Genomic DNA, 102412 nt, shown 5'->3' on the forward strand with positions numbered 1-102412 from the left:
AACCAGTCAGGGTTAGTAAGGAGAAGATCATGTTTTGGCTTAAATGCCTGGTTTTAGGGGCACATTCCCTGCTGGAAAAGCGTCAATGTCTCTAATTTAAACAACCTCTTCTTGTGGCACTATCCTGGCAGGACACACAGCAATGTCTAGGTAAAAACAACTGCTTTTCATGCTGCTTTCTCTGCAGGAAACACAGCAAAGTCACAGTAAATAAAAACTCTTTTGGTGGCACTATCCCGGCAGGACACACAGCGATGTCTTGGTAAAAAGAAACCTCTTTGATGGCACTGTCTTGGCAGGAAACACAGCAATCTCTCTGTACAAAAAACAACCAGTTTTGTTGTTTGTTGGACTCTAACAGTGGTCTGCAGCTTGGCAGGTGTCACACTATTCACCATCCCCTCCACCTTCCAATGACTTTGTCCTGACATTTAATTTTGGTCACCGAACGCCACAATCTGAATTCAACTAAATTTCAACGTCTGTCGAAGTTGGTGGCCAGCTGGGTAATTACCCACCAGCATGTTTATTTATGTCGCAGCAGCTACTGAATATAATAGTCCAGCGATCGCGATTAACTTAAAGCCTCAGTGTGTAAAAATGATGAGTAACAGCGACATCAGCGGTCAAATTCTAGATTGCAGCGCTCACTCGCGCTCACTCACTCACCCCTCTCGTCAGGTAAGTGACGGTGGCCTCGTAGGACAAAAAGCCTTGCGCAGACAGCAGAGTTTTTCGAGTTTTTCAGGAGTATCTAGCGACGAGACCAGGTGAAGAGGCGTGTCTCGGCTACCCAGAGGGAAGAGGAGGAGGAGGAGAGGGTGGCAGCCTTTGCAGCAGTGCGAGAGGAATCAACAGGTTAGGCTGTAGGCTAGGCTAACCATTTAGTTGTAGCTCTGGGATAACGTTAGCCAAGGCTAGGATAACGTTAGCACGTAAAAGTAGCCGTCACTCCAACTTAGACGAGAGGGAAAAGTAGTTGCAAACATGAAGCCAAAATGATTTTAAAATATCAGATTGAATTACCTGTCTAGCAGAAAGCAGGCAACCTCTGCATCCCTTGTGAAATCCTTCTTTCCACCTGGAATAAGCAACGCCGATATTCACTCGCGTTTTGTCCCGTCCTCGCTTATCTGATCTTTTTCTTTTATTTGGTGGCGTGGTTTCCCTCTTACGGGGCAAAACGTGTGTGGTCCTCCATTTAAAGTGCGACAGAATCATAAAAGTACAAAGCAGGTTCACGCAGAAGTGCCCCGGATTGATCTTCACCTTAACCGTCTCCAGTGACGGCAAGTTCTAGGTAAACGCAAAAGGCGAAGCGCGTATATCCCTTTCGGCCACTGTATTCAAATATGGCGACGCAAGACGGCAGCCTCCAGCAGACCCTGCCTGTGTATATATAGAGAAATCATTCTAAGCCTATGAGAAAGCTTCCATTTGTATGTGAATTGCATTACACTTTAGTAAATATATATTTATGAAAGCAATAGTTGATATTTGCTAATAAACAACCACGTAAATTACACATTGCAACTTTAAAAATTAAGGCTGGTGTTTTTCTGTTTTGTTAATCCAACTAAAAGACCCAAAGTAACACCACTTTAGTCCGTCTCTCAATAGAGTGCCCCAGGAATGAGTCCTAAAACCCAGAAATGAGTGGGCATATTTGCACTCCTGGGGCGGTACTCACAAACATTCTGAGAACGCTCTCAGAGAGCTCCGAAGTTAGCCTTAAAACTTTTACCAAGGAGTCCTCGCTTAGGAGAGGTTTGGGGTCAGAGCGGCTCAGAGCAAGGAAGGGACAGAAACTTCTACCTGAGTGAGGAGGTGTGGTCGACCCTGTTGCTAGGTGTGATGCATTCTTTTAACGGATGTGATTGGTTGTCACAGACACATCCTTTTGTGAGCCTGCAGGATGTGGACATGAAATGAACTGCGTGACAACATGAGACTGTGAAAGTGTTGTCGTTGTTAGTGTGATCACTGCTGATGGAAGGTTGAGACAGACTCAACTCATCACTGCTGCACTTTTTCCAAATATTTCAGTGTTGTGATTATTTTATTGTTGGTGTAATGGCGTTAATTGGGAAATGTGTGTGGATCCCTAATAAGATCGACCACACATGTAACCCCTGCACAGTCTAATCTGTAGCATTTCATTTATACTCACTGTCATCCAGTGTTTGGAGAATATTTCCCAGACTCCTTTGTGTTTCCACCATTTTCTCCTCTGATTAAGAAACTCTTAAAAGTCCTCCTCCCTGCTCCTGACAGTTTTTCACCTTAGGAGCTCTTTTAAGGTCTGAGATGTTCTGTAAATAACTTTTATCTTTACAAGGACCTAGTCTTAACTTTAATTGGAAGTGGAAATTCTGAGAAAACTTAACAATTCTAAGTATTTTCTTAGAATATCATCACCAGGAGCAACTCTTATTACTAGGAAGCTTTGTAAATATGACCCCAGGCAATATGTTTTTGGTTAGATGCCTGATGATCTGTGGTTAACACAGGCTTGAGAGAGTTTCACATTTTTTTCTTTGACAAAAAATAGAAAAACATCAGTTAATACTCCACTGATTGGATTATTTGGTGTCTTTAAAAAGGTGGTTGCTAACAAGTGGCTAAATGAGACTACAGAACATCATCACACCGACCACAGCTTTACAGCCTCGTCGTGGTGGGGATGTTCAGTCATGTGACTGTGGTGTAGTTTGTTTATAGCCTAAAGTCAGCTTTTTACTTCTGCCGATTGCATTTGGTTTCAATAATCATGAAAGTGGTGGTTTATTTGTGAAATGTATCTCGCTGAACAAAACATGTAAGTGTCATAAACATTTGTTACAATTTTCTACTATAATCCAAATCCACTGGAAAAATACTGTTGATGTTTTGACCAGGGAACCAGGGTGACACCAACGTCTGTGTCGGCCTACATAGAAACATCGTCCCTGCAGCACTATATAAGCTGTGTCTCAATTCAGGGGCTGCAGGACGCGGCCTTCGCAGTCTGTTAGCTGGGTCCTTGGAAGACTGCATCAGCCAAACTGAACAGTCTCTGAAACAGGACAGTCTGGTCTGTGGAGGATTTCCTGGTTGCATCACCAGTTGTTCTTGCCCGACCTATTGGCATTCCTGTTACCTAGCAACCAGCTGTGCTTGACAAGTGAAGCTAACTAGTAAAGGCCTCTTGTGTTTAATAACATTTGCACTGTTTGCTATTCAAGTGAGTTGAAACCCAGTATGTAGATTTAAAGATGTAATCTGCAGCCACTGCTGTCGGTGGTGTGTTGGACGCCATAATAAAAGCATCCCAATCGTCACTGGCACGCAATGCATCTTGGGATAGGCTGGGCCACGAAGGATTCATCCATTGCATCCTCCAATTCTGGGATAGAGGGCTGCATCTCATGGACGCATTTGAAGGAGCCTTCGAAATTGGACGGCCTTGGTCGCGCTGATGTGACACAGTCGGTCTTCAAATGCAGCCTTCGAAGGCTGCAGCCCCTGAATTGAGACACAGCTATAGTGTATGACTTCCTGTCTGTGTCTCTCAGCTCCAAGCCTGTTGGTTCCTCTTGAGGACGTAAATCCTTGAATATAGTTTTACAAGTAATTTCCTAAAACAGCTGCTCACTGTTGTTTTTACCAAACAAACAGGAAATAGTGCATTTGTCGGGGACTATTTTCAGCAGCGGATTAATCCACATTTGGTGCTGTAGTGAGTATTTGTGTCAACAGGGCTGTGTATGTGGGGCTGAGTCCAAGTAAACTAGTGTGTGTGTTCATGGTGATGACGGAACATGTCATCCAGTGACACAGTGAGGATCACTGATGTGTTTTAACATCTTAGTTGGGAACACGCTGGCTTATTAATATTAAATTAGCTTGGCTTGATCTTAGCTGATAACTAGCTTCTAGCGGTCCGGACCACTCGAGGCATTCAGATGCCGTTCACCAACAATTGCTTTATTGCAGTCTTCACCACAAAACAACAAACTTGGCCTTCTCATGAGGTCTAACAGCAGCCCTGAGCTCATCTAGACACTGTGCTTCCCTTCACACACACATACTGAAGTACACGTCACATCCTCACAGGTTACCCACAAGTCCGCCACCCTTAAAGGGGAAAAAGGGTGAGCCAGTTACGAATATAAAAGTTCTGTGTAGGAGGAAGACTCATACAAATAAATCAGGTGAGAGTCATGGACTGATGAGTTGGCTCATGAGGAGCAGGTGTGATGCCTCCATGAAAAATCTGTTTCTGTATCATCCATGATAATTTGTATTAGTTTTAGTATCTTATTGTTGGAGTGATGTAGGGATTTTACTTCCTTAAAAAACATGATGATGTTTGTCTGATTTAAATACACTGCTCAGAGGAATTAAGGGAGCACCTAAATCACACATCAGCTTTTGATGAATGAATTAATCAAGTTGAAAATGTTTACTGGTGTACATTGTATAATTTGTTGAGAACAAAATGACGATCCGTGGAAACCAAGATCATTAACCCACTGAGGACTGGATTCAAAATCACACTGAAAATCAAAGTAAAATCACAGGCTGATCCAACTTGTGTGAACTTAATCACGGTGACTCATGGCGTGACTCAATGGTCTGTTTGGCCTTCCCGACAATGTCTGGGCCTGTTTCTGATGAGTCTGCGGATAGCGTTCTGGGTGATCTCCTGTGAGCTCCTGGACAGTGTGTGGTAGTACTTGGTGGTGTGTGATGCACTGATACATAACGTCCCATAGGTGCTCAGTTGGATTCAGGTCAGGGGAATGAGAGGGCCAGTCCATGGCATCAATGCCTTTGTCATCCAGAAACTGCCTACACACTCTGACCACATGAGGCCGGGTATTGTCCTAAACCAGGACGAATGGGTCGGGGCCAGGGGGCCAGCAGGCCAAGCAAAGCATCCCAGATGTCCCTCTACCCAGCAACACTTTCCAGCTCCTCCTGGGGGACCCCGAGGCGTTCTCAGGCCAGATTAGATATGTAATCCCTTCAGTGTGTTCTGGCTCTGCCCCAGGGCCTCCTACCAGTGGCGCACGCCCAAAACACCTCCAGCAGGAGGCGCCCAGGTGAATCCTGATCAGATGCCCGAACCACCTCAATTGACCCCTTTTGACGCAAAGGAGCAGCAGCTCTACTCCATGCTCCATCCGGATGTCCAAGCTCCTCACCCTATCTCTAAGGCTGAGCCCAGACACCCCACAGAGAAGACTAATTTCAGCTGCTTGTATCCACCATCTCATTCTTTCGGTCACTACCCAGAGCTCATGACCATAGATGAGGGTTGGGACCTAGATTGACCAGTAAATTAAAAGCTTTGTCTTCTGGCTCAGCTCCCTCTTCACCACGACGGTCTAGCGCCCGCATCACTGCAGAAGCCGCACCAAACTGCCAATTCATCTCATGCTCCATTTTACCCTCACTCGTGAACAAGACCCCGAGATACTTGAACTCCCTCGCTTGAGGCAGCAACTCTCGCCCAACCTGGAGGGAGCAATACACTGTTGTCCAGTTGAGAACCATGGCCTCTGATTTGGAGGTGCTGACTCTCATCCTGACCGCTTCACACTCAGCTGCAAACCGCCCCAGTGCCTGCTGGATGTCACGGTGTGATGAAGCCAACAGAGCCACATCATCTGCAAAAAGCAGAGATGTGTAGAGATGCATTCCTGTGGCGAATCAAAAATGAACTTCTATCTTAATAAAGGTTTGAGAGAATCCTTTGAATGAGTGTTTGATTTTTTCTTATTTTAAGAAATACATAACACCTCTGACCCAGTGAGAAAAGGATGGGAGAGTGCGTTGCTTCCAATTTAGAAGGATCAAACGTCTTGCCAGGAGAGCAGTGAGAGCTGTAACTGTGTGGGCTTCATTTGATAAGATAGCACAGAATTCCCTCAAAGTTAGACCAATAAGTTCGCAGACTGGGTTGGTGTCCAATTAGGTTTCAAACATCTCACTAAAGCCTTTAAGAATACATATCCAGAAGGTGGTGAGGTTGGACATAACCAAAACATTTGCTTTAAGTCTGCTGGTGAAGCAACATTCAGAGATGTTTTTACCAGTCCAGCATTAGTACGATGAGGTCTATGTACCACTTTTAGTTGTATTAAACTATGTTTAGCAGATGTGGATGATGCATGTATCAGGTCTAAGATGGAGTCCCATTGGTCAACTGTCAGAGCTATTCTAAGGTCAGAGTGCCAGGCCAATTTTATATCATCAAGGGAGTGAGAATTAATATTGTTAATGAGCTCTTGTATCAGAAATAGCAATCCTCTACCATCTGAGTTCAGTTCAAGGATACAGTCGACATGTGATTCCACTGGTTTATTTAGAAATTAATTAAATGTGTTTTTTGCAAAGCCCCTAGAAAATGGTTCTTAGGTAGATCGTACGTCTGGGCTAACTGAGAGAAAGATGAGAACGTGTCTTCTGTGTATGAATTATTGACTGATCTGATCCCCTTATTAAACCATAACATGAATTCATAACCTGATATTCTGCTCTGTAGGTTTCGTCTTGTGTCATCTGTGTACATAAAGTCTGTCGGCTCTCAGGTCAGTTCACATCCTTCCTCATGAACCAACTTCTGCTTCATGGTGAACTTCTTTGATTTATTTCACTCCATGTTTGTGTTTGTACCCATTGACTTTGTTACCAGAGACATCGTCACAGCTCAGTGTGTCACATGGGTTCATCTCAGAGGTCATTGTTGACGTCAGAAAGACAGGAAGTAAAAATTACCCCGTGTCTCAACATGAGACATTGTGACATCCCTGTCACTCTGGGATTTTCAGCTTTACTCTTTTCCTTTCATTATAAGTCTTTATGAGAAATTCACAAAAGAACCTCACCTCAAGGTCGATTAAGTAGCCATTCTGGTTTCAGTAATATCACATGATCTTTATAAGCTGATAGAGTTTGCACATTTGTCAGGAAAGAGTGGACTTTGAAATTTTCATCTAAACTTTTCTGAGCATTATATGGACTAACACACATCTATTGGCGTTGACATAACCTCCCCTAACAACCATCAACACAGGACGCACAGCATTTTGTTTTCCATCGTTGCTTTGGCTGTTCCAGCGTCCACCATTTTCTTTACTGACAAAAGTTACTGTAAAGAACTGACACTGTTTGGTAACTGGAGATAGCTGCTGATAGCTACTGGGGAAAACAAAAGTGCTATCCTCTTCCTGCTTTGGTTGTTCAGTGGTTGACAAACTTTCTTTGTGCCTTAAATGGAGCCTTCATTTGTGGTGGCAGACAGAACTTCATGGAGAAAGTGAGGTTTATAACCCAGAGGCTTATCAGCCCAGTCGCCAGAAGACAATGTTGGTATCGTACATTTCTGCAAACCATGAAGACGTTACATTTGCACGTTTCTTACATATGAAATCAACTTTTTATTTATGAACATTTTTTACATTCAGTAAGTACAGGAATGAAAGAAAAAAGAAAAGCAGTACACAGCAAAAAAAAGGTCATGGAATATATAGAAAGTCATGACAAATGTTTCTAATTTAAATTAGGGTGCCACACAGGGTACACACAACAATCATGTGAAATCCGTCTCATTGGCTAAAGAAAAACGCCATTTTCTCCCCTGTTTCTCTCCCAGTTCTTTTTGAAGTTGAATGGAACAGGTCATCTCTTCCAGAAAATATAACCATTTTTCTGGAGCCAGTATTTTGTGATGGCCTTTTTACTTGCTGTCAGCAAGACCTTTGGTAGATAGGTATCATCCTTACTTAGTCTGTCAGGGCTATGTCCAAGATAAAGGGACGTGAATGTTGTACTAAGATACTAACTTTTGTAAAGTGACGTAGTGTATGAGCTGACTTTGTCATTGGAAGGTGGAGGGTATGGTGGATGGTGTGTCACATAGACGCCTGCTAAGGTGCAGACCACAGTTTGACACCAAACAAAACCATTTGTGTTTAAGCGACTTGTCACTGTTTTTCCAGCGGATATAGTGCAAGAAAGAGTGGTTGATTTTATAACTCCAAACCGCTGACAGCCGTGGCAGAGGCATTATGTTGTGGGGTTGTCGGTCCCATTCTTGTAAGCGTGATATCTCAGGAACGCCTTGTACAGATTTCTTTAAATTTGGCACAAACTTTCACTTGGATTCAAAATTGAACTGATAAGAATTTGGTGGCCAAAGGTCAAGGTCACTGTGACCTCGTCCTCCTTATTCTTGTGAATGCGCAACACACTCACTCTGACGTCATCACACATTGACGTTTGGTCATGGACTTTCCACGTCCACATATGACGTGCAAGGTACCCTGGGTGTGTTGGTTGTTGACGTTTTGGGCTGCCATGTTAACTTCAGCCTGATACATGCATTGTCTGTTTTCAAAATACACTTCTGTTTTCACAGGAAATGTTCAGTTTGTGTTCAGTCTCTTTCAAAATAAACGCACTACGTCGGTGGAGCACTGCAAATTTTTTCTGTCAATAACAAAAGTACGTGGTTAGGTTAAGAAAAAGGTTTTACAATCATACAGGAAGCAAACACCGGCCTCCCAGGTGAAAGTCGGAGGTTGTTGGACCCATCCACCACCACTCCTGCCCACTCTACTCAGACTTCTGCTGCGTTAACTTTTATTCTTGTCTCACCTTGTTTCCCCTGACGTCGTTGAATGCCATTAAACAATAATAGACAATAAACAATACTAAACAATAATAGCGACCGGCCACGTATCAAGGATGGATTTTTTTGTCAGTGTCTAACGCTGGCAGTCACTGACCAAGCACCGGTTGGCGGCGATGTCATTGAAAGGCGATAATTAGTCTTAACAATGTACTGATTGGAATTTGGTGGTTAAAGGTCAGAGGTCAAGGTCACTGTGACCTCATAAAACATGTTTTTGGACATAACTTAAGAATTAATATCAGAATCAGAAATACTTTATTAATCCCTCATTACAGTTGCTCTGATGTAAAGAATAGGAAGTTATATTAAGTAAAAATAAGAGTATGAAATATAAGTGTGTAAATATAAAGCAATAAAATAAGTAGAAATTAAATGAAATGTGCATTAAATTAAAAACAAATTGCATTACCCTGTTTAACACCAGTACTGAAGATATGAAATAAAATATATATCATCACTGTGCTGAGGCTGTAGGTGTGAAAATATAACTACAATATATACATCAATAGAATAAAGTAAGAATAGAATAAGAGTAAATATGTACAGTTATATACATAATATGCTAATTATGACAAAATTTCACACAAATGTCTAATAGGATAAAATGAAGAAGTAATAATATTTTATATCCAAAAGGTCAAAGGTCAACTTTACTGTGGCATCATAATGTTTTGCTAAACTGTCATATCTCAGGAACAGAGGGGGAGACATTTGGTCAGATACTGAACTGGTGACACTAATCTTGCATGCCCACCTTGAAATGCTGATCGTATAGATCTGTGCTGCTGGGGGGAAGATGTGTGTGAAACATCCATGTTTTCACAGACATGGATGTTAACTTAAAGAGAAATTTGACTGGTTCATGGAGGCATATAACCATGAGTTGGTAATTCTAGTTACAATATTTTCTTTCTCAAGTGTGGTGAAGTAGAGCTATAAAGTAAGAAGTACTCAGGTAAGGTTTAAGTACTTGAGTACTTAAACAACAAAAAAAAAGACAAAATACGACCACAAGGAGACTAAATACGACCACGCGCAGACACAAAACAACCACAAGGAAAAACAAAACGACCGCAAGGAGACACAAAACGACCACAAGGAGACACAATACAACCACAAGGAGACACAAATGCCCACAAGGAGACACAAACCAACCACAAACAGACATAAAACGACCACAAGGAGACAAAATACGACCACAAGGAGACAAAATACGACCACGAGGAGACACAAAACGACCACAAGGACACAAAAAAGGACCACAAGGAGATGCAAACGCCCGCAAAGACACACAAACCAACCACAAGGAGACACAAAATGACCGCAAGGAGAAACAAAATGACTGCAAGGAGACACAAAACGACCACAAGGAGACACAAAACAACCACAAGGAGACACAAAAGGACCGCAGGGGAAACAAAACTACTGCAAGGAGACACAATACAACCACAAGGAGACACAAACGCCTACAAGGAGACACAAACCAACCACAAGCAGACATAAAACGACCACAAGGAGACAAAATACGACCACAAGGAGACAAAATACGACCACGAGGAGACACAAAATGACCACAAGGACACAAAAAAGGACCACAAGGAGATGCAAACGCCCGCAAAGAGACACAAACCAACCACAAGGAGACACAAACCAACCGCAAGGAGAAACAAAATGACTGCAAGGAGACACAAAACGACCACAAGGAGACAAAATACGACCACAAGGAGACAAAATACGACCACAAGGAGACACAAAACAACCACAAGGAGACACAAAAGGATCGCAGGGGAAACAAAACTACTGCAAGGAGACACAATACAACCACAAGGAGACACAAACGCCCACAAGGAGACACAAACCAGCCACAAGCAGACATAAAATGACCACAAGGAGACAAAATACGACCACAAGGAGACAAAACACGACCACGAGGAGACACAAAACGACCACAAGGACACAAAAAAGGACCACAAGGAGATGCAAACGCCCGCAAAGAGACACAAACCAACCACAAGGAGACACAAAATGACCGCAAGGAGACACAAAACGACCACAAGGAGACAAAATATGACCACAAGGAGACACAAAACAACCGCAAGGAGAAACACAATGACCGCAAGGAGACACAAAACGACCACAAGGAGACAAAATACGACCAAAAGGAGACAAAATACGACCACAAGGAGACAAAATACAACCACAAGGAGACAAAATACAACCACGCGGAGACACAAAATACAACCACAAGGAAAAACAAAACGACCACGAGGAGACACGAAATAACCACAAGGATCCATACAGTATTTATAAGTGTGATGGAGTAGAGCTATAAAGTAGGATAAAATGAAAATACTCGGGTAAAGTTCAAGTACTTGAGTACATGTACTTTATTGTATAACAGCACTGGCACCAAATTAGATTCAGGGATCTTATTTGGAAATTATTTTTAATCTCTCTGGGTTTCTGGAGAACTGCGAGAACATGTGGAGACATATCCTGTGTGTGCGTCATATTGTATGTATGAGTATTTGTTAGATCTACTACAGGCTGTACTGCAGCGAGTGTGTGTGTGTGTGTGTGTGTGTGTGTGTGTGTGTGTGTGTGTATGTGTGAGGCAGGCCGGCCGGTCTGTGCGCACATGCTCAGTGAGGTTATTTTTGCGCACAGAGGCTTTAAGAGCAGAGCGGCTGGAGGCAGACGGCAGCAGAGAGACCGGAGAGACGCGAGAGAGACACGGGGATGAGAGCGGGGAGCTGAAGCGGCCCCATCAGCTGTGTGCGCGTCTCAGCCGACACATGAACCATCACCGACGCAGCCGCGGAGCCGGCTCGGTGCTGTGCGCCCGGAGCTAGGCGCGTGTGTCTGCGCCATACGGCTCGACGCACAACTTCTCCTCCATAGACTCTTTATTTTTATATTTCCTTTTTTTTTACTCATCTGTCATCATGGTACTCGGCAAAGTGAGGGCCCTGGCGATCTACTTTGACAGTTTGAATGAGAACAACCTGCCGGCGTTCTCCGGCGGAGACCTGGTGTCAGGCAGGGTGGTGGTGGAGGTCACCGGGGATGTGCGCGTAAAGAGCCTGGACATAACCGCCAGAGGAGTCGCCAAGGTCCGGTGGACCGAGTCGAGGAACGCCGGAGCCAACACGGCTTACACTCAGAACTACACCGAGGAGGTGGAATACTTGCACCATTACGACACGTTGATAGGAGAAGAGAGAGGTAAGCAGTCACAACATCTTACTGTCATGTGCAAACTTTCTGACACCAGCGGCTGTTTGTGCCAAAAAAACACGAAACTTTATTAATACAGAGTCAAAACACAAAGCTCCAAAACATCCCTGTGTGACAGTGGTGCTGATGCAACAGCTGATGCGACCCACCGCTCCTCTGTCCTCACTCCAAACCAACACCATTACTGTTAAACGAATCAATAAATCAAACACTTTAACATGCACAGATGATGCTGTTTTACTGATTGAATGTGTAATGAGAGGCAGCTGTGCGCAGTGACAGCCTGACATCTCAGTCTGCTGCAGGAAAAAGTTGCAGCTCATGTATGAAACACGCGTAAAAACGCAGAAATCGACGCCAAAATCAAAATCAAACGACGGTTTTGTTGATGTTTTGCGACACATTTAGTCAAAGTGAAGCGGAATCAACATTTTTACTGATGACATCCTGAAGCGAGCTCGATCAGCCAACTCCCTTTGTTAGAAGCGGTTCAAACCTGTTCAGAAACTGCCAGAGAGGAGGGAGGAGGGAGGAGGGAGGGAGGACCCGACTGACTCTGTGAGTGTGTGTGTGTGTGTGTGTGTATTTAAGTGTGTGCGTGTGTGTGTGTGTGTGTGTGTGTGTGTGTGGAAACATCTCAGCTGCTGGCTAAACCTCCTCCCAGCACTTAATACACCTGTGTTGTTCTGTTTAACTTGTAAAACATGATGCAAATGAGGACAGTTGGATGGAAATGCAGAGCTCTGTTACACCACTGTAATGCTCCCAGTCGAACCAGTATGTGGGTCAGACTGTCACCAGCCTGGACTTCAACTCTGAACTGTGCATATGTGAAATTATTTGACGGATTAGAGACTGAGAGACACGTTTGGACGTCATGAAGAAGAACATGGAGGACCAATGACGTGTTTCTGAGGACTTTGTTTCTGTATCAGTCTGACCGTACATCCTGTCAGTGTTTTGTTTATTCAAGGATGGATGGATGTCGGGGTCAAAGGTCAAGAAGTGGTGAACTAATGGTGTCAGTGTTGCTTCAATTTCAGGGGTGAATTTGTTAAATATGACCTAATGAAAAGATGTTGCTGATCACAGTCGCCATAAATAAAATGTTGGTGTTTTACGTTTCTGCAAACCACAATTATGTTACATTTGCAGACCACTGTTTGAAACTGACAAACAACAAAACCAGTTGTTTTTTAGCTGCTTTTCATCCACCACACATTTGTGTTTTGTTGTGACCTCTCACTGTTTTTCCAGCAGGGATTGTGCCCCAAAATCCTGATATTTTAAACCCTAACATGACCTCGTCCTAACCATAACCAAGTGTTCTTTGTGCCTACCCCTAACCACACATTAACTACAGTGTTATTGAAATGTAAAGTTTCAACATATCCGCTACATTAAAATGTGCAAATGTGTCCATGGTTTGCAGGAACCTACAATGCTAACGTTTATCCTGCGACTGGGTTGTACCCATGTTGTGGCTGTACCCGGGGCTTTTGATTGTATCACATGATCTTCCTCAGCAGATGCAGTTTGGCAAAGTTGTCATGAAATAGGTTTATCAGTATCAGTGTAAATGTCGGCCAATTTTTTAACAAGGTTTTAACATAAATAAAAATAATATTAATGGTGTTTTTTAATTTATATATCACTTCTCAAAACAGATGTTACAGGTGCTACAGCCTCAGAATGACAGAAGGATGCAATAAGAGACACAAAACAACTACAAAAATGGGCAAAACGACCACAAGAAGACACAAAACGACCAAAAAAGACTCAAAATTACAACAATAAGATACAAAAATCACCTAAAAGAGACAAAAACAACTTCAAAAAGACACAAAACATCCACAAGGAGACTTGAAACGACCACAAAACAGCAACCAATAAGACACAGAATTATCTCAGAGACACAATGTGAACACAAGGAGAAACAAAATGTCCAAAGAAAAACACAAAAATGACCTAAAAGTGACCCAAACAACTACTAAAACATACAAAACAGCCACAAAGACACATTAAAGGACCAAAAAAGACTCCGCAGTAAGACACAAAATGACACCAGATGACCACAACAGACACACACAAAAACCCCAAAAAAGACACATAACAACCAAAAAAGATACAAAAGTATCTCCAAGAGACACAATACAAACACAAGGAGAAACAAATCGACCAAAATAGACACGCTATAACCCGAGGAGACACAAAATGATGACAAAATGACACCAAATGACCAAAAAAGACACAAAAAAACCCTAAAAGACACAAAATAACACCAAACGGCCAAAAAGACACACAAAAAAACAACAAAAAAGACACAACATGACACCAAATGGCCAAAAAAGACACACAAAACCCCCCGAAAAGACACAACACCAATTGACCAAAAAAGACATACAAAAACCCCTGAAAGACATAACATGACACCAATTGACCAAAAAAGACACACAAAAAAACAACAAAAGACACAAAATGACACCAAATGACCAAAAAAGACACCCCCCCCCCCAAAAAAGACACAACATGACACCAATTGACCAAAAAAGACATACAAAAAAAAACAAAAGACACCAAATGACCAAAAAAGACACACAACCCCGCCCCCCAAAAAAAGACACAACATGACACCAATTGACCAAAAAAGACATACAAAAAAAACAAAAGACACAAAATGACACCAAATGACCAAAAAAGACCCCCCCCCCCCCAAAAAAAGACACAACGTGACACCAATTCACCAAAAAAGACACACAAAAACCCCAAAAGACACAAAATGACACCAAATGGCCAAAAAAGACTAAACTATAATTACGAAAGAAGACACAAAATGATCTCAAAGAGACACGAAACAACTGCAAACAGCCACAAAATTACCTTAAAGAGACAAAAAATAATCTCAGAAAGACACAAAATTACAGCAAAACAACATAAAATGACCTAAAAGACACTCAAACAACTACTAAAAACACAAAACTACCACAAAGAGACACAAAATGACCAAATAAAGATGGATAATAAGTACAAAGAGACACAAATTCTGTCTGTGTTTTGCTGCTGTGTTGGAGAGGTGGTGGGCTCTTTTGCATATCTGTTCCCAGGGGCCCACTGCCTCATAACCCGCCCATGTGTTTATCTTTGTCAAAATTATAGGAAAACTAAGAGTTTGTTTACGTTATCAAATTTTTTAGAGACTCCAAATGTCAGTGTCCATATTGACCTCAGAGAGTCCGTGAGGTTCAGGCTGCAGACGTCACATTGAGACAGCTAATGATTATCTTCATCATTTGGTCCATGTAACATACTTTCTCTGTATCTTTATTGAATTGTCTGTTGTTTTTTCCCCCAAGTGGTTTAGTTGGTTAACCACACCTGCCATGGTACAGCTTGTCATCATTTTGGTGTGTATTTGTACAAATGTAGGTGTGGTTTCAACTTTTGAAACATTTTGACCTGACAAAGATCCAGACTGACGAAATGTTTTGATTTGACTTTTGTGGCACGGAGTTAAACATGCAGGCGTGTCTTTTTGTTTTTGGTTTGTTGGTTTTTTTTTTGTTCGTTTTTTTCATAAAGTGCTGGTCACAATTCCCCAAAGCCCAAAGTGACGTCTCCAGATATCATGTTTGTCCAAAACACAAAGATAATTCAGTTTAATATCTCAGGAGACAAAGACGGTCTCACTTGGGAAGCGAGGGAAAAAACAACTTCAGTGTTTGATTTATGGGCAAAAATAGTTGTTTAAAAGCTGCGATGAAAGGTTTATTCTAAGACGTGGGAGTTATTTTAACTTTTGAGCCAATAAATTTTAACATCCATCCCAAAATTTCATGACAACTGAACTTAATCTGCTGAGAAAGATGATGAAATGTGATGGCAAGCTTCAGATCAGCTCCGAATGCATCGTGTGGGTTGAATGTTTTTATTTCTATAAGCTGTTTCCAACTTTAAGAGTGAACTTTATGCTTTGAATTTGTACATAAAGGATGAAAACATGATGAGAAATGTTCTTTGCTGTATGTATTTTGTGTTTCTGTGTTTAAACGTGACGACGGTGAGAGAATAAAATCATCCAAGTGTCAAACACGTTCCTTCTTCTGTCATCATTTGCAGAGTCTTTGCGTGAGAGTTCCTCATCTACCTGTTAGTTCACTGTTAGATCAGGACACCCTTCCTCCCCCCCTCCGCCCTCTTCCTCTCACGCAACACACCACATGGCTGTACTAATGTGGGCAGGGGCCTGTCGAGGCTGCACCAATCGGAGCGCGGTCTGTAATTCATGTCACGCTCTCCTCCAATGGCGAGCCGAGGTGTAATGCATGCGTTGGAGTTTCCAGCTGAAGGAAGCTGCTCAGTCTGGTTCATACCGGTCTGCTCCTGCTCTGCTCTGTGAGTGTGTGTGTGCGAGTGTGAGTGTGTGTGTGTCACCGGCGCGCGCGCACACACACACACACACACACACACACACACACACACGCATACAAGCTGTTTATGACAGCTCTGAGGCCAAACATACAGACAGACAGAGAGTAGAGATGCAGGCTGAGTGCTGAGGTGGCAGGAAGCTGAAGTTCAGCAGGTTGAGTGGAGACATTTATACTGAATCTTAAATACAAACAATAACAGCAGAAATGAGGAAGTGGACGGAGGTCATGTTCTTTCTCCCACTGGGTGTGTTGTTGCTTCACCAGCTCTTCACTACTGACAGTTCTGCACCAGCACTCCATTTATACTGACATACAGCAGTGAAAATACATGAACGTGTCTGATTTTTTACACGACATACAGACCTTTATTGTGATTATATTTCTGTCTGATGATTGTGAACAGTCATTGGCTCTGTCAGGCTGGAGACATTTTTATGGTAATGTGACCGACCATCATATTTAAGACCCATCAAGTCTGAATTTAAGACAATTTAAGACTTTCTACTCTGCTACATCTCAGAGGGAAATGTACTTTTTACTACATTTATTTGACTTTAGTTACGTCACAGATACACATCAACAATACAGAATAGAATCAATACATAAAATATGATGTATTAATATAGATCAAGCTAAATGAGGTCCATCTTTACCAGCTGCAACATTAAAGGCCCAGTGTGCAAGGTTAATGGGGATTTAGTGGAGTCTAGTGGTGATTGTAACCAGCTGGAACTTCTCTCAGTTAGAATTCAGTTTTTCAACAGAGAAATCAAACAGCTCGCATACTGCAGGGCTCCAATGTTCAGTCGAAATTTATTCAGGTTCAACGTTTCAAGCGTCAGGCTCTTCATCAGACTTTTTTAAGACAAAGGGTGCCGCCATCTTAAATACACACACGACGTGGTCACGTGATGCAATGATACGTTACAGGCCCAAAGAAAAAAAGAGGAAAAACCATGACCTCCTGTCAGAGATGTCCGACATAGTATAGATACCACATAGAAAAATCAACGTGCAAAAAAATGGACATGCGAAAAAAGTTTTTACCAGGAGCCGAATTATCCTCAGAGGTCTCCTCTTCTCCATAACAAACATACCAGGTGATTTAAACCGGTAAAAACACTGAATAAAGCAGTTTCATGCTTAAAATCAGTGTTTCTCCTATGCAGTTTGGTATGTCGGAGACTGGCAGCTAGTCCAGCACCTGCTAACATGTGCTCACCTTTTTCCTCTGATAAATTAAGACTCTGAAGTTAAGGAAGTTTTTACCAGGAGCCGAATTATCCACAGAGGTCTCCTCTTCTCCAAAATAAACAGACCAGCTGATTTCAACTGGTGAAAACACTGAAAAAAGCAGTTTCATGTTATAAATCCGTGTTTTTCTAATGCAGTTTGGTATGTCGGAGACAGGTGTTCAGTCTAACATCTTTATTCTTTCATAAGTTAAGATCCAGGAGTTCAGCAGAGGTCTCTTCCTCTCCAAAACAAACAGACCAGGTCTCTCATTTATCATCATCGCGTACACACAAAACGAGACCTGAAGGAGGCGTACGCAACTTTTCCACGCAAAAGCCGTGATCTATAAAAACAGACTTGATGGGACAAACTTTGACCCATGCCGACCACCATTTTGGAGACAGGAAATTGGCGACACAGATGGTGAGGTAGAGGCCCGAATGTAGAAATTGTCGAATATTTATTGGTGCACGCCATTTTTGGCTTTTGTCCGTACATATATTTGTAGTATATATGTTTGTCCTTTCTGGGCTACTGTAGAAACATGGCAGTGAAACATGGTGATCTCCATAAATGAGGACCTGCTCCCTATGTAGATATAAACTGCTTAACTAAGGTATTGAGAACGCTATGATACTTATTTTCAGGTGATTATACACTAAAGAAAACATACTTAGTATATTATATTCCATGTCTGCCAATATACCCCCCTAAATCCTACACACTGGACCTTTAAGTGTATTTTGACACAATACTTTTGTACTTAAGTAAAGTTTTGACTTGACTAGAATATTTCTACACTGTGGTATTTCTACTATAACTCAAGTAAAAGATCTGAAATGTTTACGAGTGACTTTTGGATTCAAACAACTTTTTTGATGTCTCCCTTTGTGAAATACAATCATGTTGGTGTAGCACCTGTAGATGAACTTTGCTCAAATAAAACACCTTTTAGAATTAGGGAAAGATGTCCAAAATGTTTCTCAGAATCCAAGATCATGTCTTAATATTGTGTGTTTTGTCCAACCAACAAACCAAAACCCAAACTTTACAGTTGACTTTGATATAAAACTTACAAAAGCAGGAAGTCTTCATGCTTGAAGGAATGAAAACAGCTTTTCTTAGGAGCATATCTGCATGAAAAAGGAGTCGTTTCAGCTCTCGTCTTGTGATTTCCTTCTCTCCTGTGTGCTCACTGTACTTTTTATTCTCCTCTTACATGCCTCTAACAGTTGAAAGTAAATGCTCTGAGGTGAAGTGATAAGTGGAGTGTGTGTTGTGTGATAAGGCTGCGTGACATTATGTGTTAACAGTGTGTGTGTTTGTCTGCAGGATTTGGAAACGTGTTCTTTGTGTTTCAGATGAGGACTGTCCAGAGGAGGGACTGACTGTTCTGCACGCAGGCTTGCACGAGTTCGCCTTCAGCTTCAACCTGCCTCAGATGTGAGTAGTGCTGCGTTTACTCAAGTACAACTTTGAGGTACTTAAGTACTTCCATTTTATGCTCCTTTACACTTCTACATCACTACATCTCAGATGGAAGTGCTGTATTTTTCCTAGCTTTTTCAAACTTTTATGATAAAAACCATGAGATAAACTTAAAATACATAAAATACAACAAATCAGATTAAACCAGTGGTTCCCAACTTTTCTGACTTGTGACCTCTGACAGTGAACCAGTGTTTCCATTCTAAACACAGCAATTTTCTCTAAATAACTATTTTCATACACCTTTTTATATGCGTTTTTTCAATTTTCATATTAAAAACCTAAGAGGAAACACCAGAAATTTACAGAACGCCAAAATATCTCAACATGTTTTAATGTCTTGGCTGTGAAATTAAAGTGTAAAGGTTGTTATATAAGTAAAATAGTTAATAAAAACTTGAGATGTGTGTGGAGCGATGACGAGACTGTAACCTTTCATACATAAATGTATGAAACAAACAGTAATGTCAGATCTCCATCATTTTTTCATCGACATGGTTTTCCATTGTTTGAGCTTCGATTGGAGTTTTTAAACAACCTCTTCTTCTGTGGTGGTTTAAAGCTACATCTTTTATGAAAATAACATTTCCTCATATTTGCTGAAACTCTATATCCAGACAGCACGACATGAGACAGAACAAAATAAAGTTTCTCCGCCTCTTTGTATTGCTTCTAATGGTATTTGCTAGAATGTATCGCCACTGTTGGGAATAGGGTTGGGTACCGAAACTCAGTACTTTTTGTACTTGGTACCGATTCATGTCTGTACTAGCGAGTACTGATTCACTTAAAATGAATCGTTCCCAATCCGGTACCTGAGGTGGAGGCGGAGTGAGAGTGTGTGACTCGCACCTCAGACTCAGCACTTCACGCCAGTCGACAGAGACAGTACTCGCTGCAATATTTGCGACGCAACGTGCAATGCAGGCGGGGGAAACACTTCCAATTTAAGGAATTGTATTTATTTCTATTTAAATCTTTTTATTGAATTTTCAAAATAAATGCACATGCAGACAAAAGTTAACTTGCAGCACTGTTCCTAAATGTTCTCAATAAAATGTTGAAACTGAGAAGTTTAGACTTTAAAAAGTACCAAAATAAGGTACCGTTTGGTACCGGTACCGAATTCCAGATACCGGTACCGGTACCGTCTCGGTTCAATTATGAACCGTACCCAACCCTAGTTGAGAAACAACCAATCAGAGCCAAGGAGTCCGTAAACACAGCTGTCAATCACATCAATCACTGACCAAATACGAATCAAGATTCTGTTCCTGCGTTGCCTATTTTTCCCTGAAGTGTTTTCAGAAAGATATTTTCGTGTACTGTTTAGCTGTAAAATGAGAAAGTTTTGCATGCGATGTTACATGTTCTAAGCAACAAATGTACTTATTTTTAACCAAACCTACCTAACTACATCCTTTTGTTGCCTAAACTGTGGGAAGCCAACCTAAAACCAGAATGTTTACCTACGTTCTAAGTTAATTTGAAATAGACTGTTTGCATTTAACGAGCAGAAGCTTTACATTTCCTGTAAAAAGGGACACTTACTTGGAGAAGACACAGTGCATGTGTAAAGTGGCATGCTGTCCCTGAACATCCAAAACTGATGTTAGTGGGGAACCTAGAGAGTCATACGATAGTTTGACATGTAGGGCCACTGACCAAGCATTATTTCATGAGTTGGGGGTGAGCATGTGTTGGAGGAGGAAGAGGAACATGTTTTTACAGATGACCCGTCTCATTTGCTTCTGTGTGAATATACAGTGAGAGTTTAAGCAAATATCACAAGTTGTATTTATAGAAATTACTAAGGGGCTGTACACATGCTGTGTCTTTAACCGCCTGGAAAACGCCAGGTCAGACGCTGGGTGCTACTTCTGTGCCGGCTTTGCTAAGCATCGTATCGGAACCTATGTACCTGAGCTGAACTTCTTCCAGGAGCTTTTTATAAGTGTGCAGGGCTGTTTTCCATGTAAAACTCTGACAGCTCTGCACTAACATGATCAACTTCTCCTCCACATTTATCACAGACTGATATTTATGAAAGAAGGGAAATATATCTGTCGGCTGTGAATGGTTTATCTCCATCAACCAAAGAGCTCATATTCACACAACAGGTGTCGATGGAAACATGGATTAATTTACATTCTCTTTTGCAGATTTTCTAGAAATTTGGTTACATTTTGCTCTAGATTTGAGCAGAAACTTGAATATTTCACAAAAAAAAATCAAATATTATAAAAGTTCAGAAACTAAAAACAGATTTCACTTCCATTAATCTTGTGATGACCCCTCAGATTTATCTGGTGATCTTTTGGAGAGGCCCGACCCCTAGGTTAGGAACCACCGGACTAAACTAGCTAACTGAATATTAAGTAGTTCAGGCTAGCTCCACCTGGAGCAAAATGCTGCTCTAACACTGATGCTTCAGTAATCAGATATCAGTCACAGGAGAGACTTTGCTGCACCAAGAGTACTTTTTATGCTTGACTCGAAATTTACACTGTTGTAAGGATCCAAGTACTTCCTCCACCACTGCACACGTACCTACAGTACACACCCAGATGAACGCAGTAACACTAATAATACTCTGTTTCGTCCCTCTGGTCTGTCAGGGCTCTGGCCACTTCCTTCGAGGGGAAGCACGGCAGTGTGAGGTACTGGGTGAAAGCTGAACTGCACCGTCCGTGGCTGCTGCCGGTCAAAGTGAAGAAAGAGTTCATTGTGTTTGAGCACATCGACATCAACACGCCGCTGCTGCTGGTACGACACACTGCACACGCTCCCTTTGCTTTAAAGGAGTAGTTCCACATTTTGGGAATCACGTCTGTTCACTTTGTGGCGGACAGTTAGATGAGAAGCTGCATATAAACATTTTATTAATGTTGTATGTGTACATGTGCACATGATAGTTCTGTCTATCCCAGCTTTATTGTACCTGTTTATAGCTGCGATGTCTAAATCTGTGTCAGTACATTGAGTGCAATGGGAGTCAAATTCCTTGAACGTGTATATGGATACGTGACCTATAAACCTGACCGAGATTCATCTTCTGATAGAGATCACTCTCATGTCATCAGCAGCTGGTTAGCTTAGCTTAGGAAAAGCCTGGCTATAGGCCTCTAGGCTATTACAAGGAAAATTAAAGATTTTTTTTAAAAAAAAGGGAAAAAGACATTAAAAGACATACAAATTCAAGACTCTTGCACAAACTTGTGTTACAAAAGATACAATAAAAGTGTAATGCAAGTCACAAGTAAGTCTCAAGCCTTTGTACTCAAGTCCCAAGTCCTAAACTTTGAGTTTGGAGTCCCAAACAAGTCAGAACGTGCTCTTCTAAAAATGTTGTCATTGTAAAAACAGAGTTAATATATATATATAAATAAATAATATAAATATAAATCATGAATACTTTTTCAAATGTTAATGAATTTGTTGAAATAAGTTTATTTAAAAGTTCCTTGGCTGTTAAGCTAACATTAGCTAAGCATTCGCTGGCTAATTACTGTTCTTTGTGCAACTTCAAGTGACAAACAAAGTTGGAAGTTGTTGCATCTCCGTCTGTAACTTTCAACCCGCACGTTTTGTGTACTGTCAATATAGTTTTTTGTTGATGATATTTGTTAAAATGTTCCTTAGCTGTTAAGCAAACGTTAGCTAGGCATTAGCTTGCTAGCTATATGACTTACTGTTCTTTGTGCAACTTCAAGTTTCAAACAAAAGTGAAAGTTGTTGCATTTCCGTCTGTAATTTTCAACCTCCACATTTTTTATACTGTAAATAGTTTTTTGTTGATGTTTGTTAAAAAGTTCCATAGCTGTTAAGCTAACATTAGCTACACATTAGCTCACTAACTAAATTAATATTAGCCCTGATTTACTGTTCTTTGTGCGACTCCAAATGTCAAACAAAATTGGAAGTTGTTGCGTCTTTGTATTTTTCAACCCACACGTTTTGTATCCTGCAAATAGTTTTTTGTTGACCATGTTTGGAAAAGTTCCTTAGCTATTAGGCACGTTAGCTAAGCATTAGCTTGCTAACTATGTTAATGTGAGCCTCGACTTTATGTTCTTTGTGCAACTTCAGATGTCAAACAAAGTTGGAAGTTGTTGCGTCTGTAATTTTCAACCCGCATATTTTATGTACAGCAAATAGTTTTTTTGTTGACGGCCACGTAGTTTTTAATGTGAACTAAATTATCTTTGGTGCCATTTTTTTCCACGTAGTGCTCAGTAACGTAACGTTATTTCTTCATGGTTCTCTCCTGCAACCTGAATGGATGCTGTCGGACTGGTTCAAACGAAGTGAATTGTGGCGAGCTGTTGTTATCGCTTTCCCATCTTTATGCTAAGCTACGCTAACTGTCTGTAGCTTTATATTAAGCGCACAAACATGAGGGTAAATGCAGGACTTTTACTTGTAACAGAGTAATTTTATACTGTTGTAATGCTACTTTTACCTAAATAAAACATCTGAGTACCTCTACTGTGCCTGGTATCAGTCCTCCCCTCTAACTGTCGGCGTTAAAGTGAACGTGTTTCCCAAAATGTCGGATGATTCCGTTAAGAGCAGGTGTGATGTTGTCGGAGTGTTAACACAGATGATTGTGTGCTTCAGGCCCCTCAGGCTGGTACAAAGGAGAAAACTCTGTGCTGCTGGTTCTGTGCTTCAGGCCCGATCTCCCTCAGTGCCAAGATCGAGCGAAAGGGCTACACACCAGGTGAGACATCCCTCCTCCTAACTCTAACTCTTCTTCTTCCTCCTCTTTACTCCTTTCACTCACTTCCCTTCTCTCTCAGTCCGACAGACTGATCTCTTCTCCCTTCTCTCCAAGGCGAGTCGATCCAAATCTTCGCCGAGGTGGAGAACTGTTCGTCCCGGGTCGTGGTGCCCAAAGCCGCTCTGTACCAGACCCAGACCTTCTTTGCTAAGGGCAAGGGCAAACAGATCCAGCAGCTGGTGTCCAATTTGAGAGGAGACCCTCTGCCGCAGGGGAAGAGCCAGAGCTGGGAGGGCAAACTGCTCAAGATCCCCCCGGTGTCCCCGTCCATCCTGGACTGTCCCATCATCAGAGTGGAGTACGCCCTCGTGGTGAGTGGGAATGCTGATACACTGAAAACCAGAAGTACTCAGATCCTTAAGTTAAATAGAAATAGGAATATCATCATGTAAAATACTCAAGTAAAAAGTCCTTCATTCAAAAACATATTTGAATGCAGAAGTCACACCATCAACACGTACTTTAAAGTATCAAAGTAAAAGTACTCACTGTCCAAAATGTCCTTTCTCGGTGAAATTATGGAGCCTCATGTTTAACAATTCATACTTAAAACCCATTAATCTATAATCTAGATTTATAGGATTTTTTTTTAATAATAATGACACATTAAAAACTAATAGCTGTCTGATGAAAACTAATAATAATTTGAATACAAATAACCGTGGGCAGAGCTGTGGGGGTGGGGAAAAACTACATAAACAATTTAATAGCATACAAACACACTAGTAACGCACTAAAACTACTAATAACCTGCACGTAACGCAAGAAAAGCTCCTGAAAACATAATAATAACGTAATAATAACACACTATAACACATATATCTACTAATAAACACACTAAAACAACTAACAATCTGCAAGTAACATACTGAAATCATAATGATAAAATAGTAAATAGTAAAACACAATAAAACTACTTAAACATTTTAATAACGTACAAAAACACAATAACACGTTAAAAATACTAATAAACACTGAAACTTCTAATAACCTTCAAGTAACACAAGTAAAACTATTGAAAACATAATATCATAATAATAACACACTATAACACAATAAATCTACTAATAAATACTCTAAAACTCCAAATTACCTGCAAGTAACACAAGAAAAACTACTACAAACATAATAATAACACACTATATAACAATAAAACTACTAATAGACACACTTAAACTACTAATAACCTGCAAGTAACACACGAAAAACTACCTAAAATTAATAATGACATAACAAAAAGACACCTTAATAGAACAATAGAATATACCATAAACACAATAAAACTACTTTTAACCTGCAAATAACACAAGAAAAACTACTGAAAACATAATAATAATGTAATAATAAACAATTTAATACAATAAATCTACAATAAATCCCACTAAAACTACTAATAACCTGCAAGTAACACAAGAAAATACAAACACACTAATAACGCAATAAAAATTTGAGTTACTGTCATACTAATAATTGCAGCGTAACTCAATAAACCTTTTTTAATGACCTTCTAACAACCCAGGGGGATGATGTATAGTTAGAGATGGTTGAGGAAGGAGCTTGTTTTGATATGAGAGCAGGAAGTTGTTGTGAGAGTACAAGGTGTTCTGATGTCTCCTGAAGGTGTCTCAGGTTGTAAATGTTCTATAGGTCATGTGTGTATAAAAATACTGTGCCAGCTCAGGGGCTGACATGAACCTGAAGAACTGGCTCAGGATTAAAACGCTCCTCTTCCTTATCCCTTAATAATGTTTTCCCAAACACTCCCTGTCTGCCTGCAGGTGTATGTGGACGTTCCCGGTGGATTGAACTTGTCTCTGTCGTTGCCGTTGGTGATTGGGACCATACCTCTGCATGCCTGCGCCACCCGCACCTCCAGCATCAGCAGCAACTGCAGCACTTTGAGCTGGCTGGGCCTGTCGGAGCAACCTGAGGGTGAGTACAGTAAACACAGACACACGCTCTACGTGTTGGCACAGTGCTCAGGACTCTCTGACGCGCGTTTGTTTATTGCAGCTCCTCCGAGTTACAGCGATCTGGCAATATCAGAGTCTCACAGGCGGGATTGTCTGCATGGCTGTGATAGATCTGATGGGGAGGGAGAGGACCAGGGATCTCTGCTGACGTACATCACAGAGTTCAGATATCTGCCCCCGCCACTCTACTCTGAGGTACACCTTGTACGCACACACGCACACACACACACAAAAAAAAAACACTGTGAACTGTGCAAAATGTCCTGAGAACATGCAGTGAAAAAGTACACAAGAAATCCAGTTAGGATGCAGTAAAAAAAAAGTGTACAAATTTTGCAGTAGTATATTAAACATCTAGTTAAATTTAGAAAAAGATTATACAAAATCCAAGAGTCCAATACAAGAGTACAGAAAATATCCAGTAAGGATGCACTAAAAAAGTATACAAAATATCCAGTTAAATGCATGAAAATTGTATATAAAAAAGAACACCAAATATCCAGTAAAGATGCATTAAAAAAGTATACAAAATATGCAGTAGGAATGCAGTAAAAGTAAACAAAGAACCACTTAAACTGTAGTAAGAGTATGCAAAATAACTAGTTAGGATGCAGTAAGAGCACTCAAAACAATTGACTTAAAATGCAGTGAAAGTTTATGAAACATCCAGTTAGAATGCAGTGAAAAAGTGTAGAAAATATGCAATAAGAGTGCCCTAAATATCCAGTTAGGATGCATCAAGAGTATAGAGAATATTCAGTAAGGATGCAGTGAAACTGTACAAAAATTTCACTTAAGATGCAGTTAAGAGTAAACAAAATACATTTTAAGAGTATGCAAAAATATTGGGGCGTCGGTGGCTTAGTGGATAGAGCAGGCGCCCCATGTACAAGGCTGTTGCCGCAGCGGCCCAGGTTCAACTCCAGCCTGTGGCCCTTTGCTGCATGTCATTACCCCTCTCTCTCTCTCTCCCCCATCATGCTTAACTGTCCTGTCTATAAAGGCAAAAATGCCCCAAAAAATATCTTAAAAAAAAGAGTATGCAAAATATCCAATTAAATGCATGAAAATTGTATAGAAAAAAGTACACCAAATAGCCAGTTAAGAGTCAATAAAAAAAGTATACAAAATATGCAGTAAGAGTATAAAGATATCTAGTTAAGATGCGGTAAAAGTACACTAAATATCCAGTAAAGATTCATTGAGAGTATACAGAATATCCAGTTAGGACGCAGTAAAAAAGTACACAAAAGATTAACTTAAGATGTAGTAAGAGTTTACAAAATATCCAGTTACAATGCAGTAAAAAAAGTATACAAAATACATTGTAAGAGAATAAAAAATATTCGGTTAAATGCAGGAAGAGAGTATCAAAATATCCATTAAAGAAGCATTAAAAGTATAAAAACTATCTTGTTAAGATGCAGTAAGAGTAGGCAAAATATCCAGTAAGGACGCAGTAAAAAGTATACAAAATTTGCACTAACAGTATACAAAATACATAGTAAGATCACACTAAATATCCAGTCAAGATGCAATTAAAAAGGTACACAAATTTTGCTGTAAACGTGTAGACACAATATCCAGGGTGCAGTAAGTGTACGCAGAAAATCTACTTGAGATCTACTACTTTACAAGCTATCCAGACAGGACGCAGTGAAAAATGGATCCAAAATTTGCAGTAAGAGTATACAAAATAATTTCTGAGAAGCATTACGAGTACACAAAATATCCAGTAAAGATGCAGTGAAAAATGTATACGAAATATGCAGTAAGAGTACACACAGTAACTGTTAAGATGTGGTAAAAAGACCCAGCTAAGCTAAGCAGCTGCAGGCTCATATTTACTGCACAGACATGAGAGTGGCATCAACCTGAACATCTGCCTGTAAGAAAGCTGATAAGAGTCGTTCCCTAAGTGTTGAACTCTGCCTTTAAACCTCTGACTCACACTGCTGAGGGAAGACATGCTTGAGTTGGACTTAGTCTTTAGTCAGTCATAAATCTTAAAAATTATAAAAGGTTTTAATTATGGATTTAAGAGGATTCAAGTATTGGTTTGCTACTGGATTTGAATTTAATAAAATGCACTCCATCCATTTTCTAACCTGTAATAAAACATGATAACATGCCCTGCTGTGGAGAAAAACTAGAATACCTTATAATCTATAAAACTGTCTGCACGCTGGTGCCCCACTGCATACAACTGGTGCCCATCATTTCATGCCCCTGCCCCTCAGACAGCCTGAGTGCACCACTGTGATGTAGTCTGAGCGTGTGTTTATATTTACCACTCTATCAGCAGCCTGTAAATATGCCTCTGCCCCCCCCCCCTCAGGTGGACCCTTACCCAGACCCCGTGGAGGTGTGCGGTGCCGCTGACGTCAGAAGGCCCGACACGTGTCCGTCCCGCTGAGGAGAGCTCGTGAGCTCAGAGGGCTTCTGCACAAACACGACACCATCACCCTCAGCTCCAGGCCCGTGCTGCCAGCTTCTCACCAGATTATATATCACCATAAATAAGGCTAAACCCTCCCTGACCTGGGGGAGTCAGCTGAGAGAGTATTCGGTGACCATTGACATATGGACCAGGTAGTTGGAGCCATGCTGGATCCTCCATATCCTGTGCTCAACGTGAGGCAAAAAAGAGTTCTCTGACAGACACCACTGTTTGACTGTGACGAGGCAGAAAACAGAGCTCGCTGGCGGTGGTCAGAGGATGCCTCCTCCTGCCTCACAGTGAATTTTGCACATACCGTGATTACTGTTTTTCTATCAGTGGTTTTATATACTGCAGATCGCCGCGGGCCTATATGCTACAATAGATTCTGTCCACAGATGTTAACAATATCGTATTCTTTAATCTAACGGGCACATTTAAAGCAGGATGAAAGCTATTATTCAGTTAAAGGATAGTCTGAGCTTCGGGGGCCTGCGGGTGTCACTGTCACTAACCAGACTTCAGGTGGAAAATGTCATATTCTGTGAAACAGAGTCGACAGAAAAAAAATAATGTTCTGATGATTGATTACGTGTCACGTAAACGACCACCTCGAGCACTTAAAGTTAAGCTCAAATTGTGTGTGAATGTGTGTGTGAGAGAGAGAAAGAGGTGTGTGTGTGTTGGTTTAAATGACCAGGTGTGAACCCAGACAGGGTCAAGCGAAAAAGCACAACTCCGACCAACCAAGATAAAGTACCACAAGTCGCCTGTCGGTTTCTGCTCTGAACTAAAAGCTTCTCTTGCTGTAGATTTTTTTCCAACATGGATGTTAAGAAGCTTTGTGCTCGCGCAAAAGAATGGCAAAGCGTAAAAGATAAAATGTTTACAGATGAATATATCAAATTGAGAATGTTGTTCAAACATGACTTCTTCCACCTAAAACTTCAAAGTGCAATATATTTTTGTATTTGTGATTTTTTTGCACTAGTTTTTCATATACTCTGTTGCTGTTTATTCCATTTCTGTGCATTATATATTATTGTCATGATCTTATTGCTGTCATGATCAACTTTTGATAAAATAAAGTTTATTTTATAAAATAACAACATGTCTACAGTGTTAATGAATGAACACGCCGGGTATCCTTAGTGTGTGTCTCTGTGAAACTCCAACAAGCCGCTGATGGCTCAGTAAATACAAACACATGTTGAGCAGACAACAGAACCTTACTTAACCCCTCTCCACACAGTGACACACGTCACCACAAATTGCGCCTCTTGCTGGAGTCATAACTCAGTCAAGTCTGAACACTGAGACATGATCCTCTTGTTTTTAGATTCAGTGTGACTTGCACTTTTCAAGGACACCATTATCTCAGTTGTCGGCTATGAATAAACATCATAGGAAAAAGGCCCTCCTTATAACTGCAGAACCTCCCTTAGAAACATGGTGCTTTTAAGTTTTCCTCAGTATCAAAGTAATCCAGTGATAGCTGTCTGTGTGTCCATGGATACACTGCAAACAGGAGCTGCCAACAGATCATTCGGCATACTTTAAATGGTGACAGTTTGCAAACACAGGCTTAAAAGTCCCAGCTTGTCACTTTAAAGCAGCACTCAGACAAGTTAGTATTCTGCTTCCATAAAGCTGAAGAACTGAAGAGAGAGACTGAACACGATTCAAGCGTTCAAAGGTTCATTTGTCACAAATAAATCATGGAAAAAAGATGCTCCTTTGTAACTGCAGAACTTCCCTGAGAAACATCACGTTTTTAACTTTACATCAGTCTCTAAGTAAACCAGTGATACTCGTGTATACGTCCATCTTTACACTGTAAACAGGAACTGCTGATAGCTAATTCGGCATACTTTAAATGGTGACAGTTTGCAAATACAGGCTTAAAAGTCCCTGTCTATCACTTTAAAGCAGCACTCCAATGATTTGATATTGTACTTCTACAAAGCTGAATAACTGAAGAAACAGTTTCAACAAGATTCAAGGGTTTAAAGAATCGTTTGTCACAAATAAACATCCAGAAATATGCTTAAAAATCATGGAAAAAAGATGCTCCTTATAACTGCAGAACCTCCTTAAGAAACATCACGTTTTTAAGATTTCTTCAGTATCAGAGTACTCCAGTGACAGCTGTCTGCACATCCATGGGAACACTGTAAACAGGAGCTGCTAATAGATAATTCGGCATAGTTTTTTTTTTCTCATGGTTTATTTATTGAAGGTTTTCTTCATATACATAGGAGAAGGCAATTGAGGGATAAGTGTTCAAAGTGATGGTTAAACAGTTCACTGAGTACAACGTAATAGTTCCCTCACCCATAACATAACATCGTCTACTACTCCCACCTTAAGACATGGAGATAGTTACAGGCAAAATATTATATGACCTTCCAGTAAACAGATAATACAACAATCAGACATTCAAAAACAAAACAAAACAAAAAAAAAAGAAGAAAATTAAAAAAAAATAAATAAATAAATAATTTAAAAAAAGGTGGTGGTGGGGGGGTCTCACATAATTAAGTCAAGGCAGCAGAAGTTGTAAGTCAAGGCTTTGCACATATAGAAGGAAGGGTTGCCATATTTCATTAAATTTAGATATGGAACCTCTCATTAAATAACGAATCTTTTCCAATTTTGAAAACATTAATTCATCCTTTATCCACAGTGAATGCGAGGGTGGGTGTTGTGATTTACAGTGTCTCAAAATTAGACGTCTAGCGATCAAACAGAGAAAAGCAACAAAATCAGATTTGGCTTTTGATAATGTAATGGAGTCTGATAATACACCAAACAGAGCTATGAGTGGACGTGGCTCCACTGATTTTTTGTGATATATCTGAAAGAGTAGAGAACATAGAGACCCAGTATGTATGTAGGGATGGACACGTCCAAAACATATGAACAAGTGTGCCACAATCCTGTCGACATCTATCACACAATGGGTCGATGTTGGAATAAATACGAGACAGTCGGGACTTTGTCCAATATACACGATGTAGAAACTTGCATTGAATGACCCCGTGTCTGGCACATACAGAGGATGAGTGTACACGTAGGAGGATAGACTCCCATGAGTCTGCCAGATCTACATTCAGATCTTGGGACCAGAGAGTTAAAAGTGTTTGGTCAGATGGAGAGCAAAGAGAGAGAGCTGTATCATAAAGAGTGGAGATTAAACCCTTCATTAACATAGGAGCCTTAAGGAGTTTATCAGCATGTGTATGTGATGGAGTGTGAGGGAAGTCTTGATACATTTTTCTGTAGAAGTCTCTTACTTGAAGGTATCTGAACAAATGAGAATTTGGGAGGTGAAATTTCTCAGCCAACTGCTAAAAAGAAGCAAAGACACCTTCAACAAACAAGTTTCTCACTGTACGTATGCCATTCTTAAACCACAGATCAAAAGCTTTATCCTGCATTGAGGGAAGAAACATAGGGTTTTTACAGAGTGGCATACATAGTGGTGGTGTCCGAGCTCCAACGCGCCTACAGAACTGGCTCCATATATGTAGGTGTAAAGGTCCCTGCCTGTTACTTTAAAGCAATTTCTTCAACAACTTAGTGTTGCACTTCCATGAAGCTGAAGAACTGATGAGACAGGTTCAACAAAATTGGAGGGTTTAAAGAATTAATTGTCACAAATAAACGCCCATAAATCAGCCTAGAAATCATGAAAAACCACACTCATTATAACTGCAGAACCTCCCTGAGAATCCTCATGTTTTTATGTTTCCCTCAGTATAAACGCAATCCAGTGATAGTTGTCAGTACATCCATGGGTACAGTGCAAACAGGAGCTGCTAGTAGATCATTCGGCATACTTTTAATGGTGCCACTTTGCTAACATGTGAACAAATATAGGCCCCAAATTAAACGGGGCTCAAGTTGTGTCCCATAGCATGACCCACTGAATTCACTGCAACATTATACTTCCTGGTCACTGAGTCAGACTTTGTAAATCCCTGCGCTGCACAGTCTGCAGTGTGATTTGATGCAGCAGCTGCTCCTTTATCCTCTACATGCAGCCGCCTGGAGTTTCTGCTGCACATACAACAAACCAGATGTGAGACAGAGCTCACGTGAGCTGCTGACCTAATTCCCCAAATATCACAGAAGGGAAAACAACAAAATTGAGCTTTATGAGTAATGCTGTTTCATAACTTAGAGTATACAGGGAAACAGCTTTCAGTGAAGATGTGAGCAGATGTTTTCCTCTCCAGTTAAATTCATGCAGACGTCATGCATCATATGGACATAATAAAACAGCCACATGTGTCTTTGTGTGTTTATAGATTAAACAGGGATCGTTAGGGAACACCTCAGCATCACTCGGTGGAACAGACCTGTAGCTGACACCAGCAGTGAAGCCTATGGTGAAATATAAGTCACTCTCATTTTGTGAGGTGTAATTAACATTAGCCTACCCCCAGGGGCCTTGTTCCAGCTTTACACCTTTAATCTTGTGTTCTTAAAAATAGAGACATGTGACACGAAATAAAGTCGTGTCAGTGTAAAACACAAGAACAGCAACCAAAACATCACATACATGACATGAGGTGCAGAGGTGGAATACAACTGTACTCAAGTCCTGTACTTAAGTACAAATTTTAGGTACTTCTACTCCACTACATTTCAGAAACGTTGTACTTTTTGCTGCACTACATTTCTCTGACACCTTCAGTGACTTAATAGATTAAGAGTTTTGCATACAAAAATGTACAAATACATCTGGAATGTTAAGATTTGCTGCTCTTCTCTTTTATAATTTGGATTGATTTGATTTTTTCTGCATTAATAGTCTGCTTTTTCTTTTAATATCTTAACTTTATTTTCCTGATCAAACTTACCTACTTTTACTTAAATAACAATTTAAATTAAGCTGCAATAACTATTAATGTGTGGTTTTTATTTAATGTTTTCATTTTAAGATTCCCCCTGGCTCTGATTAGGTTTTATCTCTATCAATTACTTATTTGTTTGTAAATAATTCTATTGTCAATAAAGATTTGGGGAAAAAAATCCACTTAATAATTTCAACTGGGAACCAAGGAATATATAAGTTTTATTTATTTTTTTAATTTAATTTTATTTAGATTTTAGTTTCTTGCTGGGAACCAAGGAACTATAATCTATATATTTATTTATAAAGGTTGTATTATTTATCTATTGATGATTTCTTTATTTATATATGATTCTATTCTCAATAAAGATTTGGAGAAAAAAAAAATCCACTTCATATTTTCAGCTGGGAACCAAGGAAGCTACACAAGATTTTATTTTATTTTATTTTATTTTGTTTTGTTTTATGTATTTTAGTTTTTACTTTCTTCTCTGGCAACCAGCTATTTTATTTTAATTTTCTATTTAATTTAATTTTTTAATTTTTTAATTTTTAATTTTTTTAAATTTTATTTCATTTTTTTTTAATTTTATTCTATTTATTTTATTTCATTTAATTGTATTTTATTTTTGTTTTATGCATTTTAGTTTTTACTTTCTTCTCTGGCAACCAAGGAACTTTGTATTTTATTTTATTTTTTTATTTTATTTTTTTAATTTAATTTAATTTAATTTAATTTAATTTAATTTAATTTAATTTTATTTTATTTATTTATTTTATTTCATTTCATTCGTTTCTTCACTGGGAACCAAGGACATCAAGACGTCCCAGTGCAAGTGTAACCTAAAGTCGCGCTTCTATTGGCTGATTAGCTTCACATTCATTGGCTTGTTCAAAGGTGTGTGATTAGTAATGTCCAATCAAATTCGAGCAGGTGAGCAGCGCGGAAATTACAACCGGAAGTAATGGCGGCGGCCATTTCATGCTCCTGCCGTTAGCGGCAGCAGCTAATCCGACACTGTCCGTGAGATCATATAAAAGATAAGTAGTGAATAAGAATGAATATGTAGTAAATAATCCCGGTGTCGTGGTGCCTGACGCCCGGTGGTCAGCCGTCGGTTTCCGGCCGAGTTTCCGGTGTTTGCGATGGGACCACCGCTGTGTGAGGAGGCCTGTAGACGCGGTCTGGAGGTAAGTAACGTTGCTAGTGCTATCATGCTAGCAACATGGCGTGTTTCGGTTTAGTTCAGACTGTGTTTGGTTGATGAGGTTTGTAAGATGAATTTTGTTTGGCTGTGTCTTTATTCAGCTTCTACTTTTGTTCACCTCCGATTAGCATTAGCATTAGCATCATTTCTGCCTGTGTGCAGGTGATGTTTAGCTGCGTCCTGCTCAGATGATTATAATGTTGCCAGTCTCTGTGTGTTTGCTTGCTCTGCAGCTGACTTCTTTGTGCTGCTGACTTGTTAAAGTCAGAAGTGATGAACATGAGAGCTCATGTGGTCTGATGGTTGTGGGTCAGCCGACATCTTCCTCTGGAAGCTTTGGGGGTTTCTGCAGACTGGTTTCCTGTCTGACTGAAAAAAGATCAGCTCAAGTGTTTGGGGTTTGTTTTTGTTTCTGTTTTTGTGTGTGTTGCATGTTGTTGAGAAGCATTTTAAATGGCTGTATTTGTAAATGTCCATGTGTGATGGATGTATGGGTATATGGGTGTGTGTTTATAGATGTATGTATAGTTTTATATTTTATGATATACAGTGGGGCTACAAAATATGTCTATGAGGCTATATTAGAGTAGATATCATCTTAGATTTTGGATATAGAAATATTTTAGTTGTTTCCTGGTTTCACACACAATATGCACATCACAATAAATTAAGCTGCACCCGACAACAAAAGTATGGATCCCTCTGGAGGACAAGCTGCAGCTAAAACCTCACCTGCAAAGTGAGGTCATCCCAGAGTGTGTTGTCAAGACAGCAGCAGACACACGGTCCTGTTTACTTTGGTCCGCACCCACACATTATATATTAGGATTATCAACACGTTAGACGTGTTTCTGTTTATAGTAGTTACTTAAACTTTCTGCATCGTTGCTGATGTTACAGCCCGTGTCATTAAACATTGTTGCTCAGCTGTTTTACATGTTTCTGTTTACTTTAATGGACATGCACAAGTGAGAAAACGACTTAAACTAACATTACAGATGATTGTTGCAGTCTGACTTCTGTTACAGTCTGGAAATTGTTTCAATTTCTTTCCCTCTCCCACACTGATGCAAAAATACATTCATCTTAACTGCACTTTACTCCAGTGATTAAATAAATCTGTGTTATAACAATTTAAAGTTTTAAATCAAGTACTTAAAATAAAATATTGATTTGCGCATTTGTGCCCAGTTTGCGCATGCCCATTAGGCAACAATGGCAGATATATGCCGGGTTATTTACATTTTGTTAGCACTTTTGGGACTACTTCCAAGCTTACAAATGAACTTAGCACTGCTGCATCAACATCACTGCTATATCGGTGCACAAAGACGTCTGCTGTGCCCAATATTACTAAGTGCATAGCAGCTAACTATGCTACATAAGGTTAAAATGTAGTTTATCATTGTTTTTATCTCTAGCGCCAAGAGGAAAACAAATCACTGTGCATGCACAAATGTTCTTCTATGGTGTTTCACATATGGCGTATCGCCACCTACTGGCCTGACATGCTAACTGCAGCAAAAAGCTGCCGTTTTTGCATTTTCGTGTAAACAGGGATATTGTTTTCACAACTGATCGTGTAAACCCTGAATGTTTAAAAATCCCTTTTTATTTGTGTTAGTATCCATGTAAACAAGGCCTTAAATAGTTTATGTGCCACAGCAATCATTTGAATCTGAGGTCCATCACCTTCTGATCAGGTATCTGACACATGGGCCTATTATTATTAATATTATCATAACACAGCAGTGACGTGGAAATTAGACACATTTTAAAATATGCCACTATTGTCATTGTTTTTAAGAAAAGATGACTGAATAAATATGAATGTAAAAATTTATTAGACAAGTTTTTGATATTTATTTTAGGGTAAATTAATTGTTATAGTAATCACATATTAAAAAATAATGTTTAGAGTAATCTATAAATTAGTTGTTAGATTTGTAGACTAATCAAAAAAATAATCGTTAGGTGCAGCCCTACTATTTGGAGTCAACATAGTGACATTGCTAATAAATTTGTGTGTCAGAACTTCGTTCCTTCGTCTTCTCTCTCCCCTAATCATGTGATGACCCCTCAGATTTATCAGGTGACTCTTTAGAAAGGCCCGACCCTTAGGTTTGGAACCACTGGACTAACCTAGCTAACTGTATATGAAGTAGATAAAAGTAGCTCCAATATTAACAATCTAATATTGTAATATAAAATAAATTTATTAGCCACCGACGACATTTTACTGCAGAAACATAGTTTCATAGTTTGAGTACATTTTGGTGATATTTTTAAAAACTTTTACAAAAGCAGGAATTTGAATGTACTACTTAAAAAGTATTTTTATTTTGTTGCAATGGTACTTTTACTCTGAGTACTTCTTCCACTGCTGAATATGACTGCACAGCCGTCCACACATGTCTAAGTGTGCAGACAGACCAGACTCACATCCACTATTATCTCTCCACACAGTAGGAACTTGTGACTAATCGAGCCGAGTCGGCACACACTCAGAACTGGCTGTTCCTGACGAATCGAAGGCGCTCACTCAGGACTTCTTCTTCTATGGAATTACATCTTGTTCTTCGGCGCTCTGTGCCTCTCAGCTTTACCTTGACTCTTAATTACACAACGCTCGCATACCAAGAAAAAACCCTCCCGCACACACAAACCAGAGGTCACATGAACAATGTTTTGGCTTCTTTCATACAGGCTACGTCTGTCTCGCTGATAAACACAAACTGGTTTGAACTGGAAGGCAGGCGCAGACAGCAGAGTGGATGTGTGCCGACCGACTGACTGACAGAGTTACAGACAGATTGGCATCACGTTTTTCATGTTGCCGTGAAGATAAAGTTTTTTTTTCTTTAGCGCCAGCTGGGAAAGTTGTCGCTTCCTTGTGTTGGACTACTGATCTGCTGGTATGAGAAACACATGAAGAACAAAAGACAGAGACACAAAACTTTTATATATAAATGTATATGTAGGTTTTGTTTACTAAAGTCACATGTTCGCCTCGGAGTAGTCAAAGCGTTGAAGGTACTGTCCAGGCATGTTGGCTGCACACCAGCTCTCAGGGTGTCCTTGACAACTTCTAACCACAGCTCAGGTTTGGCGTGTACAGATCAGCTGTTTCCAACCCCCCCCCCCCCCCCCCCCCCCGCCTGCAGGAGTGTCTGATTCAAAACTGCTGAAACCTTCGCCCTTTATAATGGCATCCCACTCATGTGCACACACCCGGCCAACAATCCTATAGACATTACCCAGTCTGCCAAAAATAAACACAAGCTATCTGCGTTCATAACGAAGCTGTGAGGCAGAATTTATGAGCCGTTTGTACTTTCAGACCTCAGCAAGAAAAGCGTTTACAGTTGTGGCCCACAGCCGACAGTGACTGAAATAACACGAGCTGCCAAATAGGTCCCAAATATAGTGTCCTTTATTTTCAGTGGGGGAGTGTAACTAAATACAGTTACGCAAGTACTGTTTTGGGTTTGAGTACAAATTTGAGGTACTTTTCTTTCCATGCGTCTTTCTGCTCAACCACAATTATCTGACAGCTTTAGTTACTTTACAAATCAAGATTTTTGCAGCATTTCCCACTATTTTCACTATTTTTACAAATTAAATAATCGATTAACGGAGAAAAATAAACAGCAGATTAGTACATGATAAAAACTAGTGTTACAGCCTTGTGGTAGTATGCCTCCGTGAACGGTTCACGTCCATGTCGGCAAATTTTGTCATAAGTGAATGAGGTATGGCAAAGACGTCACAGTGACCTTGATCTTTGACCTTCAACTAGGGCTGCCCCGGAAGAATTTTCCTAGTTCACCAACAGTCCTCATCAGGGTCCGTCAGTGGACTAGTCTCCCGCATGTTTCTGATATGAATGTAATGATTAAATGATATATTTTGGTGGTTTGAGTTGAAGGTGTGAGAAAGAATAGTATCAGTAACATTGTTAACACTGTGCTACATTACAGAGAAATCCAAAACCGTACTAATGACCCTTCATTAATATAGGCCTATATTTTATCTACAAGTGCACGTCACACACTGAGCGAGCCGCCTGTTAATGACGCTGTGGGCTAATGGGCATGTAGCTACTTCCATGTTTCAGATGATGCGTCATGTTTGTAGTCGACCAATGAAGATGAGTTTACATATCACCTTGGGTTCGTCCTTCACCTTCTCAAAATGATCCCACACTTTGGATTTCCTGCCCGACATGTTATTAACTAGCCTGTGGAATAACCGCAGGTACCAGCCCTGGAAATTAACCTGACTCCTGTCTGACTGCTGAGCGTGGACACTTCCTGTGTCTGTCCTTTCAAATTAAAGTCACACATGGTCCAGTCATATATGTTTGGATTTATTTTGGCAAGGCGCAGCTCCTAATAGAGTTTCACTTTTGTTTTTTTTCTATGTGTATCTGTTGCGTGCACATTTTAAAACAAAAAGATCTCTTCTTATAGTTTGATGCCAGATGAACAACAATCGCTATTTCTTTTCGTACAAGTCAACCGGCCACGAAAGACAGCCCAATTTCATTCTATTTCTAGGGATGAAACTAAAGAAGAGATTAAACATAGCGTAAGTTCATATCAGGAATGGCATATTTAAATTTCGTTCTGTAGTCATGGACACATGAGGACTGTTATCGTGGCCTACCAATATCGTTTGGATCCTTAATTTCGTTCTGTCATCCAAGCTGAGTCAGGACTAAAGACAGATCAACTCTCAGTCATTGGGGCTTTTGCAAAGTTTACAAAATATAAACATGACAGTTGAATAAAAATCACCTCATTGGTTGATTGATCTGATGTATTGATCTCAGCATTGTCTAATGCAAAGTAGCATTTACTGTCTATACATTGTGGCCACCCAGTGGTCACTTGTGGGTACTGCAACATTTGCATCTCCAGTCTAGAGATATTTACTTGTATATCTATATGTGTCTCTCTCTTCAGCTTTGTTTGGGGGTGGTGATAATTTCATGTATAGTTTTTCTTACAGAAATATCACCAGGAGGGGAATTTCAACGTCCCCCAACCTTGTATAAAATTAGTTTGTCTACTTTTTCCCTTTTTTTTTTTTTTGGCCATTGTCCGATTTTCTCTTTACATTGAGGGGAGGTCTGTTTGTATCAGCCTGTGGCTTCTTGACCTCTCCTGACACATTTCTTATTTTTTCTGTGTTACTATTTGGATTTTATGCAGTTTTATGTGTGCAAATATAAAAATAAAAGAAATAAACTGAAGAATTGGACACATTAAAATGTTGAGCTGATGATGGTGCTGGATAAAAAGTCAGAGGATCATTGAAGTTATTTTAGATCATCCTGAGGGGAACATGACTGATGAACCACATTTCATCACAATCCATCCAGCAGTTGATATTTCAGTCTGGAGGACCAAAGAGAGAAATTAGCCTCCACAGAGACGTGCAGCTAAAAACAGAAACATGAACACTGACTGTGAGAAATTTGTGAACAGACGGGTGAAACTGCAGTTTGCATGACTTGAGTTTATTCTGTTGGCTGTAGAAGATATGTGACTTTAGTACCATTTTCATTTCATTTATTTATTTAAAAGGACATTTCACATTAATCAGCATCTCTGTAAATGTGCCAGTGTTAGCCATTAGGCTAATTTTCAACTGCAGACCAAGTTAGTTAGTTGATTGATTGATTGGTTAGTGCGAAACATTCTGATGGTAGTGACTCATTTGTTGACGAGTTGTATTTACTTTCGACACCTTTGAGTGAGTGACGTCATTTTGAAGGAGAGTGCAGGAAGTGTTGTTTTTGAGAAATTAAGCAGTCTTTTAGAAAATCTGTTACATCTGTCGCTGGATCTTTGGTTTTTGTAAATCAGAGACACTTGTGACTTTGTTTGAGCAGATTATCCAAATGTTTGCATCTATTTATTTATTTTTACAACAGTAGATCCATTAGGTAAATATAAATGTAAATCCACAAATCCAAATGTTTGAACCTTCACCAGCAGGTGGCAGTCATGCAGCACAAAGTGTGTGAAGACAAGCTATTATAGGAAATTAGTTTGTTGTCTGTGTGAACAGCTGATCAGTAATTTGAGACAGCTCATTAATAAGCAGTAAATCTGTTTATCAGCTGGGCTAAAACTCATTAATGAGACATCCATCATTTTAAAATTACATTTTCAATTTAGAAAATGATAGTGTTCATACTAAGCAGTTTGGACATAAGACACTTTCAATTACGATAATTAAAATGTTAATATTTACCACTAATTTATAATAATAATCACATTACTAATAACCAAAAATACATACAGAGTTATAATAAATCATTGATAATATAGTTGATTTAATGATGATTGTGATAGCCATTGGTTTAAAATTTAGTTTTCAGTTTGTTTTGTTATCAAACAGTTTGAACATAAAGCAATTTCAAATAAATTATTAAAATATTAATATATACTACTAATATTTACCATAATATTAAAAACCAAAATATGTACAGATTATCAAATATTTGATAGTATAGTTGATTTATTTATTTAATGATTGTGACAGCCATCAGCTTTAAATATAATTTTAAATTGAAAAAAATATATTTTGTTTTTCTATTAAGCAGTTTGAACATAAAACGATTTCAATTACAGTAATTTAAATATTAATATATACTAGTAATATTTACAATAATAATAATAATAATAATTAATATTATTTCATTATCAAAAATGTACATAGTTGTGTAATGTCGATGTGCTAATCGATTAATAGTTTAAAGTAATTTTTCAAGGACTTACTTTCAGGCAATTACTAATTAACCTCTTGTCATGTTTCATTTACATTCATTTAAATACCAGTTTGAGGCTGATAAAGGTCAAATTAATCAATATTTTACAAAAAACAGAGATTGGAGAACAACTGAAAACATGAAAACAAATGAAACTTCAGCAGCATTTATCTGAACACCACAGAGGGGATACAGGACTTATCTCAATACCTCTGTCTGTGGCGCCCCCTGGCTGTCAGTCTGTAACTGCAACAGGTACCACAGTGGAGTAAAGTGATGTTATGGCTGTAGTTTGGTTTGTGCTGCAAAATTATCATAACAAAATTTCAGCCGATCCAAGAGGGTATTTAAAGAGTTTATTTAGCTTAAGAAAGAGGAGAATTTTCTCAACACATAAACTAAAGCTAACTAAAGCTGTCAGAAAAATATAGTGCAGTAGAAAATACAGCATGTATCTCTGGGATGTACCTCAAATTTGTGTTATGTATATTTACCTCCTTTAAAAAGCACGTCTTGAGAATTAGGACAAATAGTGTCTTACCAAAGGGAAACAAACACAAATTAAAACTCATCAACACACTAATTTCTGGGGTGAAACATTATTTTTAAAGGATTTATTAATGAAATACATAAGCTTTATACAGTTTTCGCTCTTTGTTAACTTGTAAACTTGCCCTGTGCTGGATATCACCCTTGTCAAACACCAGTCAAAAATTCACACTCAATTAAAAAATGTGTTAAAAGCCTTCAAAACTAACAATATTACCTACTGATAACACTGGTGTAAAGAAATTACTGCTATAATCATATTTGTTTTAAAATATGTTTTTGTGAAAATATTAGGCCTTCAAAGATGTGTCTCAGATTTTTGTCACCGCTGTCGCATTTCTTCAAAAAGTTATTGTATAGTATTGCAAAAAAGGTCACAGTAAAGTAGGACAAAAAAAATCAAAGTATTGTATTTCATAAAGATTTTCCAAAGAAAGTTATTGAATAGTATGTCATAAAATCATCATATCAGAAGAGTAAGTTACAAGTTTTCAAAAAAAGGCAAAAAAACAAAATAAAAAAAAAACAGTAATGTATGTCGTAAAAATTTGTTAATAAAGGCATAAAAAAGTCATAAATATTGTTCTAAAAAATGACATATTATAGTGTGTAACTCCCTCTTGAGAGTTTTCTTCGCGTTAAAAGCCTTAAAAATTCCCAAACTACCAGTACGTACTGATAACATTGATGTGAAATGTACTTTCTATAATCATCTATTTAAAAGTACGTTTTATAAATGAAATATTGGCCCTTTAAGATGTCCACCTTTTGTCCACTCTGTCTGATTTTTACAAAACCATAATTTACTCAGGCATAAAAGACGTTAGCTATATCCTGAGGGACTGCTGTGTCACTTCCTGGTTTCCAAAAAGGTGAGAATGCTGCTCAAGTAGTAATTCATTTATAATATTGCGATGAGATGTGTCTCAACCATAACGGGTCAGCTCTGTAGCTCCTCTTAATCAAAACAACATAAGAATTACAGTCTTGAAAATGAAAATAAATAAATAAAATGGCTCCTCATTACAAGGATGTAATGCAAAAAAAAGCAGAATAAGCACAGAGGACAAACCACACAGAGACATCTGTAACAGAGCCTGTTTTTATTTTTGTATATTTTTCTGCAAAATACAAATACTACCACATTTCTGAGTGAGGGAGTCGCTGTACATGAGCTCTGACTGTGCACTTTGTTTTTTCTTCTGAGAAACATTGTCTCCAAGTGGCGACAAAGGCCAGCTTATGCCGCTAACAATCTCTTTAGAATATTAATCTCGTGGTTATTAGAAGCAACGTGTAAAGAGGGGAAAGATACAGAGGACATTCACTGATGTCAAACACAAGTAAAATAATTTCACGGGGGTGTTTTGAGGTACATGTCCAGGCAGTTAATGAAAGAATCAAACCAGAAACACAAACACTTTGGTTAGTGAACGCTCCACCTCCACCTCCACCTACACACGGCCTGAGGACGAGCTCCTGGCTCTCCTGTCCGTCAGCTTTGTTAAATTGATGAGTCGGGTGTGGTGCAGTTAATTTGAGCTGGAAGCCAACCGACCCGGAGACAACACTAATCATCATCAAAGAAAAGGAGTGCAGAAGAAAAACACATCTGGGCTCTGCCCTTTCTCAACAGTTTGAAACTAAACGGCAGGTTTGAAACTCGAGCAGCAACCATTTTATTGTGATCAGTGAATTTAGTCGCAGACGGGGCACAAACAGATCGGCTGTGGCCGAGGGGCTAAGCTCCAAATATACAGTTTTTAAACCAAAATATTCAAATGTGAACAACCCTCAGCCACCTCGCCGTCTCTTCAGAATAAAAAATAAAATAAAAACGCGTGGATATCAGTCAGCAACTACTCTGTTCAGGCTTTTATTGTGGCGGGTGTCAGAGCCAGCTTTTAGGTACAAGGCACAGATTAATTAAATTGTCCACAATGTCCTTGTAGAGATACAACATCAATATATACAGTGGTGGAAAGCAACTAGAACATTTACTCAAGTCCTGTGGTACTGTTTCCATTTATGATACTTAATGGTTTGACTTCTCTGCATCTCAGAGGCAAATTTTCAGCCCAGTCGCCAGGAGAGACTGTCGCCAAACAAACCACAGATAAATGACATTTGTGCGTTCTTATGTAGCGGATATTTTGAAACTTTAAATTCCAACAACGCTGTGGTTAATGTGTGGTTATGTTCAAGCACAAAAACCACTTGGTTGTTGTTAGGAAAATTTTGTATTTTGGATTAAATGCCCAGTTTTGGTGGCACAATCCCATCTGGAAAAGCAGCGACGCTTTGGTTAAAAACAGCTGGATTTCGCGGCACTGTCCCCGCTGACAGGGTGCTACCAAAAAAAACCCATGAACACAGGGATGACACTCTAAAACACAGCCAGATTTGTTGTTTGTTGGTCTAATCCAGTGGCCATCCTCTATCTCCACCTCCTCCTCCTGATGACAATGCCAGTTCATATCCTACGTCACTTTAAAAACTTCGATATGATACATATGAAACGTGCACGTGTAATATATCTGTGGTTTGTAGAAATGTTCAGTGCCATCAATTTTTTGGTGATGAGTGGAAATCTTGTGATTTTTACTGCACTACATTTATCTTAAATCTATTTGTCAGATTCAGATTTTATATACATTACAAACGGCCACTGTCCGGTGGGTGTCATACCGCTTTTAAGTGTGCCTTTGTGCATTGCTGTCTTGACACAGACATCCAATGGGAAAGTTGTGGTATATGACAAGTTGGGTTGTTGCCCGCTGCTTCTGAAACTGACGCACCAAGTGTGTATCATACTGCTGTGAAGGGTGCATTGGGTTGTAACGAAGCAGTGATGTTTGAGGAGCTGGGCGTGAGAACGGGCTTTAAATCCAGTTGTGTCTCCTCAACATAGTGTCAGATGTCCCTGAGTTATCAGTTCCACCAAGGAGCCATTTCTCCTAAACTTGGAGGGGAAATGATCCAAAGTTTTTCTAAAAAAAAATTAAAGATTAGCGAAAGGTCAGAAGGCTGAATATAAACTGGTGTATCAGAACAACTTCTTCTTCTTCGACCCCTCAGATTTATCTTGTCACCCTTAGGTTGGGAACCACTGGACTGAACTATACTTTTACTTGAGTGGGATTTTGGATGTTGTGTTGTAGTATTCTTTACATTTGTTGTACTTTTACTTTAGTAAATGATCAGAGTACATCTTCCACCACTGCATATTTTAAGAATTACCACAAAGTAATTTGTCGTTTTGTGAGATTGTTTCAGTGATTGAATGTTGCTCTGACACCAGCTGAACTTTAAAGGGAATACTTTTTTATTTACTTAAAATCTCCCTGAATGTTCAATAGAAAATGTCGTGCACGTCTCTGCTTTTTATATTACTGTTATCTTATTAAATAGAGCTGCAGACATCCAAGAATATCAATTTGATATAATAAAGAATTCAAAAACACAACACTATATAAACTCTGTGCAGCGAAGCATCACTGTCCTGTTTGATATGGCTTTTAGGAGTGCAATCCTCACTCTGACTGCTAGGCTAACCGCTAACAGCTAGCGCTCTCTGTGCATAACAACAAGGCCATGAGTGAAGTTTACTGATCACTCAAGTTTGGATGTGAGTTCTGTTTGTTGTTTGATACATGAAACCACAGGTGCGTTGTTTGTTCTTATAGAAAATGAATGCATGTTGAATTCGTATGGAAGCAAATAAAGGCCATAATAACTGGATTTCTTTTTGTAACCACCACAAAGAGGCGCAACGCAATCACTGAGACAAAAAGGGCTTGTTTTTCTTAATTAACAAGATTATTATCTCAAAATTGGAGAAAAGTTTTCAAGGCAAAAAATTCTGCTCTTGTTGTTATGAACTAATGAGTTGAAACAAGTCAAATATTTTCCTCCCATGAAAATTTTTCTCACAATTCTGATATAAGTTATTTCAGGGAAAAAAACGCAGAATTTTTTTCTCAAATGAAGACTGAATACTTCATGTTGAAATTTAGATACCTCTACCCTGAAAATTCAAAAGGCGTCAATAAGAATTAATATGTTTTAATTTACCTTCAAAAATGTCGTCATTTCAATTTTTGTACATTTAGAAACTAGATTATATGTCTTTGTTTCCATAACCTGAAGGAGTGGGAATCACCAGAGGATCCACAATGCCATATTATCACGATACTTGTGTCACAATACTATTTTAAATGTGTTGCAATACACTGAGCATTGTGATAAAATTTATTGCGATTTATTACTTTTGCAACTGTAAATTATGTCCTTAAAAGAAATGTTAGTTTTATCTAATAAAAATTTTCAGTGTCTTCATGTCACTTCAGCCATTTTTTTTTTACAGTTGTAAAGTATCTAATGGACTGAAAAAGCAATTGATGAAGTTTAAGTTGTATTTATAGTATTAATAATTTGTATAAATAAAAAAATGGATACTTGGGACTGTGACGATGTGATATTGCCACACAAAAATATTGCGAAGCTACGCTGTATCACTTTTTCCCCCACTGCTAATAACTGAACAGAAGCACAGATATTTAAGTTAAATTTAAATTTGGATATCACTTTAAATTTTAGTGATGTGAATTGGATTTGAGCAACTTCATGTTTTGACTATGTATGTATTTTTAAATACTGAACACTTATAATTTGAACAATTTATTTACGGAATCTCAATTTGTAAACCTTTTTATAAAAACAAATTATCACAACTTAAAGTAAACTTTTAATAAATTCAGACGGATGATTTTCAAAGTAACATTTAAATGCCACAGTTCAACAGCATTTAAATTTGATCTTATTTTTAAATTTAGTTGAATTAAAATTTGCATTTTTGTTTCTTTTTAAAAACACAGCTCTTTGTTGCAGTTTTTCCATCCCTCATTTTTTATTTATAATAAATGTAATCTTGAGATTTTAGGGGGTCTGTGTTTAAATGTTCAGCTACTATCTACTCACAGTCTTTTCTTTATATTTAATTCATGTTTTATTTAAGGTGTGTGTGTGTGTGTGTATGTCACATCTCTTGTAATGGTCATATTGTCAGCGTTCAGTATTCAGTAATGGTAAATCTTCAGTTATTTCTCAGATAGGAATCTATTGAGCATTTCTTTGCTTCCATACTTTATTGCATCTGGATTGCAGTTCGCTGAAGATCACATTTTTGTTAACACAGCTCTGAAAAGTATTCACCAACTCTGAGTTTTCACATCAAGTGAAACGTTTTTTCTCTGCAACCTGTTGCAAATAACTTTCTCATCACTCACACTAAAACCTCCTCAGTCACCACTCCTCTCTTCTCTCTCACCAGAGCCACATTCCTCCGTCTCTTCCTCTTTCCACACTTCCTCTCTCTTTCTGTCCGTCTTATTTGCCACACTTGACCCTCCATACGATTATATATAAATGTGCTATACGTTTTAAATGTGCGCAAATATGTTGAACCTGCAACACGGCGTGGACTGAGCGGTTCACGCCTGCTCATGCATGTTATTAAACCGTTCAGAGTACCAGACTTCTTCACTTTTACCTTTTTTGTTAGTTTGCATACATGTGCACATACATAAATTTGCACGTAACATATTTGTTATTTACTTATTACACCCCCACCCCCCCCACCCCCCATCCCTGAACACACACACACACACACACACACACACACACAAAACAAGCAGTACATGTACACGACAAACTCTCTCCAGCCGCGTTAGTAGAAACATGTAGCGCAGTACATGTTCGCCTCAGAGCACATCCTGCACAGCCGTTTATCAAACTGCTCAAGGTCACATTTTGGACTTCAGTGAAAGAGTACAAGTTAAATTTGTTGAGTAGAAGAAGTCGCTTGATAAATGTTTTTATTCCTCTTTTTCAGAGAACTTTAGTGTACCTCTCAGCAGTTTGATAAACACTTGCCTGATGTACTCGCAGTATTTCCTCTAGTGTACATGTCTAGCTACAGTACATGTTGTAAATACAGCAGAGCGTCACTGTATTCATATAAAACTGTCTGACCGTGCCCCTCCTCTCACATACATGTTACCATTACACATTAAGCACACCCACTCAGTACAAGAAGAATATGATGATAATAATAATAATAATAATAATAATAATAATAATAACACTATAAGGTAACTTTACTAACACCCCTTCCTCCCCTCTGGCTGCAGGCCGGCTCCCATCATGTGGCCCACCCCTCTGATAGCCTCATCCGTTTGACTGACGGGCTGTGGCGCTCATCCTGATTGGACAGAGGTTGGAGAAGGAAGTTCCCGTGGTGATCGTCACGCTCCTCACTGCCTTCGTACGAGCTCCCGCAGCTGGACGCGCTGTCACCGGGGGAGCGGCCTGCTTCATTGGGGCCCCGGCCAACAGTGGAGTATCCTGCTGTGGTCACGCCGCCGCCGCCTCCTCCGACGAGCCCTGTGCCGATCATGGTGACGCTCCGGTCTCTGGGTGGGGAGGCTGGCTCCGATTTGATGTGGAGGTTCGGGTGATGACCGGAGGACAGGTTCAGGTTTGAGTTCTGACACAAGTTCCTGGAGGATGAGAAAGAGAGATGACTTCAGTAAACTAAGGATGACAAGTCAACTTTGTCTTTCAACCTTGTCTCTCTTTTTCTCACAGCAGGGTGAAGACCGGTCTCTGAGGACGACCAGACGTCAGCACAGAATCTACACAGACTTGAGGGTTTTTAGCCGTGATGAACACACACAGGGACTCACCCCATGTGTCCGAGTGCTGAGTGCTGCAGGTTTTGTATCTGCTGTTGTTGCCAGCTCGTGACTGATCCAAGACCAGAACCTCCGAACCCGGACAGTGAGGACATGTCGCTGCTGAGGGAGAACTCTGAGGGAAAAACACAGGAAATTCTCATCATTAATCAGATCCTACACAAGGAGGAGCCTCTGGTTTGTTACAATACTGTTGTGTTGTAATCACCTGTGCCATATGAAGAGGAGAGTGTGGAGGGATACCCGCCCATCACCTGTCCAGGTAGAGTCGGAGCAGCGATAGACACAGCAGGAGTAGACATCGTCTGAGCAGTCTGGGAGTGATTTATTCTCTGGTTCTGCAAAGTAAAGGGAAATCTGTTAGACTGAAAAAATACTTCAGTGTCTTGATCCTTTACTTAAGTACAAGTACAAATACTATTTTTTTGAAAATAGTCCAATGTAAGTGTGGTACTGCATTCAAAACCTTACTTACACGTATGTAAGGGTAAAGTTAAAGTAGTAATTGTCATAAAAGTCATAGTATAGGATGTCATTAATATTTTCCTAAAAAGGCTTGGAGAAGTCATAGTATAGTATAGCATAGCAATAGTAGAGTATGGCATTCAAACTTTCATGATATAGTCAAAGTATAGTATGTCATCAAAAAGAATAAAAAAAGTCAGAGCATGGTACGGGATTAAACATTCAGAGAAGTCACAGCGTAGTATGTCATGAAACTTTTCCGAAAAAACGCATAAAATTTTCATAGTATAGTAAATCAAAAATTTTCTTCAAAAGAAAAATAAAATAAAATATATGATATAATACAGGGCTCAACAATAAGGATTGCCCGGTTGCCCGGGGCAAGTAAAACTCAAGGCCGGGCATGTAAACTAACAACTCACTTGCCCGATCGGGCAAGTTGCTAAAAATAGTAAAAGTTAATAACTAATTGATAAAATAAATGTATTTTAAAATGTGCTCCTTCTGCTCTGATGCAGCGGTCTCTCTGCCTGAAGACACAGGCACAGCTGTGTAACAATGTCCTGCCCACAGCCCCCATTGATATTATTTTGCGCGACGGACGCTTCATATAATAACATAACAATATACTATTTATGGTGTTATGTCATCGTGTCATTTCTGTCTCTACATGGTCACACATTAACAATTCTCCTCTGCTCTCTATATCGCGCACGGCGGAGTTCCGCCACACACACAAGTGAGCACACTAGAGTGGCTCGGGCCGCATTTTCCTGACCAAACCTGACCCCGAGCCCGGTGCAGTTTGTCAGCTGACAAAGTTATTGTTATGGACACTGTGTAAATAACCATCAACAGACTGCTGTTGCGCACAGACAAACACGCTGCTCTGTGAGCAGCGTAGCACGGCACTCATGCTGAGCTTGTGTTGCGTTCAGGCGTTGTCACGTAAATAACAACTTCAGTTAACAGTCTTTGTTAATTGATAGCCGCTTAAATTAAACAGTTTTTATAGGGCAAGTAAAAACTGACTTCGGGCAAGTAGATCTCTGACCAACTTGCCCAACCGGGCAAGTGAAAAAAAAAACCTTAGCATTGAACCCTGTAATATGACAAGGAAGCCATGGTATGTATGTTTGTCCAAAAATTTCATGAAAAAAGTCATGGTATAGTTTGGCATTAAAAAAGGTCAGTGTAGAAAGCCAAAAAATGTCCTTTAAAAAGGCACAAGACAAAAGGTCATTGTTAAGTATGACATTAAAATTTAAAAAAGAAATAGTGTAGTATAGTTTGTCCTAAAAAAAAAAACCAACAACATAGGAAAGTCATAGTATAATATAACGAAAAAAGACTATAGCATAGTCAGAAAATATATAATAATAATAATAATAATAATAATAATATAAAGAATATGGAAAAAGTCATAGTATAGTATGTCGTCCCATACTATACTATGACTTTTTTTTTTCCACAATTTTGGACGACATGCTATACTCTGACTTTTTTGTATGATTTGGGACACCATACTTGACTATGACTTTTTTTCACAATTTTGGACGACATACTTGACTGACTTTTTTTCATGATTTTGGACAACATACTATACTATAATATTTTTTTATGATTTTTGGACGAATCACGAAAGTCATAGTAAAGCTTGTCGTCCCAAATCATGAAAAGAGTTAAAGCTGATTTCTCTAAAAATCTGAAACAATATAAAGGAGAAGATACATGTTTGAAATGGCTGACTGTATGTTTCCAGGGTTTTGTTTTCTGTGTTCTCTTTGTTTTAAATATTTGTTCATAATGATTTTTTGAATGGCTGTCAATAAAAAGTTTCTGTGGTACAACTAATGTGTGTTCTTTTTGTTATAAATGACCTTAAATGTGTAGCATTTCGTCCGAAATCATGAAAAAAGGTCACAGTATAGTATGTCGTACAAAACCATGAAAAAAGTCATAGTACAGTATGTCGTCCAAAATGATGAAAAAAAAGTCATAGTATAGTGTGTCGTCCCAAATCATGAAAAAAGTTAAAGCTGATTTCTCTAAAGATCTGAAACAATAAAAATGAGAAGATACATGTTTGAAATGGCTGACTGTATGTTTCCAGGGTTTTGTTTTCTGTCTGTGTTCTCTTTGTTTTAAATAATTGTTCATAATGATTTTTTGAATGACTGTCAATAAAAAGTTTCTGTGGTACAACTAATGTGTTCTTTTTGTTATAAACGACCTTAAATGTGTAGCATTTAGTCCGAAACCATGAAAAAAGTCAAAATATATAGTATGTCGTCTGAAATCATGAAAAAACGTCATAGTATAGCATGTCGTCCAAAATGATGAAAAAAAGTCATAGTATAGTATGTCGTCCAAAATCATGAAAAAACGTCATAGTATATTATGTCGTCCAAAATGATGAAAAAAACGTCATAGTATAGCATGTCGTCCAAAATCATGAAAAAACGTCATAGTATAGCATGTCGTCCAAAATGATGAAAAAAAGTCATAGTATAGTATGTCGTCCAAAATGATGAAAAAAAAAGTCATAGTATAGTATGTCGTCCAAAATGATGAAAAAAAAAGGTCATAGTATAGTATGTCGTCCAAAATCATGAAAAAACGTCATAGTATAGCATGTCGTCCAAAATGATGAAAAAAAGTCATAGTATGTCGTCCAAAATCATGAAAAAAAAGTCATAGTATAGTATGTCGTCCAAAATGATGAAAAAAAAGTCATAGTATAGTATGTCGTCCAAAATCATGAAAAAAAGTCATAGTATATTATGTCGTCCAAAATGATGAAAAAAAAAGGTCATAGTATAGTATGTCGTCCAAAATCATGAAAAAACGTCATAGTATAGCATGTCGTCCAAAATGATGAAAAAAAGTCATAGTATGTCGTCCAAAATCATGAAAAAAAAGTCATAGTATAGTATGTCGTCCAAAATGATGAAAAAAAAGTCATAGTATAGTATGTCGTCCAAAATCATGAAAAAACGTCATAGTATATTATGTCGTCCAAAATCATGAAAAAAAAGTCATAGTATAGTATGTCGTCCAAAATGATGAAAAAAAGTCATAGTATAGCATGTCGTCCAAAATGATGAAAAAAAGTCATAGTATAGTATGTCGTCCAAAACTATGAAAAAAAAGTCATAGTATAGTATGTCGTCCAAAATCATGAAAAAAAGTCATAGTATAGTATGTCATCCAAAACGATGAAAAAAAAGTCATAGAATAGTATGTCGTCCAAAATGATGAAAAAAAAGTCATAGTATAGTGTGTCGTCCCAAATCATGAAAAAAGTTAAAGCTGATTTCTCTAAAGATCTGAAACAATAAAAATGAGAAGATACATGTTTGAAATGGCTGACTGTATGTTTCCAGGGTTTTGTTTTCTGTCTGTGTTCTCTTTGTTTTAAATAATTGTTCATAATGATTTTTTGAATGACTGTCAATAAAAAGTTTCTGTGGTACAACTAATGTGTTCTTTTTGTTATAAACGACCTTAAATGTGTAGCATTTAGTCCGAAACCATGAAAAAAGTCAAAATATATAGTATGTCGTCTGAAATCATGAAAAAACGTCATAGTATAGCATGTCGTCCAAAATGATGAAAAAAAGTCATAGTATAGTATGTCGTCCAAAATCATGAAAAAACGTCATAGTATATTATGTCGTCCAAAATGATGAAAAAAACGTCATAGTATAGCATGTCATCCAAAATCATGAAAAAACGTCATAGTATAGCATGTCGTCCAAAATGATGAAAAAAAGTCATAGTATAGTATGTCGTCCAAAATGATGAAAAAAAAAGTCATAGTATAGTATGTCGTCCAAAATGATGAAAAAAAAAGGTCATAGTATAGTATGTCGTCCAAAATCATGAAAAAACGTCATAGTATAGCATGTCGTCCAAAATGATGAAAAAAAGTCATAGTATGTCGTCCAAAATGATGAAAAAAAAGTCATAGTATAGTATGTCGTCCAAAATGATGAAAAAAAAGTCATAGTATAGTATGTCGTCCAAAATCATGAAAAAACGTCATAGTATATTATGTCGTCCAAAATGATGAAAAAAAAGTCATAGTATAGTATGTCGTCCAAAATGATGAAAAAAAGTCATAGTATAGCATGTCGTCCAAAATGATGAAAAAAAGTCATAGTATAGTATGTCGTCCAAAACTATGAAAAAAAAGTCATAGAATAGTATGTCGTCCAAAATCATGAAAAAAAGTCATAGTATAGTATGTCGTCCAAAACGATGAAAAAAAAGTCATAGAATAGTATGTCGTCCAAAATCATGAAAAAAAGTCATAGTATAGTATGTCGTCCAAAATGATGAAAAAAAAGTCATAGTATAGTATGTCGTCCAAAATGATGAAAAAAAAAGTCATAGTATAGTATGTCGTCCAAAATGATGAAAAAAAAGTCATAGTATAGTATGTCGTCCAAAATCATGAAAAAACGTCATAGTATATTATGTCGTCCAAAATGATGAAAAAAAAGTCATAGTATAGTATGTCGTCCAAAATGATGAAAAAAAGTCATAGTATAGCATGTCGTCCAAAATGATGAAAAAAAGTCATAGTATAGTATGTCGTCCAAAATGATGAAAAAAAAGTCATAGTATAGTATGTCGTCCAAAATGATGAAAAAAAGTCATAGTATAGTATGTCGTCCAAAATGATGAAAAAAAAGTCATAGTATAGTATGTCGTCCAAAATGATGAAAAAAAAGTCATAGTATAGTATGTCGTCCAAAATGATGAAAAAAAGTCATAGTATAGTATGTCGTCCAAAATGATGAAAAAAAGTCATAGTATAGTATGTCGTCCAAAATGATGAAAAAAAAGTCATAGTATAGTATGTCGTCCAAAATGATGAAAAAAAGTCATAGTATAGTATGTCATCCAAAATGATGAAAAAAAGTCATAGTATAGTATGTTGTCCAAAATGATGAAAAAAAAGTCATAGTATAGTATGTCGTCCAAAATGATGAAAAAAAGTCATAGTATAGTATGTCGTCCAAAATGATGAAAAAAAGTCATAGTATAGTATGTCGTCCAAAATGATGAAAAAAAAGTCATAGTATAGTATGTCGTCCAAAATGATGAAAAAAAGTCATAGTATAGTATGTCGTCCAAAACTATGAAAAAAAGTCATAGTATAGTATGTCGTCCAAAATGATGAAAAAAAGTCATAGTATAGTATGTCGTCCAAAACTATGAAAAAAAAGTCATAGAATAGTATGTCGTCCAAAATCATGAAAAAAGGTCATAGTATAGTATGTCGTCCAAATGTGTTAATAGAGTCGTAGTATAGTGAACATTTTTCTGCCCTTCATTTATTTGACAGCTGTAGTTACTTTGCAGGTTCAGATTTAAACACCTATCAGCATATAAAACACAACTGACTGTAAATAAACTATCCAGTAATATGGAAATCAGCCGTCCACTGTATTGTTCATATTGTTTGGTAATCTAAGGATCACTTACCAACATCAGATCAAAGTCCTCACACTGGAGAGCAGCATTAAAACACAGACTACAGTGAGTCTCCATACAGAAATAACCAACACAATAAAAACAACATAAAGTAAAATAAATGTGGGTGGAGTAACGATGAAAGCAGCACTCACAATGGTGGGCATGTTGTTGCACTTGTTGGAGGGGGGCATCAGTGTGCGGAGGTCAGGCTTGCGGCTCATGCTCATTGGAGAAGGACTCTTGTCCTGCATGTTCTTGGAGACGCCTCCTGGAGACAGCAGCCCGGGCGAGGTGCAGTGGTTACTGTAGCTGCTATTTCCTGGTGACAGGTGGAGGTTCATGGTCCAATCAAGATTTCATCATAACAATAATAAAATTAAAGATGTAATTAGGTTTATTCCCCCGACCTAATATCAAGATACAATGCTGATTAATCATGAGTTTAACAGGTGTAATAAGACGAATAAAGCACAGTCTTACCCACAGTGGAGACCACGGTGCTCGGCAGCTCTGAACCCATCAGTCCTACACACACCAAACACAACACATGTTCACATATACAGACGTCATGTGTTTACGATTGTAATCTGCAGCATCAGAGTTTGATTGGCTGGCTGACTGGCTGAATCATAATTTGTGTTCATATATTGGTACCTGCGTTCCCAGTGCTGGAGGGCCTCTGAGGGGACATGCTGTTTCTCTGCAGGGAGGAGTGTGTGTGTGAAATGGGCAGCAGGTTGTGGTTACCTAAACCACAGTTGATACCAGGGTGGGAGTACAGCAGGCCGCTGGGGTTATTCCCCGGGATGGAGACGCCCATGTCGTAGTTGGAGGGCAGCAGACCCTGCTGGACAAGACGAGAGAGAGAGAGAGCAGCTGGTTAACATCACGAGACACATCATTATTATCTTGTCTCGTCATCAGTTATTGTATTGTTTTATTTATTTATTTTTTCATATGCCTCAGTCTAATCTACAGGGCAATTAGTTGCCAACTGTGCTCATCTACTTCAGTGATGGTATCTTATCTTTATCTTATTTTGATTCAAACAAAATCCAAGCTTGTACACAATAACAGTTCTTATAGATTATATATTGAAGCCGAATTGACAAGAACACTGTCGACATATGGCGCCTTTTATCTTGTGGTTCTAGAGTTGTGTGTTTTTGCAGACACGTGAGAAATTGTTAAAATTTCATATTTCTTAAAGGGAGTTTGGTGTGATATTTTCCACCAGGAGCAGGATGGGAAATCATCTAAAAAGGAATCCAGTTGTAGTCAAATAGTGACCCTACAAGATCCCCAGTCTTTGCAACATGTTATAGTGTGTGACTAGATACACACTTTGTCTTTAGATGTGAGAAGATGTACGTAAGTCTTCCAGTGTGTGGCAGCCTTATCTGCACCATGAGCTCAGACGTACCCATAAACTTCATCTCCGTGTTGAATCTAAAGCTTCTAAAGGTGGAACTTACACAGATTCTCTGTCTGTTGATCATCAGGTCGATGTCTTCATTGATTTTACGGTATTTGTCGTCTGACTCTGGGCTCTGGCCTGCAGAGTCGTCGGCTTCGATGTCGGGGCTGTCGCAGCCGTTTAAACCTTTCTTACGCAGCGTCTGCACACAAGAGCACAAACAAACAAACACGTCAACACATCTGGATAACCTGAGAATCATAAGTCAATTACCGCGCACTCTAGTTATACATGGAGATGACTGGCTCTAAGCTGAAACAATTAGTCGATTCATCAATTAATCAATAAAGAGGAAATTCATCTGAAACTGTGTCGATCATTCATGTGATAAATCTCATGGTTCAGCACTACGAGTGACACCTTTCACTTCACACAGTCGTTAAAGATATTGTCGATTATAAATGAGTTTATTTACAAAATAAGATGAACACCCTTCTTAAAGTAAAGTAAATAAACCAACATCAGTTAAAATGATAAATGCTAGATTGCAAAAAACAAAACAAAAAAACATGATTTAGGTCACTAGATAAAAAGACATATCCGAGATATCTGTTTTTGCAAATGAACCCTTCACATGCTTCATACATATCTGTCACTGAAATAGTAAAAAAAAATATACTGGCTTCAGAGTTGAGACAATTAGTTGATTAGTCAAGGAAATTCATCTGCAACAATTTGAATGATCTATTTGCAGTTTTTTTTTTTTTCAAGGTAAATTACCAAATATTTGCTGCATCCAGCTTGTCATTTTCCCTGTCATATTTTTGTCAATGTTTTTTTTTTAAATAATTTTCTTATTTAACAGGACATTGCAGAGTAAAGAGGTAAAAGTTAACAGCAGGGGGAGGACACAACACCAGCAAGAGAAAATAAAAAACATGGACTAGGCTAAGTTATTTTTTTTAAAAAGAGGAAAAAAATAAAAATAATAATAATGATAGAATAAAAACAAAAACAATAAAGTTGAATAAACACTCTCAAACAGTGTGCTCTGATGCCAAACCAGGTGTGCCGTAGGATATTTTTTATCACAGCAATATTCAACTGGGCCTGTACAGAAAGTTATGAATTAATTTTTAATTGACTGTGTCAGTATGTTGTGCACACCCGTGTCCTAATAAAGAGGCAAACTCTGGCTAAAAAATGTAATTTAATTGAATTTAATTTAAAGAAACCTTCACAGGGAACTTGTCTGTTGCCGTTCGAGTGTGGGAATTATTAGTGTGTGACACATCTAAAGCCCTGAATGGCAGGGATGATAATATTTAAAGGAGAAAGCTGTGAGAGGGACGATGGATCGCTTTATTGTACGGAGCAAATTACTACAAAGCACCAGGGAAGCTGAAGAGAAAAGAAAACCACTGCATTCATGCATCAATAATTATAATCCAATTATTAAATATATGATTGTGAAATGGACCACTCTGCATAATTAGTGCTTTTACTTTGACTGATTTAAGTATATTCTCATGCTCATACAGGAGGTAAGTTATTATAGAAACCTTTTAATGCACAAGTATTGTTTGTAGAGTAAAAAACAATGTCTGTTTCAACCACAAGAGGGCGCCATCTGAGCAGAAATCCATCGAAGAAACTTCACAGTATGTTAGACGCAAGACTTGGAACAATCAGACCTAAAACACTGTTTTAACAAAGTTGATCAAGAATAACTTTTTGTGATTTTAACGTGTAAAAATAGAAATGAATGCAGTGTGGATGTGTCAGACGTGTCGCTGTGTCTTCAGCTCAGTGCTGTGAAATCTCTCCTCTCATGCAGGCATCAGATGATGAAGGTGTGTGTGTGTGTTTGTTCAAGGACTTCACTTCAATAAAGTACTTCAAAATGTTACTTGAGTATTTCCATTTTCTGCGACTTTCTGCTTCTACTCTGTTACATTTATTACATGACTAGTTACTTCTGATTCATATTAAGGTCGAGGATAAAACTTTATTGATCCTGGGAGTAAAAAACAAGCTACTGAGGAGAATATGAAGTCATTAAACTGAGCTCCACCTTCACCAGCTGCAACATTAAAGTGATGAACACATTAAGTATAATCCAGTAGTATGATATATATTAATCTGCATGATGAGTGGTTTTAATTTTGCTACTTTTACTTGTAACAGAGTATTTCTACAGAGTGGTATGGATACTTTTACTTAAGTCAAAGATCTGAGCACTTCTTCCACCACTCTGTGTGCATGTGCATGTGTGTGTGTGTATACAGTATGTGGTTTGGCTCTCAGCGTCCTGCTTCAGCACTTCACAGTCCATTAGTCCTGTCTGTCACTGGATGACTGCAACACACACACACACACACACACACACACACACACACACACACACACAGGGCTCAGCGGTTGGCCCAGTCCAGCTATCCCACTCATCCCAGTCATGTCCACCTGTTTGGCTTTAGAGAGAAGGAGGGGTCGGAGAGGGGGGGCGGGTCTGGGTTGAGAGGAAGAGGAGGAGGAGGAGTAGGTGGAGGGAGGGGGGAGAAGGGTGAGGCAGCAACCACCAATACTAGCATGGCTCCTGGAGGGATGGCCCTAGAAGGCTATTTTTTGCTCCGCAGCGTTTCTCGTCACTCCCTCACAATCTGTCAATCTGGCTCGTCTATTAAAACAGAAAACTGACGGCACCAGCCTACTTTCCCCGCTTCAAACACACACATGCGCACACACGCACACACACACACACACACACACACACACACACCCACTCCTTCCTTTCTCAATAAAGAGCTAGTCTGGTGAGTTGAAAGAAGTGTTCAGATTGTTCCTTTAAACCTAAACACAACGCTGACATACAGTGGTGGAAAAAAGTTTTCGGACACCCTTAAAATTTTACACAATCTCAAATATTATCATGAAATATTTGTGGAAAAATCTTTTTTGTGGTTCAAAAGGTGTGGCTGCATTAGACAGATACAAACAAATACAAATTATATTTTTTTGTTTATTGTTTACAAGAAAAACTAACAAAACTAAATTCTTGACAGTTTCAATATGTCAGTTCTCAACATTGCCGGTATCAGAGTCAACAAATAACAGAGAATGTGTTCAAAACTGAACCAAAAATGAATAAACCATCATATCATCAAATTAATATTTAGTAGTCCTGCCATTGGCACGTAGTAGAGCTCTAATCCTGGCTGGCATGTTCCCCACGAGCCTTTCACACTGTTGAGGGGTAATCTTGTCCCATTCTTCTTGAACTACTGCTTTTCATTCTTCTAAATTCTTTGGTTTATGCTTTGAAACAGACCTTTTGATAATCCACCACAGATTTTCAATGGGGCTCATGTCCGGGGCTTGAGCTGGCCACTCTAAGACCTGGATACTGGGCTCCTGCAGCCAAGTTCTACTGGCCTCGGATGCGTGGCAAGGGGCATTATCTTGTTGAAACATCCAGTTTTTACCTCGACGGAACAGTGCACGCGCAGAAGGGAGCATGTGGGTTTCGAGAATGGTACAATACTTGGTAGAGTTCAATGTGCCATCACAGACAGTGAGATGACCAACACCAGCAGCACTCATGCATCCCCAAACCATGATACTGCCTCCACCATGCTTGACAGTAGGTACTGTACATGCTGGAGATAATGCTTCGCCTGGCCTTCTGCGCACCCTCACATTAGTAGGAGGAAGATAAAGCTGGAAACTGGACTCATCTGACCACAAAATCTTCTTCCAATTTCTGGCTGTCCAGTTCTGGTGTGCCTGGGCCCAACGACGCTGGGCTAACCTCTGTCTCTCATTGATCAGGGGCTTCTTGATAGCCTTGTAGGACCTTAAGCCATGATCTAAAAGTCGGCCACGTACAGTGCGGGTGGAACACTGGACACCAGTTTGGTTTGACCACTGCTGCTGAAGCTCCTGTGATGTCATTCGGTGGTTTTGCCTGCACATGCGGATCAGGATGCGGTCATTTCTTGCTGAAGAAACCCTTGGACGCCCAGATCTTGGTTTGTCTTCCAAGCTGTTGGTTTGTCTGTATTTCTGCAGAGTGTATCCAACTGCTGAAGGACTGCATCTGCACTTCCTGGCTATCTGGCGGCAGCTGTACCCTTCCTGGCTGAGAATCTTTATCTTCAGGTGTGTTTCCTGCGTTAGGTTCCTTGTTTTAGCCATTTTTGTGTCTGAAGAACTTTCAAATGTGCTGGCTTTATGCAGACACGAAGCTTGGCAACAAAAATTATGTCTTTTAATAAAAAGAACGACCTTCATCACTGGTACCAAAATGACCCAATACTCAAAATTTCTTATGTATTTTTATGGAACCAATCAATTTTAAGTTTTTAATGGCTTTTTTAGGATTTATTTAGTATTTTGGCTGTGACTGTACTAAAAGAAATTGCACTTGAAGACCTAAGAGTGATTCTTAATGCAATATTTCACAAATGCATGGGGTGTCCGAAAACTTTTTTCCACCACTGTATCATCACCTCGTTAAAGCTCCTCCTCCACCGGACAAACAACTCACTAACATCTGGCTTTCATATTTAACAGGAAAGGTTACAATCAGCATTCCTTCTCTGGAGAAATGACTCGGCAGTATTCGCGAGTATTTGCCGGCTTCAGCTCCGAGTGGCTTCGATCGGCAGTGATGGAAACACAACACCTGGGTGGACGCACTAATTTTAGCCCCTTTGCTAGCGCGATGCCGCCACAAAATACCGTCCATCTCTGTCCAAGCAGCACCCGAACATTTTTCAAAAGTTTAAGAGACTGAAAAAGTAGGAGATTAAAAAAAGCAGTAACCGTCGTAACATTTTCGCCGGCCTCGTCAAACGTGACAAGCCAGAAAACAAACAGAAGCCTACTCGTCTGCAGTTGAGCCGTGTACACAGCATCTACTGGCAATAGGAAGCAATCTGTCGCCTAATTTCAGCGAGTTTTCCCACGTTTAAAACGTGCTAATTTTGGTAGGAAAAGGGTTTAAGGTTGAGTTGAAGTGTTTTGTTGTGCGTTTTTCTTTTGAATCTAATTAAGCAAAGTTTTGCCATTATCCTGCACCCGAATATATGCTAACGTTAGCTAATGTGCTAAAAAGTTAGCATTCCAGAGAAATCCAATATTCCTCTTAATCCCTCCCCAGTTTCTGATGAGGTGGACATGATAACCCTTAATACAAATAACCTTATTCATCCCTACAACAGGAAATACTTTCTCCCTAAAGCCTAGTTCACATTACACGATTTTCACTGCGATTTTGACGTCGCAGAGGATCTTGAGAGCCACCTTGGGTTGGCGGTGAGTCGGCAGATAGTCTGCCACGACGAGTCCTCATGTGTGAACAAGCCTATGAGCAAGTCGCCCCCTCATCTGTGACTGGGACTGGATATCTGCCATGCTAGAAAACTGGAGACACGACTGACAAAGAGCATCAGCCAATGAGAGGCGGGATACGTCCCACGTCAGCACGCAGGAGAACGGAAGAAATGTGAGGAGGACAAGCTGCAGGGTTGCCAGGTCCGCTTATTAGCCACGACTTTAGGCTTGTTTCTAAAGTGGAGTTGCTTATTTGGGCTTGCTCTCTAAACGTCGCCTTCCTCTCTCTATATATATCCGTCGCTTCTTTTGGGCTTGTTTCCATAGCCCTGGTTGCTTGTTTCTCTCCCAAGATCTGGCAACACTGACAAGCCGGCATGCAACAACAACAATGGCGGCATCCACAGGATCACAGGGAGCGCGTTGTGTTTGGACCCAGACCCTGGAGGCAGATCTGATTCAACACTGGGAAGAATATCCATGCCTTTACGATTGGTGACGTCAATGCGTTATCTGGGGCTCTGTCGGCGAGGGCTCGGTGGAGATCTTGTGGTGTGCACACACAGGTCGTAACACAGTTGACAAGACTCCCGCTGACAGAAACACGTCGCCAGTTATGAACACTCAAAAGATTATGATAGTCTCCGCGACGCAAAATCGGTTTGAAAGTCGTGTAATGTGAACTAGCCTTAACCTGATATGAAGTGTGCGCTGCACATGTGAGCATTTTTGATGATGGCCTCCGTCCAGTCCTTTGGTCTTATCACATTTAACCATAGTTGTCTTTGTTTTTGTTGACGGGCAGTGGCGGCTGGTTTTGAGCCATGACTCCTTCTATTCTGGCTCCCAATAACACAACAAGACAAACACATTTTAAGACTCCTGTGTAGCCTACAGCCCTGTGGGGGAGAGGCAGGTCATTGTGACTACAGTCCCTGAAAAAGGTCTACATATATTTTTTGTCCCTCCACGTATTCCGGCCTTGTCGTCAGTTAAATGTTGTGTAAAAAATGTAGTATTAAATGTAAAAACTCAAGTAAAGGACCTTCAAACTGAACTTAACTGAAGTACTGTAGTAAATATTCGGAGTTCCTTGAACCACTGGTCAGGAATGTGAGTGTCGGGGGGGCAGCAGGTGGTTTCAACAGCTTCCTAGAGACAGCTGAGGAGGAAGAAGGGAGGGAGGATGCTATAATATCACAACAGCCTCCCCCCCCCCCCCCCCTCCTCCTCCTCCTCCTCCTCCTCTTCCTCCATCTACACCTCCACCCTCTGCTTTTCTTTTCCATCGATTTTTTTGTTCTTTTCAGTTTCAGTTCCTTCAACCGGTCATTTTTTCGTGGGTGGTCTCCTCCTCCTCTTCTTCAACCACTTCCACATTAGATGATGCTATGAGCATGTGTGTGTGTGTGTGTGTGTGTGTGTGTGTATGTGTGTGTGTGTGTTGTGCTGGTAGCGAGCGGCTGCCAAAGAACATGACATGCAGCTTTAGCACCATCCCACGACCACCGCTCAGGCAGCAGATGGAACTTTTGTCCAAAATTAGAGAGGCATGTATTCACTGGACCGACGTGATGCACAAAGAAACAACATTTTATTTTACGGATCCTCCTGATATTTCCGTATAAGTTTATGGGATGTTTCCTGGACAGAACTATGAGGGGAAATAAGACATATTATGCCTCATGCAACACATGATTTAGGAAGATTTTGTCACAGTTTTCTTGTATTTTGTGTTTCCTCTTATTCAGACCACAGCCTTTGTCCACAGATTCACGTCAGTTAACATTACACTGCACAAAACTGCTACTTACAAAACTGTTAATCTGTTTTTATTTTAAAACAGATGTACTGCAAGCATTTTATTTCAAATTTTAATTTAAATTTTTTTTATTCTATGTTTTTGTTTCTTGGCTTTTGCAGTACTTGTTTTTATTTTATTTGTTTGTTTGTTTTTTTTACAAATTATATAAAATTAAAATAATAAATATTTTTAAATATATTTTTAAAATTTATTTCTATTTTATTTTGTCTTATAATTGTTAAGTACCAAAACACCAAAGCAAATTATTTGTATGTTTTAAAAAAAACTACCAGATTCTAATTCTAATAAATAAATAAATCAATAAATAACAAATAAATTTACATTTTCATCACTGGCATTATTCAATAGTCTGTCTACGAGTAAACTTCATCAGTGGATTTTGCTGAGCAGCTGTATTAATTTCTGATTTTACTGAACACCTAATGTGAACCATCACCTCTGATAAAAAGGATAAGGGCTGCACAATATTTATTTTTTATTATCTTATGCAAAAAACACATAATGAAAGACTGTGATATTGCACTCAGGGATATTTTGTAAATTATTAAGTAAATTAATTAATAATTAATAAGTAAATTATAAGAGTATCAGTAGAAAACTGTATTTTAAAACGTAACTATCAGCTTTTTTATTGGTTCATTTTGTGTTGTGTTCCAAAATAATATTGGAAATAATTTATTTTTGTTTAACTGCACAAGAAATGTATTGTATTTTATCAGTAAACTGAAAGTTTATAATGTCATATCGCAATATTTTATAATGTTAATACATATTTTCCTCACGTCCTGCTGCTCTATAAAGGATCAGCAGAAACATACTTAAATGAATCGTACAAATACTTTGATTTTGTTCATGAACACTGGACTCAATAAACTTCTTTTTCAAAATGACATAAATTAAAAGTATTGCTTTAAGACAGCTCAACTCCTCCACTGTGCCGAGGTCCAAACTGTACTGGTCAGACTGGTCACAGGGGGAAAAAGGAAGCAGAGAAGCAGAGGAGGAGGTTGTGGGGAACTAAGACGCTGTTACTCAGCCTCAAGTTGCTTCGCTTTATTTTCCTCCAGCGGCTCACACACACACACACACACACACACACACACACACTCATCCACACACACACACTCATCCACAGGCAAACCACAGTCACACACACTCACAGCCCGTCATGGCTATTCTTAGCTGTGTACTGGGTTATTTTTAGACCACTACCGGTTTCCAGCCATTTAGCTGGGAGGGATCGCAGCCAACACAAAGGAACTGGACTTACTCTGCGAGCATATGTGAGCGTCACTGAGAGTGTGTGCTCAAGTGTGTGTGTGCTTGACTTTATTGAAAATCTGTTTCTAATCTGAAACAGCACGCACACACACACACCCACCATACACACAGACACACACACACACACACACGCGCAGGCAGGCCAACGCAAAATAAGGTTAACAGAGTAAAAGTGAGGAATGCAGAACTCCTCAGTTTTATAAATAACACCAAGGTTCCCAGGCTAAATGAACACAATACAATAAGCTGATAGTTATCGAGCGTGTACGCACACACACACACACACACACACACTTGGAGGCAACATGCCAACCCGCCACATGAGGGAAAAAAAAAGATGACCAAAACAAAGAAGCCTCTCTTTTACTAAATTCCTGTCTGGCAGATATTTCATTGGTGCAGAGTCTTTTCACAGCTCACTATCACACAGCACTCACACTGCAACCTCCACACAACTCACTGTCCCCTTTCTTTGCTCGTTGCACTCGTCCAGAAGTGAACAAACACTTTTAATGATAAGTTGACAGAGAGTTCAGTGGTGGGGGAAGTGTTCAGATCCTTTACTTAAGTAAAAGTACTGTGAAAATCGACGAAGACTCCTGTAAATGTTTCAGTAAAAGTATGTAGTATTGAGTATAGAGCCCAAAGTGACACCTTCACTGTGTCTGTCTGGTCCTCGACATTATTACTAACACATTCAGTCCAGTCATCAGAGGAAACTCTTAACTACCCACAGATGTGTTGCATTTGTTTCTACAGTGACGCAGTACATGAGCTGACTCTGTCATCTGGAGGTGGAGGGGACGGTGGATGGTGTGATACCTAGGAGAGATGGCTGCCAAACTGTGGGCCACTGTTTAGGACCAACAAACAAAGAAACAAACAAAAATGGTTGATTTTTTAGTGAGACATCGCAGGATAGTGCCACCAAAAGCGGCTATGTTTTCTCCAGAGACATTGCTGTTTTTTTCTGCCAGGAAAGTGCAGCAAAAACAGACATCACTGTGTTTACTGTCGCTATAGTGCCACAGAAAGCGGTCGCTTTTTACAAGACATTGCTGCATTTTCTGTGTGGATAGTGCCAAGAAAAGCAGCTGGTTTTTTTTACAGAGACATCGCTGTTTCCTACCGCGACAGTGCCATGAAATTTAGTCATTATTGCAAAGACATCGCTGCGTTTTCTGCTGGGATAGTGCCACAACAAGCTGTCATTTTTACAGACACATTGCTACTGGAAAAGTGCCAAGAAAAGTGGTTGTATTTTGCAGAGACATCACTGCATTTTCTGTTGGAATAGTGCCACAAAAGGCGGTTGTGTTTTCTGCCAAGACATTGCTGTGTTTTCTGCTGGGATAGTACCAAGACACGTGGTTGTATATCACAGAGATATCATTGCGTATTCTGCCAGGATAGTGCCACAACAAGCGATCGTTTTTACAGAGACATGGCTGTGCTTCCTGCCGGGATAGTGCCAAAAAAAAGTGGTTGTATTTTACAGAGATATTGCTGCATTTCCTGTCATGTTAGGGCCACAACAAGTGGTCGCTTTTACCAAGACATCACTGTGTGTCCAGCCAGGATAGTGCCAAGAAAAGTGGGTATTTTAGCCAAAACATGATCTTCTCTGAACCGTAACAACGTGATTTTTATGTCTCAACCTAACCTCACATTAACCACAGGGTTGTTGAAAAGTAAAGTTTCAATATATCCCCAACATAATACTGTACAAATGCAACATATCTGTGGTTTGCAGAAACGTTCAATGCCGCGATTGGGTTCATACGTTACAGTTACTGACATTATTAAAAGAAAAAGCAACAACTCTTCACATTTGTGAAGCTGGAATGAAATAACTTCAACCATCAAAACAGTTTCACATTAGTTGACTACTTGATTAACGGACTAACCATTTCAGCTGTACTTGTATCAACTGTCGGAGAGATTAATTCAGAACATATTTTATGAGCTCTTCATGTGTTTTGTGTGTAAAAACAATCTTTAGTTTTAAAGTAACTTAAACTGTCAGACAAATGTAGTGGATTAAAAAGTCAATATTTCCCTCTGAGGTGTGGTGGAGCAAAAGTACAAAGTGTCATGAAAAGACTCACGTAAAATACCTTAAGTACCTTAAATGTGTGCTTAACTACAGTACCTGAGTAAATGTGCTTATTAGTTACATTCCACCATTGATGTTGATTGATTAACTGATTAAGTCAATTTTCAGAGCATTGCAGGTGTTTGGAACTTTGGTCAGAGACAGGCTAGCTTTATGCTAAGCTAACCAGGTCCACTCATTTTGTCGTCTCACTCTGAGACAGAAAGCTTTTTCCTTTAAAGTTGGAGCCCCACTCTCAGCTGAGAGGAGCTCCGTCATACAGAGTTTGTTTCACTCACTCTGGCACAGCGAGTGTGACCTTGGCACCATGTTTTGCCATGTGTTGTTGCATTACCCTGAGAGGTTACACATGCCTCTCAAAGATCCCTCTCATCATCCAATCAGAGAGCAGCCAGATTAAGTGTGGCGTGTTGGCCCAGTATCAAATGTTTTCAGCTAACACAGGAATCATGCTGTGATCATGTGTGTGAACAATCACACACACAGCGAGGTGCACACCAGCGTGAGTTTCCACACAAGTCCTTTAACTTAAAGCTCTGTCTGCACGCATACAGGTATTTTTGAAACTAATAAATTCTGTCCACATGCAACACATCCTCAATCTGACCTCGTCACATATCGACGTTTGCTCATGGTCTTTACACGTCCAGATACGACGTGAAAGGTACCCTGGGTGTGTTGGTTGTTGACATTCTGGGTGTCAAGTTATGCATGTCTCCTTTCAAACTACACTTCCATTTTCACAGGAAATTTAACGTCAACATACAGTCTCTTTCAAAATAAAAGCACTACGTCGGTAGAACAACACAAATTTTTTTCCTCCAACATCTAACACACGTGGTTAGGTTTAGGAAAACAGGGTTTGGCTTTAGAATCTTACAGGACATGAGCGCCGGTCTCCCAGGTGAAAGTTGGTGTTTGTTGGACCCATCCACCACCGCTCCCACCTGCCCTACTTGGACCTTCTGTCTTATTTTCTGTTCTTGTCCCGCCACGCCCCCCTCCCGACTGTGCCGAGCCGTGCTGACGTTAAATGACGGCTTTTTCGTCAGTGTCTGACGCCGCAAGCCGCTGCCCAAACGCAAGATTTCAACGACTTTGGAGTGAGATTGAGTTACCGCTAGGGATGGGCAGCACAAGCAAAAACACTATTCGAAAATCATGGCAACTATTCGACAATTTTTCGAATAATCGCTGAATTGCATGTCAAATAAAGGGGGGGGGAATAAGACAGCGAATACTAATAGTCGCATTAAAAAATCGATTTTTCAAAAATAAAACGACTATTCGAAATTCGAAAATCGTGATCCATCCCTAGTTAACACACAATATCTCCGCCCACACTAGAACACAAAAATGACTCAAAACGCTTGCTGGGCAAGTAGGTGGCAATAAAGGCCAAATCAACGATACACCAAATACCAGAGAACAATGATTCATAACCATTGTTTTTGGTAGACTATACACCACAGACGCAGTGGTGGACCAGATAAAACTGGGCGCAGCAGACGCCTCTGTTTGTCCGTGAAGTGGTGCAGCAATACAGATTTAGGATGCAGACATTAGACCTAGCAGGGCTAATGAAACGTCAACTAGTCGCCGTTGTTGTTGGTGTTTCTCCTCACTACACAAGCAACAATGGGCATGAGCGAACTGAGATGACGTCATCGTTGCCCGAACACTTCGTTGAACACGTCCACACAGATAGACAGTAACCAGAGTTTTGAAAAATCAGAATCTTAGAAGAAGTTTTCGAAAGTCTCAATTTAATTTAACTTAAACTCTGTTTGCGTGTGGATGAGAGGTGGATGTAGTCAGCCTAACACTAAATAAAAGCACGGCAGATCTTTAACTGATTTATTCTCCAAATGTTTGCAGCCATCTATCCTTCGTCGGCAGGATTATAAAGTTGTTTCTGGACAACATTCCAACTGTTGTTTGACATCCCACATGAGAATCTGTGTACTGGTGGTCACTGTGGTATCTGTCAGTAACGTACCGTCTCTAAATACCGTAAGTCAGCAGAACGGCAGCAGCATACCAGCAGACAGCAGTGACACACAAACTACACTGATAATCGATTTCATTCATTTCTCAAGCAAAAATGTAAAAACTTCTGACTCTGAATGTGAGCACTTCATAACGTGGGATGGTAAACTTTATTTATTTGGCTTTTGGACTGTTGGTTGGACGAAATAAGATGTTTGAAGACGTCACTTTGGGCTCTTTTTTTCACCATTTTGAAAGCGATTATTTGATTCATTGAGAAAATAATCGGCACAAACAAGAGTGGCTTACAATTTAGACCCCAGTTCTCTGATAACCGAGTGAGGTATCTCATTATGGGAAGCGCCTTCCAAGGTGTGCAGAAGACCATCTCTGAAGCAACAACACCTTGTCCAACCTTGAAGCAGATGGGCTACAGCAGCAGAAGACCACACCAGGTGCCACTCCTGTCAGCTAACAACAGGAAACTGAGGCTACAGTTCACACGGGTTTTCTCACCAAAACTGGACAATAGAAGATTGGAAAAACGTTGCCTGGTCTGATGAGTCTGGATTTCTGCTGCCACATTCAGATGGTAGGCTCAGAATTTGGCATCATGGATCCATCCTGCCTTGTATCAACGGTTCAGGCTGCTGCTGGTGGTGTAATGGTGTGGGGGAGATTTTCTTAGTACCAACTGAGCATGGTTTAAACACCACAGCCTACCTGAGTATTGTTGCTGACCGTGTCCATCCCTTTATGACCACAGTGTACCCATCTTCTGATGGCTACTTCCAGCAGGATAACGCACCATGTCACAAAGCTCACATCATCTCAAACATGACAATGAGTTCACTGTACTCCAATGGCCTCCACAGTCACCAGATCTCAGTCCAATAGAGCACCTTTGGGATGTGCTGGAACGGGAGATTCTCATCATGGATGTGCAGCTGACAAATCTGCAGCAACTGTGTGATGTCATCATGTCAATATGGACCAACATCTCTGAGGAATGTTTCCAGCACCTTGTTGAATCTATGACACCAAGGATTAAGGCAGCAAAAGGGGTATGTATGTTGCACTGCACCTAGGTACCACACTCTCCCTCCAAAGCAACAAAAGCACAAGGAGAACAAGACAAAAGACCAGGAGGGGAGGCTGGAGAGCAGCGAGAGATGTAAACGTGGCTGCAGATACAGTGACAGCAGTAAATAAGCCAGCTGGTTCATACTGTGTGGATACGCTGCAGAGATGAAGAGGCTGCCTGGACAGATTATAGTAACGAGCTAAACAGGATTGTGGCAGATTACAGAGGATTACAGAGCAGGTAAGCCTGGTTCTGAGGGGGCCTGCCAAGAGGCCATGTGGTGGGTCGCATGGAGGGAACAGCTCAGGTACAAGCGCACATACAGCATGTACATGTGCAACACGGTAAACACAACAGCAACACGGTGATCTTCCAAAACAAACTCAACTCTTTTAGTTTGTTGTCACAGGTTTACAACTGGTTTCCTGTCTTGTTACTGATCAGTTTATCAGTTCAGCCATGCACTGCTGCTCCACACACAATGTCTGATATCAGAAACATTAGTCTGCATCTTTTTATGTTTATAATTCACTGTTTCTTATGATGCTTCATGATCTGTAGGTATAAAACTTAACTTACTTCTGTGCTGCAGCAGCTCCTCACTCCTGCCTGCTCTTTGACTTCTGACCACATAAGCTTGACCTTGGTGACATGGTGAGCTTAGCAAATGTCCACAGAGCGTGTGTGAGTGTGTGTCCACAGAGGCATACACTTGCTATTGTGTTCTCCTAACACTGTTACATAAGTCAAAGCAGAACAAGGTTCAGTGCAGTGCTGCTCTGTGCTGCACACACTGCTGCCACACACACTTGTATGGTCTACAAATGAAGCTGAGGGTCTGAGTAACACTCTGACACACAACCAGTTTCTAATTTTAATAACCTCACACCCCTCTCAGACAGTTGTGGCACCTAGACACTATAGAGCTTTGAAAGTCTTTGAGTCGTTGTGGTTTGCACATTACATGCCTGATCTGCGACTGGGAGTCACATATTACAAGACATTTCACTGGAGGAATCTCGGACAAGAGCGTCTGGTCTCCGAACTATATTTAGTCAAAAAAAAAACACATGCGAGAAGTGATACAGGAAAATACCATAAGCAAGATTGGAGTATCGCGATCATATCGTATCGTCGATCCTCAGGTGATTCCTACCTCTCGTTGTTTGCATACTGATTTGTGTCAAAAAAAAAAAAAACGGAAGATAAGGACAAGAATATGGATGAAAGAATGGTTGGGTAGACGTGGGAACAATAGCTTCTCCTTCAAATCTGTTCCTGCCTTGATCCACTAACTGACATATTCGGTTGATGCAATTGTAAATTAAATGTTCTTCAGTTGAACATAACTGGCATACATTTAGACACTTACTGTTGTCTGCCAACTGGCACGCTACAGCTGGTAGACAGTGACGAATATCCTGCCAAAGTGTTCTGTAGAAAACACTTGACAAAAATATATTATCTCGACTGTTTAGGTCACACACTGTATCAAACGAATGTCAAATACCGTCTTCCTCCATTTAGCAGTTGGGGGCAAATACACAGACAATTACACCCCTACTGCTAGATATCTCTTGGGCGTCTGCGACACATCGGCACATCTCTCAGAACACATCTATGAAAGTTCACATGTGGTTATAGTCGCTTATTGGAGGAGGCGCGGGTTTGCCTCTGACCTGAACCTTCTGGTGGCAATCTCCAAAAACTGACTGCTAATGGTAAATCTGGGTGAAAATCAAGTAGTGTGACGAATCATTCTTTTTTTTTTTTTAGTATGGATAAATTTGCTGATTCACTTTCTCACTGACTGGTGAGTCAGCATGTCCAATGTGATGTCTTCAAATGTTAAGTTTTATTTGACCAACAGTCCAACACCCAAAGATACTCGGATTATAAACAAAGAGCTTTAAGAAACCATGCAAATATCTTAATTTAATATTATCATTAAGTCGTTTAGTTTACAAACTGTTTGATGTCTCTTTTTATCCAATCAACAACCTAAAACCTAAAGATACTCAGTTTATCATTGCATAAAAACAAGAAAGAGAGGCATTCAGCTTGAACGATAACTTAAATGACCAGTCAATAATCAAAATAATTCTGCCAGTATATTAAATCAATTAATAGATAATAGTATTTGTTCGCTTCTGGATGAGTGCAACAAGAAAAACATGTAAAACCACTCAGTATTTACATTTAAGAAGCTGGAACCAGAACACTTTTGCTTAAAAAATACTTTAAAAGTTTATCTATTATCAAATTAATCATCCAAATATCCCTTAACCAACTAATCAGTTCATCAACCAGTTGTTTCGGCTCTAAAGCCAGTACGTGTATATTTGTGTGTGTGACTTACGTCCACGATGTCGGAGTTGGTCCTGCTCTCGTGCGGCTCGTTGTACTCGGTGTATTTGAGCAGAACTTTGTCCATGTCGGTGCTGGCGTACTGAAACAACTTGTTGGTGCTGTTGAAGATGATGAGGGCGATCTCACAGTCGCACAACACGCTCAGCTCGTACGCTTTCTTCATCAGACCAAACTTACGCTTGGTGAACGTCACCTGGAGAAAAGACAGAGAGAAGAAACGACGTAAGAACGTCTTCATTGGAGGATTTAGATCTGATTAAAGGGACATCCTGAAACATTTTTTACAAACAATTCTTGAAAGTATTCTCATGAACTTTGGAACAGATATTCATGTTCCCCAGCGGATGAACCTACAGACTAAGGTGATCCTCTGATTTTTCCTTTAGCGCCACCATGAGGTTGACGTTTGTAGTCCAGACTAAAATATCTCAACAACTACCTAGCTGGACTGCCATGACATTTTGACATTCATGCTCCCCAGAAGATATTATCACGGTACTTAGATCACGATATGATACTATTGCGATACTGCTATAAAATATATTGCTATATATGCGTTGTAGGTTAAAACGACGAGGTTTTTGTTGGCAGTCCCCCGTTATTTTGCTGCAGTTTACAGGAGGTCTGCAATGTTTGCTTCTGTCCAGTGTTGGTTAATTTTTCGGCAAAGCAGGTTTAGCGTTAGCTTTGCCGTCAGCGGCTAACGCTATGTCTGGATGGTGGCGTGTGAGGTGAGCCCTCATGTTCATAGTATCCCAGAGTATTCTATTCTCATATGACACTGCTTGCAAGTCTCATGTGTCATTTCCAAGTCCTCCTTTCCTTCCGTGTTAAAAAATCCCAAATACGTCCAGATTTAAATTTTTTCTAATGATTTAAATGCCAATGGCGCATTTCTGATTTCTTTCCCCAGTGCTTCCATCTTTGTTTTGATGAACTTCCTGCCAAATGCCGCTGACTGAGACCTCAGCACCGTCTAGTGGACCGAAAAAGCATCTGATTTTATTATTCTAGTACCAAAAAATGTACTAAATGTGTATTAGCAAAAATAATTAATGTATTTAATAGAAGACTGATACTTGGTGTCCGTGTATTGACAATATCACCACGTAAAATACTGCGATACTATGCTGTATTGATTTTTTCCACTATCCATAATTCCCATCAGCCTCAGTTTGACTCTTTTTTTTACTGCTAATTAGCTAATTTTAGCATGCTAACAGGCAAAACTAAGATAGTGAAGATAAACGTACTTAATAAACATCAACATGTTAGCATGCTGATGTTAGCATTTAGCTTAGCTTAAGAACAGCCTCACAGAGTGGGTAGTGTGGCTGTAGACTCTTAGGACTCTATCTTATTTAAATTTAAAACAAAATTTTGTTTGTTTCCATTCATCCATTTGTCTCCATTCATTTCAGTACAATATGAAGTGAAGCAGTGTGGACTGTTAAAATCAATCTGCACTTAAAAAGCATTACCACACATAAATAATGTACATGAATGCAGACTTTATGTTCAGTTGTGATGGATTACACAACTCCTGCAAGTTTCAAGAGTCTGCTGATTGATTTTCAATACTGTGCTGAAAAAGAATGGAAGTCAATGGGCTGCCTGAGGTGAAACAGAAAATGGACAGCGTTGTGCCTACTGTGAATTACAGCTTGGGGTTTTACTTTTCAGTTCCTTGAACTCACCACGTTTGTCGCTGGCTGGAAATAGGTTTGAGACGAGCAGTCAGACGATCAGGTTGTACACAAGCAGATAATTTAAAAACACTTTATTTTGGAGGTTAAACATGAAAACGGGTGCACCTGAGATATTGGTAGCAATCCCTCACTGCTCAGGAAAACCACACGGACACTTGGGTGAGCGCAGTAGGTCAAAGTTGAGGCAGGAAGTCCGTCTGTTGTTGTTGTTTACAATAAGTTTGGGTCATAATCTCACTGCTGGCCTTTGTTTTCTCTGCTAAATACGTTTAATTAACCTGAAGGTTTGTTTCCAACCTACATGATCGCCTGACTGCTCCTGTTTGTTGCCATGTTGGACCTATTCTAAGCAATATTGCTCCCAGATGTCAGTAATTAACTTGATGAGTTTAATGTTATTATAACTGGAGCTATGAAAATAAAGTCGTTTTCTTTTGATTGCAACAAAGGAGCTAAAACTTATAAACACACTGGTGTGCTCCTTTAAAGATAAAGATACACAACACACACACACACACACACACACACACACACACACTAGTATACCATCACACAGGCCAGGGAAGGACTGTGATGAGGTCAGTGCTGCCCTGCTAACGGGGGTCAGGAAGCATATGTGCCTGCATTTCCTGTCATAACAGGAAGAGAGGAACCGCTCCCCCAGACAAGACCTGTGTGTGTGTGCGTGCATTTGTGTGTGACACAAGCCCCATTGACAATGAGCTCTCATTACTCAACTGTCATATCTCTTGCATTGAGCCAGCAGGCCTCTCGTGAGGATCACATGACATGATATCACCAGTTTGAGGAACTGCAGTGTGTCTGCGTGAGGCTGGTTTTGTGTTTGTGTGTTTAAAGCTCCTTTTAAAGACACAGAAAACTTTACCGAGCTTCGTGTATGTGTTGGGGGGATGGCTTTTTGTCACTCGGACATCAGTAACTTTATTCAAATATGAAAACACACCTACCAAAACACAATATTTGACACCTGTCAGGATGCAGGAAAACAGTGATGAGATTTAGAGTTTAAATCTTCCATTCTCTTATAGGCTGTATCTTAATTTGCAGCTAAAGACTAAATGAATGTGCGACACGAAAGACGAAAGATGTTGAATTCTGAAGTCTGTTTTGACTACTGATATTGACTTTTGGGGTGGCTACAATATGTTTTGATGCTGCCCCCATCCACAGCAGTACACTGCTAGTTTCTGTGTTGCTACTTCTGCCTGCTTCTCTCAACTGGAGGCATGCAGACTGCCATCTACTGTAAGTAATGCACTGACTATGGATAAGTAACCCACGTAAAAAAAACAAACAGAACTATCCCTCTAATGTCCACTGTGTATGATTAAGTGGCATCTGGCAGTGAGATTGCAGAAGTGAAACTTTGCCCCTGTGCCAAGAGTGAAGGAAACTGGTGGATGACATGAAGATGTGAAAAACATAAATGGCCCTATCTAGAGCCAGTGTTGCAGACATATGAGGTCACAGCGACCTTGGCCTTTGACGACCAAAATGTAATCAGTTCATGGGTGAGTCCAACTGGACATCTGTGCCAAATTTTTGGAAATTCCCTCAAGGACTTCTTGAGAAATTGCGTTCACAGAATGAAACAGATGCAAGGTTACAGTTACCTTGACCTCTGACCACCAAATTCTAATCAGTTTGTTCTTGACCAAGTTGCCGTTTGTGCCAAATTCAAGGAAATTCCCTCAAGGACTTCTTGGGAAATTGCGTTCATGAGAATAAGACAGATGCAAGGTCACAGTTACTTTGACCTTATGCCACCAAATTCTTATTAGTTTATCTCTTACTCAAAGTAGATGTTTGCTCCAAATTTGAAGTAATTCCCTCAAGGTGTTCTTGGGAAATTGCGTTCAAGAGATTGAGACAGATGCAAGGTCACAGTTACTTTGACCTTATGCCACCAAATTCTTAGCTCGTCTCTTACTCAAAGTAGATGTTTGTTCCAAATTTAAGTAATTCCCTCAAGGTGTTTTTGAGAAATTGCGTTCATGAGAATGAGACAGACGCAAGGCCACGATGACCTTGACCTGTGACCTTCTGTGACCAAAATCGGATCAATTCATTGTGAAGTCCAAGCGAACTGTGCCAGATTTGAATAAATTTCCCTCAAGGCATTGGTGAGATATCGTGTTAATGGCTGTGAGACATATGAGGTCACAGTGACCTTGGCCTTTGACCTTTGACAACCAAATCTGAATGAGTTCATTGGTGTCCATTTGGTGTTTGTGCCAAATACAAGGATATTCCCTCATGGACTGCTTGAGAAATCGCATTTATGAGAATGAGACAGACACAAGGTCGCAATGACCTTGACCTTTGGCCTTCGACAACCAAATTCTAATCAATTCATTGTTAAGTCCAGGTGAACGTTTGTGCCAAATTTGTAAAAAAAAAAAAAAAAAAATCCATAAAAACATAGTTCAGTTCAGGCTTGCATCGGGTTTAAAGTGTCACAGGTCCGACCTCCTAAGACTGATGTTGTGACTTTAATGTTAGAGTGAGAAACTGTAGGTTTACTTAGACATGAGATCAACATGTGAAAGGTGGTGAAGAGGTGAAAGGTGTCAGAGTCTTCTGTGCACTTACATGTCTGTTGCGTTCATCCATAATCCGTGCTATCTGAATCTTTTTTCTCCCCATCTTGGCTATTTTGTTTTTTCTCTTTTTCACAAACGTCGTCTTCTTCTCTGGCTCCTCTGATTGACTTCCAGATCCTCACAGTTTTTCACTTTTCAATCCCAAACTGCTGGCTCCTGCAAAGAGACGCAAACAAAACATCATCATCGTCGTCAGTCCCAGCCAAACTCACACATGCCTGCACATGGATCAGAGGAAGAGGATGAACTGGTTTTAGGACTGTGTGTCACAGCTGAAGTAGGTGGCGTGTTTAACGACAAAAGATTGCAAAACCAAACTCAAACAGAAACATGTATGAACAACACATTTAATTACAATAAAAGGATTGCGTGTGGGTATCATGTCATGCTGTAGTGCAGAGTCTAACCGCCACGCACGCACAGACAGGCAGCGTGTTGTCTGTTTGCATGCCCGTCCATTCACTGCTGCATGTATCCCCCTGACACGCCCTGAAGCCCAGCTTCCTCAGGGGGTTACTGTACGCTCAGGAGGAAGTGAAACAAGCGGGCATGTCAGAATGCAAATAATAAAGAGACATGAGTTTGGCTCCGTTGTAAAAAACATCTGGAGGTCTTTCAGAAACCACACTTGAAGGCAGGATTTCGTTTTTACCGCTCGCCAGAAAACTTCCTCTCTGGGTGGAGCTGAGGTAGGACGAGCAAGTGGGAAACGTGACAGGCTGAGGTTCAGGTCATTAAAAATAATAATTAACTTTATTTATAAAAGACATTTAATACAAAAAGATGCAATAAAATGTGTTTCACAAAGACAGAAGCACGGCAAAGAAACATTAAAAACCTGCAGAAAACACAAAGAGAATTGAAAAAGAGATTTAAAAATGAATACAATTATAAATAACTAAAATATTGTATCTATTGGCGACTGGAAGTTTTACTGGAAAAACCTTTTGCCTTTGGAAAGAAGGCGTAATCACAGCTCAGATTCACAAGAGCGGCAATAAAGATTAAAGTGTTGAAAATAAACGAGCATTAAAAATAGACTCATATAAAACTAAAACCTGATTATTAAAATGGAAATGAAGCAATTAGGCACAACAAATATCTGATTACTGTAACACACAAAAAAAATATTTAACAGGAAATTGTGGTTTATGTCCATCAAACCTGAATTTAAACGTCAATGAGCTGTAAAATTGCTGCAGGCTGCAACAAAACCAAGTGTGTTGACTCGTCTGTGACCTACAGTTACCCATGAGCCCCTTTGTTGCGTTAAATGTTTATGTGTATCTTCGGAAAAGCATGAGGGAAGAGACACTGAACGTGAACAGTGAAGCTATTCCCCAAATTGTCTGTTGTAAACATCCATCTCAGTTTACAGATCTATTTCCTGCTTTAACTTTCAGTATATCTTCTCCGACTGCTGCTAAACCTCCACAGCTGACCCTTTAATCTCTGCTAACCTCCCACTCACAGCCCTCACATTAAACCACTCACTCTGGAATACTTCACCCCCCAAATGACCATTTAGAGGGGGTTACTGTCAGTTGAAAGAACATTTTAATACTATAATTGAAACTTGAAATCATTTTGTTAATGGAAGTTTGTGTAAAAACGTCTGTCCGTCCTGGAAGAGGGATCCCTCCTCAGTTGCTCTTCCTGAGGTGTCTACCGTTTTTTTTCCCCGTTCAAGTGAGTTTTTCCTTATCCGCTGCGAGGGTCCAAAGGACAGAGGGATGTCGTATGCTGTAAAGCCCTGTGAGGCAAATCGTGATTTGTGATATTGGGCTTTATAAATAAAATTGATTGATTGATTGATTGATTGATTGATAAAAAGTCTCCCCTTAGAAAATAACTAACATAAAGGGAAGATTTAACCAGGGCTGCCCCCTAATAGTCGACCAAATGTTCGTCAACTTGAAAGGTCATTAGTCGGCAAAATTTCATTGGTCGCTTAGTCACAGAAAAAAAACCCCATGAAACTCTATTAGGAGCTGCGCCATGTCAAAATAAATCCAAACCTATATGACTGGACCTTGTGTGACTTTAATTTGAAAGGACAGACACAGGAAGTGTCCTCATCAGGTTAATTTCCAGGGCTGGTACCTGCGGTTATTCCACAGGCTAGTTAATAACATGTCGGGCAGGAAATCCAAAGTGTGGGATCATTTTGAGAAGGTGAAGGACGAACCCAAGGTGATATGTAAACTCATCTTCATTGGTCGACTACAAACATGACGTATCATCTGAAACATGGAAGTAGCTACATGCCCATTAGCCCACAGCGTCATTAACAGGCGGCTCACTCAGTGTGTGACGTGCACTTGGAGATAAAATATAGGCCTATATTAATGAAGGTTCATTAGTACGGTTTGTATTTCTCTGTAATGTAGCACAGTGTTAACAATGTTACTGATACTATTCTTTCTCACACCTTCAACTCAAACCACCAAAATATATCATTTAATCATTACATTCATATCAGAAACATGCAGGAGACGAGTCCACTGATGGACCCTGATGAGGACTGTTGGTGAACTAGGAAATTCTTAGTCAGGGGGGCAGCCATAGATTCAATGTCCAGTTGAATATTTTTCTAATATCGTAGATAAGAAAATGTACACTGTATGATAAGGGTTAACTTTTATATCATGGTATACTTGAAACCGGTATGTCGCTGCAACCCTAGTTGAATTCTTGCGAGAGCGAAGAGCGAAGAATCCAAAACTACAGACAACTCTTGATGAACTGAAGTGATAACAACAGCGAGACTATATGACGCTTGATACTTTAGGGATTTTGTCGTGATTTGCTAATGGTGCTCTGTTGTGTGCTGGTGTTATGTGTAATACATGAATGCTAATGTGCAACACTGTTACATGTAGTATGTGTTTTTATGATGTATGCTTCATTTCTTCTGGGCTATTGCTGTAAGGCAGCAGCTCCTGAGTCCAAAACAAATTTCCCTAATAAAGTATATCGTATCGTATCTTATAGTATCATGTCTCACACAACTCATGCAGTATAAACCAAGTCTTATTTATCCAGTGGAATGCTCGATACTTCCCAAACGCATACACTTTTATCAAAACTGTACTAATTAAAACTGAACTGGAAGTGAAATTTACCTACGCTCTCTTCAAAGCCAAACTCCATTGACAAAAACAGTAACTTTATGTCACTGAACATGGGAGTTGCTGGTCTACCTCTGCCTCCACAGATTGGTTTGTTTGTGTTATTGTGTGACTTCGGCATTTTAACGGGTTACTTCAGATCCACCAAAGTCACACAATAACACAAACAAACTGACTGATGGAGGCAGCAGTAGACCAGCAGCTCCTGTGTTCAGCGAGGTAAAATTACTGTTTTTGTCAATGGAGTCTGGCTTTGAGGAGAGCATAGATATGTTTTACAAGGTTTTAGCAAAAATGCAAGTGTTTGGTAAGTATTGAGCACACGACTGGATAAATGAGACTTGGATTATACTGCATGACTTGTGTGAGAGTTTGTAAACAGATGTTTTGATAGAGTTTTGCTCTTGTTAAACGTGGACCCCTTTGACTTCAGTTCGTCAAGACTTTTCTCTGTTTTCGGATTCTTCATTCACCGTGAAGGCTTGCGAGCAAAACAAAGTTTTCTTCACAAATTAAAAGCAACATGGGGTGAGTAATTGATATGCAAATGATCATTTGGAGGGCGAGGTATTCCTTTAATACCACGAGAAGCAGGTTAAAAAAGACACCCACTGAGAAGGTGATGTTCTCTATGAGGAGTCACAGGGTCTGAAAACACGACTACAACAGCACAGAGAAGAAACATATGTGATATACTGACAGGTTAAAGATGGACCTGTGCAGGACTACCAGTGCATGCAGTGTGTGAATGTGTGTGTGTGCCATGTGACCCGTGTCTTGCTCCTGAAGTGGAGCTTAAGAGCTTGGGTCGCCGAGTTAACTGGATGTTCACACACGCTGAGACAGACGCACACAAACACACACACACACACTCACGTCAGGTTTTTTGGCAGTTCTCTGCCGTCATCGCAGCAGGTGAAGAAAAGAGAAAGAAAAAGACATGCTCGCTTTCAGGAGGCGGCTGCCCTCAGGCACACGGGAGGAAATGGAGAATGAAATTGGGATCGCGAAGACGTAAGAGGATGACGAAGGTGTGCTTGGTGAAACACAAGGAGAGAAGATTACTGCTGTGCTTCCTTTAAGTTAATGCACTTCTTCAAATGCTGCTCGTCTGCCTCATCTCTTAATGAGCATAATAGGATTTTCATTATGTCAAGCTGGGGTGGTGTCAAACCATTATTTTTTATTATCGATAAATCTGTCTATAAAATATCTAAAAATAGTGACTAATATCCATCAAAAGTTTCTCAAGATACAAAGGTGATGTTAAACTTTGTTGTTTTGTTCAACCAACAGTCCAAAACCCAAAAATATTCACTTTACTCTGGTGCAAGAAAAAACAGCTTATCCTAAAGGTTGAGAGGCTGGAACTCGGGCTCTGTCCTGAAAGTTATATCACAATATTTTTAGGCTATATCTCAATACGCGATATACATCTCTATGTTTTTAAATCTCCTCAAAAGCACTTCATTAATGCTAGGACTGGGAGACAAAATCGAAAACATTTCTTAACAAATACCCTCTGTGATGCAGCAAAGTTGTAGAGATGACTATTGTTTTCTCCGGAAAATATTAACACAATAAGATTTTTGATTAATAATCATCAATAATGTGAATATAACGACTGAGTGAAGTCGAGCGTTAAAACAAATGAAAAGTCTGTTAAGTTGATAAAGTTACATCACTTTATTATATTTCAGCCTTTACAACAAGGGAAAAATACCATTTTTGCCATCTCACGATACAACGATATCCACAACTTAAGACGATATATAGTGGAATATCTCGATACCAATATAATATCTTCATATCGCCCAGCCCTAGCTGGAACCATGCAGCCATTTTTACTGAAAAATAACATATCGATCCCTCTGCCAATCCTTCAGCTCTATAACAAACCCCTTTTATGATACTATTTATGGAAAGTATTTTTAGATTGTCACCAAAGGAGTTTGGATTTCCTGCTCAGTGTTGAATAGGGATGCGCGCGATTAGTCGTCTCAACGATTAATCGTCCGCCCCCTCGCTAGTCAGCACCAGAAATAGTAGTCCGTTAAACCAGTTTGTTTTTTATTCATGTACAAGGCTGCTTAAGTGTCATGCAGCCGCCCGCCACTAGTGGGTGCTACAGAGCTGTCAGACAGCAGTCGCCCTCCCCGCGGTAATGCTCGAGTTGACTGGAGTTTTAAAACAGCACGGTGGGAAATTGGAGAGACGTCCTCTCACAAAACCAGCGCAGTTTGGCAGCACTTTGATCTAGAAAATGAATTAAGCAGCAATGAATCTTTTTTGAAACGTTATATTATTTGCTGAATTTAAGTGAGATGTTGTGAGATAATGTGCAGGTTTACATTCATACTGCACGGAGCATTTACATGTTGTTTTATTAACTTTAAAGTGAATTGCTATCATTTCTGTCAGATAATCGGCAAGGTTCAATGTGCCACACATTTCAGAGGCAATTAATTTATTTTAGATGTTATTTTAGTGGTTAACTTTTGACTGAGTTGCCGTCATGTTCACATTCATACTGCATGGAGCAAAGTGTCTCGTACTTCAGTGGCATTTAAAATCCAACATAGTTGTTGAAGATTGTGATTAAAGGCTGTTTTCTGAGTGTTTTCCTCAACTTTTCCTTTAGTCGCCAGGAACATACCTAAACCTAACCAAGTATTTTGGTTGCCTAAACCTAACTGCAACTGTTTCATGACATTAACCACGTGTTATTTCATCTCTGTGGCCTTTGTGTCGCTATGAGACACAGAGGGGGCGTGACAGTTTGTAGGTATTTGTTGACCTGGCATGAGAACGTGTAGACGTGATGATGTACACATCATCTTTTATTCATTGAATGTTTCCACCTACTACTTTTCCAGGCAAAAAAAATTACGATATTTCACGATATTTTTCAAATTTTTGGTGTTTCCACTCAGGATTTTTTAAGCACAAAAGAAAATTCGAATAAAAAGAGGTGAATGGAGACGCACCTTGTGACTTTTCGCCGGGTCGTAGCGGTTCCTAAAGAGTCTAGCTGTTATACGCTCCTCTTCCTTGTGTGTATTTCCAACAGAGAAACAACTCGAGGCACATTCGATTCACTTTGTGGTCGACACACGAGTAACTTGAACTTTAAGCCGTAGCAGGAAACCATCAGTGACCGCAGGTGACACCGAATCAACCAGCACTAAAATATTCAAGGATCACACTGATGACATTTTTTTCCTATTGTCAACAAATGCCAAGAACAGACCAAAACCTACGATGAAGTTTCACTAAAGACTCGCTGCATTGTCATCAAGCCTGATATATGATTCTCCCTCTGTGCCACAGAGCTCCATTGTCGTCCAAAAACAGTTAAAAACACATCAGTGAGCCACACAACTGCACTAGCTGACATGTTCCTTCACTACCATGAACACACACACTGTAGTTTGGCATTTTAATTTCAAGAACTCAATAATAAATGCAGTTGAATGAGCCAAACACGATAATTATATTCACTCAAACATGAGAATTTGCTGCTTTTCTCTATTTTATATGATTGCAAATTGAATAATCTTTAATCGCACTGTTGGTTTGGACAAAATAATCTCAAGCTGTCACTTTGGGAACTTTTTGGAGCATATTTCACTATTTTATGACATTTAAAAAACTTAAAAACTACTAAATGAATCCAGAATAAAAGCAACAGCTCAATCCACAGTGACAATAATAATTAGTTTCAGCCCTAATATAGCTGACTTGTGTAATTTCCACCGCCTCTCTCTTGTTTTTACAAGAGAGAGGAATGAAGGAATGAATGAATATGAACTGACAGCTCCTGACACAAAGCGATAATTGATGTGTTTTGCCACAACAAACCAAAACACTTTGATTAACACTATCAGGATCGTCTGCAGCGAGCAGCAACACGCCGGCTGGAGAGCGTTACATGAATATCTGGAGTCTGAGTCACGCTGCCTGTGATTCTACCTCGCTTCAGGAAAACAGCACAAGGATCAACACGGTTTAAATTTAGAGCTCTCACAGACGAGCACACTCAGCATGTTGTCGTAAAAAAAAAAAAAAAAGAAGGGAATTTTAGGCCAAACTGAGACGTGAGATGTGGAGAGAAGATTGCATAAAACAATAAGAATCAGTATGTGGGTGTATGTGTGCCGTATCTGTAGGTGTGATTTAATGTAGCGCTTGATCTTTTCCAGGATGACAGCAAATCTCCACCCAACTCACCCTCACGCGCACAAACCTCCCCGCTATTTATAGACTCAGTGTAAAGCAGAAGGACTCCAAAAATAAAAGAATGAACTTTTTACCCCAAACAACAATGCGACTGGTTTCTGGTTCACAGACAGAGAGAGGCAGAGAGGGAGACTGTTGAGCAGTGATGAAAATCAGCCATCTCACGCAGACCTCAGCTGCTCCCTCTCTTTCTCGCCGCCTTGCCAATTATTTTCCAACACGCCGAAGCTCGGAGAGAGACAGTTTGACTATGTGAATGTGACTGTTTGCATATGTCCATTTTGTGTGTCTACACAGCAGAGACCTAATGGGTGACATGTGGCAGTGCCCTTGTATTCCTTGGCAGGACACTCTGCATGTCTTTGTGGGGGTGGGTAGACGGCGGAGGGCGGGGGGTGTCAGGCTCTCATGCACCGGGCTAAAGGCTGAGACACACCAAACCAACATCAAAGAACTAGTGGAGACGAAGGACGACTGTTGCCTCGCCTCATGTTGCCTGTGTCTCGGCCAAGAAGTTGCACCTGAACACATGACAAAGACAGCTAACAGCAAACATACTTGTACATTCTGGGCCTGCGTGGGAGGAAATAACTCTCCATACCAGCAGGTGGCAACAGTCTCTACTGGTCATTAACAAAGGGAAGACCAACAAGATGGAGTCAAGACACCAGCTAGCAAGTTAGCACATTAACAACACAAGGCAATGCAGAAGCAACTAAGTACATTTACCGTATGTTAGCTAACTATAACACAAATACTTACATACCATCTCAACAAGGGCTGAAAAGGGCCAACAAGGGCAAATGCTGTGGGACACACCGCAAAGACTACGGTGACAGGTGCTCACAGACGGCCCAACATTAAACAACAGCCAACCGTCAGCTTCATGCGTCAGGACCTTACCAGACAGTATGTGAATGCTCCTATCTAACTTAGTCTTTTTCAAACCTCCCCTGAACTCTAAATAAATTTTATAAAGAACAGAACAGCAGCAGGGTAGATTCAAGATGCTAGCTAGCCAGTTAGCACATTAACAACACAACGCAATGTTGAAAAAACAGATTACATTTACCGTGTGCTAGGGAACAATAACACAAACAATTACAAACTGTCTCTGCTAAAGAGCTTAACAGCTAAAAAATTAATATTAGCGTATATACCTCCCTCAACTTTAGCAGTTTGTTTACTTTCCTCACTTCCATGTCTCTTCCATGTGATTTCTCTCAGCAACGAGCTCCACTGCCATTTCAAAATGCTGAATTGGCCAACGAGGACCAATGGTGCGGGACACACCACAAAAAGACAGCCCAACATTGAACAGTGGCCAGCCGTCAGCATGTCAGGACCTTAACAGGCAGTATCTGACTTTCTAAAAACCCAATGTTTAGTCCTTTTTAAACCTCCGTTGAACTCTAAATCAGTTTTTAAAAGAATATAAAAGCAGCTAATTTTTCACTGAATGTAGCTAGCTATAGTTATGAAGCTATAAAAAGCACAGAATAATAAAAAATACAAGATTATTTGCTTTCTTGCCAAGAGTCAGACGAGACAATCGATACAATTCACATGTCTGCATGAGCAGAATATGTTGTATTATGCTACAACCAGGCCCCCAGGAAATGTGCCGGGCTTTAAAGCCAATTTTCGCCATGGCTAAACCCTGGAATTACAACTTCCTGGTCCATCACATGATGCCATTGGGCCTGAAAATACTTTTTTCCCAAAGACTTACATTGGGAAAGAGACGTCTGTTTATCAGGAGATACATTTTTAAGCATCACAACCCCCACAAAATGTCTCATTTGACTATCAGGATTTGATTCTTTCAGTCCGATAACATTTGGAAAGTCTAGAAGAGCCTAACGATTGAGTCACAGCAAGTAGCCTGCTCAACTGGAAATCTCTAGTCTGCTTGCTCTATGGGCCCAGTACTCCATCCTTAGGGGTGCACATACTGAAATATGTAGCCTATCTGACACTATGAAATAACAGCTATAGCTACTAAATCTGACAACTTGTTTTTCACGAGCTTCTTAATGCAAATACTAAAAGTCCTAATTCAAAAATGAGTTTGAGCTTTAATTATTGATCTGGTGAGAGTGAGAATAAATGAAATTGACGGGATACTCTAGAGAGAAGATGTCTCTGTTGGAGTTGTGGAGCAGCAACACTCAAACAAACGATAACAATCCATTAAAATCTGCCCGAATCTGCCCAATAATGACCCTTGGGATTGGCTCAGGACCAGGGTGCAAAATTAGCACCATCCAAAAGCCAAATTCTGATAAAATTAGCAAGTGACTGGTAGATTTATTTCACTCACTAGCCAAAAAAACCCAATGGTTATCTAATGAGTGGCTGGTAAAGTTGGAACATTCACTAGCCATTTGATCAGTGGCGAGAAAAGTTATTTCTGCACCCTGCTCAGGACATTCCCAGCAAACGATCAATTGAGTGGGATGGTTGACAGAAACTGAAACCTATGGCTGCCCTGAAGATGGCAGATCGATCTACAAACTTATCGTGTGCTTTGGAAAAAGGTTTGCAGTGATGTATAGCGTGTAATCTAAAATTAATGCAAAGTCATGATACAGTGTGGTCCCTAAATGGAACATGTGTTCAGCAGAGAAGATGGATTTCGTACTACAATCCTGGAGGCTACAGCGCTCAACGATGTATGTTGTCAACTGCCTTCATTACTGTGGTGAAAAGCATGAAGTGCATTAAATGGAGAACAGTTGGACTGGTGGTCAAGTTCGAGCCATCTGTCTTCTTCTGTGGGGACTAGTGTTTGTGATAGGACACATCAGTGTTTTATAAATTATAAGACTGTAAAGACAGGATTACCGCTGTGCAAATTAAGGGGCTTTTCAAGTCACAATGAGTTCTTGTATGCTGTCGAGAGAGCTGCATGAAGTTGTAAAAGTGTGTATTATTCGTGTTTAGACGTCTGATATGAGGCAGATCGACGTGTCAACAAAGTTCAAAGTGTCTCATCAACTTGAAAAAACAAATACAAGCTAAATTAAAGTGCCTTTTCAGGTCTCAGATGTCGAGGCAGGTAACGTGATCTAATATATGTGGTTTGGTGAGGGATGCCCCTCTATAAGCAGTGAATGAGTCACTTTGTGGCACAGACACCACACCACATGCTCAGCATGCATGAATGATATCACATTTGCAACATCTTTACAGGATAGAGCCTCTCTCTTTATGACAGGGGAGGCAAAGACACTGGGTGAGGTGAATCTGAGTCAAAAATCGCACTCCTTCTTTGAGTCATAACTCAACACACAGACATGAAACACATAGATATCAGTCAGCGTGACTTACACTTTCTGAGGATATCATTATATCTAACGTCCATCCAGAATAAACATTCATAAATCTACTTAGAAATCTTGGGGAGAAAAGTGCTTCAGAACCAGCTCGAGAATAATTGGGTTTTTTAAGCGGGATTTAGACTCGTGCAGCAGACCCTACGCCTTAGTCTATGCACATCGCCTACGCCACTGTGAGCATTTATACTTGTGCAGTGGTGTGTCTGTGTCACTCTGCAGTTACACCTCCAAAACACTAATCAGTGGCAGAGGGTTCTGTGAAGTGCTGTAAAGTTTAGTTGATTCAAAACACACGTTAAACACACATTAAACATGGCTTAATAGAGACAGTTTCAAACACAAGTACACAAATCAGCTTCACTATAACTCGCAGCATTCACAGACAAACACTTGTCTTTATCTGGACACATTTTCCCCACAAATACAACATGCTAATGTTAATAACACAAGCCTATGGCATTTTACATCGTATAAATTAGCCTAGTAGCTAGCGGACTATTCCTCTACTCATATGAAGCCAGGGACTATAGCAACATTTAACAAAGGTAACGTTACAAAATTTTGCTCCGTTACAGCTCACAAGGTTCACTGACAAAACAACTGTCTTATACTAAACACGTTTTCCAAACAAATACAACATGCTAACGTTATTAGCACAAGCCTATGGCATTTTACATTGTATAAATTAGCCTAGCGACGAGTGGAAAAATAGCGGGTTTGTGCATTTAGTCCTTCTAAGGCAAGCTTGGGGGTTTAATGTTGCTGGAGCCCACAGGAACAACGCTCTACGACCCTTTTTTCCCAAGTGATGACTGGGATATATGCCGCCCCGCTCGAAATTAATATAAACACTTTAAGATCCACTCATTACTAAAAGTGTGTGTCATATAAAAACTAAATTGATGGTCAAAGTTGTCACAGTGAAATTTAAGGTGTGCTGATGGATTCACGTCATCAACTCATGCATTGAGTAACATTACAAGTCAACGTTCCACCTTAAAAGTTGCCGGCAGTCGGCCCAGTGAATGAAGTTATTTTTTCTCAGACTCCAGCTGCTGTGAGAGGCAGCAACACATCCTTTCATTTTATAGTTACAGTTTACTAATAAAACTCTCCACAGTATGAACAGTGGTTACATGAGCCTCAAAACCAGACACAACTCAGCCCTGAGCAGAGTGACCGTCCTCTACTGACCAATCAGACTGCAGTGTTCACAGCTCCACCTTTTAGTACCAGATCTGTGTGCTAGGTACCCCAACAGAGGGGGGACCAAACAGCTAAAAAAATAATATTAGCATATATAACTCCCTCAACTTTAGCGGTTTGTTTACTTTCCTCACTTCCATCTCTCTTCTCGTACGCTGAGTTGAACTGCCAATCAGAGTGATTTCTCTCAGCAATGACGGTACAGAACGGTTCTATTGGTACCATCCACAACTTCTCACAGTGGAAACTGATTCGCTTTTTTGAGCATCAAACTGAACTGTGCCATACTGCTCGGTGGAAACAGGGTTTACATTCCATGTTGGACTCCTGTCTGCTTCTCCAAACTGGAGGTGTGCAGACTATGGATGGGCACCGAAACCCGGTACTAAATTAGGCCCACGGCTAAAAAAATCAAAGACCGTAGTATTAAAAAGTTCTGACATTATCGGTTCTTTCACAAGAACTTTTACACATTTTGTTTAATCAATTTTCATTCTGCAGCCTCTCACCTGAGCTCTGTGCCGGGGCTGAACTCCTCCACATACACACACGTATGCCTACACGACACGGTAACCAGTGAACAGCTGAGCGTCTGCGTTGGAAACAAAGTGAGGATAACTGGAAAATTACTCGAGTTGACGGCAGCTACACTTGTTACTGTAAGTGCACTTTAAACCTATGCTCTGTCCGCAGTCTCTCATCCACCGCCACTAACGTTATGTCTTACATGCTATATACATGTAGTAATTATTTAAAAATGAAAGAGGACCGATAAGAGTGTTGATAAAAGTAGTTAGCAGTATTTATAAAATCTATAAAATGATACCCATCCCTAGTGCTGACTGACATCTACTGTATTTAAAACACTGACTATAAGTACCCATACAACCCTACTTCAATAGATCCAAACTGTCCCCCCCACAATGGGGCCCCTGAGTTTGCAGAGGTCCCCTTGATTGCTAACTCCAGCCCTGACTGGTAAAACTCCTTTACTCCTTTAGGCGCAAACATGGGGAACCATGAATGTAGAGAGTTTTAACTGAAGCCCTGAACAGAAATAAAGTGTCCTCCCTGATTTATCTTTGAGCACAAACTTTCTCCAACTACAACACCATCTTCATCAGACTCGTTTCAATCCTCTTACCAAGTGTTGCAGCAGAAAAGTACTTCTACTCCTCACATGGCTCGACACAAAACTTCCCGAGTGATTTCACCAGTCTCAGCCGGGTGAAGCAGCCCCAGGTCCGGTCCGCTCTGCGCACAAAGCCCGTTAACAGAGCTCCAGCTCCGGGGCAGTAAACTACACCTCACCGTTAAACAACCGGAGACACTGAAATAAACTTGTCCAGACTCAAACTAAGCGCTGCTGAAGACTTGTGTGTGAAGTGAGGACAGGACAAAGATCCACGGAGAGACTTGAAACACGGATTATCCTGCTCCTGTTTGTTTCCTGTTGTTTGTGGCGTGTCCACTCCGCACACCCCGCATCAAACACACACACACACACACACACACACACACACACACACACGCACATCACTGTCCCGACACAGCCCGGAGCTTACCTCTGTCCGCTCAGCTCCGCATGTCTCTGCGTGACTTGTCTTCCTGCGTGTCTCCGTCCAGCGGTTCAGTCCATCGGTGAGTCTCGTGGAGCACGCGCGTCCCAGGCTTGTCAGCAAGCACCTGGACGTCAGGAGGCGGCATCATCACACACACACGTGCACACGCACGCGCAGAGACACACAGAGGAAATAAATAGAAGATAACAATCATGAGATTTGTTGTGTAGAATAAAGCCTGAAGACAAATCTCACATTAAAGTCCAATAACACGCCAGTTAACACATGACAAACACATGTTTTATGAGTTTATGTTAATTATTTTACTTTATTTCATGTTTTCAACAGGTCCATGCTCTCATACTGTGTCTAACAGTTACTGCACAGATCAGGTTCACCACTGCCTCTCAGTGGAAACTATGGAAAGTGCACTTTACTTAATTCATTCTGTTCATCTGTACATTCACTAATGTTGCCACTAACAGTCCTTTATTGAGTGAATAATCTGTCCAATGCACCAAATGCGAGTTCCTACATTTGAAATCAAAACTAAAGCTGTTAGATTTTTTGGGGGGCATTTTTGCTCAATAAATGACTTAAACGATTAATCGATTAATCATATTTTCTTAAACATGTCAGAAAAGGGTGACGAATATAAAAATTCAAGCTAATGTCTTTGTATGCAAATACCCCCATATGGAATAAAAACTGAAGCTGTTGTCATTTATTTTTTGCTATTTTTACTCAACAAACAACTTAAATTAATAATCAGTTAACCATTTGGTCTAAAACACGTCAGAAAAAAGTGGAAACTGTGAACAAAAATTTGTCAGAGTCCAAGCTGACGTCTTCAAATGCAAATATTCACATTTGCGGGGAAAATTTAAGCTGTAGCCTCTAAATGTTTGTTGTTTTTGCCTAATCAAAGACTTCAGTGATTAATCGATTAGTCCTTCAGACTAAACATATCAGAAAAAATGAAAAATGTGTAAAAAGTTTAAGGTGTCATGTCTTTTTTGTGTGCGACCAACAGCCTAAAAGCAAAAGATATTAAGGTTATTGTTGTAGATGTTGCAACTAACAATCTTTATTTACTCTATATATCTTTATTTGGTCTAAAACATGATGGAATATAATGGAAAATCTGAACAAAACTTTGTCAGAGTCCTTCCTGATGTCTTCAAATGCAAACATTCACATTTGTAACCCAAATTGTGGGTTTAGCCATTTAATTTCAGTCCAAAACCAAAAGAAATTCAGGCAATTATTGTTTATTATGGTCCTGCCAGATGCCTCCTGCTGCTGCTGCCATCATTAGTCATTAGTCATACTTCTACTGTTATTATACACATATGACTATTGTCACACATGTATACTGCCAGATATTAATACATACTTTCAACATATTGTACCACAGTAGCCAGAACTATAACTATAACATTATTACTTTCAATAATGTTGTTGTAAGCTACTGTCATTACCTGCATCTCTCTCTCTCTCTCTCTCTGTCTCATTGTGTCATACGGATTACTGTTAATTTATTATGCTGATCTGTTCTGTACGACATCTATTGCACGTCTGTCCGTCCTGGAAGAGGGATCCCTCCTCAGTTACTCTTCCTGAGGTTTCTACCTTTTTAATTTCCCCGTTAAAGGGTTTTTTTGGGGGAGTTTTTCCTTATCCGCTGCAAATTGTGATTTGTGATATTGGGCTTTATAAATAAAATTGATTGATTGATTGATTTAGGATAATGAAAACCAGCAAATATTCACATCTGGAACCAAAACTAAAACTGTGGCCACTGAATTTTTGCTTATTAAAAATAATTAAATGATTAATCAATTAAGCATTTGGACTGAAACAAGTCAGAAAATAGTGAAAGATAAATAAAAATTTGTCCAAGCTGATGTCTTCAGATGCAAATACTCACATTTGCAGCCAAAACTGAATTTGTAGCCAGTGAATGTTTGTTGTTTTTGCCTAATGAAAGACTTAAATGATTAATCAATTAGTCATTTGGACTAAAACATATCAGAAACAAATTAAAAATGTGTACAAAGTTTGTAGGTGTCATGTCTTTTTTGTGTGCGACCAACAGTCTAAAAACAAAGATATTAAGTTTATTGTTGTAGAAGACAAAGATCTGTTCAGTCACTATGTTGCAGCTAACAATCTTTACTTATATATCTTCATTTGGTCTAAAACATGAAGGAATATAATGGAAAATCTGTCCTTGCTGATGTCTTCAGCTGCAGATATTCACATTTGCAACCAAAATTGTGGGTTTAGACATTTAAATTCAGTCCAAAACCAAAATAAATTCAGTTAATTATTACTTAGGATAGCAAATATTCAATAGCTTTAGTTTTTAGTTTTAGTTTTAGTTTTTTCAATAAAAACTAAAACTGTGACCACTGAATTTTTGGTATTTTTGCCTACTGAAAATAATTAAATGAGGTTTCATGTCTTTTTTTTTGTCAAACCAACATTTCAAAAAATAAAAGAAATTCCGTTTATTATTGAAGAAGATCAGGAAAACCAGCAAATATTCACATTTGGAATCAAAACTGAAGTTGTGGCCATTCTTTTTTTCTTTCTTCTTTTTTTATGATTAACTGATGAATCAGTGGTCTAAAACATGTCAGAAAATAATGAAATATGTTAAAAAAAAGTCTCAAGGTTTCATGCCTTGTTTTGTCTGACCAACAGTCCAAAACTAAAAGAAATTTAGTTTGTTAATGTAGAAAATAAATATAACAAAAACAGCAAATATTCACATTTGAAACAAAAACTGAAGCTGTAGCTGTAAACAATTAATAGATTAACCATGTGGTCTTAAACGTCAAAAAATAATAACAAATGTAAAGAAACGTTCAAGGTTTCATGTCATTGTTTTGCTCAACCAACAGTCCAACGCCAAAAGAAATTCAGTTTATGATTGTAGAAGATTAAGAAAACCAGCAAATATTCACATTTGAAACCATGAAATGCACATGTTCTAAATACTGAAGGGGCCACGTGCCCTGCGCCCCCCATGCCTAGACCCGTACATATGCAGCCAACGTACCAAATCACCTTCAACAGATCCATTGTAACATCTGCAAATATCTGAATCAATAAGTAAACACCTGAATCTGTGTGATTATTAGCATCATCGCTCCTCTTCAGCTTATTTCAGCCCTCTTTTCTCAATATACTGTCATTACTGTGTAAAGCTGCACCACAAGGTTTTGTCACCAGCTGGCCTCTATCTGTGTCAGTCTGCTGTTCGCTGCAGTTTAGGTTCTGTACAGTAGATTATAACAGCATTTTCTCTAAAAGCAGCTGCTGGAATCGACACCGATGACACTGAACCAAACCAGTCGTGGCCATAAACCCAAAACAGCGAGCTAAAAGAAGCTAAAACGCTCTGCGGCGCTGAGGGGAACTCCAGAGTGTGTGATAAATCTCTGTGTCCTTACAGGCCACATTACACACAGTCGTTTGATCCATTAAAAATATTGATCAGCGTAGCGTTAATGCTCCTTTAATGATCAGCGGTACTACATATAGCAAAAACATATGTACAGGATTTTCCTCCTGTCATCTATGAGCAATCTCTCAAGCCACAAGTACACTGGACGTATACTCTCTATATATAGATGTTAAAGAGCTTTAGTGAACTATGAACAACTGATTTCAAAAATTACAAAGAAAGTTTTTAAAAGTGATCAATCAATCAGTAATGATTGTTCTGCATCAATATTAAACACTTAAACGGCTTCTCTGTACACATGGTGGGGAATCTCCTTAAGTGTGAGCCCAATATAACTTCTTGCATGATGACATTTAACTATTTATATATTGACTCAGACGTGGCAAAATAACTGCAAGATGCAATTCAGAAGCAACACTGGTGAACGTTCAGTGTGGACACTATTCTTGTATTTCTTGACCTTGGAAACAGTGGCAAAGACTTTGAAAAGCAGTAAAAAAAAATTTTTGGTTAAAGCCAAAATCACAAAGAGAAAATAGTAAAGGTGCTTCTTTGTGCAGCAACATGCACATTATACAGGTTTTATGGATCTCTGGTGCTGTAAAAATCAGAGCTGCCCACGTAAACTTTTTTTTTCCAACTGTACTGACAAAGTAACAACAGAATTTATGAAACAACATTGGGTTTGTATTATACAAAAGCTGCAATGCACAATATGATGACGACTCTGGTGTTAATATACACAAATCTGAATGGTTGGTTCTGAATTTGACATACCACAAATTAGCTTTAAATTATCTAAAATGGATCATATTTTTGATTAATTACATTAACTAGTATCTTAAATTAAACCCACAGAATTGTTTTAGTTTGTGGCAACAATCAGGGACCTTTGGGGGGGAGCTAATGCCAAATACAATAAATCAGAGGCTCCCAACTGGTGGTCGCAGGGTCATTCTGAATGGACCACAACAAGTGACTTGCAAACTTGCAAAGTTTGAAAAAAATACACTTTATTTTGAAGTCCCATTTTCTGTTGCAGATTGACTGACTGAAAGATAATGGACAGAGACAGCAAAGTAGCTCGACAACATGGCCGAACGCAAGTATGATGTTGAATGTATTAAGCTGTGTGGAACTTAAACTGTTGACTAAGGAGAAATCTGGACCCTGTGTCTGCACCAGTTGGGAACCACTGCAATAAATGACATTTGTTATATATTTAAAGAACTTATGACCATTATGACACATGCTGGGTATTCAATAACCAAGCTGGTTATTATGTCATATTTTTACATTCACTTCTGCAGTTGCTGTTTCTAAGTGCCTTCATGTTACATGTTGTTAAATCTATTGAATACATTTTGTAAAAAGCTGGAATTCAAATGAGCAAATTTTGTTTTATCGTCCTTATTGGTTCTTTGTTTGTTTATTGGTACTCTGTATAGCTTTACTGAATTGCTAATGAAAAATACCTTGTTTAAACTGAAAATTCAAGTTCAGAAAACATTATAAGACAACTTTTAAAACCATCTTTTTAACCTCAAAATAAATTCAAATACTGACTACAACAAACCATACCACAACTTTCAGTCCTGGCAACAGAGACACCACCATGTTACTGTTATTTCACAGTGCATCTGCTGTAATTTATTTTAACAGTACACTGGATTACAGTACGTAATTGTGGCATAACTGTGGGTTGAATTTTTAACAATATTTTGCAATTATTATACAATACAGTAAGATACTCCTGTAAATCCGCAGTAAACTTACAGCAACTTGTTACAGTGAGTAAATATAAACACACATGAAAGTAATTCCAGATACAAGGACTACTTCCTCACAATAAACAATATTTAAAGCCGCACTAATCGATATTTTTCTATTAACAAAGGTTCAAAACGTCCCTTGTAAAGACAAACCCACGGAGCATTATCAGCAACACTGCAGTTCCCCTCAGCTCTATGTAGCATTTTAGCTTTTGCTTTGATTCAGTCTCTTGGCTCTCATCAATGTTTTCAGACATTAGCGTCTTAGAGATACAGCGGTAAGTATATGTCGGCCTGTAAGTGACAAGAAATGTGCTTACAAAAATGAGAAACAGTCTCTCCATGTGTAGTTTGTCCACTAGAAAGTTCTGACAAGTTACATTTCGAGCTATAAAAGGTATGACTCAGAACACATTCATCAAAAATCTTTAAGAACCAAACTGAAAGGATCCTTCTTAAAAATGCCCATTTGTGTTATGTGTATATCTGAAAAATAAAATAGAAATAAATACTATTAACGGATATATTTTAAATATCAATATTGATATTAGCCTAGCATTGGTTAGAGACTAGCTGGTGAACACAGTGAAGCATTTGGCAGCTACAGAGAAAAATATTTCCCTCAGGAGTTGGTGGAGACTAAGTCAGAGCTAAGACAGAGAGATTATTGGACTTAAATTTGTTAAATGACTGAAAGTAATGGTCCAGATTAATCCTAAATTTGCTCCATATCTGTAACAGATTGCTAACGTGTTAGCCACATCTGGTGTACTGAGTCCAAATTGTTGTTTGCAGCTTGTTTTCGCAACCACAAATGGTCGAAAAAGGAAAAACTAAATTGAATTGATTATCAAAAAATTTGTTTATGAAAAAAAATAAAAAGACAAAATAAATAAAGACATATAACTGATATATCTTAAATATATACCAATATTGGTATTAGCCTAGCATTGGTTAGAGACTAGCTGGTGAACACAGTGGCGCATTTGGCAACTGAAAAGACAGATATTTCCCTCAGGAGTTGGTGGAGACCAAACACAAGCAAAAAGAGAGAGAATATTGGACTTAAATTTGTTAAATTATCAAAAGTAATGGTCAAAATTAATGCTAATGTCGCTCAGTATCTGTAACAGACATGTTAGCCACATCAACTTTATAGAGTCCAACTTTTGTTTTCAGCTAATTTTCACTGCCTTCATGTGTTCAAAAAAGAAAACTGTCTGCTTATGGTATTTGTTTATAAAAGATAATAACTGATATACTTAAAATGACAGTATTGGTATTAGCCTAGCATTGGTTAGAGACTAGCTGGTGAACACAGTGGAGAGTTTAGCAGCTAAAAAGACAGATATTTCCCTCAGGAGTTGGTGGGGACCAAAATCAGAGCTAAAAGAGAGAGAATAATGGGCTTAAATTTGTGACAGGAAAATTTGGTCCAAATGCTAATGTTACAGATTGCTAATATGTTAGCTGCATCAAGTCCAAATTTTGTTTACGGCTTGTTTTCGCTGCCACCAAGTGGTCAAAAAAGGAAAAATAAAATTGCTGCTTTCACCTCACTCAAAATTCAACTTCCAGCTTCAACTTTAACTATTATTTTTTGCTGTCTTCCTTTTTTTCCTTGGGTAATATTTAACAACATTCCAAGTTTCCTGTAGATTAAACACCCATGCATCACCCATCACCATCCATTCGTCCTGTAAAAGTTCACTCACCGCTGCTTTTTGTTCTGTCTTCACCTGGAAGGTTCCCCAGCAGCTCCAGCTGTGGGTTTTGCTCAGTCAATCCCTTGTATCAAACAAGAAAGGATTTCTTAAAAAAAGAAAGTGAAAGAAAGAAGTGACATTAAGCCAGACCAGCTGGCTTAGAGAAGAGGGGGACCCAGAGAACTGGGCTGCGTTTGGATCTGAGCTCAGTCTGGACTGAGCAGGGGTAGTCTACAATCATCAGACCCTGACGCTCAAACACCACCCCCTCCGTCCCACCAACACACACACAAACACACACACACACACACACGTATGCTACACTCACAGCCGTACACTCACACCCAGTGACCTCCTGTGTCCGAGCTGGTGGGTCTGTGGAGGAGCTTGGTCACCTGTCGTTGTCACTCTCGGTATATTTAGCTCTGAGGTGTCAATGATGCTGCCTGTGTGTGTGTGTGTGTGTGTGTGCCTGTGTGTGTTTCAGTATATGTGTGTGTGTGTGGGAGAGAAAAATGTGTTGCTGACACTCAGGGCCTCCGCGGGCCTCGGTGTAAGAGCCCAGGATTACTGAACCAAAGACCGTGGGCTCTACACATTACATCCAGAGAGGGAGAGAGAGATCAAACCTGCGAGCGTGTCCTAGATATCAGCACACTGAGCATCTGCTGGGCGGAGGATTACTCTCAGCTGTCCACTCCTGTCAGAGGGAAGAGAGGAGAGCAGCACTTCCATGATCTATGAATCCACCCAATATTGGTGTAGAAACGTGGCTGACTCACTGAAAAGCCCAAAAACAACACACACCCCCGCTGGTTTCAAGTAAAACAAGCAGGACGGGAAAGAGAGCTGACACATATCTGCCTGGGTCAGGTCATACAATGCTACAATGTTCTCATTGGTCAGGTGTCAGATTTTAACCAAATTTACAGAAAACGTGACTTAATGCACGTTTCCCATCCACTACTGTTGTACAAATATTACGACTTGCAAGGTACCCTGGGTGCGGAGGTTGTTGACCTTCTGGGACACCATGTTAAGTTCTTGTCTTTCAAGATACACCTCAGTTTTCACAGGAAATTTAGCGTTCACACACAGTTTCTTTCAAAATAAAAGCACACTACATCAGTATAACACCGCAAATTAATGTTTTTTTTCCTTCAACAACAAACACACGTGGCTGGGTTTAGGAAAAAAGAACAAGGTTTGGCTTTGGAATCTTACGGGATGAGAAACACCGCTCTCCGGGGTGTCCACCACCTGCCCCACTCTGACTTTCGCCGCCTTACCTTTCGTCCTTGTCCCGCCGCATTTCCCCCTGATGCTGCTGAGCGCCGTTAAACTATAACAGCAACCAGACGCCTTTTCTTGTTGGTTTCTGACGTGCTGGATTTCAACAACTTCAGAGAGAGACCGTGCTCTCTATGTCCACAGTGCTCTGTTAGCGCTACAGAAAGGTATGGACTCATTAATTATCTTTCTGCTATGGGGAAAAAACACTCTGGCTTATTTTTGTTTCTTTAAACCAATCACAGTTGTCTTAGGCGGAGCTAAGCTCAGGATGCAGCGACGGCGCTCTGGCAAAATAGTGTCGGGTCTGACATGTTTCAGTGGAACATTTGCAACTGGGGAGGCGTGTCTGTGACAACCAATCACATCTGTTAGAAGAATGCATCACACCTAGCAGTAAGGAAGTGTGCTGATCTTTGAAGCCAATTTTCGTAGTGGCCAAACATTGTAATTACATCCATCACGTGATGCCCTGTGGCCAAGAAAGACTTTTTACCATAGATTTAGTCTCTATATACAGACTCTACATTCAGTGAATGTAGAGTCTGTAGGCAAACCCCGGAGATCTTGCCTCCGGAAGAAGAGTGGAAGAGCCCTGCAAACTCTGAATCCATCGCAATGGTTCAGCATATTTACTTATATATAAACGGAAGTCAGAAACGGAAATTCGCCTCCTCTGCCCAAATCAAACCGGAATGCCAAAAAATCAGGGGTCTGCCCCCAGAGGCTGTATTTGCCGTCTGCCAGGAAGTCAGACGCCAAATACAGCCGATGGGTTCCGAGAATGCCGTAGACCTAAATGGTGAAAGTGACGCGGACGGTAAAGTCCTGAGAAAATAAAAGGGCAGCTTACAGAGCTAGTTTGGCCGACAAATGGTTCTTGAACTATCATGTTTGCTGTTGGCTAGCTTGTTAGCAGTTAGCTCGTCATCTACAGTCGTTCAGTCGTGTTTCCTCTCTGTTTCTTACCACAAGTCATTTCTTTCACCTTACATTCATTCATTTGATTTTCAATGCATAGAAAAATGATAAGTTAATTTTTAACGTGCAGTATTTAAACATGGTATTTTACATGTAGATTGTCAAAGTGATCTCATTATCAGTTGATTTCCAGCTTACCAGGAGCCTCCATGCTACACGCTGTAGGTCAGTGAGTTTCAGTCAGTGAGGACCTGCTGATGGAAAGGAAACAGTCGAAGCGTAAACGATAATTCCACCTGAAAATAAATTTTGTGCATGATTTCCTTCCTACAACACACAGAGACGGAGACCAGGGCAGATTGTTAGCGTTTAGGCTTGAAGGAATGTGTGAAATGTTCTGGTGTGTTAAATTTACGTGTTTTAATTTCCTCACCGTTGGTTTGCATCCATCCTTTACCTCCTCCTGAAAAAGAAATATGCTGTTCATTTACCCCCACCTCCTCCCCCCCAACGAGCTGTTTAGACTCCTGTCCGCACCATTTAGACTCGAGGAAAGGGCGGAGGAAATGAAAAGAGGTGGGACAGAGGGGAAAAGGCTAACAGTGATTGTTTGTACTTCACCCTGTCTTCAGGAAGTCGGCTGAAATTGAATTATGGTCGATTTAAAGCTGTCAGGGAAATCCTTCTGGTTCTGAAACAAACCTTCAATGATCATCTGACAGAAGTCTCAGTCTCTTTCCTCCCCTGTGCACACATCACTACCTTTCAGAGTTTAAATCATCCATTACAGTAGATCAGCAGCTCCTCATACAAATGTTTAAGTCGTGTGTTATCTGAATGTTAAATATTTAACCAAACTGTCCTCAGGATGGACAGTTATCAGAGTGAGTGGACACCAAGGTCTGCATGTCCTGTAGTTTGTTGTCTCCACTCAGTCAAACGATGCTTGTATGTGCAGTATACACAGTATGTGCAGTATGTGTGGAGTCCATATGTAATGTAGAACCCTGTGTGCATCCACGCTCACTGCCTGTGTAGGCAGATAGTGCAGGAGCTGGACGAGGTGTTGAGGAAACATAAACAAGCACTGACAGAAGCAATAAGCTCGTTCTGAAGGGAACCAGATGTGCGGAGAAAGATCCGGAAAATATTATTACTGGAAACATGAAGTCTCCAAACATTCTTCTTTGTTCTTAAACTTCCAGCAGCACGTTTCTTCATCTGACGGCTCATTACGAGGTCTAAAGAGAAGGCCTCATTGTACCTTGACTCCAGTGGTGAATGGTAGCGGTACAAATTTGAGGTACTTGAGTATTTTCTTTTCATGCTGCTTTCCACTTCTACTTAACTACATGTCAGAGGGAAATATTGTACTTTATATTCCACTACGTTCATCTGATGGCTTTAGTTACTTTACAAATGAGGATTTTCACACACAAAACATATGAAAAGTTGATAAAATGTTATTTTTGTTGTTGTTATAAATCTAACTACCCAACAGTTTTCACAAGAACAGCTGAAACGATTCTTAGATGAGTCGACTGACAGAAAATTAATGAGAAACTATGTTGATGGTTGAAGTTATTTCATGGGTTCAGCTTCACAAATGTGAAGATTTGCTGCTTTTCCTTCTAATAATGTTAATAATTGTAATGTATCAACCAAACAGGCAGAAGAAATGTTGGCATGGTATGTTTCTGCAAACTACCATTACACTTCAACAGCACTGTGGTTAACATGTGGTGAAGTTTGGGGACAAAAACCACCGGGCTGTGGTTAGAAAAAGATCATGTTTGGGCTTTATATACCTGCTTTTCTTGCCACTATCCTGGCAGAAAACACAGTGACGTCTTGGTAAAAAAACAACCGCTTTTTTATGGCACTATCCTTGCTGGAAATGATACAATGCTTGGTATAAAACAACAGCTTTTTGTGACACTATTCTGGCAGGAAATGCAGCAACGTTTCAGTAAAAAAAACAACCGCTTTTGTGGCACTGTCTCTGCTAGAAAAACAGTGATGTCTCAATAAAAATCACTGCTTCTCATGGGACTATCCTGACAGGAAAAGCAGCAATATCTTGGAAAAAAAACTATCACTTTTTGTGGCACTATCCCTGCTGGAAACGCAGCGATGTCTTGGTAAAAAAGATCAGCTTTTTGTAGCATTGTCCCTGCTGGAAAAACAGTGATGTCTCGGTAAAAAACGATCATTTTTCTTGCCAATATCCTGTCTTGGTTAAAAAAAACACTTTTTGTGGCACTATTCTGGCAGGAAATGCAGCAATGTTTCAGTACAAAAACAACCGCTTTTTGTGGCACTGTCTCTGCTAGAAAAACAGTGATGTCTCTGTAAAAACAAACGTTTTTCATGGCACTATCCCGGAAGTAAACGCAGCGATGTCTTGGTATAAAACTAAACAAAAAAAACAACCACTTTTCATGGCACCATCCTGGCAGAAAAGGCAGTGATATCTTGGAAAGAAACTACCACTTTTTTGTGGCACTATCCCCGCAGGAAACGCAGCGATGTCTTGGTAAAAAAGATCAGCTTTTTGTAGCATTGTCCCGCTGGAAAAACAGTGATGTCTCGGTAAAAAAAACAATCATTTTTCTTGCCAATATCCTGTCTTGGTTAAAAAAAAAACACTTTTTGTGGCACTACTCTGGCAGGAAATGCAGCAATGTTTCAGTAAAAAAACAACTGCTTTTTGTGGCACTGTCTCCGCTAGAAAAACAGTGATGTCTCTGTAAAAAACAAACATTTTTCATGGCACTACCCCAGAAGTAAACGCAGTGATGTCTTGGTATAAAACAACCGCTTTTTGTGGCACTATTCTGTCAGGAAACGGTGTGAGGTCTCGGCATTAAACAACAGCTTTTTGTGGCACTATCCTGGCTGGAAATGCACTGATGTCTTGATAAAAAAATACAACCACTTTTCATAGCACCATCCTGGCAGAAAAGGCAGCAATGTCTTGGTAATAAACATTTTCTTTTCATGGCACTATCCCCGCTGGAAAAACAGTGATGTCTCAATAAAAATCACTGCTTCTCATGGGACTATCCTGAACGGAAAAGCAGCAATATCTTGGAAAGAAACTACCACTTTTTGTGGCACTATCCCTGCTGGAAACGCAGTGATGTCTCTGTAAAAAACAAATGTTTTTCATGGCACTATCGCCGCTGGAAAAACAGTGATGTCTCCGTAAAAAACAAACATTTTTCATGGCACTATCCCGGAAGTAAACGCAGCGATGTCTTGGTATAAAACAAAACAAAAAAACAACCACTTTTCATGGCACCATCCTGGCAGAAAAGGCAGTGATGTCTCTGTAAAAACAGAACAGCTTTTTGTAGCATTGTCCCGCTGGAAAAACAGTGATGTCTCTGCAAAAAAACAATCACTTTTCTTGCCAATATCCTGTCTTGGTTAAAAAAAAAGCTTTTTGTGGCACTATTCTGGCAGGAAATACAGCAATGTTTCAGTAAAAAAAACCAACCTCTTTTTGTGGCACTGTCTCCGCTAGAAAAACAGTGATGTCTTGGTCTAAAACAACCGCTTTTTATGGCATTACCCAGCCAGGAAACACATTGATGTCACTGTAAAAAAACAACTGCTTTTCTTGCCAATTTCCTGGCAGG

At 39.6% G+C, this 102412-nt stretch overlaps 2 protein-coding genes across 5 annotated transcripts; one reads left to right on the forward strand and one right to left on the reverse strand.

Annotated features, from left to right (window-relative positions):
* Window positions 1–11289: 11289 nt before the first annotated feature.
* On the forward strand, window positions 11290–29379 carry LOC117269480 (arrestin domain-containing protein 3). Of its 2 annotated transcripts, none has more exons than XM_033646498.2 (8): window positions 11290–11908; window positions 18948–19029; window positions 21693–21840; window positions 23695–23797; window positions 23912–24168; window positions 25636–25789; window positions 25871–26025; window positions 28169–29379. In XM_033646498.2, exons 1-8 carry the CDS (start codon window positions 11629–11631, stop codon window positions 28244–28246), a joined length of 1257 nt encoding a protein of 418 aa, XP_033502389.1. In that variant the 5' UTR covers window positions 11290–11628; the 3' UTR covers window positions 28247–29379. The 2 variants fall into 2 exon arrangements, with proteins under 2 accessions (XP_033502389.1, XP_078018330.1); XM_078162204.1 differs by having other exon boundaries at window positions 11890–11908; window positions 18919–19029.
* Window positions 29380–46605: 17226 nt separating this feature from the next.
* On the reverse strand, window positions 46606–96776 carry mef2ca (myocyte enhancer factor 2ca). Of its 3 annotated transcripts, none has more exons than XM_033646615.2 (11): window positions 96567–96776; window positions 89608–89728; window positions 76115–76281; window positions 71782–71985; window positions 55852–55995; window positions 55031–55223; window positions 54857–54901; window positions 54529–54695; window positions 48633–48762; window positions 48416–48539; window positions 46606–48229 (listed from the first exon to the last, which is right to left on the reverse strand). In XM_033646615.2, exons 3-11 carry the CDS (start codon window positions 76166–76168, stop codon window positions 47872–47874), a joined length of 1419 nt encoding a protein of 472 aa, XP_033502506.1. In that variant the 5' UTR covers window positions 76169–76281; window positions 89608–89728; window positions 96567–96776; the 3' UTR covers window positions 46606–47871. The 3 variants fall into 3 exon arrangements, with proteins under 3 accessions (XP_033502506.1, XP_033502508.1, XP_033502507.1); XM_033646617.2 differs by having other exon boundaries at window positions 46615–48229; window positions 55031–55220; window positions 96567–96773; XM_033646616.2 differs by lacking the exons at window positions 89608–89728; window positions 96567–96776 and adding an exon at window positions 89187–89325 and having other exon boundaries at window positions 46615–48229.
* Window positions 96777–102412: the final 5636 nt, after the last annotated feature.

The sequence above is a fragment of the Epinephelus lanceolatus genome, chromosome 19, assembly GCF_041903045.1.
Source record: "Epinephelus lanceolatus isolate andai-2023 chromosome 19, ASM4190304v1, whole genome shotgun sequence".
NCBI lineage: Eukaryota > Metazoa > Chordata > Actinopteri > Perciformes > Serranidae > Epinephelus > Epinephelus lanceolatus.

Excerpts from the sequence above, each read along its gene's own strand:
- LOC117269480 (XM_033646498.2), top strand. The coding sequence starts at position 11,629 with ATGGTACTCGGCAAAGTGAGGGCCCTGGCGATCTACTTTGACAGTTTG. Across the intron at positions 19,030-21,692 it reads AGCTTCAACCTGCCTCAGAT|GGCTCTGGCCACTTCCTTCG; the intron begins GTGAGTAGTGCT and ends CTGGTCTGTCAG. Across the intron at positions 26,026-28,168 it reads CCCCGCCACTCTACTCTGAG|GTGGACCCTTACCCAGACCC; the intron begins GTACACCTTGTA and ends CCCCCCCCTCAG.
- mef2ca (XM_033646615.2), bottom strand. The coding sequence starts at position 76,168 with ATGGGGAGAAAAAAGATTCAGATAGCACGGATTATGGATGAACGCAAC. Across the intron at positions 54,696-54,856 it reads CACCGTGGTCTCCACTGTGG|GAAATAGCAGCTACAGTAAC; the intron begins GTAAGACTGTGC and ends ACCTGTCACCAG. Across the intron at positions 48,230-48,415 it reads TCAGCACTCGGACACATGGG|GAACTTGTGTCAGAACTCAA; the intron begins GTGAGTCCCTGT and ends CTCATCCTCCAG.